This window comes from Monodon monoceros, unplaced genomic scaffold (assembly GCF_005190385.1).
Source record: "Monodon monoceros isolate NGI ecotype Baffin Bay Population unplaced genomic scaffold, NGI_Narwhal_1 Super_Scaffold_10, whole genome shotgun sequence".
Lineage (NCBI taxonomy): Eukaryota > Metazoa > Chordata > Mammalia > Artiodactyla > Monodontidae > Monodon > Monodon monoceros.
The window spans coordinates 53,580,617-53,686,720 of NW_021703766.1; the positions used below are offsets into that span (position 1 = coordinate 53,580,617).

A 106,104-nucleotide genomic window follows, 5' to 3' on the forward strand; every position below is an offset into this window, starting at 1 on the left:
TCACCATCACATAATCTATACTGGACAGAAACTCTAGAAATGTATTGAATGTCTCAAAGTCTTCAGTCAAAATTCATACCTTAAGGTGCACCGAAATTTCCTATTGGAAAGCTGCCTGACAAATGTGATGAGAGTGAAAAATCCGTCAGTGTACTTAGAAGCTTATCTTACTGTCAGGTAAGCCACACTGATGACGAACTTTAAGCAGGGGTTGTAGCAGCTGTCCACGTCTTAGGCTTCACTGTTCACATCTTAGCCTTCATCGGGTAGGTGTGTTCAGTATGACCAGTCCTTAGACAAGGAAGTCATTCACCAAAGAATTCATTCTGGAGATTACCTCACAAATGCCATGAATGGGCAAAACCTTTACTCAGGGCTCACATCCCGCCAATCATCAGATAATCCATAGTGGACGGAACATTACAGATGTACCGAATGTGGCAAAGTTGCAAGTTAGTGCTCACTTGTCACTAGATATTGGAATATTTATCCTGGAGAGAAACCACTCAGATAATTATGTGTGTGGTAAGGATTTTACGCGAAAATCACAAGATGGGAAGGTACTGGAACTATCCCTTACTAATGCAACTAGCGTGGCAAAACCTTTACCTTGAGTTCAAGTATTTGGCAACAGTGCAGAGTCCACTGAAGAGAAACACTACAAATGTATGAGCAGAGGCTTTATCCTGGCTGCACAATTCACCAGACTTCTCAGCACGTATCTTTGAGAGGAACCACACGCACTAATATGTGTGCTAAGGCTTGTACCTAAAGATGGAGTTTCTGAAACATAGAGGATTTAGTTTGGAGAGCAACGTTTCAAATGTAATGAATGTTGTAAAAGTTTTCATCAGGTATCTACACCTTCAGTGTAATGATAAAATTCATACAGGTCGGAAACTATAGCGATTTACTGAACATGGAAAGAATTTGATGAAACGATGCGTCCTGGGGTTTCACCACAGATCTCATATGAGGGATAATCCTTACAAATGTAACGAGTTAGGTAAATTTTTTGCGCCATTCTTAAATCGGCCTACATATCAGAGAGTCTATACTAGGAATAAGTGTTTCTCCAGGATTAACGTGAGATTGTTATGTACCTTAGAATCATTACAAGTCACAGAAAAATTATGAAATGGTATGTATGTGACAGGAAGAATAACGTGCGAATGGCCAATTATCTTCACTGTAAATATTCTATTAATTGAATTTTATTGAAAAAGCCACATTACTATTTATGCCTTTCAACCTGAAGTTTGAATCTGTTGATCTTGTGCCTTCATTACAGGCCTTTGATAATTGTCTCTGGGAAGGAATCAGTAACACAAGGGGGCCAACTTCATTAGGTGTGGTTCATTCACATCCGTGTTCCCTGGAAAAACGACCCTGAATTACCAAATTCAATTGTTGTGAATTAGCAACAGGGAGGAGCAGAGAATAATATAAAACTGCCTTGACTCATCATGCTTGTTACGTTCAGGGTCCATGGATCGGCCACTGTGCGTTATAGGACAGAATGCTCTACCAGATGACCATGAACAGAGCAGAGCAGTAAGGACATTAAGGGACTGGACTTGCCAAGAGAGGAGAGTGACAGGTTTCTAGGGGCTGATTAGGAACAATGTGTCAGAAAGGTTGGTCACTTCCTCCACTGCATGTGAATTGGTGATGTTTGCATCTATATTTAATGAGAAATTAGACTCATTCTTGGGAATTGAAGGGAGAGCAGTTAACATTAGAGGAAAATTTAATTACTGGGTGAGGCTTGTTGGAGGATAAGCTTACGGTTTCAATGTCCAGTTTCTCTCAAAGGAAGGAGCCCTTAGGCTTTTTTATCAGTTTGTCCAGATAGGCTGAATAAGAAGAGGTTTTCCTGAGGTGTCAACAGTCAAACATCAAAAAATGGAGTCAGGGGAATTCCCTGGCAGTCCGCTGGTTAGAACTCCGAGCTCTCACTGCCGTGGGCCTGGGTTCAGTCCGTGGTCGGAGAACTAAGATCCCACAAGCCGCATGGTGCAGCCAAAAAAAAAGAAAAGAAAAGAAAAGATGGAGTCAGACTCTTTAATAAAACACTGAGGCAGAGCCCCCTCGCCTACCCACTTGTATCCCTCACAGGTGTCCTATATTAATAAGTCTACTTCTTGCCTGTCACTTTACCTCTTGCTGAATTCCTTCTGCGCTGAGACACAAAGAACCTGAGGCTCAGTGAGTCCAGAGACCAGATACTGAAACCCCCACCAGGTGGGAGAAATTAACCCTGAGCTACCCACAAGCATGGACACCCCAGACTGGTGGGAAGGAGAAGGTTGAGGATGTTGACTCCCACTTACCTCATCACCAGCCAACCAAAAGAATGCCCACGAGCTTATCACGCCCTCTCTGAACCATTACTATAAAACTCACTACCCACTCCAGGTTGGGAAACACAGTTTTGAGGGCATTAGCCTGCTGTGGCCCCTTTGCCTGGCAGAGCAATAAAGCTGTTCTTCTCTACTTCACCCAAAAAGAAAAGAAAACAAACACTGAATGCTTACTCTTGAAATTCCTGAGTTCTTGACTTGGCAAACCATACTTTTCTTCATGCTAATAATTTCTTACATTTCTTTTTCTGCAGCACACATACATTCCATTGTTCAATATGGTTCTTGAAAATGCTTGTAAAATCCTATTTGGATAACTTGTCAGAGATATTTTTACCTTAGTTTAATAAAATTAATGTTTGGAAATGTTTATTAGATAATATAACTAAGCAGTTTACTCAGAGCAATTTTCTAAATGCTATTAAAATTTGAGTTTCAAATTATGCTGGTACACAATGTGTTACATTGTTTTCTACTGTAATAAAAAATGTTTTGAATTGTTTCCTTAGTGATAATTTTTTCTGTCACATATATTTCTCCTGTTTTATAGCATGGGATATGTAAATCAGTGGGTTGTTTTGGGACTTCTGTGACATGATAATGCCCATAAGGCAATGACAGGTACAAAGTAGGTGCATTATAAATATGAAGAAAAACTGTTACTTTAGGGCTTTAGTTCAGTGAAAAAACTGGAATGGCAAAATGGTGACATGAAATCTCTCTTGTGGGACTTGGCTATGGTCAGGTGCTTGAAAATCAAGTGTGTGTGGAATTGAACAAACATGCAGTGAAGTGAAAGAAATTATAAGGATGAATGAGATAGACTGCAGAATTCCAATTATAGTGTGTGACAGGGAGAGAATCTTCATTCCCAAGTGTCTGGAAGCTGTGCTGCCCTTTCCTGTTGATATGTTCACATTCAGAACCAGAAGATCTTGCAGAGAAAATAACATTTGTGCTACTTTTAGTATGTCAACTGACACCCAGTATCCTCCACATAGAATTTGTTCCCAACCAAGAATAATGTATTTTTCTTTGATAAGTGATCTTGATTATTATTTATTTATTTATTTATTTATTTAGGCTGTACCATGTGGCTTGCGGGATCTTAGTTCCCCAATCAGGGATTGAACCCGGGCCCCGGCAGCAAAAGTGATGAGTCCTAACCACTGGACTGCCAAGGAATTCCCTGATTTATATTATCTTTAATGTGAATTCTTTCTGTCTGTGATTCATTTCTGTTAGTAATATTTTATGATGATTTTTTATTATTTTTTTTTTTTGCGGTACGCGGGCCTCTCACAGTTGTGGCCTCTCCTGTTGCGGAGCACAGGTTCCGGATGTGCAGGCTCAGCGGCCATGGCTCACGGGCCTAGCAGCTCCGCGGCATGTGGGATCTTCCTGGACCCGGGCACGAACCCGTGTCCCCTGCATCGGCAGGTGGACTGCGCCACCACTGCGCCACCAGGGAAGCCCTATGATGAATTTTTGAATCTTCATGTGGGATTTAATTGGTCATTTTGTTTACTTTCTCTTTTTTTTCTATTAACTTTGTCTAGTTTTTTATCCTAGTAATACTGGCCTTATAAATTGAGTTGGCAAGTACTCCCTCCTTTTCTTGTCTTAAAAAGAAATGTTATAGCCTGCTGTATAGCACAGGGAACTCTACTCCATACTTTGATGGCCTCTATGGGAAAAGAATCTGAAAAAAACAAGACAAAAAAAGTGGATATATGTATAACTGATTCACTTTGCTGTACACCTGAAACAACATTGCAAATCAACTATACTCCAATAAAAGTTTAAAAATTAAAAAAGAAATCGTATGGAATTACTGGTAATTCTTCTTTATAAACTTGATAGAATTGTTGAATGCCATCATTGTGACTTTGTTAAATTACCTTTTGTAAAGTTGAGCCCCTGAGTGTTGAAAGTTAGGCAACAACTCCGCAAGACTGCAAGAGAAAGTGAAATGGAGACGTTTATTACTAACAGATTCTGGAGGAGCTACAAGGAAGGTATAGCTGGAGGGAACATGTAAGAAGTCCAGGTAGGGTCTAGGCAGAGAGCATGGGGCCGGACCTGGGGCGTAAACCTTCTTTAGGGTCCATGGATAGGCTGTTTAAATGGAATTGGTGAATTCAAACCAGAAAGAAAAGGAATTACTAAGCTTCAGTGGGGGAAGGGGAGCCAGATTTAAAGAAGAACCAGGGGAAGGCCGGGGGTGATGGGGAAGCGTGGTTGTCACGAGGGCAGTCCAGGGAGTCATATCCCTGTGACCCTGGGCTGTTAACCTAGGATGTGCTGTCAAAGGAAAGGCTAATGTCAGTTCACGGCCCCAGCAGGCCACTAGACTATACCAGATAGATACTGAAACAGCCATATTATGGAGTAGTTTATTTAGGATCTCACAGTCACCATCTCAGCTTGCAGATTTCTTTCTTGGGTAGTGGGGATTTTGAAATTTAAAATTTTCTTTGTAATTCAAGGTAGTTATTCAAGTAATCTGTTTCACATTGGTGATTTAGGTTACTCGTTTCATGGAATCAGTCCATTTCATCTTAGTTTTTAAGTATTATTTTGTAGAGTTTTTGTAATAGTTCATTTCTATCCTTGTCTGCATGTTCTATAGTGATATTCCCTATTTTATCTAATAATCAGTAGTTTTGTTTAGTGTGAACAAAGGAGGGAAAAATCGTTTCTGAGAAAAGCTGCAGTTATCATATATACTAATATTATTTACAATCATTTATCACCTTTCTGTGAGATCATACATGTCTGCCCTTTGGTATCAGTCTTGGCCACTTGACTTAGGCAACCCTTCCTTTCACTTGAGAAGATTGCACTTCCTTGCCCATTTTATGCAAGCTTGGCTTTTTGCATAAAAAAAGCCAATTTTGTGTGGGCCAATTTGGTGTGAGTAGAAAGGCATGTTTCAAGTTTAAATGGAAGCTTTCAAATCTTCTGTTTGTTTCGTATAACCCTGTCTTCTCTCTACTGCAAGAAGGGTCTTGGATAGACTGAAATTTTATGCTGAATGACAGAATCAAATTATACAAACAAGCAAGGGGTGAATAATGGTACATATGATATGAGGAAGAAATAAATGTTTGTTGTTGTAAGACATTGAAAATTCAGGAATACTTGTTACATAACAAAACGTGTAAAAAGGTGACTGGTACATTTTCAATGACCTTTTCTTTTTTCCTGCCCACGTTAACCTCCCAAAGTCAAGGTTATAGGTGAGAACTCATTGTCTCTCATTCCTTCTCTCATATATTGCCTCTTTCCATTAGAACGTCCGTTTAATTTTGATTCAACTACAGATATATTACCTTCTTTGTCTAACTACACTGGGTTGACTACAGGTTTTCAGTTTTAACACTTCCAACTGCTTTATCATTGAATATTTGTAAAATAACCTTACTAAAATTGCCCAGTTTCATGGTGCTGCCTTCACCTGAGGAAGGGAGCCTCAGAACTACATGAGCTCAGTTAATACTTCAGTCCCACCACAAACAGGAAGTTCACACTGAGGGCTAAAAAGCCAAGCAAAGAAATCAAGTGAGCCCTTAGACTTTTAGTGTATTGGTAAATTGCTGTTCCTTTCCGATGAGTGCTCTTATTAACTCCACATTTAATTTACTATTAAACTACCAAGTGATATTAACATACCTGTTATATCTGAGGGATGATCAGAATTGGAGAAGCTACCTTAAGTACTTCCTATAGAGGAATAGAGAATTAAATAAGATTTCCTTGAAACTACAGAATATATTCAATTGAGGGTAGGCACTTAAAATGCTACTTTAATTTTTATTTTATTATTTATTTGTTTAATCATTCATTTAAAAACAATTCTCTTGGCCCCACTGCACAGCTTGTGGGATCCCAGTTCCCCGACCAGGGATCAAACCCGTGCCTCCTGCAGTGGAAGCGCGGAGTCCCAGCCACTGAACCGCCAGGGAACTCCCCCTTAAAATGTTATTTTAAAGTTATGTTTCTTTCTTTGGCCTGGTAGCAGGGCTTGCAGGATCTTAGTTCCCCGACCAGGGGTTGAACCCGGGCCCTCGCCAGTGAAGTCTTGGAATCCTAACCATTGGACTGCCAAGGAATTCCAGAAAGCTATATGTTTCTGGACATGAAATGATTCTTATCATTTTTAATTTTATTTTTTCATTGTCCACATACAAAATATTGACTCCCAAACATCAAAATTATATTAAATATATGTACTACAAGTATCCACATTACAATCCGTTCTCAAGCATCTATATATATATTTTTGACCACACCGTGCAGCTTGCAGAATCATATTTCCCCAACCAGGGATTGAACCCTGGCCCTCTGCAGTGAAACCTCAGGGCCCGCCAGGGAATTCCCAAGCATATATATTTTTTGTTGTTGTTGTTGACCGAGCCACACTGCATTTAGGATCTTAGTTCGCCGACCAGGGATCCAACCCGCTGCCCTGCAGTGGAAGCGCAGAGTCTTAACCACTGGACCGCCAGGGAAGTCCCATATTTCCTTTTTTTAATAAGATACCTGGGACTTCCCTCTTCCCTGGTGGCTCAGTGGTTAAGAATCTGCCTGCCAATGCAGGGGACACGGGTTGGAGCCCTGGCCTGGGAAGATCCCACATGCTGCAGAGCAACTAAGCCCATGTGCCACAGCTACTGAACCTGCGCTCTAGAGCCCGCAAGCCACAACTACTGAGCCCATGCGCCACAACTAGAGCCTGGCCTGTGCTCTAGAGCCGCGAGCCACAACTACTGAGCCCATGTGCCACAACTGAAGCCTGCACACCTAGAGCCCATGCTCCGCAACAAGAGAAGCCACCGCAATGAGAAGCCCGCACACCGCAACTAAGAGTAGCCCCTGCTTGCAGCAACCAGAGAAAGCCTGGGCGCAGCAACAAAGACCCAATGCAGCCAAAAATAAATTTATTTTAAAAAAATAATAAAGATTCCTGGGACTTCCCTAACGGTCCAGTGGCTAAGACTCCACACTCCCAATGCAGTGGGTCCGGGTTGCATCCTTGGTCAGGGAACTAGATCCCATGTGCATGCCACAACTAAAGATCTAGAACCAACGCAGCCAAATATTTTTTTTAAAAGCTACCTTGGACTTCCCAGGTGGAGCAGTGGTTAAGAATCTGCCTGCCAATTCAGAGGACATGGGTTCGAGCCCTGGTCTGAGAAGATCCCACATGCTGCGGAGCAACTAAGCCCATGCACCACAACTGATGAGCCTGCGCTCTAGAGCCCGCGAGCCACAACTACTGGGCCCGCGTGCCTAGAGCCCGTGCTCCACAACAAGAGAAGCCACTGCAATGAGAAGCCCGCGCACCGCAACTAGAGAAAGCCCACGAGCAGCAACAAAGACCCAATGCAGCCAAAAATAAATAAGATACCTTTCATATTATTTTTAGGTGTATTTTTTACAACAAAAAGTGCTACATATATATATGATATTTATACTTTGCTCGTTATGTATGATGGAGACCATTCCAGTCTACTGACGTTACTCACTCTACTAGCTTCTCACGCATAGCCATGTATTCCCCTAATTTCTCACTCCCTTCACATAAAGGCAAGGTCATAGAACCAGTTTTGCCAAATGCGGAGGTACTAAAGGGTTTCAAGCAGGAAAATGTCCTGAAAGGCGGTTTCTATGTGGACCGAAAGCAGAAAAGGCAAGGGCTTCGGTACTGGCCTCACAGAAATTTGAAACCCAAAGGGAAACGGTCCGCGATCTGTAACAGTGATTTACATGGGGAGGAGGGGCGGAAGTGGGAATTAAAAGACCGCAATGACTCCAAAACCCTGAGGATGGAGTAAAGGGACCGCGAAGCACAGATTTCAACTAGCAAAGAGAAACGCTCTGCGTTGCTACTTCGTTCCAAGTATTCCATTTCCGGGGCCGTAGAGAACTGCGCATGCGCCTCGTGAAGAGGCCGACCGGCCGGGGCGGGGCCTGGACGGACCGCTACGGCCGTGTTTGGGGGTCGGTGAGGGGAACCCTGTCCGGGAAGGGAACGCGGGAGGGCTGGGAAGGGGGAGGGCCCGGAAGGTGTTTCCCTGTACTTGACTGGCTTGTTTCAAATTGCAGCCTGTAAAAATTTTAAGTTAAAGCTTACGATTGTGGGGGCCAGTTATGTCGGAAACTAAGATGTTTCCTATAAAGAAGTTGAACACGGTTTAAATAAAATCTGTTTCTAACAGTAGGTTGCTCTCATGTCCTGCTAGTAAGGCCAAAGTTATTCAGGTTTCTGGAAATGTGGGTCTCCTAGACTGGTGGGCATGGGGCAGTGGTTGGCTCCAGGAACATTTTGTGCAATTAGAATTAATTTTAGCAGTAGGAAATAAGAACTGAACTTGTCTCTGTATTACACACTAAAATGAGAAATACAAAACTCTCCCCGGGTCGAATGGGCTATTTCATACTGACACCCTGCAGAATAGCTTCTCCGTTTCTATTCCCCTTTCACTCCAAAGGCCAAATTCAACAAACTGCTCAGTTCCAGAGACTCAGGGACCAGACGTAGGGTCTGAGACTGGAGGACTAAGGCAAGTGATAATTTAGGTCAGTAACCTTTGCTTCAAAAAGAGCAAAACGTTTCCAAAATTGTTATAAATTGGACTTCCCTGGTGGCGCTAATGGTTGGGAATCTACCTGCTAATGCAGGGGACACAGGTTCAAAGCCCTGGTCCGGGAAGATCCCACATGCCGCGGAGCAACTGAGCCCGTGTGCCCCAGCTACTGAGCCTGCGCTCTAGAGCCTATGAGCCACAACTACTGAGCCCACGTGCTACAACTACTGAAGCCCACACGCCTAGAGCCCGTGCTCCACAATAAGAGAAGCCACCGCAATGAGAAGCCTGCGCACCGCAACAAAGAGTAGCCCCCGCTCGCCGCAACTAGAGAAAGCCCACGCACAGCAACACAGCCAAATAATAAATAAATAAAACTATTTTTAAAATTGTTATAAATTGTATTGTTTTTTTTTGCTAACGTGTTTTAACTATTTGCCGTTTTAAAACCAAGTCTTTACACAGTGAGTTGTATAAACAACTTTTTATACAATTACATACATCACTATATGTTTAAAGTGTAAAGCAAAATAGTCTGACTTCCCTGTATTGTGAAATGATTACCACAATATGTTTAATTAGCATCCATCATTTCATATAGATAAAATAAAAGGAGGAAGGGCAATAAGAAAAAATTTTTCTCTTTTGATGAGAACTGCCTTATTTTGCAAAACGCTTATCCTATTCCACACTTGTGCTGAATTACCTTCAAATAGCTTGGAGAAAAACTTGTTTACATCATAATATACTTAAGTCAATAATAACTAAATATAATGCAGTTTCAAATTCACTATATGTTCATTATGAGAGTAATTAGAAATTTACCTTTGATTTTTAAACTGTAATGTATTTTAGCTGTTTGTGTTCTATTGCTGAAAGTTCTCTTATGAGCCTGTAAAATATATAGTATTCAGATGACACTGGGATTTATTTTCATCTGAGGAATAATTAACTTTGCCATATTTCTAAGGGCATTTAGTGGGGAGGTATATTCTCTTTAATATGTACCCTAAAGAAAGTAAAACTAGATTATCAACTATGCAATAACTTCATTTCTACCTCAATAGTTTTATGGCGATATCTGTCATTAAACATTTACTACAAAGTATGTTTTCCTACATCCCTACAGGTAGAAGATTTCATCCATAGAGAAATGGCAATCAACTGAAACATGATGTTTACATAGGGATATTAGCATTTAAAATATTTTCAGTCAAAATGAGCAGAATGCCCTGGTGTAGCATACATATGAAGACATAACATTTTTTAAAAGTTTCAGTGACCGGAATAAATTTTGGGATGTTTCTTAGATTAGTCTGTATTATGGAAAATTTCAAACTAGCCATGTTGGCAAAAAAGACGTTTCAGTGTGGACTTCCATGATTCCAATCAGGGAAATGAGTCAGTGGTGGAACATTTCATTAAACACAGAACAATAGAGGAGAATCTGATTATAAGGCTAAGTCACGAATCCAATTTTTTTTTTTGCGGTACACGGGCCTCTCACTGTTGTGGCCTCTCCCGTTGCGGAGCACAAGCTCCGGACGCACAGGCTCATCGGTCATGGCTCACGGGCCCAGCCGCTCCGCGGCATGTGGGATCTTCCCGGACCGGGGCACGAACCCGCGTCCCCTGCATCGGCAGGCGGACTCTCAACCACTGCAAGTCCTCTCCCATTTTGAGATGGCCAACCTTCTGCCTGTGGAATATGTTTCTCTCTAAATAAATCCACTTCTTACCTATCAAAGCAAAATAAAACAAAAAAAACTGTTACAGACAGTAACTTAAAGGAAGCACCCGAGCTGACTGGGAAGCACCTTACAGTGCCCGCCCCCTGCCCCTCCTTCTCCCTTTCCCTGCGGCCTACCTGGGCACTCTCCTCGCCCCGCCCCTCGCCGGAAGCGCTCTGCCCAGGCCCCGCCCCCCGGAAGCCCTGCTTCTAATCGGGCGCTAGTAGTTTCCATAGGACCTGGAAGTGGAGACTGGGGCGTGAAGGTCTTTCGACAGAGTGGGCTTCTCCTTTCTGCTGAAAAGTTTCGCTGCGGGCCTCTCCTACTACCTCCTCAGGGTCTTGTGAGTGACTACGGACCTAAAATCCCCACACCCGCCCCTGAATTTACCCCAGGTAAATTCAGATCTAGGGTCTGAATCTTTTCGGGGATCTTTTCTCTTCGGGTTAGAGATTTCTCTGAGGATGGCCCTTGCCCTTGGTTTTTAATACCTTCCGTCCAGGTAGACACCACCTTTCGCAACACTTCGCTGCTTAAAACCTGTTAACTGTCTCGGTCTCCCCTTGTAAAGTTCTTGACCGCGAGGTGGATTCGCCCTTCACCCCACCCCCAGCCTCGCTCTCTCGGCCCCTGGAGGGCAGCGCCGGCCGCCCCGCTCCCGGACCGGCCGCGTCCTCTCCCCGGTCCTGGGGTTCTGCAGAGCCTGCCCCTCTCCTGAGACCCCCTCCCTCCCTCCCAGCGCCTCTGTCCTCGCGTTTCCTCAGGCCGGTCCTTTTGCTCCACAGGCTTCTTTCCTGGTCAGCCCTTCCCCTCATCCCGCGTAGGGGGACGTGACCTGCGCCAGCCTTGTGGACAGCCGTGGTTCTTCCGTCCCAAGTTCAACTCAGGTGGAAAATGGCCTCTTGTGGTAGGCGGGCATCTTATTCACTCGCCATCTTTCTAAATATGGGGGCGAAAGGGGATCAGGAGAAGCAGAGACAGAGCGACCGAGAGAGGGATAGAAAAACTGAGAAGCAGAAAAGAATGAGGGAGAACCAATGGGAACTTAGACGGTGGCTGAGGGACTTGCAAAGAGATAGTGAAATGAAATAGATTTAGCCTTGAAACTAGCGGGCGAATAAAATAGAGAAGTAAATTTAAAAAGCCGGATCTCCGGGTGAGCTGCATGGCGAGAGGCCTGGTAGGAGCGAGGGCAGCAGTGGTGAGGCCCTGCACACAGTGAGTCCGGGAGAGGATAAAAGGTGGAACGAAGGCTTTCAGAGCAACAGGTGCTGGGAGAGAAAGAGGACAAAGGGGTACACGAAGAGCAGAGGAAGACAGAGCAGGAAGGAAGCGTCGCCAACTGAAGTGCCGGCGAGTGGGGAGGAACGGAATGTAAGGGGACCAGAAGAGGTGTAACCCAGAGAGGGTAGACAGGGAGCGGAGGTGGGGGAGAAAGAGGAACAAGGGGGAACAGGTTGCAGAGTGGGGCAGGCCAGGTGTGAGGGAGGAAATAGAGAAGAGGGCAGGAACAGCAGGAGAGCAGAGGGGAGCAAAAAGACGTAGACGGAGAAAACTAGGGAGACAGATAAACAGAATGAAATGGTAACACATAGTAGTGCAGGTAGGTGGTGGGAGCTGGATGCAGTTGGATGGTGAGTTGTTTGGATATGGATGATTAAGTCGTGATATATGATTTGTGGTTTTAGAATATAGTACATTTAAAATTTGTTTAAATTATACAAATAAGGATGAGAATTGCAAACCTGCTGACTACAGGCTTATGCATTTCGTAATTATTTATATGAGAAGATAACTTGCATTTGCAATCCCTGTTCAGCCAGGGGGACAGTGACTTGATTCACTTAGTTGTGGGTCACGCCCTTCCCTTTTCCTGGCATGGAGTAGAGGTCAGGGGAGAGGACACCTGGGGCAAGAAATGACTGACTCTGTCACTACATGGTGCCTTTTTAGAGGAACATTTATTTAAAGTATTTTTTTTGTGTGTAATGCATTTAGTTTTTCTTTCTCTATTCTGTATCATTTGTTTTGTAAGTTGGAATAAATCTTAGTTCATTCAATTTCTCCTTTCCTATAAATAAGTATTTCTTTCTGGAATAATTTTTGGTCTTCTACAATCAACTCATATCATTCTTTTCTAACATTATAGTCTCAATTTTTCAAAACTTTAACACCAGGGGCTTCCCTGGTGGCGCAGTGGTTGAGAGTCCGCCTGCCGATGCAGGGGACACGGGTTCGTGCCCCGGTCCGGGAAGATCCCACATGCCGCAGAGCGGCTGGGCCCGTGAGCCATGGCCGCTGAGCCTGTGCGTCCGGAGCTTGTGCTCCGCAACGGGAGAGGCCACAACAGTGAGAGGTCCGCGTACCGCAAAAAAAAAAAAACATAGAACAGGCAAACAGTGTATGACATCTTCCTCTGGCTAGTTATCCAAAGGAAACAAAATCATTATAGTGAGGGAAATATTTGCCCTCCATTGACCATTACTGCATTATTCACAGCAGGCAAGATGTTGAAAGAACCAAATGTTTGTTGACAAGTGAATGGATGTAGAAAATTTATGTCATCCATAAATTATGACATTATTATGACAGAAAAAGACAGACATTTTTTGTGGAAAGTAGAAATATCAGACTTATAGAGCCGTAGAGTATAAAGGTTCTTACGAGGGTTTGGGTAGTGTGGTAACTGGGGAGATGTTGGTCGAAGGATACAACATTCAGTTGTAAATGTGTACAACATATACATCTCATGTACAGCACGCTGACTATAGTGAATCCACTGTGTTATTATATACTTGGCATTTCCAGAGAGTGATACTTAAGTGTTCTCAGCACACAGATACAAAGATTACTGTGAGTTGATGGAATTGAAAGTTACTTTATTGTGATTATTATTGCACAGTGTTTACATGTGTAAAATAACGACATTCGATGACTCACGTACACCATTCTTACTCATCAAGTATACCTCAGTAAAGCTAGAAAAAAAAAAAGTGGGGGCTGTGCTGGACTAGGCTCCTGGGGGTGTTGTTCAACACAGGCTTCCCATTAGATCATTGAGGCATTTTTCATATACATGTTTTGTACCCTTTGACCAGAGATTTCACTTAATATTGTCGGTGTGGGGTCCAACCTCAATAATATTTGAGGTGCCCCAGGTGATTCCAATCCGGATGCATCATTGAACATCAGGCCTCTGAGTCCCCCCATTCCTGAGGGCTGAGATCTGGGCTGAGGGTGAGGGCTCTGCTCTGCGTGGGGATGGATCAGGGCTGGTCTGTGACCTGCAGGGGATCGTCGGGTCCAGCTGAGGTGCCCGCTGCTACTGGGTACGTGAGGGCTCACCAGGAGGGGAGCCTGATCTGAAGAAAGGGTGGGGAAACTCCTGTGTAGGTCTCTGTGTGGGAGTTTACTGTCCTGAGTCCCCCCTGGGACAGTGGGCAGCAGAGGACCGTCTGTTCCACATGCTGAGGGCTTCCCTGTGTGTGTGGTGGTGACTCAGGAAGGAGGTGTGTTGATTCCAAGCATTAAACGGCATGTTTCCAACTTTCAGGGTCAACATCTAAAGAGTATTGCTACCTGGGTAAGAAGCCCGAAAGAGGAGGAAGAGGAAAGAAAAGGAGTCAGAAATGGCTCTTTCTCAGGTAAAGTCGTATTCTCAGCTGATTCTTCTGTCTGTCCTTCCTGAGATGCCCTTCTTTGGACTCACTAATCTCTGACTCTGAAGTATCCCGCCTGCCACCTGTACATTCACTGTCACCCGGGTCCTTCCCTCAGGGCCTGTCATCTCCACTTAGATCCTGTCTCCCCATGACTCAGTGACCTGGAACTTGTGAGGAGTCCCCACTGGGCAGGGCTTCACACCCATGGATTAGAGACGTGGTGTCAGTGCTATTGGGCAGCCGGGATTTTTTAGGGCCCCATCTGGATGCACTGTCTGCTTTCTGTAAACAAGGATAAAGATGCTGCACCTGGAAGTCAGATACTAATATGCACAATACCTGGTAAAATCTGGAAATCATACCAATTATGGGCAATTTGTTCAGACTTTTTTAAGGCAATTAAGCTAAACGAGTGAATCACTGACTTCAACTCTTAATGATTGCGAATGGAATGGAAAGTTCAGAAACAGACATCAGTGATAGAGGGTGTTTTAGTCCATTAGCAAATTTAGTCTTGAAATCAACCTAAATCTCTGACAGTTGGAAATTCTTCATATCACTTTCATTACCTCCATTCCTCAGAGGTTGTCTTTCTTTTTTTTTTTTTTTTAATAAATTTATTTATTTATTTATTTTTGGCTGCATTGGGTCTTTGTTGCTGTGCGTGGGCTTTTCTCTAGCTGCGGCGAGCGGGGGCTCCTCTTCGTTGCACTGTGTGGGCTTCTCATGGCGGTGGCTTCTCTTGTTGCAGAGCGCGGGCTTCAGTAGTTGTGGCTCACAGGCTCTAGAGCGCAGGCTGAGTAGTGTGGCGCACGCGTAGCTACTTATTTGCTCCGCGGCATGTGGGACCTTCCTGGACCAGGGCTTCAACCCGTGTGCCCTGCTTTGGCAGGTGGATTATTAAGCACTGTGCCACCAGGGAAGTCCCTCAGAGGTTGTCTTTTTACTCTGGGTTGTATCCTATGACACAGAAGTTTTTACCTTTGCTGTAGGTAGATTTACAGCTTCATCTTTTTGCTAATAGATCTAGTTTCTCTGCACCATTTGTTATTGAGACTGCAGTTTCCCCTTTGTAATCTTGGCACCCTTGTCTATACATTTTATATATATTCAAAGGCTTATTTTTGATAATTCTCGTCTGTTCCATTGGTTTATGTGTCTGTGTTTCTGCCAGTACAGCATCATCTTGATTACTCTGTAATATGTTTTGACATCCAAATACGACGGCCTCCATCTTCTTTTTCAGAAGTATTTTGGCTCTTTGGGATCCCTTGAGATTCCATATGAATTTTAGTATGATTTTTTCTATTACTGCAAACATTGCCATTGAAATTTTGATAGGGAGTCCATTGCATCTATAGAGCACTTTGGGTAATATGGTCATTTTAAGAATATTATGTCTTCCAATCCATGAGTACAGGGTATGTTTCTATTTATTTGTATCTCCTTGGACTTCTTTTTACAGGATTTAGTAGTTTTCAGTGTACAAGTCTTGCACCTCCTTCGCTAATGCTTTCCTAAATATTCTGTTCCTTTTGACGCTATAGTAAATTGAATCGTTTTCTAATTTTCTTGGACATTGTTCATTGTATACAGAAATGCAGCTGATTTTTGCGTGCTGGTGTTTTATGCTCCAGCTTTTGTAAAGTTGTTCTTTGAAATAGTTGTTTTACTGTGGAACCTTTTTAGTTTGTACATCTATAACCTTGTCACCTAAAAGAAAAGATAATTTTACTTCTTTTTCAATTTGAGTAGCTTAGAATTCTCTTTCTTGTCTAATGGCTCTAGCTAGGAAGTTTATTACTTTCTTGAACAGTAGTGCAGAGTGTGCATCTTTCCCTTTTTTTGTTGTAAGTATTTATCAGTGTAGACTTCCTTTTTAGTACAGCTTTGGTTACCTGTGATAAATTTGGTATGCTGTGTTTTAATTTTTATTCAGATATTTTTCCCGTTTCCTTATAATTTCCTCTTTGACCCACTGCTTCTCTAAGAATGAGGTGCTTAATTTCCACATTGGGGGGATTTTCCTGTTTTCCATCTGCTCTTTATTTCTAGTATCATTTCATTGTGCTTATTTATTTATTTATTTGGCCACTTCGGCTGGTGGGCTCTTAGTTCTCTGACCAGGGATTGAACCCGGGCCCTTGGTGGTGAAAGCACGGAGCCCCAATGACTGGACGACAGGGAATTCCAAATTTCATTGTGTTTGGAGAAGATATTTTTTTATCACCTCAATCATCTTAAATTTGTTAAGATTTGTTTTGTGGTATAAGGTATGTTCCGTCTTGGAGAATGTTTCACATGTGCTCCCGAAGGATGTGTTTTCTGCTATTGTTGGGTGGAGTGTTCTTTACATGTCTGTTAGGTACAGTTGTTCTATGGTGTTGTCCAAGTCTTCTGTTTCTTTATTGACCTTCTTTTTGTTTTCATGCGTATGTAAAACTAGAGTATTGAAGTCTCTTACTCAACGTTTTGCTCTAGTCTATTTCTTTCTCTATTTCTGTTAATGTTTGCTCCATTTCGCGGGGAGGTCTAATGTTAGATGTATGTACATATATATATATATATATTTATAATTGTTATATCTTCTTGGTGATTTGTATGTTTTATTATTATATAATACCCTTTGTGTCTTGTGTCAGTTTTTCTCTTTAATTAAATTTGTCTGATAAAAGATTGTCACCTCTGCTCTTTTTAGCATGGAATATCTTTTTTTTTAAGGTTATTTATTTATGTATTTATTTATTTTGGCTGCGTTGGGTCTTTGTTGCTGTGTGTGGGCTTTCTCTAGTTGTGGCGAGCAGGGGCTACTCTTCGTTGCAGTGCTCGGGCTTCTCATTGCGGTGGCTTCTCTTGTTGTGGAGTATGGGCTGTAGGTGCGCAGGCTTCAGTAGTTGCAGCACGCAGGCTCAGTAGTTGCGGCATGCGGGCCCTAGAGCACAGGCTCAGTAGTTGTGGTGCACGGGCTTAGTTGCTCTGCGGCATGTGGGATCTTCCCGGACCAGGGATCAAACCCATGACCCCTGCATTGGCAGGCGATTATTAACCACTGAGCCACCGGAAGTCCTGGAATATCTTTCTCATTCATTCACTTTTCGCCTTTCGATGTCCTTAGATTTGTAAATGTTCACCGTTTTTACTCTTTGACCTACTTTCTCTCTGTTTCTCACTCTGGGTCTCTGTTTTTCCTCCTGTTACTTCCTCTAGTGGTCCTTGCTCAGGCACACTGTACAGTGGTGAAAGGCAGGAGTCCTGGCCATCCCCCTTTACTCTACTGTAACTTTTGAGGGTATGCATTGGGTGTTTCCTTCTGATCATGATGTTTGTTGAAATCTTCTTGCTTAATAATGATATGTTTTTTCAATATTGTTTTTTGTGAAAATTTTTAATTCTACACATAATTGTAAACTTTAATATTGTGATAATTTTTTTCTTAATCTATTTAATTAGTATATAACAGTAATAACTTTTCTAATTTTGAATCAGTGTTTTATGGGTGGAGTACACAAACTGTTTTGCATTTGTTAATACCTACTTGTGTACATTTTAGTGAATAAAATTTTATTTATATTTTTGACTCTAGGTATTTTATAGAGATTGGAATTTAAGTGTCCTACACTGTTCACGTTAGTACCATTTAGTGACGTTGATACTTTTTCATGGTCCCAAAGGTGCTAAAATTCACATGAGTACCATTGATGATGGAAAAATATGTTCACGAGAACTCCTCTCATTCCAGTTGATTGTGTGTTTACATATGTGTCCATGAGTTCATGGATTTGCAAGTCTATGTTTTGTTTTGTTTTTAATATTTATTTATTTATTTACTTGGTTGTGCCGGGTCTTAGTTCCCACAGGTGGGCTCCTTAGTTGCAGCTCACAGGCTCTTTAGTTGTGGCACATGGGCTCCTTAGTTTTGGCATGCGAACTCTTAGTTGCCACATGCATGTGGGATCTAGTTCCTTGACTAGGGATCGAACCCGGGCCCCTTGCATTGAGAGTGTGGAGTCTTAACCACTGCGCCACCAGGTAAGTCCCAAGTCTGTGGTTTTGATAAAAGACAACATGATTTCATAAGTCTGTGTTATACCTAATTGTAGTTCAGTCAGTCTGTGTTATACCTAATTGTAGTTCCAATTGTATCTTTTTTAAAAAAATTATTTAATTTATTTATTTTCAGCTGCGTTGGGTCTTCGTTGCTGCGCACGGGCTTTCTCTAGTTGCGGCGAGCAGGGGCTACTCTTCGTTGTAGTGTGCAGGCTTCTCATTGCAGTGGCTTCTCTTGTTGTGGAGCACGGGCCCTAGGTGCGTGGGCTTCAGTAGTTGTGGCACATGGGCTGAGTAGTTGTGGCACCCAGGCTCTAGAGTGCAGGCGCAGTACTTGTGGCTCACGGGCTTAGTTGATCCGAGGCGTGTGAGATCTTCCCAGACCAGGGCTCGAACCCGTGTCTCCTGCATTGGTAGGGGGATTCTTAACCACTGTGCCACCAGGGAACTCCCCCAATTGTATCTTAAATATATTCTTTGGCCTTGTATTTTTTTACACTATCATGTTAATGGTTCAAATAGTAGTAAGATTACTAACATTTTATGTGCATTTGTGTGTGTGTCCACATCTATAATGACATTTTATGCCCTTCCGTGGTGTTCTCCTTGAAGTTAAGTTTTCTCAGGTGACCCTCTATCTGTGTACCTTTAATTCTCTTTCTGTTACTTAAGTTTTTCTTCTTTTTTTTTTTTTTTTTGTGGTTCGCGGGCCTCTCACTGTTGTGGCCTCTCCCATTGCGGAGCACAGGCTCCGGACGCACAGGCTCAGCGGCCATGGCTCACGGGCCTAGCCGCTCCGCGGCATGTGGGATCTGCCCAGACCGGGGCACGAACCCACATCCCCTGCATTGGCAGGCGGACTCTCAACCACTGCGTCACCAGGGAAGCCCTAAGTTTTTCTTCTTGATCTTCAAATCAAGAGCCAAACTTCCTTAGTTTATGTGCTTGTGTATTGTTTCTTTGTTTCTTGACCTGAATTGAGTTTCTCAGTGTGTTTCTGACAGTTTTCTCCTCTGTAATGTGGGGACAGATCTTTCTCTAATGAGCTCTGATGATGACTAAAAGCTTACACCTGTAAAACATTTGCAGTAATGCTTAGTATATGTTAAATATGCAAACACCTTTAGTCATTGCTGTTGCTATCCTTATCATAATTTAAGATTTTGACTTTTCTTTAAAGCCACTGTTGGGGACTTCCCTGGTGGTCCAGTGGTTAATGGGCCTTCCGGGCTTCCCTGGTGGCGCAGTGATGGAGAATCCGCCTGCTAATGAAGGAGACGTGGGTTTGAGCCCTGGTCCAGGAGGGTCCCACATGCCGCAGAGCAACTAGGCCCGTGCACCACAACTACTGAGCCTGTGCTCTAGAGCCCGCAAGCCACGACTACTGAGCCTGCATGCCACAACTACTGAAGCCCGTGCTCCTAGAGCCTGTGCTCCACAATAAGAGAAGCCACCGCAATGAGAAGCCTGTGCACCGCAACGAAGAGTAGCCCCTGCTCGCCACAACTAGAGAAAGCGCACGCGCAGCAGTGAAGACCCAATGCAGCCAAAAATTAAATAAATAAATAAATGCATAAATACGTAAATAAATTTATTAAAAAGAAAAAGAATGTGCCTTTCAATGCAGGGCACTCGAGTTCAATCCCTGGTTGGGGAAGTGAGATCCCACATGCCGCAGGGCAACTAAGGCCATGCGCCGCAACTACTGAGCCCGTGAGTCACAACTACTGAAATCCAAGTGCTCTGGAGCCTGCGCACCACAGTAGATTGCCCGCATGCTGCAACAAAAGATCCTGCACACTGCAACGAAAACTCCCGCATGCTGCAATGAAGATCCCGAGTGATGCAACAAAGACCCAATGCAGCCAAAAAAAAAGCCACTGTTGACTCTGTCATCCTTGAAGATATCATTCATAGCGTAGCTTACCTAGATATTAAATATCACTCAGTGTGTAAAATATAATATGTAACACTTCTGCATAGACAATCCATTGTTGAATTTTATTTGTATGTATTTTATGTATTGACTACAAAAGGAAAAATCCACTGATTGATGGGGGATATCATAATGTTAAGAAAAAGCCTAAGAAATTAGATTAGAGAATGACAATTTCCTTCAAATAGCTTTACATGGATCTGTCAGAATATTTACTTCAACTGAATTGATCCTTACTCCTCTGTCCTCTTCTCATTTTGTTGGAAAATAAGAATCTCCTCAGGGCTCTTTGGTTAAATGTGTTTTCATTTCAGACACAGTTGACCTTCAAGGATGTGGCCATAGAATTCTCTCAGGAGTAATGGGAATGCCTGGACCCTGCTCAGAGGGTCTTGTACAGGGACGTGATGTTGGAGACCTACAGGAACCTGGTCTCCCTAGGTGAGGATAACTTCCCTCTAGAAGTTGGGCTCTGCCCTTGGGTATCTTTCCATTTTCTCTTTTGGGCCTCTTGGGAGGCCCTGTTTGCTTGACTGATCCAAAATCCCTATTATCTCAGACATTGAAAAGCTTCATGATGTGGCATCAGGAGTTTAATCCTACCTTTCCTTAGATGATCTCCCCACTTCATGATTTATCAGGGGTTGTTTCAGAGCTTATGTATTCATAAAGCTGAATGGTAAACTTTTAATATACCCACGTTCCTATTTTTCTACTCCTGTGCTTTTGAGTTAGGAGTTCTAGGAAGTGAGCTACATTTCTGCATTTTATACTGTTCCGTGTGCGTTTAGAAGGAGGGGAAAAGTGGGTGAATTTTTGAAATATTTTTCCAGATTCATTTGTAATCTCCAGTTGAACAAAGAATTAGAGTTCTGGAAAAGTCACAGGAAATCACCTTTCTTTCTTCTTGTGTAGAGGGATTTCTGTTTCTCAGCTGAATATTTTACTCACTTTGTAGCAAGAGAAAGAGTGCTGGGCTGTTGAGAGTGATGTGAATGCCTTTGAGCACGTATCAAAGTGTGAACATAGGTCAGATCTCAGAAAGGCCGAGAGGAAACCTTGTTATTAATAGTGTTTGGTTAACTCTCCCCTCATCGGAGAGTTCTGTGGGAATACAGAAGATAATTTATTATTGTGAACCCTCAGAGGAAATTTTTCTTCTCCCCAACTTACCACGTTGTCCTTCAGCATGTAAAATGTGTTCTTTTACCCTCCAGTGGTACTGCAGCTCTACCAGAGACAAAGGCAAAGTCTTTATCGTGATCTACCACACTCTGCCATCTTGTACCTGTGAACTAGTTGTTGCTTGACCTGGAGTAGCATGAGGTGGGATTTTTTTAAAGGGGTCTCCTGCCCCCTCATCTCTCCTTCAGGGCGTTATTCCACTGGATGCTTAGTTCTCAGTCCACATGGATAAGAGCTGATGCCTCCAGACAAATCCCTGAACCTTTCTTGGTTCCATCGCCATTGGATGTTTTTAGAAGACCCAGACAGAAGATGGGAAAACACTGGCTGCTCTTTGATTCCATCTGGCACCTGACAACCTGCATAGAGCTGTCTCAAGTCCTGTCTACTTCTTTTGTTCTCCTCTTGCCACACAGTTCAGGGATGTGTGTCCTAGCCCTGTTGGTTGGATCTTCTGTTATTGTTACTTAGGAAAACTGTAAGGACAGTGTACAGAGAGATCCTCTTTTAATTTTTTTATTTTGTTTTTATTTTTTATATTAATTTGGTTGTGCCAGGTCTTAGTTGCAGCAGGAGGGTTCCTTAGTTGTGGCATGCGAATTTTTAGTTGTGGCGTGCATGTGGGCTCTTGCTCCTTGCATTGGGAATGCAGAGTTTTAACCACTGTGCCACCAGGGAAGTCCCGAGATCCTCTTTTTAATCCCCAGTCCCTCATGGGGGGAATATGTGCATCTTTCAGGCTTTTTGTTTGGCATCTGTGGGTAGAGTGCATGGTTCCATCTGAAGGTCCTATAATATCTGACAAACATATCTTGTATTTTTTCACTCGTATACTGCTCTACCTAGTCTACCTTCCTGATTTTGTATTCTCCTATGTTTGCGTGATTTTGCCTCTGAAACTTGCTTTTTTAAAATATTTTTATATTTTTATTTTTATTTTTTTTTGGTGATACGCGGGCCTCCCACTGCTGTGGCCTGTCCCGTCGTGGAGCACAGGCTCCGGACGCGCAGGCCCAGTGGCCATGGCCCACGGGCCCAGCTGCCCCACGGCATGCGGGATCCTCCCGGATCGGGGCACGAACCTGCGTCCCCTGCATCGGCAGGCAGACTCCCAACCACTGTGCCACCAGGGAAGCCCTGAAACTTGCTTTTGAAATACATAGTCCTGGACTTCCCTGGTGGCACAAAAATAAATAAATAAATAAATTCATTTAAAAAAAGAAATACATGTCTTCCCCTTTGGTAATCATAAGTTTGTTTTCTATGTCTGTGAGTCTCTTTTTATTTTGTAAATAAGTTCATTTGTACCTTTTTTTTTTTTTTTTTAAAGATTCCACATATAAGCCATATCACATGATATTTGGCTTTCTCTGTCTGGCTTACTTCACTTAGTATGATAATCTCTAGGTCCATCCATGTTGCTTCAAACAGCATTATTTCATTCTTTTTTATGGCTTAGTAATATTCCATGGCATATATATACAACATCTTCTTTATACATTCACCTGTTGATGGACAGTTAGGTTGCTTCCATGTCTTGCCTATTGTAAATAGTGCTGCTATTAACACTGCAGTGTATGTATCTTTTTCAATTAGTGTTTTTGGGTGGGTTTTTTTTTAAAATAAATTTATTTTATTTATTTATTTTGGCTGCATTGGGTCTTTGTTGCTGCCCATGGGCTTTCTCTAGTTGCGGAGAGCGGGGGCTACTCTTTGTTGTGGTGCACGGGATTTTCACTGCAGCGGCTTCTCTCATTGCGGAGCCTGGGCCCTAGGCACATGGGCTTCAGTAGTTGTGGCATGTGGGCTCAGTAGTTGTGGCTCACGGGCTCTAGAGTGCAGGCTCGGTAGTTGTGCACAGGCTTAGTTGCTCCTCGGCATGTGGAATCTTCCCAGACCAGGGCTTGAACCTGTGTCCCCTGCGTTGGCAGGTGGATTCCTAGCCACTCACCACCAGGGAAGTCCTTGTTGTTTTGATATTAAGTTGTATGAGCTGTTTGTTTATTTAGGAGATTAACCCTTTTTCAGTTGCATCATTTGCAAATATTTTCTCCCATTCTGTGGGTTGTCTTTTCATCTTGTTTATGCTTCCTTTTCTGTGCAGAGGCTTTTGAGTTTAATTAGATCCAATTTCTTTATTTTTGTTTTACTTTCCATTACTCTAGTAGGTGGATCCAAAAAGATACTGCTCCGGTTAATGTTAAAGTGTTCTGCCTATGTTTTCCACTGTTCTGTACTTTTAGAATGTTTTATGCTTCTTCATAGGTACATAGGTTTATAAGAGGTATTTAGAAAAATATTTGGTTGATTAAATTGTTTTGTCAAATTCTTCACTTTCTTTGTGCTAGATTAGTTTTCCAATTCAAAACTGACATGTGCTTTGGGGTCATGGTGGAAAAATACACTTTATTTGATAGCTAATACCAGTTTGTTTAATGTGAGAGTTTTTGTCATAGGTTGTTTGAAAATAGGGTGCTCTAAAATAATTAGAATTACCTCTGATCACTTTTTCTTTAGTAAATAATCCTATTCTTTTTTTAAAAAATTTATTTATTTTTATTTTTGGCTGCGTTGGGTCTTCGTTGCTGTGCATGGGCTTTCTCTAGTTGCAGTGAGTGGGGGCCGCTCTTCATTGTGGTGTGCAGGCTCCTCATTGTGGTGGCTTCTCTTGTTGCGGAGCGTGGGCTCTAGGCATGCGGGCTCACTAGTTGCAGCACGTGGGCTCAGTAGTTGTGGCTCTCAGGCTCTAGGGTGCAGGCTCAGTAGTTGTGGCACATGGGCTTAGTTGCTCCGTGGCATGTGGGATCTTCCTGGACCAGGGCTCGAACCCGTGTCCCCTGCATTGGCAGGCGGATTCTTACCACTGAGCCACCAGAGAAGCCCCAAGAATCCTGTTTTTTTTGCTTTACTACAGTTTTTAAGATCATTGTAGGTAGTTTCTTAACTCTCTTTGAAATAAGTACTATTTTTAGAGTAGTATCATGTATGTAACTTGAAATATTTATTTATGAATTACAATGTGTTGGATACGTATGATTCTTTGTATCTTGTAGATATTTCTTGTATACACGTGATCAAGAAATTACATCTAAAAGCAAACACTGATAGAGAAGAAGTATTCCAAACCATAATGCTGTGAAGACATGAAAGGAATGAAACCAAACATTTTTACCTCAAGGTTGTCCAGGAAAATATTTATGACCTTGAGTCTCAGCAGAGAGCTGAGGTAAGAAATTACAAAGGCATGACTATAACCCATAACCAAAATCTCACTGGTAAGAGAGATGGACATGGTAGAAGTACTGCAGGAGTTGAGCTTATTGAAAACAGCCTTGCCTTAAGCTTTCTGGATGACCTGCATATTTTTAAAAGTGAGGAGAAAATTAATGAGTTTAATCAAGCTGACAAGACTATTAGCAGTAATGCCTTATGTTCACCACTTCAAGGAATTTCTTCTGGTGTCCAAACCAACATTTCTAATATACATGAGAGTGATTTTATGCATCCATCATTACTGACAAAATACCAGAAAGCACCCAGGGAAAGACCTTACAAATGTAATCTGTGTGGCAAAACCTTTTTTCAGGGATCACACCTCAGTAGACATCAGATCATCCATACCAGAGAGAAATTACATAAATGTGATATATGTGGAAAAGTCTTTAGTCTAAATTCAAACCTTATAGTTCATCAGAGAATTCATACTGGAGAGAAACCTTACAAATGTAATGAATGTGTAAAGGTGTTTAGTCAGAAATCAAACCTTGTAGTTCATGAGAGAATTCACACTGGAGAGAAACCTTACAAATGTAGCGAGTGTGGCAAGGTCTTTAATCAAAAACAAATCCTTGCAACTCATCAGAGAATTCATACTGGAGAGAAACCTTACAAATGCAATGAGTGTGGGAAAACGTTTAGTCAGGGCTCAAAACTCAGGCGTCATCAGATAATCCATACAGCAGAGAAGTTACATAAATGTCATATATGTTGCAAGGCCTTTAGTAGAAATTCAGACCTTGCAGTTCATCAGAGAATTCATTCTGGAGAGAAACTTCACAAATGTAATGAGTGTGGCAAGATCTTTAGTCGGAAGTCAAACCTTGCAGTTCATAAGAGAATTCATACTGGAGAGAAACCTTACAACTGTAATGAGTGCAGCAAGGTCTTTCGTCAAAAAGGCACCCTTGCAAAGCATCAGAGAATTCATAATGGAGGGAAACCTTTCAAAAATAATGAGTGTTGAAAAGACCTTACTCACATCTGAACCTTCACTACACATCAGATAATAAATACAGAGGGGAAACCATATTAATGTGATATATATGGGAAGGTCCTCATTCAAAACTGACAGTTTAAATTCATGGGAGATTCATAGTGAGAGGAAACATGCACATTCATGACTGTGGCAAAACCTCGCTTACCATCAGATAAGCCATACTGGACAGTAATCGTAGAAATGTCATAAATGTCTCATAGTTTTTAGTCAAAATTTGTAAAGGTGCACCAAAAAATTCATACTGGAGAGAAACCTTACAAATATAGTGAGTATGGCAAATCATTTATTGTACTTTGAAGTCTAACTTAGTATCAGGTAATCCATATTGGTGAGGGACTTTAAGCCAGGGTTTTAGCAAGTGTACACATCTTAGCTTCATTGGAAAAGTCATACTGGAGAAATATCAGGTAAATGTATTTACTTTGACCAGGACTTTAGGCAACAAATTCATTCACCAAATAATTCATTCTGGAGATTATTACCTCACAAATGCAATGAATGGGAAAAACCTTTACTCGGGGCTCACATTTCATCAATCATCAGATAATCTGTACGCAACAGGACATTACAGATGTACTGAATATGGCAAAGCTTTTTGCTTGTGCCTTAAACTGAGGGTTCGCCAAATACTTCATACTTTAAAATGCAATAGGGACTTCCCTGGTAGGGCAGTGGTTAAGAATACACCTGCCAATGCAGGGGACACAGGTTTGAGCCCTGGTCCAGGAAGATTACACATGCCACGGAGCAACTAAGCCAGTGCGCCACAACTACTGAGCCTGTGCTCTAGAGCCCGCGAGCGACAACTACTGAGCCTGTGAACCACAACTACTGAAGCCCGTGTGCCTAGAGTCCCGTGCTCTGCAACAAGAGAAGTCACCACAATGAGAAGCCCGCACACCACAGTGAAGAATAGCCCCCGCTCGCTGCATCTAGAGCAGCTAGAGAAAGCCCGCGCACAGCAATGAAGACCCAATGCAGCAAAAAAAAAAAAAAAAAGTAAAGTAAATAAAATGCAATAAATATGGCAATGTTTCAAATTATTACTTACTTGTCACTAGATATCAGAATATTTATCCTGAAGAGAAACCACACAGATAAAATTTAATCACTCCTCATCACCCTGGTTGAATCCTGTTTCTTTTACCAACACAGTTTTATCCTGTGTTGGTGCTTTACAATAAACGCTAAGAATGCACCATTAGGCTGTCAGGGTGGAAAGAATCTATAGCAATTTCTTTCGAATATGGAATCAAACAACATATAATTTGGGGATTATATACTCATAATTTGTACTTGATTATTCCCTCCACTCTATTCCAGAATATTCAGATGGCTATAATGCAAGTAGCATAGCAGTTTATTTCAGACTCTGTATTTTATTGACGTGCAAAAATTGAACAGGGTAAATTTAAAGATCTGATTGGTTGTATTGAATGATTCATGAATTGGGCTGTATCCCACCTAGAAATTAAAGAGGTCCTAAACGTTGCTGTACAAATTGGAAGGCTTTTATAGGCAGTAACTTGGTGGGATAAGAATGTTATTAGTAAAAGAAAAGGTTCTTTCAGGCAAGGTTACCTTTTTTGGGGGAAAATAGCACCAAAGTCTTAGTCTTATCCTGCAGATTACCTCACTAGTGTTCAGGAAACTCCAGAGTGATTGGTTTAAGGTGACATTCCTGCGAGGGGTGAAACTGCAATTACTTCTTGGTTTTCTGTCTTGGGGGCAAGTGAGTCCACCTTGTGAATGTGTGTGCAACCTCATCCCTATTCATGAATATGCGGTGTATGAATGTATTTCTTCATGATCTTTTTTGTGCCCAGTAAATCTAACATTGTGCACCTTGATTTACATGAAGGAAAAATAGGAACATAGAAGCACATAAAAAATATTAGAAAAATTTAAAATCATCCAGTTTCACTTTTGTCCTTGAACCGCTCAGTAAAATAATTTGAAAATAACAATGTTCCTGAGTATTAACACTAAACAATATACAATGGGAAGATTTTTGCTTGATAGATAAACTAGAAATTTCACATATCACCACCAAAACAGTTTTTTGTTGTTGCTAGTTTGCACTTGTGGCTATTTACTGGGATAGGGTGGAACTCCACGCAAAGGCTAGTTTGGTCATTTAGATTGATATTAATGTTGAAGTGTTATGAGAATGTTTGTTATGTAATTCCGCTTTCTAGGGGGACAGGGAAGAATACCAAGGTGTTCAAAAAATGGTTTGACATAACAGGGAATGATTAATGACTTGATGTATTAAGGTGATTACTGGATCGGGCTTAGGGAAGGCTAACTAGTTATGGTTTGAACTTCCAGTTGGTATCAAAGAAGGAAGCCCTCAGACTTGATCTTCTTCACCACATAGGCCAAATAAGGAGAGGTTATGGTGAATCTTAATATATAGTTGTAAGTAGGCAAACATCAAAAAATGATGTGAGACTCTTTAATAAAACACTGGAGGAGTGGGATAGGGAGGGTGGGAGGGAGGGAGACGCAAGAGGGAAGAGATATGGGAACATATGTATATGTATAACTGATTCACTTTGTTATAAAGCAGAAACTAACACAACATTGTAAAGCAATTATACTCCAATAAAGATGTAAAAATAAATAAATAAAAAATAAAACACTGGACGTTTACTCTTGAAAATCCTGTTTTCTTGGTTAGGAAAGACCACACTTTTCTTTATGCTACTAATTTATTTCATTTCTTTTCCTGCACCACATGTACATTCCATTGTTCAAGTTGGATTATTTTATTTTATTTTTGGTCCGGCTGCTAAAAAATGGATGTGGACAGATGAATGGATATATGTGGTACACGTATACACTGGAATGCTACTCAGCCATAAAAGAATGAAATAATGCCATTTTGGGGAACATGGGTGGAGCTAGACATTATCACACTGAGTGAAGAAAGTCAGGAAGAGAAAGACAGATACCATATGATATCACTTATCTATGGAATCTGAAATATGACACAGGGAATTCCTCCTCAGTCCATTGGTTTGGACTTGGCGCTTTCACTGCGGCGGCCCAGGTTTGATCCCTCGTCCGGGAACTAAGATCCCGCAAGCCAAGCAGTGGAGCAAAAAATATAAAAAATAAAAAAATAAAATGCGACCGAAACGAACCTATCTATGAAGCAGAAACAGACTTACAGGCATAGAGAATAGACTTGTGGTTGCCAAGGGGGAGGAGAGGTAGGGGAGGGATGGACCGGGAGTTTGGGGTTAGTAGATGCAAACTATTATATATAGAATGGATGGACAACAAGGTCCTACTGTAGATCACAGGGAACTATGTTCAATGTTCTGGGTTAAACTGTAATGGAAAAGAATATAAAAAAGAATGTAGGGAGTTCCCTGGTGATCTAGGGGTTAGGATTCAGGGCTTTTACTACTGTGGCCCAGGTTCAATCCCTGGTCAGGGAACTGAGATCCAACAAGCTAAGCAGCATCACCAAAAAAAAAAAAAATCAACTTGGTTTTTGGAAATGCTGTAAAGATTTTATTTAGATAAGTTGTCTAAGATATCTTTATACTAGTTTACTAAAAATTAATGTCTAGAAATGCTTAGTTGATGATGTAACTAAACAATTTACTAGAGAATTATCCAAAGACTATTAAAATTTGTATTTCAAATTACAGTATTAAGCAGTATGTTCCATCATTAATTTTCTAGTATAGTAAAAGGTTTTTTATACACTTTTTGTTTTTGCATTATTATTTCCTCCCTTGCATATTTCCCTTGATTTGCAACAAGGGGTGTATAAATCAGTGGGTTGTTTTGGGACTTTTGTGATGTGATAATGCATATAAGCAATGACACAAAGTAGGTGTACTGTAAACATGATGAAAGAGTTATTTCGGGGCTTTAGTTCAATGAAAGAACTGAAATGGCAAAATGGTGCCATGAAAACTTTTTTTCTAAGAGTTGGCTGTGGTTAGGTGCTTGAAAAGCAAGTGTGTGGAGCTAAAGAAGCATGCAGTGAAGAGAATGAAAATATCATGATACGTAAGAAAGAAAGATCGAAAGAATCCAAGTATAGTCTGTGACAAGGAGATAATCCCCATTGCCAAATTCCTGGAAATCATTCTGTCCTTTCCCAGTGATGTATTCACATTCATTGCCAGAGGATCTTACAGAGAAAAGATTTGTTCTGTTTAGCATGACAACTGACACCTGATATCCTCCACTTAGAGTTTCTTCCCATCCCCAAATGATATATTTTTCTTTGATAAGTTCTTGATTTTGATTAGTGAGAGTCACTGTTATTATTGCTTTATGCATAATAAGATATTGGATTTTCATCTCTGAAGAAAAGTACTGTTGTTTAATATTTCATGAATGAAGCAGCTTGGCACAATTACAGGTTTAAAGACTTATTTAGTCCCATCCCAGCAAGTGGGTAAATCAGGAATTGAATCCATGTTGACTGGCTTCAAAGAGAGGTATCTTAACCATTTTGCTACTCTAATAAGCCAAGTTATTTAAATCCTTCAACCACACAACATCTATCGTCAATTTTACAAGTATAACTTGCCATTTTTAAATCGACTATCGTCATATATAATTGTGGTTATGGTAACTTCCTATTATGTCAATCCAGTTATACCTCTTTCATTGCAATTTGCTTTATTGTGCTTCAAGATACTGCATTTTTTTTTTTTTACAAATTACAGTTTTCTGGCAACTTTGCATGGAGAAAGTCTTTGGGCCATTTTTCCGACAGCCTCTTTGTGTCTCTGTGTCATATTTTGGCAATTCTCTGAAAGTTTCAAATGTTTTCATTATTATTAAATTTGTTGTGGCATCTGTGTAAAAAAATAAATCCGCACAGCTCACACCCATGTTGTTAAAGGTTACTTGTAGCTGTGTGGGGTTCTGTTTTCCTCATTCTGTTCCTTTGGTCTGTGTGTCTGTCCCTCAACAAATCCCACACAATCTTGATTACTGTTACTATATTAGAAATCTTGAGATCATGTGGAATATTCCAGCCACTTCAGTATTTTTGTGATGCTGTAGCTCTTCTCATTCTTTTGCCTTTCCATATTAATTTTAGAATAATATTGATTGTTCTATAAAAATCTAGATTGGAAATGCATTATACCTGTATGACAATATGGGGTAATTTAACAACATTTAGATGTTGTTTTCCAATCAATGAATATGATATGTCATATTCAATATGGAATGTCATAAGTAAATGTAAGTAAAAGTTCATCACTGACTTCTTTCATTACTGTTTCATGAAAGTCAGTGTTTTGTTAGATTTACTCATTTTTCTTCTTTTTCTTTTTTGAACATTCAAACATGATATTATATTTTTAATTTCAGTTTCCATTTGTAAATTGCTAGTATATACAATTATAGTAGATTTTTGGGCGTTCTTATATCATGACACCTTGCAAGTTGCAGTTTTTCTCTCAGTTCCTGTAGACTCCTTTGACTTTCTACACACATCATTCCATTAAATTTCATGTATTATTGAATTATTTAATGTATTTAATTATTTTTGACCGTCCCTTATAGAACAGAAGCTATCTGAAAGCAGGGTATTGATTTTATCTGCTGGATCATCAGTGAGGGAATCATTCACGGCTGACACGATGAGTGAATCCATGTTGCCAGTGTAAACAAGGGTGCTGGAATGCACAGGCTCATTGACCAGTAGCTTTAATGGTCATGGAAGTATTTGTGGTACTGGATTCCTTACTCCTGTGACATTACAACCTAACATTCTGAACATTTGACATAAATTCTCATGCTATATTTTGTTAATGCGGTGTGAATTCTAGGCAACATGTGCTCAACAGCTGTTAACTCATCACTTAAGTGATGTTTTCATAAAGTCTTTTTAAGCCACGAAATGTTTTTTTTAATTTATTTATTTTAAATTTTTGGCTGCGTTGGGTCTTCGTTGCTGTGCACGGGCTTTCTCTAGTTGCGGTGAGCGTGGGCTGCTCTTCGTTGTGGTACATGGGCTCCTCATTGCGGTGGCTTCTCTTGTTGCAGAGCACGGGCTCTAGGCGCGCGGGCTCAGTAGTTGCAGCACAGGGGCTTAGTAGTTGTGGTTCGCAGGCTCTAGAGCCCAGGCTCAGTAGTTGTGGCCCACGAGCTTAGTTGCTCTGCCGCATGTGGGATCTTCCTGGACTCGAACCCATGTCCCATGCATTGGCAGGCGGATTCTTAACCACTGCAACACCAGAGAAGTCCTAAGCCACAAAATTTTGAATTCAAGATTCTTTCTGAAAGGCTTCATTCTGTACCCATCAGAAAATAATAATCCTGTTTATCAGGAACACCTGGAGAATGGTGACTGAAAGAAGTTGGAGGTTTATCATTCTCACATAAGAGGAAGTCCAGGGGGCGAAGTTTGTGATGTGATGGGTCCTTTGCCCCTTCTATCTCCATGAGCACTTAGTCTTTACTTTGCTTGTAGCAACATGGCTGCTGGATGACCAAGAAGGGTGACGATTGAGAACAAAACCCTTTTCATTTTCAGATTTTGTCTCGTTTTCAGCGAAACGTTAGTCTCACATGTTTTTCTAAATATTACCTACTTTTTAAGTGGCCATCATAGTTTTAATAAGAAATGTGAATTTTTGAATTTCATATTTCCACCTAAAGAACAGAGAAAAGTAAAGGGAAAAGATGTTAGGGACAGAGTATGTGAATGGAGTTTGTTCTTTATCCTGAGAATGAGATGATAGATGCTTACTAAACTTATTTCGGTAATTATTTCAATCTATGTAAGTCAGAACATCATGCTGTACAACTTAAACCCACACAGTGATGTAAGTCAAATACGTATCAAAACTGGGGGAGGTGGGAGCGGAATGTGATTTTAAATAAAGGCAAAACACTTTAGCAAAAAGAACAAGGCAATTTATAACAATTTAAAAAAATGTATTGCATTTTTTTTTGTTTTTTGTTTGTTTGTTTTTTCGCGGTACGCGGGCCTCTCACTGTTGTGGCCTCTCCCGTTGCGGAGCACAGGCTCCAGACGCGCAGGCTCAGCGGCCATGGCTCACGGGCCCAGCCGCTCCGCGGCATGTGGGATCTTTCCGGACCGGGGCACGAACCCGTGTCCCCTGCATCGGCAGGCGGACTCCCAACCACTGCGCCACCAGGGAAGCCGTGTATTGCATTTTTAAAAGCAATGATTAGTGACAGAAATAATCATATGCCTTAGTCCTCCATCCTCAGATGCTAGGTTTCGTCTCTGAGTGTCTGGAACCAAGAGAGTGTTGAGTTTGTAGTCCTGGCTGAATGAAGAATAGAAAGGAAAATCTATTCTGTAAGGTGTCACTGTGAAATGGCCCATTCTACACTGGGAGTGTTTTTTCATTTCTCATTCTAGTGTGTAATACAGAGGCCAGTCTAACTCTTGTTTCCTTAAACTGCTTAAATTAGTTCTAATTGCAGGAAATTTTCCGGGATCCAACCACTGCCCCGCAGCAACCCATTGGAGACCCAAGTTTTCAACCACTGAATTGCTTGAGCCTCACGACCACGACATGCGAGCAACCTGCTGGCAAAAAAAGGTTTTTATTGAAACCGTTTCAGCTTGTTAGGAGGAAACATATTAGCTTCCCACCTAAGTAGCCCACAGAACTGTAAGCTTTTACTCCAAGTTACGGAGAAGCACCAACTCTTCCCCGACACCTCGTACTCCATTCACAGAACTGGCCCCTCGCCTCGCCCCGCCCCTCGCCGCTAGCGCTCCGCTCAGGCCCCGCCCCCGGAAGCCCTGCCCCTAACTCCGCTCAGTTTCTTACGGAACCGGAAGTGGGGAGCTCGGAGTGAAGGTCGAGCTGTTGGGGGTAAGTGTCTCCTTTGAAGTGTAAATTTGTGCTGCCCGGCTCCCTTTACTCAAACCTCAGGGTGTTGCGAGTGACTGTGGACCTAAAATCCCAGCGCTCGGCCCTCCTACCCCTGTAAATCCAGACGTCGCCGTTACGGGTCGGGTATCTTTCATTTGGGTTTGAATTCGCTACGCGGCTGGTCCCTGCCCTTGGCTTTTCTGCCTTCGGTCCACGTACACACCGCCTTTCACTACATTTTCCTGCTTAAAACGCTTTAGTAGCCCCCCACACACACCCATGTAACGTCCCCTTACGCGAGGTGGACTCGCGCCCCGCAGCCTCGCCCTCTCGGCCCCTGGAGGGCAGCGCCTGCCGCCCCGCTCTCGGACAGGCCGCGTCCTCTCCCCGGTCCTGGGATTCTTCAGAACCGGCCCCTCTCCGGAACCCCCTTCTTCCCCGCCCCTCTGTCCTCGCGTCTCCTCAGGCCGGTCCTTTTGCTCTCCCGGCTTCCCCTTCGTAGTCAGCCCTTCCTCTCCCCCGGCGTGGGGGGCGGGGAGTGACCTGGGACAGGCGTGTGACACCCAGTGTTCTTCCGTCCCAAGCCCATCTCGCTGGAAAATTTCCTCTTTTGATACGCGGGCATCTTATTCAGTCACCATCTCTGGTGACGTGGGCGAGGGGGATCAGGAGGAGCAGAGACAGAGACGGACAGGAATAAAAAACAGAACGAGAAAAGAATGAGGGAGATTCGATGGGAATACAGGGGGTGGCTGAGGACTTGTAAAAAGACAGGGAAATGAAAGCGATTAAGCACTGAAATAGGTGAAAAAAATAAAGAAGTAAATTTTAAAAAAGTCGGATCTCCAGGGATGGGAGAGCAACACAGGGCCCTGGGTCAGCGGCGGGATGGGGGTAACAAAGGAGAGGCACTTCACACAGAGTGGGCGAGAGGATGAAAGAGTTGGAAACTTGGGCTGCAGAGCAACGTGGTGCTGGGAGAGAAAGAGGACAAAGTGTGACTAGAAGAGAAGAGGAAGAGAGAGAGAGAGAGCAGGAAGGAAGCGCAGCCATCTGAGATGCCAGATAGGGAGGAGGAAGGGCGTGTAACAGGGACAGAAGGGGTGTCACCCGAAGGGCAGAGAGGGAGCAGGTGGGGGAAGAAAGAGGCAGAAATACATAGAGATTTAGGGTAATCAGAAGGGTTGGGGAGAAAGCATCAGGAGGGGGAACAGGTTGCAGAGTTGGGCAGGACAGGTGTGAGGGAGGAAATAGGAGGGCAGGAACAGCAGCAGAGCAGAGGGGAACAAGAAGAGAGACAGAGACAAATAAAAAAATAGGGAGACATAAACCTCATGAAATGGAAACACATTGTAGTGCAGGTAGGTGGTGGGAGCTGGCTGCAGATGGATGGTGAGTTGTTTGGATATGGATGATTAAGTTGTGATACATGATTTGTTATTTTAAAATGTAATTAATTTTTCTTTAATTATACAGATGAGGATGAGAATTGCAGAACTCCTGTCATGTGCATTTTGTAATTATTTGTATCAGAAGATAACTTCCATTTGCAAACCCTGTTTAGCCAGGGGGCAGTGATTTGCTTACTAAGTTGTGAGTTACTCCCTTCCCTTTTCCTGAAATGGGGCAGAGGAGTAGGGAGAGGACACCTGGGGCAAGAAATGATTGAACCTGTCACTACATGCTACCTTTTATTTTTTTGTATATTTTTAAAACATTTTTTATTTCTTTAATGTATCTAATTTATTTTTGGCTGTGTTGGGTCTTCGTTGCTGTGCGCAGGCTTTCTCTAGTTGCAGGGAGCAGGGGCTACGCTTCATTGCGGCGCGTGGGCTTCTCATTGCGTTGGCTTCTCTCGTTGTGGAGCACAGGCTCTAGGCGCGTGGGCTTCAGTAGTTGTGGCTCGCAGGTTCTAGAGCGCAGGCTCAGTGGTTGTGGCGCACGAGCTTAGTTGCTCCACAGCATGTGGCATCTTCCTGGAACAGGGCTTGAACCTGTGTCCCCTGCATTGGCAGGCGGATTCTTAAGCCCTGCGCCACGAGGGAAGCCCCTACATGGTACCTTTTAAAAGGAACATTAAAAGTGTTCATTTTTTGTGATGGGTTTTCTTTTCTTTTTCATCTCTTTACATATAATTCTTTTTGTAGCGTGGAATAAATTTTCATTCAGTTTCTACTTCCCTATAAATAATCATTAATTTCTGTAACAAGCTTTGGTGGTCTTCTATAATCATGTCAAGTCATTCTTTTCTAAACATGATATATTGTCAAATTTTTAAAACTTTGACACCACAATTATTAGATGAAAAAACTCACAAATTGTTTCTTTTTAAAATGTGTTTCAGATTTCTTGGAGGCCTGCCTGCTTTCTCCTCTTTATCTTTTGTACTGGAAAAGCTCTTTGGTAGGTTACAAATAATTTTAGACTGTTTTGGTGGACACTTGGTAAAGTTGTCAGTGATCTTTTATATTAACAGTCAAATCCTAGTTTTACCAGTTAGTCTAATATTTTGTTTTCTCCTTTTCTTGTGTTCTGCTAAGAGGAAGAGGAGGAAGGGGAAAGCAGAGGAGTCAGGAATGACTCTTTCTCAGGTAAAATCATATTTTCAATTGATTCACAGTCTGTCCTCGTAAAATGCCCTTCTTTGGACTCGTTAATCTTCCCTGACTCTGAAGTATCCTGCCTGACAGTTGTACATCACAGTCACCTGGGTCCTTCCCTCAGTCCCTGTCGTCTCCACTCAGATTTCACACCCATGGATTGGAGATGGGGTGTCAGTGCTCCTGGGCAGCAGGGATTGTTGAGAGACCCCATCTGGATGCACTGTCTGCTCTCTGTCAACCAGGATAAAGAAGCTGCACATGCAAGTCAGGTATTAATATGCACAATACCTGGTAAAATCTGGAAAACAGAACGATAAGGGGGAATTTTTTTTTCCATGGCTAAGAAATTTATTTAACCAAACAATGAAAAACCAATAAAGGGATCAAAGTCAAGAGTGGTCTGATCACAAGGACACTTTCCAGTTTTAGTATACGTGCTGCCGAAGCGAGCACAACAAGGACACTTTGAGGAAGGAAGATTATAGGCTGGCCGATCTCACCCCTAAATATAAATGCAAAAATCTTAAACATAGCATTAGCACACTATGTCATGGGTCTCAATTATTTGTCTCCCCATCCTATGGGAGAATTATACTTCTAATTCTCTATGGGCATCAGGCACGGTCAGAGGACTTGCTTAAGCCAATAAAATGTGAGCAAAAGTGACCCACGCCCTTTTCAAGCCGAAGCTTTAGGAACCATCCTGTGGTTCTACCATGGATCCTTCTGTGATATGAGTAGGGTGTCCTAGATAAGGACTGCTCTACCCTTTTGGGTTCCAGAATGAAGAAAATGTGAATATTGCAGCCAAAATTTAACCTGAGCACGAAATAAACCCTGTTGCTCCAAAAAAAAAAAAACAGTGGTCTGATCAGATTTGCGTTTTAGGACATTATATTGGCAGCAGAGTTACCTGATTTCACTTATCTAATTGCCTGAAAGAGACAATAGACATCATTTAGATAGGGATATGTTGAAAAGCTGATCTCTGGTGGCCTCGGCCTACAGAGGCTTGAAGCAGAATCTCAGCTCCCAGGTGGAGGTTGAAGTCAGGTCGTGGCAGTGAGAGTGCTGAATCCTAGCCCCTAGACCACGAGGGCCAGTGGCCGTTGACAAGGCCCCTGGCCCGAATTCGTTCATAGAAACGAATTGCGACAGACGGAAAGTAGTGAAACAAGTAAAGTGTTTATTAGGAGGCAAAAGAGTACGTCTGAATAGACATACACGGGCAGGCTCAGAGAAAGAGTCATACCTTTGTGGTAGTTTGAATCACTTACATAGGGCATTTCTTCTGGGTTTCCTCTGGACAGTCATCTTGCTTTGCCTGGCTCCGAGTCTGTATTTGGTTTATCCCAGGGTCCTCTCCTGTGTGTGCACGAGTCTCTCAGCCAAGGTGGATTCTAGCGAAGACGCATTAAGGGGAAATTTGTTCTGACTTACTCAGAGACTCAGTTGAAGCTAAAGGAGCAAGTCACTGACTTAATCTTAATGAATGGGAATGGAATGGAAAGTTCAGAACCTTACATCAGTGACAGAGGGTGTTTTCTTCCATCCTTGAATTTAAACCATGAAATCAACCTAAATCTCTGACAGTTGGACATTCTTTAAATCACCTTCATCACCTCCATTCCTCAGAGGCTGACTTTACCTGTGGATTGTATCCTTTGAGACAGAAGTTTTTACCTTTAATGTAGGTAAGGTTCCAGCTTCATTCTTTTGCTAGTAGGTATGTATTTTCTCAGCACCATTTCTTATTGAGACTATCCTACCTTTTGTGTAGTCTTGGCACCCTTGTCTATGCATTTTACATATATTCCAAGGATTATTTGAGTTTTCTAATCTGTTCCATTGGTTTATGTATCTGTGTTTATGCCAGTACCACATCATGTTGATTACTTTGTAATAGGTTTTAAAATCTAAAAATGACTGCCTTCCTCTTCTTTTTCAAGAGTATTTTGGCTGTTCGCTGCCTCTTGACATTCCCTATGAATTTTAGCATTTTTTTCTATTACTGCAAAAATTGCCTTTGAAATTTTATATAGGGATTCTGTTGAATCTGTAGAACACTTTGGGTAATTTGTTCATTTTGTTCTTTTTTTTTTTTCTTTTGGCTGCTTCACAGGGCTTGCAGGATCTTAGTTCCCCAACCAGTGATTGAACCTGTGACCCCTGCAGTGGAAGCTCGGAGTCCTAACCACTGGACTGCCAGGGAATTCCCTAATTTGGTCATTTTAAAAATATGAAGTTCCCAGGGCTTCCCTGGTGGCGCAGTGATTGAGGGTCCGCCTGCTGGTGCAGGGGGCGCGGGTTCGTGCCCCGGTCCGGGAGGGTCCCGCGTGCCGCGGCGCGGCTGGGCCCGTGGGCCATGGCCGCTGGGCCTGCGCGTCCGGAGCCTGTGCTCCGTGGCGGGAGAGGCCGCAGCGGTGGGAGGCCCGCGTGCCACAAAAAAAATATATATGTATATATGAAGTTCTCAATCCATGAGTACAGGGTGTTTCCATGTATCTCTATGCACTTTTTTTTAGAATGTTTAGTACTTTTCAGTGTACAAGTCTTGCACCTAGTTGGCTGATCTTTTCCTAAGGATTCTGTAGGATTGTTCTCTGATTTTCTGTTGACATTGTTCATTGTATATGCAGCTGATTTTCATGTGCTGACTATTTATGCTGCAACTTTTTTAAAGTTGTTTTTTGAGGTAGTAGTTTTCTCTTGGAATCTTTTTGCTTTTGATATAGAAAACCTTGTCACCTACAAAAAAAAGACAATTTTACTTCTTTTTCAGTTTGGATAACTTTGAATTTTTTTTCGTTTTTCAATAACTCTAGCTAACTTGTTCAATAGTTTCTTGAACAGTAGTGCAGAGTATGCATCTTTCTCCTTTGTTGTTGTTTGATTTAGCAGTATGGACTTCCCGTTTAATACATCTTTGACTACCTGTTATAGATTTTGGCATGTTGTTTTTATTTTCATTCAGATATTTAAAAAATTTCCTTGTCATTTCTTCTTTGACCCATTGCTTCTTTAAGAATGAGCTGTTTAATTTCCACTTTTGGAGCATTTTCCTGTTTTCATTCTGATCTTTATTTCTGGTATCATTTCACTGTGGTTAAAGAAGATACTTTTTATGATCTGAATCTTCATAAATTTGTTAAGATTTGTTTTATTGTCTAGCATGTGGTCTGTCATGGAGAACGTTTCACGTGTGCTTGAGAAGGATGTGTTTGCTGCTGTTGGGTGGAGTGTTCTGAACATGTTTGTTAGGTACAGTTGTTCTACAGTGTTGTTCAAGTGCTCTGTTTCCTCATTGATCTTTTGGTTTCCATGCATTGGTAAAACTCAGGTATTGAAATCTGATACTAATATTGTGCTGTTATCTATTTCCAATTTTATTTCTGTTAAGAGCTTCTTCATTTTGGGGGGAGCTCTGATGTTAGGTGTATACATACTTGTAATCGTTATAGCTTCTTGGTAGATTTACCCTTTTCTCATTTCATAATGTATTTTGTCTCTTGTGTTAGTTTTTTCCTTAGTTTATTTTGTCTGATATTGTGCAGTCACCCCTGCTCCCTTTAGGATTGAATATCTTTTTCCATCCTTTCACTTTTCGCCTTTCCATGTCCTTAGATTTGTGAATGTTCACAGTTGCAGCTCTGACACACTCTCTGTGTGTCTCTTGCTCTCTGTTTTCCTCCTGTTACTTCTGCTAGTCGTCCCTGCTCAGGCACACTGTACAGTGGTGAAAGGCAGGAGCCCTGGCCAGCCCGCTTCACTCCACTGTAACTTCAGCAGGAATTAATCAAGTGTTTCCTTCTGATCATGATGTTTGATGGAATATTCTTGCTTAATAACAATATTTTTTTTCCTTTTTTTTTTTTTTTTTTTTGCGGTATGCGGGCCTCTCACTGTTGTGGCCTCTCCCGTTGCAGAGCACAGGCTCCGGACACGCAGGTTCAGCGGCAGCGGCTCACAGGCCCAGCCGCTCCACGGTATGTGGGATCTTCTCAGACCGGGACACGAACCCGTGTCCCCTGCATCAGCAGACGGACTCTCAACCACTGCGCCACCAGGGAAGCCCTGTCATGATTTTTAGCTGTCCAGTAAGTTTTAAATTTTACTATCATGATAATTTTATTATTAATCTGTGCAAATAATGTATAATAGTAATAACTTTTCCAATTTTGAGTCAGAGTTATTAGTGGAAAAAAAAGAAACTCTTTTGCCTTTGTTAATACCTATCTAAGGCTAAATGGACAAAATCATAGTTTTTAATATAGTTATTATATTGAGGTTGGAATTAAAGTATTCTTCTATTTTTTCATGTCTCTACTGTTATTTTTTAGTAGCCCATTATGGAATTATGTGGACAAATGCAGTTGAGTACGATCGATAACATTTTCGTTGTCTGGAAGATCCTGAAATGCACATGAATAAAAATGATGATGAAAAAAATTGTCTGAAAATTAGTCCAGATAATACTCCTTTCATTTCACTTGATATAGTGTTGACATGTGTGTGCATACATTCATGGATGTACAATTCCATGCTTTAGATAAAAGTCATCATGATTCTGAAACTATGTATTTTACCTGTTTGCAGTAGAAATTATATTTTTAATATATTCCATGGCCTTGAATATTTTCTATACTATTATGTTAATGGTTTAAATAGTAATACAGTTACTAATATTTTGTGTGCATATGTGCGTGCACACATGTGTAATGGCCTTTTAGGCCGTTCCACGTTGTTCACCTTGAACTTCATTCACGTTTTCTCAGGGAACTGTCTGGCAATGTACTTTTTTTTTTTTTAAGCTTCCAAGAGCATTTTGTTTATTTAACTTCCTCCTTCTCCTCTCAGTAGCACTTAGTATGAACACAGCATTGTTCTGAGGGCTTTAAGAATATTAATGTGTTTAATTCCCATGCACGAAGTGGATCCTAGTTATTACCCTCATTTTACAGTGGAGGAGCCTGAGGTTCAGAGAGAGGTTAAGAGACTTGCCCAGGGCCACACAGCTGGGATGTGGTGTGGCTGAGACTCGAACCCAGGCAGCCTAGCCCAGAATCTTGAACACACCACCCTGAGCTCTTCCCACAGACAGATTCATGCTGATGTGAGCACTGGGCAGCAGTGGGCCCTGGTGCTTGGTGTGGAGTCATCCTCACTGCCCCTCACACAGCCTGGTGGGGCTGGCACTGCCTTTCCCAGCATGCCCCTGCCTCACTGACGTGGCCCCCAAGCCCCTTTGGTCCAACATAGGGCCCTCCAGACCGTTGGCCACCAGCAGCTCCACCAGGGGACGCTGTGGTCCCATGTGAGCCACTGCGTGTTTCTTAGGTAGCTCCTGTCTGCCCGCCCGTTTCTCCCTCCCTTTGCCAGACAGACTGGCATTTTCCATCCCGTTCACACACCCCTTCCGTGGAAGGGCAGTGACCTGTGGGAAGCCACAGTCAGATGAGGAGGCTTAGGGCAAGGCTCCCTCCAGGAAAACGGGCTCTCCTTCCATCTCCTCTTTTTCCTCTTCCTTCTAAAGGATCCCAAGGGCAGAGGAGGGTGGGGTGGCATTTGAGGGGTGTTGGGAAAGCCCTGAGATTCTGGCAATGTACTTTTAATGCTGTATGTGTTACTTAACTCTTTGATTTTAAACTTCATTTCCAAAGTCCAACCTTCGGAGTTCGGCTGCTTGCTGTGTGATTCCTTAGTTTCTTGACCTGAGTCGAGTTTCTCAGTGTCTGACACAGTTTTCTCCTCTGCAGTATCGGAACAGGTCTTTAATGAGCTGTGTTGTCGATAAGTTAATACAAGTAAAACATTTAGAGTAATGCATACCACGTAGCAAGTGTTCAAACAGTGTTCGTCTTTGCTGCTGTTATTATCATGATAGGAGGTTTTGAGCTTTCCTTAAACCCACTGTGGACTCTGTCATCTCTGAAGACACCACTCAGGCTCCTCCAGGTTTAATTACCCTCAGTGTGTAGAACATAATATCTAACACTTCCATATAGACAACCCGGCATTGAATTTTTATTTGTATCTATTTCATGTATTTCCTACAAAAATGATAAATCTATATCTATTTGAAGGATATCGTAATCTCTATGACAAAGCATAAGAAATTAAAATTAGACACACGAGTAGCTCCAAATACCTTTAAATGACTTTCAGAATACATACTTTTGCATAGCACAGGGAGATCAGCTTGGTGCTTTGTGACCACCTAGAGGGGTGGGATAGGGAGGGTGGGAGATGCAAGAGGGAAGAGATATGGGGATATATGTGTATGTATAGCTGGTTCACTTTGTTATAAAGCAGAAACTAACACACCATTGTAAAGCAATTATACTCCAATAAAGATGTTCTAAAAAAAAGAATACATACTTCAACCTAATTGATCTTTTCACCTCTACTCATTTTATATGCAAATAAGAACTCTGCTCATGGCCCCTTGGCGAAATGTTTTTTTTTTTATTTAAGGCACGGTTGACCTTCAAGGATGTGGTCATCGAATTCTCTCCAGAAGAGTGGGAATGCCTGGACCCTGCTCAGAGGGCCTTGTACAGGGACGTGATGGTGGAGACCTACAGGAACCTGATCTCTGTAGGTGAGGATAACTTCCCTCCAAAAGTTGGGAAGGTAGTTTTGCATTTACCATTGTTTGCCTTTGGGGATCGCCTGCCTTCCTTAACTGAACTCAAAGTCATGTTGACCGGGCAAGAAAAGTTTTGTGAGGTAGCATCAGGAGTTTTGGGGTTGTTTTTTTTAATTTTTTTTTTCAGTTTTATTTATTTATTTATGGTTTCGTTGGGTCTTGGTTGCTGTCCGCGGGCTTTCTCTAGTTGCAGTGAGCAGGGGCTTCTCTTCGTTGTGGTGCGCGGGCTTCTTGTTGTGGTGGCTTCTCTTGTTGCAGAGCTTGGGCTCTAGGTGCGTGGGCTTCAGTAGTTGTGGCTCACAGGCTCTAGAGCGCAGGCTCAGTAGTTGGGGCGCACGGGCTTAGTTGCTCCGCAGCATGTGGGATCTTCCAAGACCAGGGCTCGAACCCGTGTCCCCTGCATTGACAAGCGGATTTTTAACCACTGCGCCACCAGGGAAGTCCCAGGGAAATCCTAGCATCAGGAGTTTAAACATGCCCTTTCTTCAGATGATCTGGCCACTTCATGATATGCCAGGAGTTTTTCCAGTGCTTGAGTACGTCTAATGCCCAACCGGAAACTTTTAAAATATTTCATTCCCTGTGCTCTACCCCTGTGCTTTTGATTCAGTACTTCTTAGTAGAGAGCTGGATATCTGTATGTTACATTGTTCCCTCTGCACTGAGAAGGAGGCAGGCAGTGGCTGAATTTGTGAAACATTTTTCCAGACCCATCTGTAATGTCCTCACTCTCATGTGAACGGAGAGCTGGAATTCTGGAAAAGCCACAGCAGTTGACATTTCTTTCAATAGGCAGGAATTTCTATTTTTGATGTGAGTGTTATTTGCATATTTGAGGAAGAGGAAGCACTCTGGACTGTGAAGAGTGACATGAAAATAGCAAAAAACCAAATGGGTGGGAATGAATCGAAATTTGAGCACAGATCAGATCTCAGAAGGGCAGAGAGGAAGCCACAGCATTAGTAGTGTTTGGGAAAGTCTACCCAGATGGAGAGTACTTTGGGAAAACAGAAGTTTATTTGTTGTCAAGTCTGAGAGGAAATTTTTCTTCTCCCTGAGTTATCACTGTCTCTCAACATGTAAAATGTATCATGTCACCCTCCAGTGGTGCAGGAGCTCCATCAGCAACAAAGGCAAAGTCTTTATCATGGTCTACATCACTTGGCCATTTGGCTTCTGTGGACTTGTTATTCTTTGATTTTGAGAGTCACGAAGAGGGTTGTTTTAAAGAAGGGTCTATTGCTCCCTCAGCTCTCCTTTTGGACTTGATTCCCTTCAATGCTCAGTTCTCAGTTCTGGCACCTCAGAACCTGCATGGAGCTGTCTCAAGCCCTGTCTGCTTGTTTAGATCCCTCAGCCATTTTTTCTGTTCTGACTTGGCCACACACATCACGGATGTGTGTAATAGAGAGGTGCATTAGGTCTTCTCTAACTGTTACTTAGGAAAACTGTAAAGACAGTGGACAGAGAGATCCTCTTTTTAATCCCTAGTCCCTCCTGGGGAGAACATATGAATCTTTCTGACTAGCTTGGAATCTGTGGGTCAAGCTCATGGTTCCATGTCAAGGACTCATAATATCTGAACCCCATATCTCGTGTTTTTTTCCTCTGTTAGTGCTCTGCCTTGTAGGGAAATATATATTCTTTCTGATTTCATATTCTCCCACATTTGCATGATTTTGCCTGTGAAACTTATTTTGAAATACATACTCCCAGGGTCTGAAATTTTATCCCATTTCTTTGCTGTGATAATGTACCTGCAGTTAATGGACAACTTCTGCTGGACACTGTGGAATGGGTTTACTGTGTTACATTAAATTCTTTTTTAAAACTAAATTTATTTATTTTATTTATTTAATTTTGGCTGCGTTGGGCCTTCGTTGCTGTGCACGGGCTTTCTCTAGTTGCGGCGAGCGGGGGCTACTCTTTGTTGCAGTGCACGGGCTTCTCATTGCGGTGGCTTCTCTTGTTGTGGAGCATGGGCTCTAGGTGTGCAGGCTTCAGCAGCTGTGGCTCACAGGCTCTAGAGCGCAGCCTCAGTAGTTGTGGCACACGGGCTTAGTTGCTCTGCAGCATGTGGGATCTTCCCGGACCAGGGCTTGAACTTGTGTCCCCTGCACTGGCAGACGGATTCTTAAGCATGGCACCACCAGGGAAGTCCCAACATTAAATTCTTGATGGCAAATACTTTCCCTCATTTTTGCAATATTTCCTGCTACGTAGAAAATCACCACTATAAGCTAGTTAGTAGCGGGGTGAGCATGTTCTAGGATGCAAAATAAAGACCGTGATTGATAAGTCTTTCCAGTTCTTTTTCTGGTTATGAGGAATGTTATCAAAGCATGTCTCAATAGCACTGTGACAATGTTGTTTACATATACTACTGATCATCCCCTTTGATCCTCAAGAAATGGTATGGGAATTTCTCCTAGAGATAACGTTGTCCAAGTTCACATCCTCAAGTTAGGCTATTGACTAAACTGTTGTTGATGCCATATTTTTTGTCACCTGTGTGCCCACTGTTCATTCCACATCCACCCTTAATTTTGCAGCATCTTAATGAGAGAGCTTGGGAATTCCCTGGCAGTCCAGTGGTTAGGACTTTCACTGCCGAAGGCACGGGTTCAATCCCTGGTGAGGGAACTAAGATTCCACAAGCCACGCCGTGGTCAAAAAAAAAAAAAAAATTGAGACAGCTTATGAAGTGGAGTGATACCTTCAATGATGAACCATCATTTGTTTTGTTTACGGCACTGCTACTTTCATTTGGTACTTTTCTATGCATAATAAATGGTCTTGATTTTATTTCTTTAATCATCAGGTCTGTGTATTTGATGTTGCTCTTAGTGGTTTTGTTTCCTGTTTTCCATGTGTGGTTGGTTGATTGGGGAAGAGCCAGCCCCCTTATGGTAGAATTGGTGATTAGTTCTTTATATAGTCTTGATATTCTACTACGGCGTAGATCATTTGTAAATATTTTCTCCCATACAGTAGATTACTTTTGACTCTACTGAGTGTGCTCTAATGCACAGTAGTTTATAACTTTGAGGTAGTTCAAATTGCTGCTTTTACTTTGTCACCTGTGATTTTTGTGTTACGTCTGATAAATCATTGGTGAATGCAATGTCAGAAAGCTTTTCCTGTATGTTTACTTCTAGCAGTTTTATACATTTTGGTCTTTGGTTTAGGTCTTTCATTAGTTTTGTATATCATATAAGTTAATGGTCCAACTTAACTGTTCTGTATTTGGATAACTGGTTTTCTCCACATCTTTTTTTTAATAGACTGCCCTTCCCCTGTTGAGTTGTCTTGACCGCCTTGTACAACATCATTTGACCATGTACAAGAGAATTTTTTTTTGACGTCTCTACTATTCCACCAGTCTCTCTGTCTTTATCTCTGTACCACACTGTTGTGATTAGTGTAGGTATGGAGTAAGTTTTGAAGTAAAGACATGTGAGACCTATGACTTTGTTCTTTTCAAGCTTATTTTGCTGTTCAGCATCTTTTGAGATTCCAAATGAATCTGTAGGGTGTATTTATCTATTTCTTCAAGAAATGCTATTGGGATTTTACTAGGGAGTGGGTTGAATCTGTTGATCACTGTGGGTAATATTGACATCTTGACACTATTGACTTCAAATACATGAATTTAGGATATCCTTGCATCAATTTGTGTCTTTTCTAATATTTTTAGTCATGTTTTTAGTTTATGGTGTACACATCTTTCTGTCCTTTTATAAGGTTATGCCCAAGTGTTTAGTTTTATTTTATTTATTTACTTATTTTAAAATTTTATTTGTTTTTATTTGGTTGCACCAGGTCTTAGTTGCTGCTCGCCGGCTCCTTAGTTGTGGCAGGCAGGCTCCTTAGTTGTGGCATGCATGTGGGATCTAGTTCCCTGACGAGGAATTGAACCTGGGCCACCTGCATTGGGAGCGTGGAGTCTTAACCACTGCGCCACCAGGGAAGTCCCCTTGTTTTATTTTTTGATGTTATTGTAAATGGAATTGTTTTCTCAATTTCTTTCTTGATTTTTCATTGTTAATATATAGAAACACAATTGATTTTTGTGTGTTCATTTAATATCTTGTAATTTTTCTGAGTTCATTATTTCTAGCAGATTTTTAGCAGGATCTTCATGGTTTTCTACATATTACATCATGTTGCTTTTAAACACATGATTTTGTTTCGTTTTCTATTTTAATACTTCTATGTCTTTTTATGCCTATTTGTTCCTGCTAGGATTTCCAGGAATAAGCTTTTAGAAATAGAGCAGGTATCCTCTTCCAGTTTCTGATTTAGAAAGAATGCTTTCAGTCTTTGACCAGTGAGCCTGATGTTAGCTGTTGGCAGTTAATATATGTCCTTCAGTGTGCTGCGGTAGCTTTTTAAATTCCTTGTTTATTGAGTGTTTTTATCATGAAAGCCTGTTGACTTGTGTTATATGGTTTTTACTGCATCAGTTGAGGTGGTCATTTTGTTTCATTCTGTTAATGTACTGTTTTACAGCAAAAGTTTACGTATCTTGAACCATCTTACTTTTCAAGAATATATCACCTTATTTTATATAATCCTTTTAGTGTGGTGTTAGTTTTAGTTTACTTTTTTTAATTAAGTAATTAATCAATTGATTTATGACTCTGTTGCGTCTTCGTTGTTGCGCATGGGCTTTCTCTAGTTGTAGTGAACAGGGGCTACTCTTTGTTGTGGTGTGCGGGCTTCTCATCGCGGTGGCTTCTCTTGTTATGGAGCACAGGCTCTAGGTGAGTGGGCTTCAGTAGTTGTGGCACGTGGGCTCAGTAGTTGTGGCTCACAGGCTCTAGAGCACAGGCTCAATAGTTGTGGTGCATGGGCTTAGTTGCTCCGCGGCGTGTGGGATCTTCCCAGACCAGGGATTGAACCCATGTCCTCTGCATTGGCAGGCGGATTCTTAACCAGTGCCCTAGCTGAGAAGTCCCCCATTTCCTTTTGATGGCCTTATTCTAGTTTTTCCTTCAGGTTTCAGCTAAGAACAGTCTTGCACATCTCATGGAATATTATATCTGTTCTTTGTGAAAATATGCATGGAAATGGGACTCAGGGAATATTGAATTTGATACCCTACATAGCAAATAATGTAATAGATGTACAACTGCTTTATATCTAAAATATTCTATTCGCTCTCTTTTTAAATCTCTTTCATTTTGGCCGCATACCCATAGGATAACTTCCACAGTTAAAAATTGAACAGTACTGTGTTACTTGCTAAGCCAATTTTTCTTTTCTTTTAACCTCCTTATTTTTAGTTGTCTCATACAGTTTTATTCACACATATATGCAGTCACAAGGAGTGATACCCCATGTTTATTATTCCCTGTGCTTCACTGAGGCCCTTATCAGTCCTGGTCTTTCTTTACATGGTCCCTTGATGCTGACAGAAACACTGTCATTTGCTCCCATATTTAAGTTGTTCTCCTGATCTCCCCAGTTTCCACAGCATTTCTTCAGCCATCACTCCACCTTTCTCATTACTCACACTGTAAAAATGATCCCCTTTCATCCACTGAACAACTTTCTCAGGATACGACTTAAATTAACATGTGCAACCGTGATGACTCAGAAACCATTTGAAGGAGGGATTGCTGAATAACAGTATTAGTTACACAGCTCACTTCTTGTTGCATCTCCTTTGAGTTTTCCTTTCAAAACTACTGGTATTTGTATGTTGAGTCTTAATTTGTATATGCTTTGTGGTTATGGTGGAAAAACTTTTCTTTGAGAGCTAATACAAGTTTTTCCAATTGAATGTTTTGTCACAGTGTGTTTGCAGGTAGGCTGCCCTAAACTTAAGTTGAATTACGTGTAATCACTGTTTCTTTAGTAAAGAATCCTATTCTTTAGTGTTCCTAAAAATCTTTAACGTCATGGTTGAGAAGTTTCATAACTGTGTTTGGTAAAAGTATTACTTTTGGTGTAACATCATATATTCACCATGAAACATTTATTCATGCAGTGTAATGAGTAGTATACCTATGGTCCTTTTTATCTTGTAGATCTCTCTCATATACACGTGATCAAGAAATTACAACTAAAATCAAACACTGATGTAGGAGAAATATTCCCAACAGTGATGTTGGGAAGCCATGGAAGCTGTGAAATCAAGCATTTTTACCTACAGGAAATACAGGAGAATATGCATGACCTTGGGGGTCAGTGGAGAGATGATGAAAGAAATTACAAAAATATCCCTACATCCCCTAATGAAGATATCACTTATAGAAGAGTTCGACATGGTGGAAGGGATTCAGGAAAGAAGCCGATTGCAAATAGGCTGGCATTATGCTTTTCGGAGGAACTGCGTATGTTTAAAAGTAAACAGAAAATCTATGAATTTCATCAAGCTGATAAGAGCATCAGCAATAGTACCTCATTTTCACCATCTCAAGAAATTTCTCCTACTGGCCAATCCACAATTTCTAATATACATGGGAGTGATTTTATGCATCTTTCAATACTGACAGAAGACCAGAAAGCACACAGGGCAAGTCCTTACAAATGTAATAAGTATGGGAAAACCTCTCCTAAAGGCTCAAACCTCAGTAGATATCAGAGAATCCACACAGGAGAGAAATTGCGTAAATGTGATGTGTGTGACAAAGTCTTTAGTCGAAATTCACACCTTGTAAGTCATAAGAGGGTTCATACTGGAGAGAAACCTTATAAATGTAATGAGTGTGGCAAGAGGTTTAGTCAAAATTCACATCTTACAAGTCATCAGAGAATTCATACTGGAGAGATGCCTTATAAATGTAATGTGTGTGGGAAGACCATTTATTCTGCCTCAGGCCTCAGGAGACATATGATAATCCATAGAGAAGCTAAACAATATAAATGTGATGTATGTGGCAAAGTCTTTAATCAGAATGCAGTCCTTGCAGTTCATCACAGAATTCATACTGGAGAGAAACCTTACAAATGTGGTGAATGTGGCAGTGTCTTTAGTCAAAAAACACACCTTACAAGTCATCTGGTAACTCATACTGGAGAGAAACCTCACAAATGTAATGAGTGTGGCAAGTTTTTTCGGGATAAGAGAACCTTTACAAGGCATCAACAGATTCATACTGCAGTGAAACCTTACAGATGTAATGAGTGTGGGAAGTTCTTTCGTGAGAAGCCAACCCTTACAAGGCATCAGCAAGTTCACACTGGAGAAAAACCTTACAAATGTAATGAGTGTGGCAGAGTCTTTAGTCAAAATTCAAACCTTGCACGTCATCAGAGAATTCATAATGGTGAGAAACCTTACAGATGTAATCAGTGTGGCAAGCTCTTTAATCGAAAAGGAAACCTTGCAGTTCATCAGAGAATTCATACTGGAGAGAAGCCTTACAAATGTAGTGAGTGTGGCAAAGTGTTTAGTAAAAATTCAAACCTTGTGTGTCATCAGAGAATTCATACTGGGGAGAAACCTTACAAATGTAATGAGTGTGGCAAAGTCTTTCGTTACAAACAACGTCTTCGAATTCATCACAGACTACATAATGGATAGAAACCTTGCAAATGTATCGAGTGTGGAAAAGCCTTTACTCAGGTCTCAACCTTTGCTACACATCAGAAAATCCATACTTAAGAAAAACCATATAAATGTATGTGGAAAGGTCTTCAAAATTCAAACTTGAAAAAAATATTAAAATGTGAAAATTCACACCTTACAATTCTTTGGCGAAATCACAATGGGGAGAAACTGTACAAGTATCATGAGTGTTGTAAAGTTTTTGTGTGTGCAGCCTCTCTTACCGCCAGATAATCTATAATGGAAAGAAACCTTGCAAGTATAATGACTGTCTACATGTGTTTAATCAAAATTCATACCTTATAACCTGCCCAAGAATTCATACTGGAGAGAAACCTTGCAAATGTAATGAGTGTGGCAAATTCTTCAGTGTGCTTTTAAGCCTAACTGAACATCAGGTAATCCATGATCTTGAGAGAGTTTAACAGTGTAGTGAAGTGTCAAGGCATTTAGTAGGTGTCCACATTTTTGGCTTTATTAGAATACTTATTCTGGAAAGAAACCAGATAAATGTAATTATTGTGGCCAGGTCTTTAGAAAAGGAATTTATTCACCAAGTAATTCATTCTGGAGATTACCTCACAGATGTTATGAACGGGAAAACCTTTCCTTGGGGCTAACAGCTCACCAGGCATCAGATAATTTGTGCTGGATTGTTATGAAATTATTCCTCCTACGTTTGCATCTTTGCCACTGTACTATTGTCTGTCCCAGAGAAATCCCTGTTTGAGGTGGGAGCACTTTCCGCACTTCTCATAGACTCTGCCTCTTAGTCTCAAGCAGCAAAATACCCCTCTTATTGTTTCCTGGTGCCAGGACTACCTGCTTAGCATTTTGTAACAGTGTTTGGGGGAGAAGGTGACAGCCAGTCTCTGTGATGTGTTTGTGATTCGGACGTAACCGTTTTCTAGAACTGCAACATAACTTCAGCGGAAGTGCAAGGATAGTGCACACTTTGTGTGGTGAGAACGTTTCTGCAAAACTTTGTTTCCAGTTGCCAATTCCCTCAAACAACTACAAGTTGCTAATGAACATCACTGCAGTGTAGCAGAGACTCTTCCTTTTCCTTGACCCCTTATTTTCTTAGTTTACACATTTTTCTTTTACTTTCTTGAGCTTTCACCAATATGATATTACATTTTAAATTTCAATTTCATTTGTAATTTTCTAGTATATAGAATTGTGATCGATTTTTGCATGTTCTACTTGTGTCCTGATACCTTGTAAATTATTCTTTTTCCAGAAATGTTTGTAGGTTCTTTTGTTTTTCTACATACACCATGTAATTAAATTTCCTATTTATGCTGTACGAAATTACCACAGAGTGCCTTAAGTAAACAGATTTATTCTCTTCTTTTTCTGTCCAGAGTTGTAAATGGACCCAGAGCACTGGGCTCTTTCGGGTGCTTCAGGTCACAATTCGTTTTCTTTCCTTTCCTGAGTTCCAAATATCACTTTCATCCTTATCCTCATGGTCTTCATGTGGGTTTGCACGACACACTCTTAATTAATCAATGCTTTTGTTTAGTTATCTTCTTTTCATTTGAGCATTTCCTGAACACATCGTTTAAATTAGGCCACCATCTCAGTCTACCATTGTATTAATATATATACCTCTTCATCTTACCTAACACAGTCATATCTTATTTAATAATTGCTGATATTCCCTTATACAGTGTAAGCTCCTGAAGGCAGGTTATTGTATTTCTTCCTACATATTCAGTGATTGGACTCATTCCCCATTGACAGAATGAGTGAATGTACTTTATGAGTGCAAAGACGGTTAGTGTGATGGATAGGATCATAGATCAGTAGGTCAGATGGTCAAATAAATGTGATTATATTTGTGGACTGAAATTTAATTGTCCTGTACTTTACAGCCTAATAATGTTCTGAATATTTGTCATAAATTCTCACACCATAATTTGTTCACACATGAATTTTCCGCAACACGTGCTAAACAGTTGTAGCTCATGAGTGAAGGGATGTCTTCATGAAGTTTTCTTAAGCCACAACATTTTAAATTCAAGATTCTTTTTCAAATGCTCCATTCTGTCCCCATCACTAAATAGCAATCCTATTTCTCAGGTCGGACAGTTTCTATTTGTGATAGATTGCCTGGAAAACAGGAACTGAAAGAAACAGGTTTATCATTCTCACCTAACAGGAAGTCCAGAGGGTGCTGTGTTGGATGTGATGGGTCCTCTCCCTTCTTCCTCCATGACCACGTAGTCTTCAGTGTTTTCCTAGCAACTTGGCTGCTGGATGACTAAGGAGAATGACCATTGTGACGTAAAATCCTTTGCAATTTTAGATTTTGTCTCCTTTTCATAGAAATATTAATTTGAGACATCTTTTCCCAATATTTTAATTTGCGTTCAATATCCACCATGATTTTAACATGAAATGTGAATTTTCAAGTTTCGTATTTCTATCTCAAGAACAGAGATAGGTAAAGGGAAAAGGTGTTAGGGCCAGATTGTATCTATGGACTTTGTTCATTTTCCTGATAGTGTAATATTCCGCGTAACACCTGGCCGGTCTGCCCAGTGTTCCAAGTGTTGGGCAAAAAGTATTAGGCCCGTAGTGTTTTCTGACTCACAGATATATTTCCTTGCTGCTCTGATTCTAAACACAGTGAAATAATCCTTCAGTTTTAATATAATTCTGATTCTGGTATCATGATAAGAAATAGAAGAATCCTTTATTTTTTCTGGCCATGCTGTGTGGCTTGTGGGATTTTAGTTCCCAGACCAGGGATCGAACCCTGGGCCCATGGCAGTGAAAGCGCCGAGTCTTAACCACTGGAGCAACAGGGAATTACCCCAGAAGAATCCATTTTGAGATGTTTTCAATTCGTCATCCTACCTGAAAGTGAGAGATATACCAAAGGCTTGTAGTTCAGAAATATTATTATTATTTTTTGGCTGAGTTGGTGGATCTTTGTTGCTGCGTGTGGGCTATCTCTAGTTGCAGCGACTGGGGGCTACTCTTTGTTGCGGTGTGCGGCTTCTTGTGGCTTCTCGTTGCAGAGCATGGGCTCTGGGTGCGCAGGCTTCAGTAGTTGTGGCATGCTGGCCCAGTAGTTGTGTCTCGCAGACTCAGTAGTTGTGGTTCACAGGCTCTAGAGCGCAGGCTCAGTAGTTGTGGCGCATGAGCTTAGTTGCTCCACGGCATGTGGGATCTTCCCGGACCAGGGCTCGAACCCGTGTCCCCTGCATTGGCAGGGGGATTTTTAACCACTGTGCCATCACGGAAGCCCCATATTTCTTATAAATCACAATATCAGACCCAGAGATGCCGCTTTTAGAAAGGCACCCAAGATGTTTGAAACCACGTATCCACATAAGCATCTTATCCAAGACTCAACGTGCAGTAGACTTCAGAATATACATCTTTGTGAGAATCCACACAGAGCAATATGTTTGCTAATGCTTGAACCTGAAGATCAAAACTGTGGAACAGGTCTTCCCTGGTGGCGCAGTGGTTAAGAATCTGCCTGCCAATGCAGGAGATACGGGTTCGAGCCCTGGTCCGGGGAGATCCCACATGCTGTGGAGCAACTAAGCCCGTGTGCCACAACTACTGAACCTGTGCTCTAGAGCCCACGTGCCACAACTACTGAAGCCTGCGTGCCTAGAGCCCCGTGCTCCACAACAAGGGAAGCCACCACAGTGAGAAGCCTGCACACTGCAGCGAAGAGTAGCCCCTGCTCGCCACAACTAGAGAGCCCACGCACAGCAATGAAAACCCAACGCAGCCAAAAGTAAATAAATTTATTAAAACAAAAAAAACTGGAACGTAGCGTTAACGTTGGAGAAGAAGCATTCAAGTGTAATGAATATTGTAAAGTGTTTCATCAGACATCCACATGTTTGGTATAATAAGAGAATTCTTACAGGTCAAAGTATACAGGTATACTAAACATGAAAACCCTTTTAAGAAACAGTCCGTCCTCAGGGGTCCCCAAAGAACTTATATTTGTGAGAATCCTCACAAATATAATGAATTTGGTGAATATTTTGAGCAATTCTTCAATAGACCACACCTCAGAGAATGCATACTAGGACTAAATCCTTTAGTTGTCTGAGATTAACCTGAGTTATGACATACTTCAGAATAATTACAAATCACAGCATGTTAAAACTTGTGTATGAGAAGAGGAAGGAGATATGTGGAAATGGCCCATTATCTTCAGTGTATGAATAATTATTTGAGTTTTCTTCAAAAGGCTTAATTACTATTTATGTCTTTCAATCTGAAGGTTAAAGTCTGTTGATCTTATGCCTTCATTACAGGCCTTCAATGATTGTTTCTGGGAAGGAAGCAGTAACATAAAGGGGCCAACTTTGTTAGGCATGGTTCCTTCACATCCATGTTCCCTGGAAAAACGAAGACCCTGAATGATCAAATTCAATAGTGTGTGAATTAGTGGCAGGGCGGGGCAGGGAATAATGTACAATTATGACATGACTCATCGTGCTTATTACGTTCAGGGAGCCCTTCTGTGGATAGGCCAGTGTGGGTTATAGGACAGAATCGTCTACCAATTGACCATGAGTAAAGCAGGCAGGACATTAAGGGACTGGGCTTTTCATGGCAGGAGAGTGACAGGTTACTAGGGACTGATTATCAGGTAGATATAATGCACAGGAAAAGTTGGTCACTTTCTCCATTGGATGGTGATAGCAGTCATGTACATGTATGTTTAAAGGAAATTAGTTTTATTCTTTGAAATTGAAGAGAGAACAGTTATGTTGAGAGGAAATTTAATCAAAATAGTATGTGTGTGTATGTGATTCGCCGTTTAAATGCTGCCATTACATTTTGCTATTGTTCTAAATGTATCATAGGTCTCCTGTTTTAATTCATAAAATCACATGAAATATATATATTACAAATATATACACTGCAAGTATACCCATTACAATCTTCATTCTGAAGTATATTTATTCAGTAAGGTAACTTTCATCTGATTTTCAGGTGTATTTTTTTTTTTTACAACAAAATATCAATAGATGCTATATATAAGATTTTACACTTTGTTTTTTTATGTATAATAGAGATCGTTTCAGTATAATGACTTTCTGCACTCTTTTAATACCTTTTTACACATAGCCATGTGTTCCCCTAATTTCTCAGCCCTCTTGCATCAAGGCCAGGTCTTGAGACCAATTTTGCCCAGTTGTTTGTGCATGGAAGTTGTGTGTTTCTCATTTGAATGAGGAAATCATTATTTCTTAAACATCAGGATATCACACCCAGCAATTCTACTTTTGAAAATATACCCAAGAGATTTGAAAAGATTTTTTTCATGAAAACATCTTGTATAGCATTGATGATGTGTGGAATCTAAAATACGACACAAATGAACATACCTAAAAAACAGAGTCACAGGTATAGAGAACAGACTTGTGGTTTGCCTAGGTGGAGGGGGACAGGTAGCAGAGGGTTGGATTAGGAGTTTGGGATTAGCAGATGCAAAGTAATATATAAAATGGATAAACAACAAGGTCCTACTATATAGCACAGAAAACTATATTCAATATCCTGTAATAATCCATAATGGAAAAGAATGTGAAAAAGAATATGTATATGTGTAATTGCTTGTGTCATTCCTCTTTGTACATTTTCATGTGACGCAAATTTGAAAACAACCCCTTGATTTATGCAACCTCCAAGCATTTCACTGACGTAAAGGGAGAAATACAAATTAAATATATAACTTGGACAAAACAGTATCTTTGAAAAATGTATATGATCGACAAGATGAGATTCCTCAAAACCTGAAAGTCGAACTGCCATATGACTCAGCCACTCCACTCCTGGGCACATGACTAGGAAAAAAGAAAACGCTAATTTGAAAAGATACAGGCACCTGAACGTTCATAGTATCACAATTTACAGTAGCCAAGATATGGATGCAACCTAAATGTCCATCAACAGATGAATGGATGTGGGGGAGTCCCCTGTTGGCCTAGTGGTTAGGATTCCAACAAACGTGCAATGAGATCTCTGTGAGTCGGGAAGAGGAATGTAGTGTGTATATTATTAGCAGGTGGAAAATTGTCGTCTTTCCTAAGCAAGACATCAGGAGTTTACTCTTGAATAAGCATGCAGTTTTGTATGAAAGAGTCTGATTCCATATTTGAGGTCTGACTATAGACACCTTTAAGTCTCACTACAAACTGTTCCTCTTCTGCTCACGTGAGCAGGGCAGGCTGATAATAAAGCTGAGTGCGCCTTCCCTTGGCAGTAGTTGTAGGTTCACGCAACGAGCAAGTACCATCACCTCAGCCCGGTCCTGTATCCAGAATAACACAAGCCCATCAGCGTTCTCTGCTCTCTCTAGCCATTTTTAAAAACTTGGGAAGTCTACCCTGCTCTCCCCAGAAGGCCTCATTACATAACAAACATTTTCCTAACACGTTATTTATTTATTTTTTTGCCGCGCCATATCGCCATGTGGCCTTCAGGATCTTAGTTCCCCAACAAGGGATCGAACCCAGGCTCCCTGCAGTTGAAGCTGAGCTCGGAGTCCTAACCACTGGACCATCAGGGAATTCACTCCTAACACTTTAATGTATGGAGTCATCAGTCCTGCCATCGAATCTAAACTTTGAGTGGGGATCCATCCTTTTCCAATGGAGAAAGCCTAAGTAGAAACTAACAAAAATGTGTTGGGAGAGTTAATAGGTGAAATTTCTAGTGTATCTATCAAAAACTCCCATTGTGTACGTTCATTCTTAGAAAAAAGTCATGAACATTGATCTTTTTCAATTCTCTCACGACCCCCTACCCCCTTCTGGAAATCACATGTTAGTTCTATGAGTCTCCTTTCACTGTATTTTGCGTTTTTTGTTTTTTAATTTTTTAGATTCCATATATAAGTGAAACCATGTGGTATTTGTCTTTGAGTTTTTTTCTCTTAGCATAGTACCTTCTTCATCCATCCATGTGGTTGCAAATGGCAAGATTTATTTTCTGGCTGAGTAATGTTCCATTCTATATATATACACCACGTTTTCACTATTCATTCGTCCTTCCATGGTGCTCAACCGAGTCTTCACATTAGATGGATGAGGCATTTTGCATAAACATGTTTTGTACCCTCTGACCAGGGATCCCCCTAGTCAGTGTAGGACCCAACCTCAATCATATATATATATTTTTTTTAGAAGATGTTGGGGGTAGGAGTTTATTAATTTATTTATTCGTTTTTGCTGTGTTGGGTCTTCGTTTCTGTGCGAGGGCTTTCTCTAGTTGTGGCAAGCGGGGGCCACTCGTCATCGCGGGGCGCGGGCCTCTCACTATCGCGGCCTCTCCTGTTGAGGAGCACAGGCTCCAGATGCGCAGGCTCAGCAGCCGTGGCAAACGGGCCCAGTTGCTCCGCTGCATGTGGGATCTTCCCAGACCAGGGTTCGAACCCGTGTCCCCTGCATCGGCAGGCGGACTCTCAACCACTGCGCCACCAGGGAAGCCCTCAAATCATATTTAAGGTGCCCCAGGCGATTCCAATCTGGGTCCATCATTGAGCATCGTGACTCTGAATCCCCCCATTCCTGAGGGCTGAGATCTGGGCTGAGGGTGAGGGCTCTGCTCTGCGTGGGGATGGATCAGGGCTCGTCTGTGACCTGCAGGGGATCGTCGGGTCCAGCTGAGGTGCCCGCTGCTGCTGGGTACGTGAGGGCCTCACCAAGAGGGGAGCGAGGTCTGAAGAAAGGGTGGGAAACTCCTGTGTTGGTCTGTGTGTGGGAGTTACTGTCCTGAGTCCCTCCTGGGACAGTGGGCAGCAGAGGACCATCTGTTCCCCATGCTGAGGGCTTCCCTGTGTGTGTGGTGGTGACTCAGGAAGGGGGTGTGTTGATTCTGAGCATTAAACAGCATCTTTTCCACTTTCAGGATAGACCTCTATACATTCATCTTGTCTAAGGAAGAAGCCCTTAAGAGGCGAAAGAGGAAAGAACTGGAGTCTGCAATGGCTCTTTCTCAGGTAATGTCATATTCTCGGTTGGTTTTTCTGTCTGTCCTTCCTCAAATGCCCTTCTTTGGACTCGGTAAACTTGTCTGACTCTGAAGTATCCTGCCTGACACCTGTACACACACCGTCACCCAGGTCCTTCCCTCAGGGCCTGATAGCTCCACTTAGATCCCGTCTCCCCGTGACCCAGTGACCTGGAACTTGTGAAGAGGCTCCACTGGGTGTAGTCCTGGGCGGGGCTTCACCCCCATGCGTTTAGTCGGGGTGTCAATGCCATTGGCCAGCAGCCACTGCTTAGGGGCCCCATGTGGATGCACTGTCTGCTCTCTGTAAACCAGGATCTAGATGGTGCACGTGAAAGTCGGGTATTATTGTGCACAACACCTGGTAAGATCTGGAAGTCAGGCCAACTAAGGGTAATTTGTTCTGACTTATTCAAAGGCAATTGAAGCTAAGTGGGCAAGTCACTGACTGAACCTTAATGACTGGGAATGGAATGGAAAGTTCAGAACTGGACATCAGTGATAGAGGGTGTTTTATTCCAGCCTGGAATTTGAACCATGAAGTCAACCTAAACCTCTGACCGTTGGAAATTCTTTATATCACTTTCATCACCTCCATTCCTGAGAGGTTGTCTTTTTACTCTGTGGATTGTATCTTTTGACACATAGTATTTACCTTTGATGCAGGTTAAGGACCAGCTTTATTTTTTTGCTTGTAGATATCTAGTTTCTCAGCACCATTTGTTATTGAGACTGTCCTTTCCCATTTGTTTAGTGTTGGCACCCTTTTCTATACATTTTCCATATATTCCAGGGATTGTTTGAGTTTTCTAATCTGTTCCATTGGCTTATGTATCTGCGCTTATGCCAGTACCACATCATCTTGATTACTTTGTAATATGTTTTGAAATCTAAAACTGATGGGCTTGGTCGATGGTCATGATCTTCAGGTCCAAGTGCTTCCAGCCCTGGCCCCGCCCCGGACAAGGGTGGCTGCCTGCTGGATCACTTCGGTGAATGTAAAAGCTTTAAAGAAAATTTCATGAAGTGTCTCCAGGGCAATAGTTTTGACAATACATACTTTGCAGAAATGAATCAAAACAATATATTTAGAATGTAGGATGGAGAGGCAAACTGATGTTACAAGAACCCCTGGAAAAACTGGAATCTGGAGATTTGTTTGTTTTGTTTTCTTTTCTTTTTGGCCATGCAATGTGGCATGCGGGATCTTTGTTCCCTGACTAGGCAACGAACCTTCATCCCCTGCAGTGGAAGCACTGAGTCTTAACCACTGGACCACCAGGAGGTCCTGGGGTTTGGAGATTCGCTAGATGGAAAATCAGAGAGAAAAACTGAACCTTGATGGGAAGAAGACTGCAGGACAGTGTGGGGTCATCTGGACGACGTCGCCGCGCTGATGACCTTGCCACTCCAAGGGCGTGCTTGTAGGTACTGTGACACAGGAAGGGGCTTTGCGGATGCCCGAGAGATGCCGTTGAAATCAAGATAGACACCCCACCCTGGCTTATCTTCTAGGAATCCCCAAAGGATTTTGGAAAACCATTGTCCCTTTTAGATTCCCATTTTCCCCCAGGTGTGTTAGGTTTTCTCATTAAGTCCTAGAGTGTGACAGGGCCCCCAGGGAGGTAAGGTGCCAGGTGACATCTGCGTAGTGAATGGAACTTTGGGCTCCTGTGTGGTGCTGGATTCACATCACAGGCTCTGTGTCTTTTCAGTGCTAGTGTGCTAAATATTCACGATTAGCGGTCTGTTACGTAGACAGAGATTGTCAGGAAAACTTTTTGTAGCAAATGGTTTCCTCTTCATACTCATAAATATATATGCCCTTTATTTCTTTTTTGGGTGTGTGGATGCTGCGCTGCACAGCATGCGGAATCTTAGTTCCTTGACCAGATATCAAACCTGTGCTCCCTGTGGTGGAAGCATGGAGTCTTAATCACTGGACTGCCAGGAAGGTCTCTGACCTTTATTTCTTTTTTTTTTTTTTTTTAACAAAAATAGAGGACAAGTTCAGAAGTGGGAAATGGTCTGGCTTTTGAGATATCTGACTTCTTGCTTTTTTTCTGGTGATGCCGGAGCACCAGGTATCTTTCTAACCAAGTGTCATTTTCTGATTTGTATCAGACTATGTTTGTAAAACTGGATGTTTAATTTCAAGAACTCATTTGTTGTAACTGCAAAAAAAAAAGAAAATAAAAATGACTGACTCTATCTTCTTTTTCAAGAGTATTTTGGATATTTGGGGGTCCCTTGAGATTCTGTTAACTTTATAATTTTTTAAATAAATTTTATTTATTTATTTATTTATGGCTGCGTTGAGTCTTTGCTGCTGCGCACGGGCTTTCTCTAATTGCAGTGAATGGGGGCTACTGTTCATTGAGGTCCGCTCCCTGTTAATTATAGCGTGATTTTTCCTATTCCTACAAAAATTGCCCTTGAAATTTTCATAGGGATTCCATTGAATCTGTAGGACACTTTGGGTAATTTGGTCATTTTAAGAATATTAAAATTGGACTTCCCTGGTGGCGCAGTGGTTAAGAATCTGCCTCCCGATGCAGGGGACACAGGTTCGAGCCCTGGTCTGGGAAGATCCCACATGCTGCGGAGCAACTAAGTCCGTACGCCACAACTACTGAGCCTGCGCTCTAGAGCCCCTGTGCCACAACTACTGAGCCTGCACTCTAGAGCCCACGTGCTGCAACTACTGAGCCTGCACTCTAGAGCCCGTGTGCCACAACTGTTGAGCCTGTGCTGTAGAGCCCACGTGCTGCAACTACTGAAGCCCGCACGCCTAGAGCCTGTGCTCCGCAAGGAGAGAAGCCACCGCAATGAGAAGCCCATGCACCGCAACAAAGAGTAGCCCCCGCTCGCCGCAACTAGAGAAAGCCCGCGCACAGCAACAAAGACCCAACACAACCAAAAATAAATAAATTAATTAAAAAATATTAAAATTGGAATATTCCAATCCATGAGTACAGGGTGTGTTTCTATTTATTTGTATCTCCATGAACTTCTTTTAGAACGTTTAGTAGTTTTCAGTGTACACGTCTTTCAACTCCTTGGCTAATTTTTTCCTAAGTGTTCTATAGGACTATTCTCTAATTTTCTGTTGACATTGTTCATTGTGTATAGAAGTGCAACTGATTTTTGCGTGCTGATTCTTTATGCTGCAAGTTTCCTAAAGTTGTTTTTTGAAGAAGTAGTTTTCTCGTGAAATCTTTTTGGTTTGTGCATACAAAACCTTGTCACCTACAGAATAAGAAAATTGTACTTTTTCCATGTGGGTAACTTTGAGTTTTTGGTTTTTGTCTTACTGTTCTAGATAGGGCGTTTAGTATTTTCTTGAACAGTAGTGCAGAGTGTGCATCTTTCTCTTTTGTTGTTGTAAAGATTTAGTAGTGCGGACTTCCCCTGTAGTACAGCTTACACTGCCTGGTGTAAATTTTGATAATTTTGATATGTTTTTTTAAAATTTATTTATTGATTGATAGATAGATAGATAGATAGATAGATAGATAGATAGCTGTGCTGGGTCTTCGTTGCGGTGCCCGGGCTCTCTCCAGTTGCGGCAAGTGGGGGCTACTCCTTGTTGCCACGCGTAGGCCTCTCACTGTGATGGCTTCTCTTTGTTGTGGAGCATGGGCTGTAGGCGTGCAGACTCAGTAGTTGTGGCATGTGGGCTCAGTTGCTCCGCGGCATGTGGGATCTTCCTGGACCAGGTTGAACCTGTGTCCCCTGCATTGGCAGGCAGATTCCCAACCACTGCACCACCAGGGAAGTCCTGGCATTGTTTTTGTTTTGTTTTGGTTTTTGGCCCTGCTGCAAGGCATGTGGGATCTTAGTTCCTTGACTAGAGATTGAACCCGTGCCCCCTGCAGTGGAAGCACAGAGTGTTAACCACTGGACCACAGGGAAAGTCCCTGGTATGTTAATTTTTAAATTAATTAATTAATTAATTAATTTTTGGCTGCATTGGGTCTTTGTTGCTGCACGCGGGCTTTCTCTAGTTGCAGCGAGTGGGGGCTACTCTTTGTTGCGGTGTGCGGGCTTCTCATTGTGGTGACTTCTCGTTGCAGAGCACGAGCTCTAGCCATGTGGGCTTCAGTAGTTGTGGCACTTGGGCTTCAGTAGTTGTGGCTCACGGGCTCTAGAGTGCAGGCTCAGTAGTTGTGGCGCACAGGCTTTGTTGCTCCGCAGCATGTGGGATCTTCCCAGACCAGTGCTCGAACCTGTGTCCCCTGCATTGGCAGGCAGATTCTTAACCACTGTGCCACTGGGGAAAGGTCTCTTGTATTGTCTTTGACTGGCATTGGTAGTAGAGTAATTCTGGCCTCATAGAGTTTGAAACTGTTCCTTTTTCTTCATTTTGGGGGGGAATAGTTTAAGTAAATTTGTTCTTAATGGTTTTCAAATGTTGTCTTGAATTCTGAAGTGAATATATCTGGCTTTCCTTTGTTGAATTGTTTTTGATTAGTGATTCCATCTCCTTTCCAGTTACTTGTTTGTAGAGGTTTTAATTTCTTCATGGTTCTGTCTTGGTAGTTAATGTTTCTCTAGGAATTTATTCATTTCTTCTAGTTTATCCAATACTCAGGGATAGAATTTTCATAGTATTTTCTTCTAATTTTCTTGATTTCTGTTGAATCAGTTGAAATTATTTGTAATGTCCGCTCTTTCATTTCTGATTTTAGTAATTTGAGTCTTTGCTCTTTTTGTTAGTTATTCTAGATATGGGTTTGTCAGTTTTGTTATTCTCTTCAAATAACCAACTTGTGGTGGTGTGATTTTATGTAGTTTTTTCCCCCTATTTTATTGATCTCTAATCTAATTCTTTCTTCTGTGTTCTGCTAGTTTATGCATATTTTGTACTTGTAAGATCTTTTATTTTGTTTTGGATTTTTTTTGAAATTGGTTTTCATACACTTGATAAACCACAACCTTTTCTGTGTACTTTTAAAATTTTCTCTTTCCCTTACTTATCAAAATTTAATTAATATATACCATTGTATAAGTTTAAGGTGTATAGTGTGAACTTTTCTTGCAAAATAAGTACCTCGGTGGGGTCTTTACTACATTCACCTGTGACATAATTACAGTTTTTTATGTGTCTTGGGAACATGTAAGGTCTACTATCTTATTGACTTTGAAGCATATAGTATAGTGTTGATAACTGTATGTACCATGTTGTACATTAAATTTCTAGAACTTTCAACTTACAGCAGGAAATGTATTCCTTTGACTAATATCTCCCCATTCTACCAAGTCCCAGGATTTGATAACCAGTATTTTTGTCTTTGTTACTCTTTGGTTCTTTTTTTTTTTTTTTTTTTCTTTTTACACATAAGTTACAACATTCAGTACCATCTGTTCATTCTCTGTGAATTACTTTACGGAGCAGATAACCTCATTGTCCCTCTGTGTTGTTAAAAATAGCAGAATTTTTTTCTTCTTCCTGAGTAAATGATACTACATTCCATATATCTGCTAGATTTTTTTCGTTTGATATGTTCCCAATACTGTAATTTCTGCACTATATAATAACTTTGTTCTTTTTAAAATCGTTTGAAGAAGTTTTATCCTATTTGATTTTTTGTATCTGTATGTTTGTGTATGGGATAAATTTATCCATCTCCATTCGATGGCCTCTTCCAGCTTACCTTCAGGTTTCAGGTAACAACATTCTTACACATCTCCCGGAATATTATGTGTGTTCTTTGTGAATATTTGCATGGAAATGGGACTTATGGAGTATTTAGTTTGATACCTTACACAGCAAATAATGTAATAAGTGTAAACCTGCTTTGTTTGTACAACATCCTATTCTTTCCCCTTTAAAATCTCTTTTATTTCTGTACCACATCAATAGTATAATTCTCACAGTTAAAAAATGGAACAGTATAATGTTACTTGCTAAGCCAGTTCTTCTTTTCTTTTAAGAAAAAGTTCATTCACTCATATATGAAATGAAAAGCAGTGATACCCCATGTTTATTATTCCCTGTGTCCAGTCAGTCCCCTCATCAGTCCTGGTCTTTCTTTATATGGTCCCTTGATGCAGATAGAAACACTGTCCTTTTTAGTCTTTCTCAAAAATTTTACGTCATGGTTGTGAAGTTTCATAACTTGTTTGATAAAAGTCTTAATTTTGGTGTAATACCGTATATTCAACATGAAACATTTATTCATGCATTGTAATGAACAGTATGTCTATGGTGCTTTTTAATTTGTAGGTATCTGTCATATACATGTGATAAAGAAATTATAAGTAAAATCAAACACAGATATAGGAGAAGTATTCCAAACAATGGTGTTGGGAAGACATGGAAGCTGTGAAATCAAACATTTTTACCTGCAGGAGAATATGTATGATTTTGGGTGTCAGTGGAGAGATGATGAAAGAAATTGCAAAAATATGCCCTGCATCCCACAACAAAGATGTCATTAATGGAAGAAGTCAATATGTTGAAAGGGATGCAGGGAAGAAGCCTATTGGAAATAGGCTTGCGTTAAGCTTTCATGATGAACTGCATATTTTTAAAAGTGAACAGAAAATTGATGAGTTTAATCAAGCTGATAAGAGTATCAACAGTAGTGCCTCATTTTCACCATGTCAAGAAATTTTTCCTCCTGTCCCGACCACAATTTGTAATACACATGGGGGTGATTTTATGCATCCTTTAATATTGACACAAGACAGAAAGCCCAGAGGGAAAGACCTTACAAATGTAATGAGTTTGGGACAGCTTTTCATCGTGGGTCATACCTCAATAGACACCACATAACTCATAGAGAAGAGAAATTACATGAATGTGATTTATGTGGGAAGGACTTTAGTCGAAATTCAGGCCTTGTCATTCATAAGAATTCATACTAGAGAGAAACCTTACAAATGTAATGAGTGTGGGAAAACCTTTCATTGCAGCTCACACGTCAGGAGACATCAGTTAACTCATACAGGAGAGAAAGTACATGAATGTGATTTATGTGGGAAGGTCTGTAGTCGAAATTCAGGCCTTGTAATTCATCAAAGAATTCATGCTGTAGAGAAACCTTACAAATGTAACGAATGTGGCAAGGTCTTTAATCAGAAGGGAAAGCTTGCAGTTCATCATTCATACTGGAGAGAAACCTTAGAAATGTAATGCGTGTTGCAAAGTCTTTAGACATAAACAACATCTACGAATTCATCAGAGAACATGAAATGGATAGAAACCTTTCAAATACTGTTAGTGTGGCAAGGTCTTCAGTTACAATTCACACCTTACAAGTCACTGGAGAATACATTTTGTGAAGAAGGCTTTCATATTGAGTGTGGCGAAGCCTTTACTCAGGTCTCGACCCCCACTGAATGCTTTTTGCATTCATCCTAAATTACTGTGAGATATTTTATAATTAAAAGAAACCTTCCAAGTATAATGACTCTCTAAATGTGTCTCAACCCTAACTCTAACCTTATGACCCACCAGAGTATTCATACTGGAGAGAAAGTAATGTTACGAATTGGACAAACCTTTTTTCGGAGCTCACATCTCACCAGTCAATTTTCAGGCACTTCATAACGAGCATAACATTACAGAGGTTCTCCACCTTCAAACTTTTTTTTTTTTTTTTAAGCACTCCTTAAAATGTGCTCCCTGTTCTGGAATATGCAGTATATGAATATTTCTTCATGTCCTTTTTTGTGTCTAAATAAATGTCATGACATGCATCTTGATTTACATGATGGTAAAATAGGGGTATAGTAAGCATATACAAAATATTACAAAATTTTAAAATCATACAGTGTCTCTTTTGTCCTTTCTGCGCTCAGTGCAATAATTTTAAAGGACCAATGTTCATGAGTTTTCTCTTTAAAATGAACACTGCACAATGGGAACATTTTTGCTTGATAGATAAACTGTAAATTGCATATATTCCCCTTTAAAACATTTTTTTTTAAGTTTTTGCTAGTTTGTACTTGTGACCATTCAGTGGAGTAGGATGGAACCCCACCCAGAGTTTGGTTTGGTTAGTGAGACTGATATTAACATGTCTTGGATAATTCAGCTCGGTTATTGTTTACTAATTTAGATTCACTACATCCTGAATAGGTCCTCACTGTAGGATTACATGAAGACCTACCATCAGGTTGGTCTGCATAGGAAGAGTTTTAACATAATACTCAGCTCATCCATGTATGTGGATTGTCTAGATGCCCAATTCAATTGACAATTCAGGTGTAGTTCTCTTTCCCAGGTCACAGAAAACAGAAGACCCTTCATCACTTCCATAAAGAGTAGCTTCTGACTTACCAGCTTATTTCTGTGATAGGGGGATAAATTTTACATGCCTGAGTCCTCCAGTCTCAGACCCCAGGTCTTGTCCCTGAGTCTCTGGAGCTGAGTTTGGCCTCCTGCTAGAATGTGAATAGAAACAGAAAAGTTGATCTGTAGGGTGAGAGTATGATATGAAATAGCCCTTACTACTCTGGGTAAGTTTTGTATTTGTCGTGCTAGTTTCTAATACAGAGACAAGAACAGCTATTATTTCTTAAAACTGCGTAAATTAATTCAAATTGTAGAAAATGTTTCTGGATCTAACCACTGCCCCACTGCAAACACTTGGAGACCCAAGTTTCCAGGCCTGTGAATTGTTTGAGCCTCAGGATCCGGACATGCGAGCAACCTGCTATAAAAATGGCTTTTTATTGAAACCATTTTCATCTTAATAGGAAACATCTTAGTTTTCGAAGTGTTGGAATAACTCTCCCACACAATTTTAAGCTTTCACTTTAAAGCTGTTACAGATTGTCACTTCAAGTAAGCAGGTCAAGGTGCGGGGAAGCAGCTTCACCAGCCGCCCTCCGGAGCTCTTTGCTCCCACCTGGGCTCCTTCCTCACCCCGCCCCTTAACAGTACCACTGTCCGGGTACAGCCTGGTCCCTTCAGGCACACTTCCCTCCAGAAGCAGAAACATAGTACATGGGGAGGTCACTCTGCAGAGTATATGTTTCTTTACTGGTGGGACCCTGTGCTGTGCTGTCCCCCTTATTCAGTCCTCAGGGTGTTGGGAGTGACTGTAGACCTGGTATCCCAGCACCCGGCCCTCTGCCTGCCAAATCCTGAGATTGTCATTGCAAGTCATGTATCTTTTTATTTGGGTTTGAAATCGCACTGAGGCTGCTCTCTTCCCTTCGCTTTTCTGCCTTTGGTCCACAGACAGCCTTTTGTGACATTTTCCATCGTAAAACCCTTTACTACCAGTAATTGTGAATGGAACAATTAATCAAAAGAATGAAAATAGTATTTATATGTGTATGATTCACACTTAGCTGCTGCCATTACATTTTGCTATAGTTTAATTCTGAATTAATTAAAATGGGTATCCTGTTTTAATTAATAAAATTCAGTCAGTTTTCATAACCCTGGGTGAATCATGTTTCCTCAGCCAGCACAGTTTGGTTCCACCTCAGTGCTTTATAACAGAAGCGCCATTAGGCTCTTAGGGTTGAAAGAATCTGTAACAATTTCTTTCCGTGGTGGAATCAAACAACATACAGTTTAGGAATTATATATTCATAATTTGTACCTGACTTATTTTCTGTAAACTCTGCTCCAGAATATTTATGCAGCTATAATGAAAATACCATAGGAGTTCATTTAAGGCTCTGCCTTCTGTTGAAGTACAAAAATTGAACCAAGTAAATTGGGTTTCTTGAGTGCTTCACGAATTGCGGTGCATCCCATTTGAAACCGAGCAGGACCCTGAGGGCCTCCTGGACATGGAAGCCTTTCTGTGTCTCTTGCTTCCTGTTTGTAGGGAATAGGCTTCAGCCTCCATGATCTTCCCTGAGTTTCAAAGGGCAGGTGGAAACAGTTGCTATCAGGGTACAGAGACAAAGGAAGGGCAGTCAAATAATAGTGCATCCTTGGGATAGGATCCTCCTGCCTCAAGGGATACACATAACAATATCTTTGATCTTTTCTGCAGAACAAAATTTGATGAAGCATTCTTCATTCCGGAAACATCAGGAGATCACCTGAGGCCAGATTAAAGGAAGCAGGCCCGCACACACCCTGATACTTATCAACAACCCTGCCCTTGAACAAGTGCTGTAAAACTCCTCACCATATCCCCCTCCCCCGCCTCTGCTTGGGACATACAGTTTTTTGCTTTTTTTTTTTTTTGGACATACAGTTTTGAAGGGCACGAGCCTGCTGTGTCCCCCTTTGGTTGGCAAAGCAATAAAGTTATTCTTTTCTACTTCACTCAAAGCTCTGTCTCTGAGATTTGATTTGGGACCATTGTGCAGAGGCTGAGTTTTCGCCATCACATCTAGATGATAAAGTGGTGCTCAAAGCTGTACAAGCCAGAAAGCTTTTATAGATAGAAGCTAGGCAGCATAAGAATTTTATTGCGAAGACCCAGCAATTCCACTACTGGGCATATACCCAGAGAAAACCATAATTCAACAAGACACATGCACCCCAATGTTCATTGCAGCACTATTTACAATAGCCAGGTCCTGGAAGCAGCCTAAATGCCCATCGACAGACGAATGGATAAAGAAGATGTGGTACATATATACAATGGAGTATTAGCCATAAAAAGGAACGAAATTGGGTTATCTGTAGAGACGTGGATGGACCTAGAGACTGTCATACGGAGTGAAGTAAGTCAGAAAGAGAAAAATATCGTATATTAATGCATATATGTGGAATCTAGAAAAAGGGTACAGATGAACTGGTTTGCAAGACAGAAATAGAGACACAGCTGCAGAGAACAAACATATGGGCACCAAGGGGGAAAGGGGGTGGTGGTGGTGGGATGAATTGGGAGATTGGGATTGACATATATATACTAATATGTATAAAATGGGTAACTAATAACTTGCTGTATAAAAAATAAAATGAAGTTTAAAAAATAGATGCAAATGACAACATACTATGCACACTGTTTTATACTTAAATTTTTCATTAGTATATATCTTAGAGATAATTCCAGGGCATATAATTTAAAAAAATTTTTTATTGCTAAGAGAAGAAAAATTTTTTCGTCGAGGTGACATTTTTCTGGGGGAGGTAAGGCAAAGGTCTTATCCTTTTGTTTACCTCAGTGGTATCATTCATGAAATTCCAGAGTGGTTGGTTTAAGGTCACATTTCTGGGAGGGGTGTAACTGCAATAAAGTCTTGTTTTGCTGTCTTTGGGGCAAATGACCACTTTGGGACTGTTTTATTTTTTTCAACACTCCCTAAAACCTGTCCCCCATTCATGAATATGCAGTACATGGCATGCACCTTGATTTACATTATGGGAAAATAGGAATATAGTAAGCACATGCGAAATATTAGAAAAATTTAAAATCATACAATCTCTTATGCTTGAATCGCTCAGGGAAATAATTTGAAAATATCAATGTTCATGAGTTTTAAAAACGAACAATATACAAGAGGAACTTTTTCCTTTGAGAGATAAAGTAGAAATTTCATACATTCACTACCCAAACATTCTTTATTTTTGGTAATGTGCACTTGTAACCATTCACTGGAATAGGGTGGAACCCCATCCAAGGTTTTGTTTCGTCATTGAGGCTGATGCTAACATTAAAGTGTTATGCGAATATTTGTTACATACTTCAGCTGTCCAGGGGGACAGGGGAGACTTCCAAGGTGTTTTAAAATGGTTTGAGAGAACAGGGAATGGTGACTGGCTTGGTGTGTTAATGTGATTACCAGGTGAGGCTTGATGGAGGATACACTTGCGATTTGAACTTTCAGTTTGTATCACAGGATGGAGCCATCGGGCTTCTTTATCAGCTTGCCCACATAGGCTGGATAGGAAGAGGTTGTGATTATTCGGTGTCAGTAGTGAAACATCAAAAACTGCAGTCAGATTGTTCAATTAAATGCAATATTTACTCTTGAACCTCCTGGTTTCTTGGTTAGGACACACTATACGCTTCTTCATGCTAATAATGTTATTACATTTTTTTTTTCTCCTGCAGCATATTGTTCAATTGGGTTGTTGAAAGTGCTTGTAAAATACTATTTTTAAAAATTGGCTAAATACATTTACCCTGTTTAATAAAAATTAATGTGTGTGGGGCTTCCCTGGTGGCACAGTGGTTGAGAGTCCGCCTGCCGATGCAGGGAACGCGGGTTCGTGCCCCGGTCCAGGAAGATCCCACGTGCCGCGCAGCGGCCCGTGAGCCATGGCCGCTGAGCCTGCGCGTCCGGAGCCTGTGCTCCGCAACGGGAGAGGCCACAACGGTGAGAGGCCCGCGTACCGCAAAAAAAAAAAAAAAAAAAAAAAATTAATGTGTGGAACTGTTTATTGGATAATATAACTAGGCAATTTAGTAGAAGAGCAATTATCCAAGGGCTATTAAAATTTTCATTTCAAATAACGTTACTAAGCAATATGTTACATGGTTTATTTTCTACTGTAATAATTTTTTTTTTTCTAAAAATATTTATTTATTTGGTTGTGCCGAGTGTTAGCTGAGGCATGGAGGATCTTCGTTGCGGCATGCGGGATCTTTTAGCTGAGGCATGCGGGATCTTAGCTGCAGCATGTGGACTCTTAGTTGCAGCCTGCATGTGGGATCTAGTTCCCTGATCAGGGATCAAACCCGGGCCCCCTGCATTGGGAGTGCAGAGTCTGGCTGTCCACTGGACAGCCAGGGAAGTCCCTGTTTTTTGTTTTTGTTTTTTCTAACATCTTTATTGGAGTATAATTGCTTTACAATGGTGTGTTAGTTTCTGCTTTATAACAAAGTGAATCAGCTATACATATACATATATCCCCATATCTCTTCCCTCTTGCATCTCCCACCCTCCCTATCCCACCCCTCTAGGTGGTCACAAAGCACCGAGCTGATCTCCCTGTGCTATGCAGCTGCTTCCTACTAGCTATCGATTTTACATTTGGTAGTGTATGTATGTCCGTGCCACTCTCTCACTTTGTCCCAGCTTACCCTTCCCCTTGCCCCGTGTCCTCAAGTCCATTCTCTAGTAGGTCTGCGTCTTTATTCCCGTCCTGCCCCTAGGTTCTCCATAACCATTTTTTTTTTTTTTAGATTCCATATATATGTGTTAGCATATGGTATTTGTTTTTCTCTTTCTGACTTACTTCACTCTGTATGACAGACTCTAGGTCCAACCTCACTACAAATAATTCAATTTCGTTTCTTTTTATGCCTGAGTAACTGTTGTGTTTTTTTAAATACACTTTTTCCTTAGCATTATTTTTTCCTTCCAGACATTTTCCAAAAATGTATTGCTTTTTTGAAAACTAAATTTATTTATTTATTTTTGGCTGCGTTGGGTCTTTGTTGCTGTGCGCGGGCTTTCCCTAGTTGCGGTGAGCGGGGGGTGGGGGGGTACTCTTCGTTGCGGTGCGCGGGCTTCTCATTGCGGTGGCTTCTCTTGTTGCGGAGCACGGGCTCTAGGCTCGCGGGCTTCAGCAGTTGTGTGGTTCATGGGCTCTAGAGTGCAGGTTCAGTAGGTTTGGCACCTGGGCTTTGTTGCTCCGCTACATGTGGGATCTTCCCGGAGCAGGGATCAAACCTGTGACCCCTGCATTGGCAGGCGGATTCTTAACCACTGCGCCACCAGTTAATCTGCATCTTCCATTTTTACATCAAGGGACGTATAAATCAGTGACTTGTTTTCCGATTCTTGTGACATGAATACGTACATAACTCAGTGACTTATATAAAGTAGGTGCACTGTAAACATGATAAAAGAGCATTTCTCTAGGCGATCAATTTAATGAAAGAACTGCAATGGGGAGATGGTGAGATGAAATGTTTTAATTTGGGAATTGGTATGGTAAAGTGCTTGAAAATCAATATTGTGGAAATGAACAAGGATGCAGTGAACTGAATGAGATTATAAGGATGAATAAGATAGAAAGACCCCACAATTCCAAGTATAGTTTGTGACAGTGAGACAGTCTCCATTGCCAAAATGCCTGGAAGCCATTCTGCCACTTCTCGGTGGATGGTATTCACATTCAGGGCCAGTACATTTTGCAGAGAAAATAAGATTTGTGCTACGTATATATAGCATGACAACTGACACCCAATATCCTCCACTTAGAACTTAATCCTGAGCAAAAAGAAAATATTTTCTTTGGAAAAGCGATCTTCAGTCTGATTTATATTATATTTCGTCATTATCCCACTTCAGGTAAGAGTTATTGTTATTAAGGATTTATGCCTAATAACTTACTAAATTTTCATCTCTCAGAAAAGCACTGATATTTATTCTCATTTCACAAATGATTTTAGGACAAACACAGATTTAGACCCATTCATTTGCATCCCAGCAAGTGGCAGAATCGGTAATTGAATCCAGGTTGTCTGGTTTCAGTGACAAATTGCTTAATTATGTTGCTACACTAACAAGACATTATTTCTATCCTTCCATAACTCAACATCTGTACTTAATTTGTTAGTATCTGTTGACTCTTAAATGACTTAACTGCAAATATAATTGTGGTTATGATAATGTTCTATAACATCTATACAGGCATACCTCATTTTAGTGCCCTTTATTTTATTTTTTAAATTATTTTTTTATTTTTGGCTGCGTTGGGTCTTCTTTGCTGTGCATGGGCTTTCTCTAGTTGTGGCGAGCGTGGGCTACTCTTTGTTGCAGTGTAGCTTCTGATTGCGGTGGCTTCTCTTGTGGAGCATGGGCTCTAGGTGTGCAGCCTTCAGTAGTTGCAGCACGTGGGCTCAGTAGTTGCGTTACGCGGGCTCTAGAGCCTATGGGCTTCCTTAGCTGTAGCTCATGGGGTCTAGAGCGCAGGCTCAGTAGTCGTGGCACATAAGCTTAGTTGTTCTCCAGCATGTGGAATCTTCCCGGACCGGGGCACGAACCCGTGTCCTCTGCATCAGCAGGCGGACTCAACCACTGCGCCACCAGGGAAGCCCTCTTCTTCATCTTGATTAATCTGGAAGTAATGCAATTTGTAACTTTCTTTGGTGATAGCACCTACCTAACCTACGTAACCAATCTCGGAGATTAGTCTTCTTCAGATATTTTTTGGTGAGATATTTCAAATACCTTTTGGAAAAAGACACCTCAGAAGTTGCGGTAATCTTGCTTTTGCTTTTGATTGTTACAACGCCTCCACTAAGATTCCCAGCTTTTCCATTCAGTTTGATTCTCTCCTGAAGAACCTGCTCAAAATCGGCAGCATCCATGAGTCCATCTTGTACAGGATGGGTACAGTCAAGAGTAAACTTCAGGACCTGCTCCTTTTGGTTTTTTAATTGCCCCCCTTTGCCACAAGCTTTTTCAGGGGCTCCAAGGCGGCCGCGGAGGCTGGAAGGTCGGAATATCCGTTCTTTAGGGTTTCAGTATGAAATAACCATTCTACATAGCTAGAGTTCTTTTTGTAATGCACATTTTCATTTGTAATACAAAGAAAAATCCAGTTTTTATTTCCTTAAAGTGCTTATATTAATTGTAACTGCAGCAAATGTTCCAGGCTCCAATCACCGCCCCACAGCTACCACTTGGAGACCCAAATTTCCAGAGCTCTGAATTGCTTCAGCCTCACTAGCGGGACGTGCGAGAAATCTGTTGGCAAAAAAAAGCTTTGTATTTAATCTGTTTTTAACTTACGAGGAATCTTCTTAGTTTTTGCAAAACCGGCCCATACAATTGTACGCTTTTACCTTAAAAGTATTATGGACAGTTAACTAAACAGGTCAAGGTAGGGGAACCTCGGCCCCTGCGCCGCACTCCCGCGCTCTCTCCGTAGACCTGCCCTCTCCCCGCCCCGCCCCTCGCACGTAGCGCTCCGCCCAGGCCCCGCCCCGGAAGCCCCGCCTCTTCTCTCTGAGTGTCCGCGGTTTCCTACGGAAGCAGAACCAGTGAGTTCGAGGTGACTATCGTGCGGCTGACCGTAAGTTTTCTCTTTGTAGTGTATATGTGCCGCGCCGTCCCCCTTACTCCATCCTCGGGGTCTCGGAGTCACTATGGACGTAAAATCACAGCAGCCGGCCCTCCACGCCAAGTAAATCCAGACGTCGCGGTCACAGGACGGGTGTTTTTTCCTTTGGGTTTGAATTCGCTCCGAGGCTGGTCCCTGACCTTGGCTTTTTTACCTTGTCCACGTAGACACCGCCTTTCGCAACATTTCCCTGCTTCAAAGCTGTTAATGTCTCTCCCTCGCAGTGTAAAGTCCTCTTCCGCGAGGTGGATTCGCGCCCCCAGCCTGGCCCTCTCGGCCCCTGGAGGGCAGCGCCGGCCGCCGCGCTCCCGGAGAGGCCGCGTCTTCTCCCCGGCCCTAGGGTTCTGGAGAGCCCGCCCCTCTCCGGAGACCCCCTCCCTCCCTCCCAGCCCCTCTGTCCTCGCGTGTCCTCAGGCCGGTGCTTCTGCTCCGCAGGCCTCTCCTTCCTAGTCAGCTCTTCCTTTCACCCCGCGTAGGGAGAGGTGACCTGGGCCAGCCCTGTGACACCCAGTGTATGTCTGTCCCCAGGTTCCACCCCGCTGGAATATAGTCTCTTCCGGTAGGGTGGCATCTTATTCAGTCACCATCCCTCATCCTTGTAAATTCGTCGGCGAGGGGGATCAGGAGAAGCAGAGACCGAGCGACTGGGAGAGAAGCAGAAAAACTGAGAAGGAGGAAAGAATGAGAGAGAACCGATGGAATAGTAACATAGGCAGGGGCCTTGTATCACCGGTAGGAGGGAGGCACTTCACACAGGGAGTGGGCGGAGAGCGAAAGAGTTGCAACCATGCCCTTCAGAGAACCGTGGTGCTGGGAGAGAAAGAGAGGAAAACTAGTGACTAGAAGAGCAGGAGAGAGAAAGCAGGAAGGAGGCATAGCCACCTGGGGTGCCAGAGAGTGCAGACTAAGGCATTGTAGCAGTTACAGAAAGGATGTAATCTGGATATCAGAGAGGGAGCTGAGTTTGGGAAAAAGATGGAGACATACATGGATATTTAGGACAATCATAAAGGTTGGGGAGAAAGCAGCAAGAAGGGGAAGAAGTCGCAGGACAAGGGTGAGGGAGAACTAGGAGGGGAGAAACAGCAGGAGTGTAGAGGGGAACAAAAAGACAGGTGAAATAGGAGACAGCTAAACAGAGTGAAGTGGAAACACATAGTGGTGCAGGTAGAGCTGAGAAACTGGGTCCAGATGGGTGGTGAGTTGTTTGGATATGGATGATTATGTTGATTTGTAGCTTTAGAATCTAATGAATTAAAATTTATTTGCTTCAATTAGACAGATGAGGATGGGAAGTGCAAAAAGTGAAAGGTTTGTGTATTTTGTAAGTATTTGTAAGAGAAGATAACTTCCATTTGCAGTTCCTGTTCGGCCAAGGCACAGTGACTTGACTCAGACAGTTGTGGGTCACCCCCTTCCATTTTCCTGGCATGAGATAGAGGAGAGGAGAGAGACTAGTGGCACAAGAAATGACTAGCTTTGTCACCACATGGTGCCTCTTTAAAGGAACATTAAAAGTTTTGGTTTCTGTAATGAATTTTCTTTCTTTCTTTCTGGTTTCCTTACATTGAATTCTTTGTGTAGCTTGGAATAAATCTTAGTGCATTCAATTTCTACTTTCCTGTGGGTAATTATTAACTTCTGGAATAAGTTTGGTTCCCTTAGGTAGTCTGCTCATGTCATTCTTTTCTAAATAAGGTAAATCCTCAATTTTTGAAAGACTTCGACACCAGCATTTTTAGATTAAAAATAATTCACAAATTATTTCTTTTTATTGATTCAGGTTTCTATGAGGCCTGAGTGCTTTTCCTCTTCATCTTATATATTGGAAAACTTCTTTGATAACTAGTAAATAATTTTAGACTATTTTGATGAGTATTTGGTAAAGAGGTCATTGGTCTTTTACATTAACAGTCAAAACCTAATTTAACCAGTTAGTCTAATATTTGTTTTTTTTCTCTTTTATTTGGTGTGTTAAAATAGCTGTGAGGTGACAGGAAGATGTTTCACTCAGGTCCCTCTTTAGTGTTCTTTGCAAATGGTGAAGGATGAGTTGGATTGACTTGGAACCTTCCTCCAACAGAGCCATCTATTCATGATGAAGAAGTTTGCTCACAGTTTATTTTTCAGCTGACCCCTTACAATGTTTTCTTCACCAGTAGCTGTATTTTTGCAAATCTGCATGTTTAAATATTTTACTGAGATCTTCTGGAAAGAAGAATTGAATACTCAATTGAATTGATCAGACCTCGAAAGAGAAGTTTCCTTTGGTCAGGAACATGAAGGTTGGTCCCGGTGTTTTAAATTCGACAGGTGATGAGGACAAAGTCTGCCCACTGGCCCTTCAGGATCCCATTTCAGACTTTAGTTCCACCTGATTCTCTGGATTCAACCTGGGCTTTCTCAGACATGTCTCCCCTCTGGGCCTCCTCAGGGAGCCCACCTGTAATATGGAGATGAGCGTCTAGACTCAGAAACTGTGAGTCTGAGGAATATTGACTCCTGAAGTGTTTGGCCAAATTGTGTGTTTGTGTGTGGGAATTCTTTCTAGTGAGAGTGTCCTGTGTTATTTAGAATTTTTCACGGTTCCCAGTCATCCTAGAATGAAAAGCAAAAATGCTAGGGTTTTATTTGTCCTCAGGACAAAATCCAGTTTCCTTCCTGTAGCTACACAGACCTGTATCATCCTCAGGGCCCAGCCGGTGTCTCCAGCCTCATCCTGGGAGCTGACCCTGTTCTCATGGTTCACTCTGTCCTGGTCACATTACCTTTTCTCTCTCACACCAATACCTTTCATGTTTCAGATCTTAGTTGCTCCTCTTACCTTCTTCTTTTAAATCAGCGTGATTTTGGCCATACACCCTCCTTCAGGTCTTAGTTCAGAGATGGCTCCCCATCCACCCCCCCGACAATCTCTGTGACATTAACCAGATTTTATTGCCTCAATATCAGTCCCCCTCAACAGAAACGCACTTCTCCATTGATTGTTTTGAGTCTCTTGTCTTTAACCTCCACCGAAGGACACAGTGTTCATCTTTTTCCCAGGGTCACTGCAACGCCTCACTCGTGGGATGTTTTCAGGTGCTAGGAATTTCCATTGGGCTGAGTACTCCTCAGGGAATACGAAGGTAACAGGGTAGGTGATGAGGGTGGTTCCCATATTTGTTCTGGATATTTCAGCGCTTATTGATCTTTACCTTGTGTGCCTACCTAATTACTCCAGAGCAAAAAGATGTAGGGAGGCCTAAGAAGCCCTGTACAACTGGTTTCCTCCTGCAGTGTTGTCAGGTGTCCTCATGTTTATTCTGCTGCATTACTGCTCTACTGTAGCTACAGGTGTTCCAGGTGTGCACATCCAGGGACCAGTCGCCACCTTGACAGGTGCTCTGCCTTCCAGCAGTTCACCTGCTCAGAGTCAGCGGTAGTGATTTCACTGTGCTAAGGTGGGGGGCAGAAGGTCCAGAACCTAAGGGGATGTGAAGGAGAGCGCCCTAAATAGGGACTGTATTTTCCAATTCGATGTGAGTGGGGAGAACAGGAGACAAGAAACTTAGGGATGCTCTCTCTTTGTAACTGTCTCACTGAACTCAAATGCCTGTGTAACTGGACTCCGTAACGTCCCTAGTTGCTGGCAAGTATTCTCCGGAGGGCCAGCTTTTTGATCTTCATACTGAACGCCCAGTGTCCTTTGGGCAGGAGCTTCTGTGTTCTTGTTGCAAGATCTTTGCTGAGAGGTCTTTGTGCCCTTTATCACGTTGCCTCTTGTTCGCCTGGAGGAGAGATAGAGAAGTCGGGGAAGTGAAGCAGAGCCTGTATGGGTCTGCACGAGGGATATGGCCGCAGGTGTGGGCATCAAGTTGAGCCCAGTGAATGTGTGCACCTGTCCCTTGTGGGATCAAGGGATGTGGGGAAGTTGGCAAGGGATGTCTTAATTCTGTCTGGAGCATCATGACACGGGTTTATGGGTGGTTGTGGGTTTGAGGTGCCATAGGCTCCTAGCTCAGCTTCCCTGTAACATAGATGCTGAGACTGAGGCTTGCACGTATTGGTTACATTGGGTCACACCTTCATTCCTGAGGAGGAATGAAGACAGTGGATTTAGAAAGAGAGAACCATTTTCCCCCAGTATTGTTAGAGCTGTGGCCTGAGATATACCCATAGGGAGCTCTGGGTATAGGAGGATGGCTGCCATGGTACCGCAGGAATGGATCTAGAGGGTGCCCTATAGAATCCACTCAAAGCAGTGACTTGTGTTGGCTTTTTTGGGAGGGTAAGAATCGTCGTGTAAACCTCCAAGTAATACAGGGAAAGTCTCATCATTTTTTGCATTACCTTTGCTATTTTTTGAGCATTTTGGGCTGTGAGTGAAGAATATTTCAGATGTACTATGAAAGATACAAAAGAGAGCACTTCATTGGGCATGTTGGGGTCTCACTGAGGCATGTGTATCATTGGAGACATCTTTTTAATTGGTAGGTTTTGGAGACGACAGTGTTTGTGCTGGAATCATTGTAAATGAAAATATGGGGTTTTGGGTCCACTGATCCTTGGGTGTCTCCATATGTGTTTTTTCCTGATGCATGAGTTTTGAAGAGCTTGGTTTGTTATTTGGTATTTTATATGAGGATCATTAAGAGAGGGCCTGGAGACTGTGTTGGACCCCATAAGAGTTTGTTAGTTTATTTGTGTCCATATGGGAAATTATGAGTTCTATGTCAGATGGCAGAATATTTTGAGCAGGGAGCTTCTGCTAGGTATGTGTCTAGCACGGACCATAAAGTCCTGTCATGTTTGGAAAGATTGTTTCAAGAATCAAAGGGCCCCAACACCACAGTGATCTAAAGTCTAGAGGCTCATCCTTGGGAAGAAATAACTGTTAACTTTCTTGCTGCCAGGCTCATGCTTGTTTCTGTACTATCCTCTCTTTATCTGTCTCAACACACAGACACACACATACACACACACAGGCCCAATACAGAGAACAGAGCACACTTAATGCCCTGTTGGTGGGAATGTAAATGATACGGCTATTGTGGAAAACAGTATGGTGGTTTCTCAGTAAATTTAATGTAGAACAGACACAATCTGTCAAACCCATCTCTGGCTCGATATCCAAAGGAAATGAAATCAGTATATTGAGTGAAATGTCTGCCCCCAATGAGCATTAATGCATTATTCGCAACAGCCAAGTTGTAGAAAGAACCATAATGTTGACGAATGAATAACGAAGAGATTTTATATATAAATATATATATATATGTATGTATGTATATACACACACACAAAATTCAGCCATAAGAATGAAGGAGCCTATCATTTGTGACAAAATGAATGAACCTAGAATGAATATGCTCACTGAAATAAGCCTGACAGAAAAAGATAAATTCTGTGTGGAAACTAGAAATGTAAAACTCACAGAGCTCTAGAGTAGAAAGGTTGTTACCAGGGGCTGGGTGGTGGAGAAAATGGGGCGATGTTGCCCAAGGGTTAGAAACTGTCATTTGTAGAATGAGTAGGTTCTGGGGATCTGTGTGTACCATGCTGACTACGGTTGATCATAGTGTGTTACTATATACTGGAGAATTGTTGAGGGAGTAAAATTTTAGTGTTCTCACCACACAGGCACAAAATGGTAACTGTGAGGTAATGGAAGTGTAAATTACTTGATGCTGATAATTATTGTACATTGTGTACATCTGCCAAATAATCACGTTGTACAGCCTGTACACCATTTTTATTCATCAATTATACCTCAGTAGTGCTTGAAAAGAAAAAGAAAGCGTGAGGTGTGCTGGGCTCACCTCCTCTAGGCGGTGCTCAGCCCAGGCTTCACATTGATTTGAGTAAGGCATCTTCATATGTTTTATACCCCCTGACCAGAGATGCCTTTTAAAGGAGCTGGGATGGGGCCCAACATGAATAATACTTAAGGTTCCCCAGGATGTTCCAATCTGGATCCGTCATTGAACATCAGGACTCTGGGTCCCCCCGTTCCTGAGGGCTGAGATCTGGGCTGAGGGTGAGGGCTCTGCTCTGCGTGGGGATGGATCAGGGCTGGTCTGTGACCTGCAGGGGATCGTCGGGTCCAGCTGAGGTGCCCGCTGCTGCTCGGTATGTGAGGGCCTCACCCGGAGGGGAGCCTGAACTGAAGGAAAGGGTGGGAAAACTCACTGGTTGGTCTGTGCGTGGGAGTCACTGTCCTGAGCCCCTCCTGGGACAGTGGGCAACAGAGGACCGTCTGTTCCACATGCTGAGGGCTTCCCTGTGCGTGTGGTGGTGACTCAGGAAGGGGGTGTGTTGATTCTAAGCATTAAACAGCCTGTTTCCAACTTTGAAGATCGACCTCTAAAGCCTCACATGGTCTGAGGAAGAAGCCCATAAGAAGAGGAGGAAGAGGAAAGAGAAGGAGTAAGAAATGGCTCTTTCTCAGGTGAAGTCATGTTCTCAGTTGATTCTTCAGTGTATCCATCCTGAAATTCCCTTCTTTGGACATGCTAATCCTCTCTGACTCTGAGGTGTTGTTCCTGACACCTAATGCATTCATCCTTACCTAGTGCCTTCCCTCAGTACGTGTTTATAATTGTTATATCTTCTTGGAGAATTGACCCTTTTATGATTACGTAATGTCCTTTGTCTCTTATGTCAGTTTTTCTGTTTACTTTTGCTGTCTGTGGGATAGAATGTCTTTTTCCTTCCTTTTGCTGTTTGCCTTTCCTGTCCTTAGATTTGTCTTTCACTCTAGCTCTCTGTTTTCCTCCTGTTACTTTCTTTAGTGGTCCCTGCTCAGGCACACTGTACAGTGGTGAAAGGCAGGAGACCTGGCCAGCGCCCTTCACTCCACTGTAACGTCAGAGGGAATGCATCGACCCTTTCCTTCTGATCCTGACATTGGTGAAATGTTCTTTCTTAATAACAATATATTTTTTCCATATTCTTTTTTGTTATGTTTTATAATTCTCCAGGAAACTTTTTACTTTACCATTGTGAGAATTTTATTCTTAATCTGTTAAAATAATATATAATAGTAATAACTTTTCTAATTAAGAAATTTTTTTTTTCTAATTTTGAATCAATGTTTTATTAGTGGAAAAACAGAGAAACCCTTTTTGGCTTTTGTTAATGCCTATCTGTATAAATTCAAATGGACAGATTTATATTTTTGAATATAGTTATTGAAATTGGAGTTAAAGTATTCTTGTTTTTTTTTTAATGTCTGTACTATTTTCTTTTTTCGTAGCCTATTATAAAATCATGTTGAGAAACTCAGTTTAGTACAGTTTGTACATTTTCATTTCTGTAAGAAATATCCTGAAATACACGTGAATAAATATGATAATGAAAAAATAGTCTGAAAATCTGTCAGGAGACCACTCTCGATTCAGTTAATTTATCGTTGACATGTGTGCATATGTGCATGGATGTGCAAGTCCATGGTTTAGATAAAAGACATCATGATTTTAAATCTATAGATATCTTTTTGCAGTTCATATTATATCTTTAATATATTCACTGGCCTTGAATTTTTTCTACAGTATCATGTTCATGGTTTAAATAGTAATAAGATTACTAACATTTTGTGTGTATGTGTGTGTGTACACGTATATAATGAACTTTTAGGCTGTTCCATGTTGTTTACCTTGAACTTCTTTAAAGTTTTCTCAGGTAATCGTCTGTCAATGAAATTTTAATGCTCTATGTGTTACTTAACTCTTTGATTTTTAAGCTTCAGTTCCAGAGCCCAACCATGGTGTAGCCCAACCAAGTTCATGTGCTTAGTGTATGATTCCTTAGATTGCTGAACTCAGTCGAGTTTTTCAGAGTGTCTCTGACACAGTTTTCTCCTCTGTAAGTTGGGAAAAGATCTTTCTTTAATGAGCTTTGATGTTGTAACAACATTTAGAGTAAAACATTTAGAGTAATGCATAGCATATAGGAAGTGTTCATATAATGTTCCTCTTTCTTTTTTTTTTTTCTTTCGCTGTACGCAGGCCTCTCACTGCTGTGGCCTCTCCTGCCGCGGAGCACAGGCTCCGGACGCGCAGGCCCAGCAGCCATGGCTCACAGGCCCAGCCGCTCCGCGGCATGTGGGATCTTCCCGGACCGGGGCACGAACCCGCGTCCCCTGCATCGGCAGGCGGACTCCCAACCACTGCGCCACCAGGGAAGCCCATAATGTTCCTCTTTGCTGCTGTTATCATCATCATAGTTGGAGGTCTTGAGCTTTCTTTATAGAGCCACTGTGGACTCTGTTGTCTCTGAAGACACCACTCATGTTCCTCCACCTCCAGGAGGATGATTATCCCTCAGTGTATAGAACGTAATATCTAACACTTCCACATGGACAACACGGTGTTGAATTTTTATTTGCATATATTTTATGTATTGCCCACAAGAATGAGAAGGGTAAATCGATTTGAAGGATATTGTAATCTCTATGACAAAGCATAAGAAATTAAAATTAGACACCCAGTTAGCTTCAAATACCTTTCCATGGATCTGTCAGAATACATACTTCAACCTAATTGATCTTTTACCTCTACTCATTTTGTATGGAAATAAGAACTCTCCTCACGTCCTCTTGGTGAAATGTTTTTTTATTTAAGGGACAGTTGACATTGAGTGATGTGGCCATCGAATTCTCTCCAGAAGAGTGGGAATGCCTGGACCTTGCTCAGAGGGCCTTGTACAGGGACGTGATGTTGGAGACCTACAGGAACCTGATCTCTGTGGGTGAGGATAACTTCCCTCCAAAAGTCGGGAGGGTATCTTTGCATTTTCCCTGGTTTGCCTTTTGGAATCCCCTGCCTTGCTTAACTGAGCTCAAAGCCACGTTGACTGAGGCATGGAAAGCTTCTTGATTTAGCATCGGGAGTTTAAACATGCCCTTTCTTCGGATGATCTGGCCACTTCGCGGTGCACCAGGAGTTTTTTAAGTGATTAAGTGTGTCTAATGCCCAAGTGGAAACTTTTAAAATATTTCATTCCCTGTGCTCTACCTCTGTGCTTTTGATTCAGTACCTACTGGAAGAGAGTTAGATGTCTGCATATTCCATCGTTCCCTCTGCATTGAGAAGGAGGCAAGCGGTCGATGAGTTTGTGAAATATGTTTCCAGACCCACCGCAGCATTAGTAGTGTCTGGGAAACTCTACCAAATGGGAGAGTTGTTTGCGAAAACAGAAATCTATTCGTTGTCAAGTCTGAGAGGAAATTTTTCTTCTCCCTTAGTTATCACTCGGTCCCTCAACATGTAAAATGTATTCTTCCCCCTCCAGTGGTGTGGGAGCCCCACCAGAGACAAAGGCAGCCTTTATCATGATCTGCTGCCCTCGGCTCTCTGGCCCCTGTGAACTTGTTGCTGCTTGATTTTGAGAGCGTGAACAGAGTTTTTTTTTTTTGCAGTACGCGGGCCTCTCACTGCTGTGGCCTCTCCCGTTGCGGAGCACAGGCTCCAGACGCGCAGGCTCAGCAGCCATGGCTCACGGGCCCAGCCGCTCCGCGGCATGTGGGATCTTCCCGGACCGGGGCACGAACCCGTGTCCCCTGCATCGGCAGGCGGACGCTCAACCACTGCGCCACCAGGGAAGCCCCAACACGGTTGTTTTAAAGGGGTCTGTTGCTCCCTCAGCTCTCCTTTTGGACTTGATTCCCTTGGATGCTCAGTTCTCAGTCCCTATAGATCAGAGCTGATGCCTCCAGACTCCAGCCCCTGAGCCTTTCTGGGTTCCACCCCCATCTTGTGTTCTTTGAAGACTTAATCAGAAGATGGGAAAACACTGGCTGCTCTTTCATTCCATCTGGCACCTCAGAACCTGCAAGGAGCTGTCTCAAGCCCTGTCTGCTTGTTTTGCTACCTCAGCCATTTACTCCTTTGACTAATATCTCCACATTCTGCTACCGGAGTTTGGTAACAGCTGTTCTACTTTAAGTTGCTCTTAGTATGCCTCTTTTTTAAATTTTACTTTATTTTTATTTATGTATTTATTTTTTTGTTGGCTGCACTGGGTCTTCATTGTGGCGCGCAGGCTTCTCTAGTTGTGGCGGGCGGGCTCCAGAGCTCGCGGGCTCAGTTGAGGCAGCACTTGGGCTTATTTACCTCTTGGCATGTGAGATCTTAGTTCCCCGACCAGGGAGCGAACCTGCGTCCCTTGCAATGGAAGGCGAATTCTTAACCACTGGACCACCAGGGAAGTCGCAGCATGCCTCTTTTTTAAAAAATATATTTTGCACATAAATGGAATCATTCAGTTTTATTCTTTCTCTGAATAATTTTACTGCGTATATACCCTCGTTGTCCATCTGTGCTGTTAAAAATAGCAGGACTTTTTTCTTCTTTATGTATAAATGAAATTGCATTCTGTGTATCTCCCAGATTTGTTCCCCATCCATCTGTTGGACAGTTAGGTTGTTTCAATGCCTGGGCAATTGTGATTACTGCTGTTATGAATGTGGGAGTGCAGGTATCTTTTTTTTTTTTTTTTTAATAAATTTATTTATTTTACTTATTTATTTTTGGCTGCATTGGGTCTTTGTTGCTGCGCACGGGCTTTTTCTAGTTGCGGCGAGCGGGGGCTACTCTTCCTTGTGGTGCGCGGGCTTCTCATTGCGGTGGCTTCTCTTGTTGCGGAGCACGGTCTCTAGGTGCGCGGGCTTCAGTAGTTGTGGCTCGCAGGCTGTAGAGTGCAGGCTCGGTAGTTGTGGCGCGCGGGCTTAGTTGCTCCACGGCATATGGGATCTTCCCAGACCAGGACTTGAACCCGTGTCCCGGGCATTGGCAGGCGGATTCTTAACCACTGCGGCACCAGGGAAGCCAAAAGTGTAGGTATCTTTTAAGACAGTGATTTCATTCTGTTTGATACATTCCCAATAATGTAATTGCTGCATTCTATTATAGTTTTGTTCTTTTTACAGTATTCTGGAGAGCTTTTGTACTTTTCAGTTTCTTTGTATCTGTATGTTTTTATATGGAAGAAACTCTTTTTGATGGCCTTATTGTAGTTTTTCCTTTAGGTTTCGGCTAAAACATTCTTTCACATCTCCTGGGATATTATGTATGTACTTTGTGATTATATGCATAGAAATGGGGCCTATGGAATATTCAATTTGATACCTTATGTAGCAAATAATGTAATAAATGTAAATCTGCTATATTGCTTCAGTGTCCCATTCTCTCTCTTTTTACATCCCTTTTGTTTTGGCCCCATACCCAGAGTATAATTTCCACAGTTATAAATGGAATCGTACTGGGACCTCCCTGGTGGTCCAGTGGTTAGGTCTCAGCTCTTTTCACTGCCGTGGGCTCAGGTTTGATCCCTTTTTGGGAAACTAAGAATCCAGCAAGCTGCATGGCATGGCCAAAAAAAAAAGGAATAGTGTTGTGTTACTTGCTGGGCCAATTCTTCTTTTCTCTTTTTTTTTCCTTAATCAATTTTTAAAATTTAGTTTAATTTTTTTCTTTTTGTAAATTTATTTATTAGTTTTGGCTGCGTTGGGTCTTCATTGCAGTGTGCGGGCTTTCTCTCATTGCAGTGGCTTCTCTTGTTGAGGAGCATGGGCTCTAGGCATGTGGGCTTCAGTAGTTGTGTCATGTGGGCTCAGTAGCTGGGGCTCACGGGCTCTAGAGCGCAGTCTCAGTAGTTGTGGCACACGGGCTTAGTTGCTTCGCAGCATGCAGGATCTTCCTGGACCAGGTCTCGAACCCATGTCCCCTCCATTGGCAGGTGGATTCTTAACCACTGCACCACCAGGGAAGTCCTCTTCTTTTCTTTTAACCTCATTATTTTTAGTTGCCTCATACAGTTTTATTCACACATATATGCAATCACAAGCTATGATACCCCATGTTTATTATTCCCTCTCCTCCACTCAGTCCCGTTATCAGTCCTGGTCTTTCTTTACATGGTCTCTCTCTGTCTCTCTTTTTGTATTATTTATTTATTTATTTATTTATGGCCACACCCCGTAGCATGTGGGATCTTAGTTCCCTGACCTGAGATGGAACCTGCACCCCCTGCTTTGGAAGCACATAGGCCTAACCACTGGACTGCCAGGGAAGTCCATTTACATTGTCTCTTGATGTGGATAGAATCACTGTCGTTGGTCACGTATTTAAGTTGTTCTCTTGATCTCCCCAGTTTCTGCAGCACTTCATCATCCATCCCACCACCTTCCTCATTACTCACACTGTAAAAATGATTCCCTTTCATCCACTTTTTCAGTAGATGACCGAAATCAATATGTGCAGCCGTGATGACTCAGAAACCATTTCCAGTAGGGATGCTTGAATAACAGTATTAGTTACATAGCTCACTTCTTCTTGCATATCCCTTAAGATTTCCTTTTTAAACTTCTGGTATTTGTGTGTTTACTGTTAGTTGGTATGTGCTTTGTGGTCACCGTGGAAAATACCCTTTTTTGAGAGCTAATGTAAGTTTTTCCATTTGAATGTTTTTGTCACAGTGGTTGAAATGATGCTACGTTGAACTTAATTTGAATTACGTGTAATCACTCTGTAGTGAAGAATCCTATTCTTTACTGTTCTTCAAAAATTTAACATCATGGTTGAAAAGTTTCATAACTCTGTTTGATAAAAGTGTTACTTTTGTTTAATATCATATATTCAACGTGAAACATTTATTCATGCAGTGTAATGAATAGGAAATATATGGTTCTTTATATCTTGTAGATATTTCTCATATACACGTGGTAAGGAAATTACAGCTAAAATCAAACATTGATAGAGGAGGAGTATTCCAAACAGTGATTTTGGGAAGACATGAAATCCAGGAACCTTTTTACCTCTCGGAAATACAGGAGAATATGTTTGACTTTGGATTTCAGTGGAGACATGATAAAAGAAATTACAGAAATATCCCTACATCCCATAACCAAAATGTCACTGATAGAAGAAGTCAACATGGTGGAAGGGATGTGGGAAAGAACCATATTGGAAATAGACTTGTGTTAAGCCTTCAGGATGAACTGCATATGTTTAAAAGTAAACAGAAAATTGATGATTTTAATAAAGCTAAGAAGAGTATCAGCAGTACTTCCTCATTTTCACCAGTTGAAGGAATTTCTCCTCCTGTCCAAACCAACATTTCTAATATATATTTTATGCATCCTTCAATACTGACACAAGACCAGAGCCCACACAGGGAAATACCTTACAATGAGTATGGCAAAACGTTTCATCAGGGCGCAAATCTCAGGAGTCATCAGAGAATCCATATGGGAGAGAAATTACATAAATGTGATGTATGTGACAAGGTCTTTAGCCGAAATTCAGATCTTGTAATTCATCAAAGAATTCATACAGGAGAGAAACCTTACAAATGTAATGAGTGTGGCAAGGTCTTTAGTACAAAAGGAAAGCTTTCAGTTCATCAGAGAATTCATACTGGAGAGAAACCTTACAAATGTAATGAGTGTGGTAAAACCTTTAATCAGAGCTCAGTCCTCACTCGACATCGGATAATCCATACAGGAGAGAAATTACATAAATGTGATGTATGTGACAAGGTCTTTAGTCAAAATTCAGACCTTGTAATTCATCAAAGAGTTCATACTGGAGAGAAACCTTATGAATGTAATGAGTGTGGCAAGGTCTTCAGTCAGAAAAGAAAGCTTTCAGTTCATCAGAGAATTCATACTGGAGAGAAACCTTACAAGTGTAATGACTGTGGTAAAACCTTTAATCAGAGCTCAACCCTCACTCGACATCGGATAATCCATACAGGAGAGAAATTACATAAATGTGATGTGTGCGCCAAGGTCTTTAGTCAAAATCCAGACCTTGTAACTCATCAGAGAATTCATACTGTGGAGAACATAGTGTCTGTGGGAAAATCTTTCTTTCTTCCTCAGGCATCCGTAGGCATGACATAATCCATCGAGTAGCAAAACCATATAAATATGATGTATGTGACAGTCTTTCATCAAAATGCTGTCCTTGGACTTCATCAGGAAATTCATACTAGAGAGAAACCTTAAAAATGTAATGAGTGTGTCTCAGTCTTTAGTCAAAACACAAACCTTGCAAGTCATCCAACAGTTCATAATAGTGAGTAATCTTACAAATGTAATGAGTGTGGCTAAAACCTCTCATCAGGGCTCACACCTCAGTAGGCATCAGATAATCCGTACAGGAGAGAAATTACATAATTGTGATGTATGCGGCAAGGTCTTTGGTTAAAATTCATACCTTGCAATTCATCGGAGAATTCATACTGAAGAGAAACCTTACAAACGTAATGTGTGTGGCAAAACTTTTCATCATGGCTTAACTCTCTGGCATCATCAGATAATCCATACAGGATCCAAACCATATAAATGTGATGTGTGTGGCAGAGTCTTTAATCGAAATGCAGTCCTTGCACTTCTTCAGAGAATTCTTACTGGAGAGAAACCTTACAGATGTCATGAGTGTGGCAGGGTCTTTTGTGAGAAGACAACCCTTACGAGGCATCAAGAAATTCATATTGCAGAGAAACCTTACAAATGTAATGCGTGTGCCAAGGTCTTTAGTCAAAAACCCCAACTTCGAATTCATTGGAAAATACATAACGGAGCAAATTACAAGAGTAATGATTGTGGCAAAGTGTTTAGTCAAAATGCAAACCTTGTACGTCATCAGAGAATTCATAATGGTGAGAAGGCTTACAAATGCAATGAGTGTGGCAAGGTCTTTCGTCAGAGTTCCGCCCTTCCAAGTCTTAGGAGAATTCATAATGGTGAGCAGTCTTACACATGTAATGAGCATGTCAAATTCTTCAGTGTGCTTTCAAGCCTGACTTAATGCCATCAGGCAATCCATATTGGTGAGAGACTTTAATAATGTAGTGATGTGACGAGGCTTTTAGCAGGTGTCCCCATCTTATGCTTTATTAGAAATTTCATTCCTGATTGAAACCAATAATTGTAATTATTGTGGCCTGGCCTTTTGACGAGGAATGTATTCACCGAAGAATTCATTCTGGAGATTACCTCATGAATGTATGAATGCGGAAAACCTTCACTTGGGGCTCACATCCTACTACTCATTAGACAGTCCATACAGAGCAGAACATTACAGCATTACTCTACCTTGGGATGCTATTTTTTTAAACACTCCTTAATACCTGCTCCCCATTCTTGAGTATGCAGTATATGAATGTATTTTTTCTTGTTCTTTTATGTGTCTAGATAAATGTCATGGTGTGCACCTTGATTTAGATGAAGAGAAACTAGGAAAATAGTAAGCATATGCAAAATAGAAAAATTAACCATGCAGTATCACATTTTTCCTTTATTGTGCTCAGTGAAATAACTTTTAGGGCTCTGTGTTCATGAGTTTTCTCTTCAAAATGAACCACATACAATGGGGACATTTTTGTTTGGTGGATAAACTAGAAATTTCATGTATTCACCCTTAAGACATGTTTTTGTTGTTGCTGGTTTGCACTTGTGACCATTCAGTGGAATAGGGTGGAACCCCACACAGAATGTGGTTTCGTTATTGAGACTGATATTTATATGGAAGTGTTATGAGAATGTTTGTTATATAATTCAGCTTTCCATGGGAAGGGTGGAGACTTCCAAGGTGTTCAAAAAATGGTTGAAGAGAACAGGGAATGGTCAATGGCTTCGTGTGTTAAGGAGATCACTTGATGAGATTTGAACTTCCAGTTTGTATCAAAGGAGGGAGTCCTCAGGTTGTTGTTTTTTTTTTTTTAATTAGTTTGCCCACATAGGTAGAATAGGAAGAGGTTGTCCTGCTGCCCAAAGCTGTCAGTAGTCCAACATCATAAAATGGATTCAGACTGTTTAACAAAACAGCGAATGTTTACTTTTTTTTTTTGCGGTACGCGGGCCTCTCACTGTTGTGGCCTCTCCCGTTGCGGAGCACAGGCTCCGGATGCGCAGGCTCAGCGGCCATGGCCCACAGGCCCAGCCGCTCCGCGGCATGTGGGATCTTCCCGGACCGGGGCACGAACCCGTGTCCCCTGCATCGGCAGGCAGACTCTCAACAACTGCGCCACCAGGGAAGCCCCGAATGTTTACTCTTGAAACTCCTGATTTCTTGATTAGGAAACAATACAGTTTTCTTCATGCTAATAATTTATTACATTTCTTTACCTGAGGCACACGTATGTTCCATTGTGCAATATGGTTTTTCAAAATGCTTGTAAAACACTGTTTAAATCAATTGCCCAAGGTGTTTTTACCCTAGGTTAATAAAAATTAATGTTTGGACAAGGAATTATATTCAGTCTCCTGGAATAAACCATAATGGAAAGGAATATTAAAAAGAATGTATATATGTGTATAACTAAGTCACTTTGCTGTACAGCAGAAACTAACAGAATGTTGTAAATCAACTATACTTCAGTAAAAAAATTAATGTTTGGAAATGTTTACCAGATAATATATGTAAGCAATTTTTTAGAAGAGCAGTTATCCATAGGGTATCAAAATTTTATTCTGCAGTGTTTTTACTAAATGTCTTGTTTAGTTTTATAATTTTACCTTTAAACCAGTGATTACCTTTGAGCTAATATTTGTACAGGTGTGAAGTTTAAATGGAGTTTTTCCCCCATTGTGAACATGTTATTGATTACTACCAGTTTTTGAAAATCCTTCGTTTATTGAATTGCCTTGGTACCTTAGTCAAAAATCTGTTGGAAGTACAGTGGCCCTTGAACAGTGCAGTGAGTTAAAGGTGTTGAGTCCCGAGTAGTCAAAAATCCACGTATAACTTAATATTGGCCCTCCATATGTTCTGCATCCTTGGATTCAACTGAGTTGTGACCTTGTAGTACTGTGATAGTGTGTTTTGGGAAACATGCACTTATAAGTGAATCCACACAGCTTAAACCTGTGTTGTTCAAGGGTACGCTGTACTCCTGTAGGGCTGTTTCTGGTTTCCTCATTCTGTTCTGTTGGTCTGTGTGTCTGTCACTCGACAAATCCCACACAGTCTTGATTACTGTCACTGTATTATAAATCTTGTTATTGTGTGGAGTGATTCCAACCACTTCAGATATATTTTTTGTCCACATAGTATTTTTCAGATATATCAGCTCTTCTATTTCTTTTGCCTTCCATATTTATTTTAGAAAAATCTTGTTTGTATCTTCAAAAATTTTGTGGAGAAATGCATTAAACCTGTATGTCAATTTGAGGTGATTTGTCATCATTTCTATGTTGTGTCTTACCTTCAATGAATATGCTATGTTTCTCTAGCAATTCACTGTGGTGTGTTTCTCTAAAATGACTTAAATTAAATGTCATCTTTGATTTCTTTCAGACCACTGTAGTTTTTCATATAAAAGTCCATGTTTTGTTAGATTTACACATTTTTCTTCTAGTTTTACTTTTCTGAGCATTTAAAGAAAATACTACATTTTTAATTTCAGTATTCATTTGTAAATTGCTACTATATAAAATTTCAATAAATTTTTGCATGGTGTACTTGTATCCTGACACCTTGCATCGTATACTCTTTCTAGAAATTTCTGTAGATTCTTTTTTTTTTTTTTTTTTTTTTTTTTGTGGTACGCAGACCTCTCACTGTTGTGGCCTCTCCCGTTGCGGAGCACAGGCTCCGGACGCGCAAGCTCAGCAGCCATGGCTCACGGGCCCAGCCACTCCACGGCATGTGGGATCTTCCTGGACCGGGGCACGAACCCGTATCCCCTGCATTGGCAGGCGGACTCTCAACCACTGCACCACCAGGGAAGCCCTGTAGATTCTTTTGATTTTCCATATACATCATTTCTTTAAAATTTCTATTTCTGCTGTAACAACTTACCACAAACTAAATGCCTTAAATCAATTATGCTCTTGTTGTTCAGGAAGGTAGAAGTACAAAATGAATCCAAAACATTGTGAGTCTGACTCCATTTTTGAGGTCTGACTACAGAAACCTTATGACTCGGTACAAGCTCTTCCTCTTCTGCCCATGTTATCAGGGCAGGCTGATAATAAAGCCTGAGCGCTCCATCCCTTGGCAGGACTTGTAGGTTCACACCACAAGCAAGTACCATCACCACAGCCCAGTCTTGTATCCACTGTAACGCAAGAACATCACCATTCTCTGCTCTGTTTTCTCTAGCCATTTTGGGAACAACTTGGTCCACCCTGGTCTCCACAGAAAGCCCTCCAAACTAAACTTTGTGTGGGGTTCCATCTTTTTCCAGCAGAGAAAGCAAAAGTGCAGGGACTTCCCTGGTGGCGCAGTGGTTAAGAATCCGCCTGCCAATGCAGGGGACATGGGTTCAAGCCCTGGCCCAGGAAGATCCCACCTGCCGCGGAGCAACTAAGCCTGTGAGCCACAACCATGAGCCGGCGGTCTAGAGCCCACGAGCCTCAACTACTGAAGCCTGCGTGCCTAGAGCCGGAGCTCTGCAACAAGAGAAGCCACTGCAATGAGAAGCCTGGGCCCCGCAACAAAGAGTAGCCCCCAGTCAGAGACTAGAGAAAGCCACGCAGCAATGAAGACCCATCGCAGCCAAAAATAAATAAATAAATTCATTAATTTTAAAAAAAAAGCAAAAGTAATTAACAACAAATAGGGCTTCCCTGGTGGTGCAGTGGGTAAGAATTTGCCTGCCAGTTCAGGGGACATGGGTTCAAGCCCTAGCCTGGGAAGATCCCAGTTCTGCAGAGCAACTAGTCCTGTGCACCCCAACTACTGAGCCTGTGCTCTAAAGCCTGCGAGCCACAACTACTAAGCCTGTGCACCACAACTACTGAAGCCTGCATGCCTAGAGCCCGTGCTCCACAACAAGAGAAGCCCGCACGCAGCAACCAAGACCCAACGCAGTCAAAAATAAATAAATGTATTTTTAAAAAAATACCCTTTTAAAAAATCCTTAAAAAAACCCCAACAAATATTTTGGAGAGTGCATACGTGAAATTTATAATTTATAAATCCCATTGTGTATGTTCATTCTTAGAGGAAACTCATGAACCTTGATCTTTTCTGGTTATTTCTCTGAGCACTGCAACACAAAAGATAGATTGTGTCCTTTTAATCCTTATTTATGAAATGTTCTTTTATTTCCTCATAGTTTTCATATGCTTACTATATTTCTATTTTCATGTAGATATGCAAACCATGGGTCTAACTTCAGCACTAAAAAAGGCATGTAAAAATATAATCTTGTGTATATTCAGGTAAGGAGAGGCAGTTTGTAGGGAGCTTGAATCTGAAGTTTCACCGACTTGGTATTTTCATAGCAGTCCTAGAAATAATCAGGGATACACTTAGGAGTTCATAAGTCAAATGCAGATTATGAATGTATATTTCCAAAGTTGAATGCCGTTTTATATATAACATGGAAAGAAATTGTTTAGATGCCCCTCAACCTAGAGAGCCTAACGACGTATTATGTGTTATGAAGTGCCCCAAAGAGGTGGGATACTCTGGGGTCAATAGAAAGCTTATGACTCATTCAGGATTATAAAGGAAAGATTACATTACATTAATTTTTGAATCCCTCACAAGCATGCTTTACTCTAGTTCCTTTCATTAAACTATCTTCTGTAACACCATGTCTTCAGTGTCTAGAAATAATACTAATTTTCATTAATAAATGATATACAACAGCTATTCCCTTTTAAGAGGACAGAAGACCATTGTTCCCCTCCATTTTTTCTGCCATCGTGATACTCATATGAAAACTTCATTCTCTCAGTGTCCAGTTGTACTGTGTTTCACGATCATCTGGTAGGGTAACCCTTTCCTATAATCATCAATAGCCCTCAGTCACAGCAAATCTAGAGAAGGGGCAATGAGCGCAAAAAGCACTATATTTTAGATAATAGTTTTATATCTATACTCTGCCCCTCCCCATGCTGTCAAGTTTATTTATAACATTGCACCTTAAAGTGAGTGTCCTAGTTTTTCACAGTAACCTGGATATGAGTAAATCCCACCTAATGAAGTAGGTCCTTTCATCTTACCCATCCCTTCCCTAAAACCATCATGGTCATGAAAGAATAGCGAGTAACGAAAGAATAACAGCAGATTTCAAACTTCAGGTTATAGGTCGTTAATAAGAATACACCGTTTTCAAGAAACTTCAAATAATTGAATAAAAACATTTAATAATATGCAGATAATTAGACTTTTCCACGGGTATCCTTGATTCATTGATAGACACCATCTCATGAGGTTTTTTTTTATACAGCAGGTTCTTATTAGTTGTCCATTTTATACATATTAATGTATACATATCAATCGCAATCTCCCAATTCATCACACCACCACCACCCTCCCCCCGCCACTTTCCCCCCTTGTCCATACATTTGTTCTCTACATCTGTGTCTCTGTCTCTGTCCTGCAAACCGGTTCATCTGTACCATTTTTCTAGGTTCCTATGACATATATGCGTTAATACACGGTATTTGTTTTTCTCTTTCTGACTTCACTCTGTATTATAGTCTCTAGTTTTATTATTTTTTTCAAGTAGCCTTTTTTTTTTTCTTCCTGTTGTTCCATGCTGCTTGCAGGATCTCAGTTCCCTGACCAGGGATTGAACCCAGGCCATGGCAGTGAAAGCACCGAGTCCTATCTGATCCTGGTTGATCTTAATCTTTTTTTTTTTTGGTTGATCTTCATAAGTAATGAACCTAGTTCCCCTGAGTGTAAACTTCCTTAGCGTTAAGTCCATTGAGAGCATTGTTTGAACATTTATCTCCATTACATTTGTCATTTCTTTCTAGTATGAATTCTTCGTGCCGTATGCTGAGGTAATTGCTGAAAGGCCTTGACTCACTTGTACCGTTTCCATATTATATGAATACTTCCATGACCACAAAGCTGTGTATTGTTTACAAAGTTGATCACACTCATTACATTTGTCAAATTTCTGGAAAGAATTCTATTATGTTCCAGAAGGCTTAAAATTTGGATCAGCTTTGCCATATATTTGTGTGTTTTTTTCTCAAAAATGTATATTCTGATACCAAGTGAGGTATGAGCCCTGGTTCCTGGCTTTGCCGCATACATTAGTTTTATATGGTATCTCTCCACAATGGAGTTTGTTTTTATTTAAAAAAAAATTTTTGTTTGTCTTTTTTGGCCATACTGCATGGCCTGTGGGATCTTAGTTCCCCAACCGGGTATTGAACCCGGGCCCTCAGCAGTGAAAGCGCCGAGTCCTAACCACTGGACTGCCAGGGAATTCCCTCTCTTTTTATTTCTAATTGGAATACAGGTGATGTACAATATAATGTTTCAGGTGCACTATGCGCTGTTTTAATATTTGTATACATTATGAAATGATCACCACAATGAGTCTAGTAGCCATCTTGTCCCCAAACAAAATTATTATGACGTTATTGACCATATTCTTTATGCTGTATGTTACATCACTGTGACCTATCTATTGTGCAGTTTTAAATGTGATCCTCTTAACTTTTCTTTTTTTCTTTTGGCCGTACCGCCTGGCATGTAGGATCTTAGTTCCCTGACCAGAGATCTAAACCGAACCCCCTGCAGTGGAAGCATGGAGTCTTAGCCACTGGACCACCAGGGAAGTCCCTGAAATATACCCCTCTTATCTCACCCCTTTACCCCTTTCTCAAAATCATATGTTTGTTCTACCAGTCTCTCTTCACTGTATTCCACTTTTTTTTTAATGCCATATATAAGTGAAACCGTGTGGTACTTGTTTTTGTCTGACTTTTTTCACTTAGCATAGTACGTTCTAGAGCCATCGGTGTTGTTGCAAATGGCAACATTTCTGAGCAATATTGCATTCTATATATATACACCACATTTTCGTTATCAGTTTGTCCGTCAGTGGTGCTCAACGCAGTCTTCACATTAGATGGATAAGGCATTTTGTAAATACATGTGTGTTCCCTGACCAGAGATCCTCTTTCATATTATCAGGGTGGGGCCCAACTTTAATAAATAATATTAAGGATCTCTAGTATGTTCTAATCTGTATGTACCATTGAGCATCATGACTGAGTCCCCCCGTTCCTGAGGGCTGAGATCTGGGCTGAGGGCTGAGATCTGGGCTGAGGGTGAGGGGACTCTGCTCTGCGTGGGGATGGATCAGGGCTGGTCTGTGACCTGGAGGGGATTGTTGGGTCCAGCTGAGCGTCTCACCAGAGACCACAGTGACTTGAAGGAAAGTGTGGGAAAACTGCCTTGCTGGTCTCTGTGTAAGAGTTTACTGTGCTGAATCCTTCCTGCCCTGCTAAGGTTCCCACTGTTGTATGGTGGATTCTGAAACAAAGGGTTCTGAGAAAACACACAAGTTGTCAAGTTGGGGGAGGAAAACACTCGCAGCATAAGGCTTCAGAAGCTATTTTGTTCATTTCTAGCTTTTTGGTTGGTTTGATCAGTTCAGAAAGTGTTTCACAAAGAGGCAATTTTAGAATTTTGTTCCTGTTTGGAAGCTTCCAGGTACCCATGAAAATAAATATACCATTCGTCTTGTTTAATTTTAGAACTGCAGTCTTCAGATTTAGTCTTAAGGGAAACGAGTGTTGGGAGATGGAATGATAGTCATAATGGCCACTGTAATTCTGGATTAATTTTAGTTTGTTCAACCCACTTGGTAAAAATGTGCATGTGTAGCGTTCATACTTTTGATGCAGGAAGGAAGACCCCTTCCAGGACCCAAGAGTGGGCCCTTGTCTAACACTCGGAAACGAATTGTCCGAGGAGACACACGTACTGACAAAGCAAAAGACTTTGTTGGGAAGGGGTGCCTGAGTGAAGAGCAGCAGGGTAAGGGACCCCAGGAGGACGGCTCTGTCATGTGGCTCTCAGTCTCAGGTTGATGGTCGTGGGGTTAGTTTCCGGGTTGTCTCTGGCCAGTCATCTGGCTTGCTCCATTTTTGGTCTGACTCAGGGTCCTTCCTGGGGTGCCTTTTCTGTGTCAAATCTTAGTTCCTGTTTTAACCTTTTGCCTTTAAGTTACCATGGCTCAGGCCCTTTGTCCTCCTTCAGTTCTAGGTTCTGAGAGGTCCCCACCATCCCCTCCAGCCAATCTCTGTCACATCCACCAGAGTTTATTGCCCCTGTATCAACCCCCCTCATCAGAAATGCCTTTCTCCATTGATCATTTGGAGTCTCCCCTTTTCCATTCGTTGAAGGGTGCACCGTGTTTCTCTTCCTCCCAGGATGGGAGGAAAAGATGTAGGCAGTCCTAAAAAGCCCTACAGAACTGGTGTCCTCATGCAGTGTCCTGAGTTGTCCCCATGTTTAGTGTGCTCTGTCCCTGCTTTACTGTAGCCCCCAGGTGTTCCGGGCTGTGCACATCCAGGGACCAGTCACCACCTTGGACAGGAGCTCTGCCTTCCGGCAGGTCATCTGCACAGTCAGCGATAGTGATTTCTCTGTGCTAAGGGTGCAGATGTTGGGAACCTAAGGGGGCATGTAGGAGGCCCCCCTCAATGAGCTAGGGTATCTTTTAATTACCTGTGAGTGGGGAGAACAGGAGCTAAAAACCCTGGGAACCGTCTGTCTTGGAGATTTCCTCACTATACTCAAATGCCTTTGTCACTGGACTTCATAACAACCCCAGTTGCGGGTCAGTTCTCCCAGGAGGGCCGACTTCTTAACCTTCATACTGAATGGCCAGTGTCCTTTAGGTGGCACTTTGTGTGTATTCCTGTTGTGATGGCTTTGCTGAGAGGTCCTTGTGTCTTTCAGCCTTGTTTGCCCATGAGTGCTTTGGGAACAGGTAGAAAATTGGGGAAATCGGAGGGAAGCCTGTAGGGCTCTGCAGCAGAGACATGGCCGTAAGTCGGGGCATCAAGATGTGTGCACCTGTCCCTTGTGGGCTCAAAGGGTGTGTGGAGCTGTTGGCGAAGGGTGTCTCACTTCTGGCTGGAGCACCTGGAATTGGGTTTATGGGTAGTTGTGGGGGGCGTTGCATGGTTTGAGGTGCCATAGTGTCTTAGCTCAGGTTCCCTGGGACCTAGCTGCTGACACTGAGGTTTACGTGCATTTGTTTATTCGGATATTTCATGGTCATACCTCGGGAAGAAAGAAGGCAGTGGATTTAGGCAGAGAAAAACATTTTTTCTCCAACGTTAGATGTGTTCCCTGAGCTGAGCCTGCAGGAATCCTTCAGTGCAGGAGGGTGGGTGCCTTGTCCTCAGGCGATGGAGCTAGAGGGTGCCCTACAGCATCCACTCCACAAGTGACTTGTGTCGGTCTTTTGGGAGATCAAGGATCATTGTACAGGGGCACTGCTTTGGGAAAGAACTCTGGTGTCGTTATTAATTACTGCAAGTAATAAATCCTTCCTTGTCCAGGGGCGGGCATGGGGAGGGAATCACTGCTATTTTTAGAGTAATATAGGGAAAAGTTCAGAGATCATTTTGTGGGTTACCTTTTGTATTTTTTAGTATTTTGTGTTGCAAATAAAGTTTCAGATGCACTGATACAAAAGGTAAGAAAGAGAGAATTTGGAGTGTTTCCTTGGGAAATGGTGGGGTCTCTCTGTGGCATGTGCAACACTGGATACATCTCTTTTATGTAGTTTTTGGAGATGACAGTGTTTGGTCTGTGGTCACTATGAATGAAAATATGGTGTTTTGCATGTAGTGTTTCCTTAGGTGTCTTCATATGTATTTTTTCCTCAGGCATGATTTATTAGAGTTTGGAATGTTTTCTGGTATTTTATAGCAGGATGGAGTGGATCATTATGGGTTGTATGGAGGCTGTGTTGGACCCCATGAGAGTTTGTAAGTTCATTTGAATCCTGAAAGGAAATCATGAGTATAAACTTCAAATGGCAGTATGTTTTCATTAGATAGATTCTGGTAGGTATGTGTCAGTGGACACAATTTGAGAGAGGCCAGTAACTTCTTGGATGTAGGGAAAATTTATTCCAAAAATCAGAGGGCCAGCAACACTACAGTGATCAGTAGTACAGAGGCACATTCTTGGGAAGCTGTAGCTGCTACTTTCTTGCTGCCAGGCCAGTGCTGGTGTCCTCTCCCTACCTGTGTGAAACCTTCGAGTGTACACACACACAAACACACACACACATGACAGAGAACAAGGAACAATATAATTGTATAGAATTACTGTTAATTATTCTTCATACATTTGATAGAATTGTCTAATATCCCTCTTGTGACTTTTTAAATTCAGCATTTGTTAACTAGAGCCTCTTGATACCGATGGTTGAGCCGCAACTCAGTAAAAGACTGCAAGGGAACATGAAATGGAGGCGTTTATTACTCACAGGTCCTGGAGGAGGTACAAGATACAGCTGGAAGGAACACGTCAGAATTCAAGGAAGGGTGCAGGCAGAGAGCATGGGGCATGCCCTGAGGCACGTACCTTCATTAGGGTCCATGGATGAAATGTTTTGGCTTCTTGGGTTCAGGCTGCATTTGTCAGTGCAAACCAAAAAAACAGGAATTGGTAGGCTTCCTTGTTGGAAGCGTGTCTCATCCAAAGAAGAACCAGGCGAAAGCCTTGGGTGACAGGGGAAAATGGTTATCACAAGGGCAGTTGGGGGAGTCAGTCATAACAGGAACTTAAACTTGCTGTGACTCTGTGGGCTCTTCCATAGGATGTGTTGTCAGGGGAAAGGCTTGAGTCAGATCGAGATCCCTGTTGGCCAGTTGCCTACACCAAATAAATGCTGAGATCACCGTATTATGGAGTACTTTACCTAGCCTCTCCTGGCCACCATCTGTGATTTTAGATTTGTTTTCTGGGTGGTGGCGATTTTCAAATTAAAAATGTAGTCTGGGGGCTTCCCTGGTGGCGCAGTGGTTGAGAGTCCGCCTGCTGATGCAGGGGACACGGGGTCGTGCCCCGGTCCGGGAAGATCCCACATGCCGCGGAGCGGCTAGGCCCGTGAGCCATGGCCGCTGAGCCTGCGCGTCTGGAGCCTGTGCTCCGCGATGGGAGAGGCCACAGCAGTGAGAGGCCCGCGTACCCCCCCCAAAAAAAAAATGTAGTCTGTAATTCAAAGTAATTACTCAAAATGATCTGTTTCATAAGGGTGAATTGTGGCAGGTTATTCGTTTACCTGAAAATATTGTAATTAGGTTATTTCCCTATGTAAATATCATCATGTAGGCGTGTGATAAAACATACATTGTAGGTGTTATCAAACAGTTATTTCCATAAATATATCGAGGGTTGAAATGAAGTTTTTGCATAGCTGATAACCTAGTTTTAATTTCTTTAGGGTTTGTATTATGAAAGAGAATATATCTCCCTATAAAATGCCCTTAAAACATTGTAAAAATGATGAGTCTTTAGATGAAACTAATCTTAATTTCCTCTGAAGACTGTATACTTTACAGGCTTTCTCATCCACACATAACAGAACTTTCAGAAATAGAAACAAAGACCTAGGGACTTCCTTGGTGGCAGAGTGGTTAATACTCGGCGCTTCCAATGCAGGCGGCCCGGGTTCGATCCCTGCTCAGGGAACTAGACCCCACATATATGCTTCAACTAAGAGTTTGCATGCCACAACTAAGGAGCCTGCAAGCCGCAACTAAGGAGCTGCTGCAACTAAAGACCTGGCACAACCAAATCAATCAATCAGACAATCAATATTAGGGCTTCCCTGGTGGCGCAGTGGTTAAGAATCCGCCTGCCGGTGGGTTCCCGCACGTCCGCCCGGCTCCCCCCTGACGTCAGCCTCGCGGTTCTATTTAAGGCCCCTCCCGCTCCCCACTCGGAGTATCCGAGCAGCTACTGCCAATTCCGAGTCCAGCCCGCCCGACGTGCACTCCTGATTCCTTTCGGTTCTAAGTCCAATATGGCAACTCTCAAGGATCAGCTGATTCAGAATGTTATTAAGGAAGAACATGTCCCCCAGAATAAGATTACAGTGGTTGGTGTTGGTGCTGTTGGCATGGCCTGTGCCATCAGTATCTTAATGAAGGACATGGCAGATGAACTTGCTCTTGTTGATGTCATAGAAGACAAACTGAAGGGAGAGATGATGGATCTCCAACATGGCAGCCTTTTCCTTAGAACACCAGAAATCGTCTCTGGCAAAGACTATAATGTGACAACAAACTCCAGGCTGGTTATTATCACAGCTGGGGCATGCCAGCAAGAGGGAGAAAGCCGTCTTAATTTGGTCCAGTGTAATGTGAACATCTTTAAATTCATCATTCCTAATATTGTAAAATACAGCCCAAACTGCAAGTTGCTTGTTGTTTCCAATCCAGTGGATACCTTGACCTATGCAGCTTGGAAGATAAGCAGCTTTCCCAAAAACCGTGTTATTGGAAGTGGTTGCAATTTGGATTCAGCCCGGTTCTGTTACCTCATGGGGGAAAGGCTGGGAATTCACCCATTAAGCTGTCATGGGTGGATCCTTGGGGCATGGAGACTCTGGTGTGCCTGTATGGAGTGGAGTGAATGTTGCTGGTGTCTCCCTGAAGAATCTGCACTCCGAATTAGGCACTGATGCAGATAAGGAACAGTGGAAGGCAGTTCACAAACAGTGCTTTTGAGGTGATCAGACTGAAAGGCTACGTACACATCCTGGCCCATTGGACTGTCTGTGGCAGATTTGGCAGAAAGTATAATGAAGAATCTTAGGCGGGTACATCCGATTCCCACCATGCTTAAGGGTTTCTATGGAATAAAAGAGGATGTGTTCCTGAGTGTTCCTTGCATCTTGGGACAGAATGGAATCTCAGATGTTGTGAAAGTGACTCTGACTCCTGAGGAACAGGCCTGTTTGAAGAAGAGTGCAGATACACTTTGGGGGATCCAGAAAGAGCTGCAGTTTTAAAGTCTAATATACCACTTCACTGTCTAGGCTACAACAGGATTTTAGTTGAGGGTTGTGCATATTGTCCTTTATATCTGATCTGTGACTAAAGCAGTAATGTTAAGACAGCCTAGGAAAAACATCAGTTTCCTAACATTAGCAATAGGAATGGTTCATAAAACCCTGCAGCTGTATCCTGATGCTGCATGGCACTTATCTTGTGTGTTCCTAAATTGGTTCATGCAGAATAGCTCTACTTCCTCAGGTGGTACCACTGACAATGTTGCAGATGCTGCAGTTGCCCTTCAAACCAGATGTGTATTTAACTCGTGTTATATAACTTCTGGTTCCTTTAGCCAAGATGCCTAATCCAACTTTTTTTCTCCAATTAATCACATTCTGGGATTGATTATAAACCCAGTATTGTATGTCTTGTGCATAACTGTTCTAAAGAATCTTATTTTATGTACTATATGTATCAGAATAGTATACATTGCCATGTAATGTAAAAAAGAAAAATCTACATAAATAATGCAGCCAACTATCTAAGTGTTATACCAACTAAAACAATAAAGAAACCTTGAACAGTGGGGAAAAAAAAAAAGAATCCGCCTGCCAATGCGGGAGACACGGGTTTGATCCCTGGTCTGGGAAGATCTCACATGCCACTGAGCAGCTAAGCCCATGTGCCACAACTACTGAGCCTGCACTCTAGAGCCTGCGAGACACAACTACTGAGCCTGCACTCTAGAGCCCGTGAGCCACAACTACTGAGCCTGTGTGCCTAGAGCCTGTGCTCCGCAACAAGAGAAGCCACTGCAATGAGAAGCCTGCACATTGCAACGAAGAGTAGCTCCTGCTTGCATCAGCTAGAGGAAGCCCGTGTGCAGCCATGAAGATGCAATGCAGCCAAAAATAAAGTAAGGTTTAAAAAATAAATATTAAAAAAAAGGAACAGCTAAAATACGTTACAATTTCAAAATAAAAATCTTTCTAATTACAATTAAATTATTGTTAGTTATGTTTGACTTAAGTGTACTATGATATAAAGAAGTTTTTCTCAAAGATATTTGAAGGAAATTATTAAGTGTAGAATAGAAGTATTTTAAAGAGTAATGCCTTCTCATCAAAGGAATACAACGTTTCTCTTTCTCTTTTTATTGTATCTATATGAAATGCTGGATGCTAACTAAACTTACTGTCCTAATCTTTTCACAAGATACGTTAAGGCAGAGAATTCTGTGGTACACCTTTACTGAATAGTGATGTATCTCAAGTATTTCTCTATTATACTCCGGGGGAAAGCAGGTTTTAAAAGGCAAAAAGAAGCAAAACAATCAAAAAATTTACCTAAAAAAGAATACTACAATTTATTGCTCTTTTTATAGCAACGGTTAGTGCCCTGAATTATCACATGCCTTAGTTCACCAGTCTCAGACCTCAGGTCTAGTCCCTGATTGTCTGGAAATGAGCAGAGCGTTGAGTTTGGCCTCCTGAGTGAGCAGGGAATAGAAACAGAATGTTCTGTAGAGTTTTCAGTGTGAAAAAGCCCATCCTACCCAGAGTTTTGTAATTCTGTCATTCTAGTTTGTAATAGAAAGACAAGTCCAGCTCTTGTTTCCTGAATTGCTTTTATTAGTTCTAACTGCAGGAAATGTTCCAGGCTCCAGTCGCCGCCCCACAGCTACCACTTGGAGACCCAAGTTTCCAGAGCTCTGAATTGCTTCAGCCTCACCAACGGGACTTTAGAGCAACCTGTTTTGGGGCGGAGTGGGGGAGCTTTTTATTTAAACCGTTTTTAAGTTAAGAGGAAACGTCTTAGTTTTTAATGAAAGTGACTGCCCTGCTCCCTGCTGCCAGCCCCGCCCTCTGGCCATCCCAGCATCTGGGCTCTCTCCTGGCCCCGCCCCTCGCACACAGCGCTCCGCCCAGGCCCCGCCCCGGGAGCCCCGCCTCTCCCCCCGAATTAGTAGTTACCTGCGGAACCGGAAACGGGCCGTGTTTTGAAGGTCACGGTACGAGGTAAGATGCAGAGGTAAGTTGCCCATCGCTAGTGAAGATCTGTGCTTCGCTGCTCCTCGTACTGCAACCTCCTGGCTTCGGAGCTACTATGAACCGTAAATCCCAGCATCCGGCCTCCTACCTAATAGATCCAGACGTCGCCGTTAGAGGTCGGGTATGTTTTCCTTTGGGCTTGAAATCGCTTTGAGGCTGGTCCCTGCCCTTCGCTTTACGGCCTTCAGTCCACGTAGACACGGTCTTTAGCGCCGTTTTCCTGCTTCAAACCTTCAGTGACCACCCCCCCAGGCCCACCCCGTAATGTCCTCTTCCGCGAGGTGGATTCGCGACCCCAGCCTCGCCCTCGCGGCCCCTGGAGGGCAGCGCCGGCCGCCCCGCTCCCGGACAGGCCGCGTCCTCTCCCCGGTCCTGGGGTTCTGGAGAGCCCGCCCCTCTCCTGAGACCCCCTCTCTCCCTCCCCGCCCCTCTGTCCTCGCGTCTCCAAAGGCCAACAGTTCTGCTCCCCCGGCCTCCCCTTCGTAGTCAGCCCTTCCCCTCACCCTGCGAAGGGGGAGGTGACCTGGGCCAGCCGTGTGACACCCAGTGTTGTTTCTTCCCGAATTCCACTCGCTGGAAAATATCTCTTTTCCGTTAGGCGGGTGTGTTATTCAGTCGCCATTTCTGGAAACACGTGGGCGATGGGAAGTAGGAGGAGTAGAGACGGAGCGACTGACGGAGAAGTAGGAATAACTGAGATGTTGAAGGAATGGGGGAGAACCCATGGCATTGCAGCGTGGGAAGAGGGGCCCTGGATCACCAGTAGAAGGGAGGACAATACAGTGGCGAGGCACTTCACGCAGAGAGTGGCCGGAGAGAATGGAGTTTGAACCTTGGCCTTCAGAGCCAAGTGGCTCTGGGAGAGCAAGAGAGGAACAACTAGGAACTAGAAGAGCAGAGGAAGAGAGAGCCGATGGGAAGTACAGCCACCTGGTGGTGCCACAGACTGGGGCGGAAGGGACTGTGGCCGGGATGGAAACGCCGTAACCAGGGGATGAGAGACGGGGCCGAGATTGGGAAGAAAGATGCAGAAAGATACGGATATTTAGGACAGTCAGAAAGGTTGGGCGGAGAGAGCAACAGGAGGGGAAACAGGTCGCAGAGTGGGGCAGGACTGGCGTGAGGGAGGAAACAGGGAAGAAAAAGATGGCCACAGAGAAAGGAATAGGGAGACAGGTAAACCTAATGAAATGTAAAGATGTAGTAGTGCAGGTACAAGGGAGAAACAGAGTCCAGATGGGTGGTGAGTTCTTTGGATGTGGACAATTAAGTCGTGATATGTTGATTTCTGGCTTTAAAATCTAATAAATGTAAATTTTGTTTGTTTGACTTACATAGACAAGGATCAGAATTGAAAAACTGGCTATAAGATTTGTGAATTTTGTAATTATTTGAATCATAAGATGACTTCCATATTCAGTTCCTATTCAGCCATGGGGCAGTGACTTGACTCAGACAGTTGTCCTTCACCCCCTTACATTTCTTGTCAGGGAGTAGGGGACTGGGTAAGAAAAAACTGTCAGCACATGGTACCTCTTGAAAGGAAGAGGCCCTTCGGGTGACCTTTTCAGAATTCATTTCCACCTGATTCTATTCAGTCAATTCAGACCTTCTCTGAAATGTGTCCCCTCTGGGCCTCAGGGAGCCTACTCGTAACATAGAGATGAGAGACTAGACCAGAAAATCTCAGTCTGAGCAACACTTAACCCCTGAATTCATTGGTGAAATTGGGTGTGTGTCTGTGTGTGGCAGTTCTTTTTCTTTGAGTATATATTTATTGCAAAGGTAATATCAAGCCTATGTGAGAATACAGACAAAAAGAAGAAAATGGAAATCATTTCTAATCCCACTCAAAAAAGATGGTATTAACCTTTTAGTATATATCATTATAGTCTTATTTTATGGATAAAGTTTTTTTTTTTTTTTTTTTTTTTTT

The 106,104-nt window shown here is 41.9% G+C and overlaps 3 protein-coding genes, 1 long non-coding RNA gene, 1 other non-coding gene and 2 pseudogenes across 7 annotated transcripts; 6 read left to right on the plus strand and 1 right to left on the minus strand.

The window, feature by feature from the left end:
- The first annotated feature begins 14,315 nt into the window (after window positions 1-14,315).
- Window positions 14,316-25,916, plus strand: LOC114903504 (putative zinc finger protein 56). The gene is given in 4 exon segments (XM_029236350.1): window positions 14,316-14,330; window positions 20,646-20,772; window positions 25,080-25,724; window positions 25,810-25,916. Coding segments are annotated over 4 exon segments (894 nt in total).
- A 3,253-nt stretch (window positions 25,917-29,169) lies between these two features.
- Window positions 29,170-29,241, plus strand: TRNAK-UUU. The gene has a single exon. It is a non-coding gene; the product is annotated as a tRNA-Lys (tRNA).
- Window positions 29,242-33,610: 4,369 nt separating this feature from the next.
- LOC114907206 lies at window positions 33,611-38,294 on the plus strand. 2 transcript variants are annotated; one of them, XR_003796695.1, is made up of 4 exons: window positions 33,611-33,636; window positions 35,981-36,039; window positions 36,177-36,227; window positions 36,381-38,294. It is a non-coding gene; the product is annotated as an uncharacterized LOC114907206 (long non-coding RNA). The 2 variants fall into 2 exon arrangements; XR_003796694.1 differs by having other exon boundaries at window positions 36,177-38,294.
- Window positions 38,295-40,231: 1,937 nt separating this feature from the next.
- Window positions 40,232-60,799, plus strand: LOC114907198 (zinc finger protein 347-like). Of its 2 annotated transcripts, XR_003796692.1 has the most exons (4): window positions 40,232-40,336; window positions 42,714-42,840; window positions 58,349-58,439; window positions 59,675-60,799. XR_003796692.1 is itself a non-coding variant. In XM_029242596.1 (3 exons), exons 1-3 carry the CDS (start codon window positions 40,319-40,321, stop codon window positions 50,420-50,422), a joined length of 1,644 nt encoding a protein of 547 aa, XP_029098429.1. In that variant the 5' UTR covers window positions 40,285-40,318; the 3' UTR covers window positions 50,423-52,704. The 2 variants fall into 2 exon arrangements, 1 of the variants encoding a protein (XP_029098429.1); XM_029242596.1 differs by lacking the exons at window positions 58,349-58,439; window positions 59,675-60,799 and adding an exon at window positions 48,924-52,704 and having other exon boundaries at window positions 40,285-40,336.
- Window positions 60,800-70,213: 9,414 nt separating this feature from the next.
- On the minus strand, window positions 70,214-78,252 carry LOC114903508 (annotated as a pseudogene).
- A 4,710-nt stretch (window positions 78,253-82,962) lies between these two features.
- On the plus strand, window positions 82,963-88,485 carry LOC114908600 (zinc finger protein 836-like). Its single transcript, XM_029244865.1, has 2 exons — window positions 82,963-83,129; window positions 87,083-88,485. The coding sequence occupies exons 1-2, from the start codon at window positions 83,096-83,098 to the stop codon at window positions 88,282-88,284; spliced, it is 1,236 nt and encodes a 411-aa protein (XP_029100698.1). The 5' UTR covers window positions 82,963-83,095; the 3' UTR covers window positions 88,285-88,485.
- A 12,556-nt stretch (window positions 88,486-101,041) lies between these two features.
- Window positions 101,042-102,351, plus strand: LOC114908703 (annotated as a pseudogene).
- Window positions 102,352-106,104: the final 3,753 nt, after the last annotated feature.

Coding starts and splice junctions, on each gene's coding strand:
- LOC114907198 (XM_029242596.1), top strand. Junction 42,841..48,923: donor CAGGAACCTGATCTCTGTAG/GTGAGGATAACT, acceptor TTTATCTTGTAG/ATCTCTCTCATATACACGTG.
- LOC114908600 (XM_029244865.1), top strand. CDS start 83,096: ATGTTGGAGACCTACAGGAACCTGATCTCTGTGG. Junction 83,130..87,082: donor CAGGAACCTGATCTCTGTGG/GTGAGGATAACT, acceptor TATATCTTGTAG/ATATTTCTCATATACACGTG.